We start from the raw sequence: 125,654 nt of genomic DNA, 5'->3' as shown, positions 1-125,654 counted from the left end.
GCTCCTCTCCTCCTTGAGGGAGTCTTTCCCAACCCCTAGTAAATCTCTTGTGCAAGGTTTGCTGTGTACTGTGATTTTTTTCAGCAGTCTATGGCCCTCCAATTGTCAAAATATCTTTTGATGCAAAACATTTACAATGTTTCCTTTCCCTTTTTCTGTTCTGCTTTTTATTTGTGTTTCAGTTTGAATATTGTGTTTAGACTAACCTTTTAGTTTACCAATTCTTTCTCCAACTGTGATTTGTCAGCTGATAAAATGATCAATTAGTTCTTTATATTAGTTATTTTTAAAATTATAAAATATTTATTATTTTTCTAAGTTTCACTTCTTTTCCAAAATCTTTAATTTCATTTTAAATCATATGACACACTAATCATTTACTTTCCAGGTTTGATCAATTTTGTCAACATGGTTGTTCAGCAAGAGAGGTTCTGTTCTCCAGAGAGTTTTGCTTTATTAACCTTCATTCAATTATCTTCATAAACATGTAGATACTTTACGCTAGTGCCAAATACATGCAAATGGATCAGTAGTGTTCTTTTCACCAGAGAAGATTTACAACTGCTTTTGGCAAGAACTAAACTGAAGAAAGATCACTATAATTTATCCAGGCACCAAACAAACTCAAAATTGAGCATCTGTCATCTGAAGGGTTCTTTAGTTTAGTTTTGCATTTGTTTTTGTTTGATTGTTTTACTAGTTTATTTTCAGTCTTTGAGATTCCTGTTCTGTCATCCCAACTAAAATATCAGGTAAATATTATGATCTCACCTCTAGAGATTTTAAAAACTTCTGTTTAGCATCTGACTCTCTAACCAAGCTTCCAGCTTATTTTCTTAGCAATCATTTTAAAATCAATTGGTACTTTAAGAGGAAAACTGATCTCAAATGTAGAATTTATTTCTAGCTGCTTCCTTATATATTCTCACTGTCTCAATGCTTCCCTCAGAGTAAATGTTTTTGGTTTTTGTGTCAGCTATAATGGTTCTCAGTGGGAGAACTGGTCAAAATCAAAATACTTTCTCATCTCTAAAACCTGTCCTCATGGCTGTTTGTTCCTCCAATATTTTCCTATAAATGCATTTTATGTTTACAAAGGCTTTGTTTCACAATGGATAAGCCAACCTACCCTTATTATCTTATTCTTCTTATTGGTATCTGGCTTATAACAGGTATTGTTGAAATTATGTATACGTGTGTTAATGGCTTCTTAAAGGCTTGTTTCCTCCAGTTAAAATATAAGTTCCACTGAAGAACAAGACTTGTTTCATTATTACTACATCTCTGTGACCAACATAATGTCTAAAGTCTCCAGTGAACAGTATTTGAGTGAATCATTGAGTAAATAAATTGATGACCAGTCAGGAGTCTCAAAAATTGTGCTTTTATGGAAGAGGTAAATAAATATGAAGCATTAGGAACACAAGTAAAAATACCATTAGTTGCAGCTAATATTGTATTATATTCCTTCATTAGTAATGTGAACATTAAAAATATATCTCCTATCAAGGTTGATAAAATTTGGGGGAAATGATATCTGAATCCTATGATAAACTGGCAATCATTTAAGAAGTATTTGGTAAATGGCTGTTCTACTCTGCTAGCAAGATACAATCCCTATAATTATAAGCAATCATGGAAGCACTTAGAAATAAACCCTCTTCAGATCTTTCTTAAACCAGGGAGATGGCTACCACTATCTCTTTCTTTTGTCAGTTATTCAATTTCTAAGAAGATAATTGCAAGGTTGAATTTTCTTCCAGTAAACACTGATACATTTTTAAACTTGTAAACTTGGTTGTTTAGTGCAAAAGGTTCTGTTCTGCTTCATTATGTACTTCAAATCTTCTAAAGTCCTTAGATATTTCATTTACATGTCAATTTAATTGTATTATAAGTTATGCTTTTACTGTATAGTCCTGTAAAGGAGCTATGCACTCAGCTTTTGAATTATAATCTTTTCTCCAACTATCAATATGTAGTATTTTGCTTCCTTAACTCCAGGCAATGTTAGGAAGCTTCAGTTATTAGTCAGCCATGGGACCACAAGAATAAGCAACAAATACTCTATAGTGCTATGTTGTTAAACTGTGAAGTTATGCAGATGAGGTATATTAAGTGTATTTCTATTGAGAATATTTTCAACTTACAGTAAATTCATTAGGATGTGACTCAGCATAAGTTAAGGAACATTTTTGTGTTCATTTCTGTATTTTCCACAAACTTCTCTATTGCTAGAGGACCCCCTGTGTGTATGTGTGTGTGTGTGTGTGTGTGTGTGTAAGAGGGATGCAGAGACTCCAATGCCAGCACTGTAAGATATATTATTAATAAATTTATTTTAAATATCCAATCTGCTGAAACCTCACTCTGCTAAAATTCAGGGTGAAATATATCCTGCAGCTAACCTGAAATTTTGTGTGTGTGAAAATCGGGAAGAGCTTATTCTTCGAGATTAATTACAAGTCTCATTTCAGGGTGGGCTCTGACAGCTAGAATAAAGCTCTTAAATTTTGTTTGCTCCCAGTCAATGCTTCAAGGAACCCTTCGGCACCAAAGGAAATGTAACTGTTTAGTCAAATAGGGCCACATTGCATTCCTTCCAGATGTTATCCTGTAGATATTGTTTTCCAGAATGTTAGATGGTATCCTGTAGACTCTGAGTATGCAATAGGAATGTAAGGTACAAGAATGAAGCCAGTGGTATCAATAGAGAAAGAAGACATGGACACCTTCTATCCCCTGCAGTCTGCTTTAAAGCCATTAAAGACAAATATGATGCTAATGGTTGACTATAGATCATACATCACAGTTTTTATAGTCACTATTATGTCCCATAGTCTGAGTTGGTAGACACATAGTTTTGATTGACCGACATAGTGTTGTTAAAAAATGAAATAAAATGTCTTCATATTAATAAACGGCAACCCTATATTAGCTAAAGCGAACACCATAACAGATAACCATAAAATCTTAGTAAACTAGTAGGATAAAACAAACATTTGTGCTCAGTAGTCTCTGGTTCACTAAACGTTTTGCCTGTTTCAGCTGGGCTCCATAGACTGAATCATGTATCTCCTGGCAAGTCAAGTAGAAATATCCTGACCTAAGGCAACCTTACCTCTTCTACTCCAATATGTAAATCTGTGGAAACAAGGTCCCAAAAGATACAGCAGAAATATGAAAGTCTTCCTGAGCTCCAGGCTCAGAGACAATAACAACACAGGGGTAAAGGAATTGGAAAATTACTCTAATTTTCAAGCCAAGCTATTAAAGTAGCATTTAAAAACAAACATACAAATGACATTTTGCAATATAACTTAGTATTTTTTTTGAAATAATCAATCTCCCTAACAAATTTATTGATAAGATTATGACTTAGCAGTATAAAATTACCATATTGTCCTATGGCTTAATGACTTGTAGCCTAAGAGTAGATTTGAGAATTTGACTTTTACTCTCAAAAAATATAATGGCTACAAGACTGAGAAATCAAAATAATTAAACAAATTAATCAGAAATAGATATTTTTGTCATAGATTTTTTTAAATAATCACACTGATCTCTGAGGACATTCTTAGTATATATATAATTCTAAAGGCATGGATAATTCTACCACTACACTAGTTACTAAATATAATGTAATAACCAAAAATACTGCCAAAGTGCTCAATTAATCTAAAATAGATTTGTTTTAATAATTAAAAATAAAAATTTTGAATGAAAAGTTTCCATTTGTAATTATTGGAAGAGCTATGTGAACTGAAAGAAAAATGTACACATATTCAAATTAGAAAATTATTTTTATCTCACTAAAAAAAAAGAACAACAAAGCTAGATACTAAGTCTAGTTACAATATAACTGCTTCAGAATGGACTTTACTTTCAGTTATTTCAGGAATGTAATTCTCCAACATCTCTTGAGCACCAGTCAATCTGATGAGCATCAAAGACACAAAACCAGTCTCTGCATTGTTCTAACAGTGCTTCATCTAAGCAGCATGCTTATTTCTGTGGAAGCTCCTTATGGATAGATACTGGTTCTCAGTAACTATCTCAGTGTTCCTTTTCATTAAATTGAAACTTCAATTTCATCTTTGGTAAGAACTCAGAATTTCTCATCCTTTGTTAAAACCTATTCCATTATTTTCTGAGACTATTTTTCTTTTGTCAATAGTTTGAGATTAGTCTTTGATGCTATTCATTCTGAAAACTCTTGTTTATTCACATGCGTACTTATTATTATGTAACCCACAATCCCTGTGGGATAAACAGAATATCTGGAGCAGCCAGTAAGATGCTGGTGTTGCTTCATGTCTGGGATCTGAAACAGCCTTGGCAAAGACTCAAGAGATTAATGATATTCCTATATGCGTTCTTTTTCTATCACTCAGTTACCTATTCATGAACTGTGATTTGAAATTCAAGCTCTGGCAAGAACATTATATTTGATCATTATCATTCTCATTTTGGAGTAAGTGTCTTGTAAAAATATCCTGAATTGGAGAAAAATCCATGCGTTTTGGACACACATACAATTTGTTGTAATGTCAGACACCAAATTTTATTATAATTTCAGTTTTATACTTCTTATTTAAATGACTAAAGACCATTATAAAAAATCACAACCAATCAAATAAAGAGTTGTATATCTTTTCCCCAACTTATACATTTAAAACAATACTTCCACTTAGGATCAGGGATTATTGTAGAAGTTGGGGACAAAATACTGTAAACCAAAGAATCTTGCATTTTGGTGTGAGATTATGTCTCCTGAAAATGACTAAAAAGAGACCACAAATTCCATCATGGCAATAGGAGAACACCAACAGATATGTTTATGCCCTGAGGAAGAACAGAATAAAAGCCTGGGGGAGGGTGGGTACATCTCAGTCCTACATAAGAGCTACAAGAATGCTGAGAGGAGTAGGTATAGTTTTCCCCAGGGACCTGCTTACCAAAAGGTTGTGCATAACAAATAATGAGCCATATATGTATGCATATATATGCAATTATTAGATGCAATATATATTAATAATTAATGAAAAATGAGTGATAAATTTAAGAAAGAGTGAAAAGGGACATATGGAAAGGGCAGAAAAAATAAATTATGAAATTACATTATAACCTCAAAAATAAAGCTAATTGATTTTAGTATTTATGCAAATAATATAACTATCTAAAATGATTTTTCCACATGTCATATGAACATATACATATTCAAGCATATAGTTATTGTTTCAAGCAGAATTTTAAATTGCAATTATTGAGCAAACTAACATAAAATGGGCTATAATGTTTACATATTGATTTAAACGAAGTTGATATTTGTCTTAGTCAGGGTTTCAATTCCTGCACAAACACCATTGACCAAGAAGCAAGTTGGGGAGGAAAAGGTTTATTCAGCTTACATATCCACATTGCTGTTCATCACCAGAGGAAATCAGGACTGGAACTCAAACAGGTCAGGAAGTGGAACTGTTGCAGAGACCATGGAAGGATGTTGCTTATTGGTTTGCTTGCTTGCTTTCTTATAGAACCCAGGTCTACCAGCCCAGGGATGGCACCACCTACAGTAATCTGGGCCCTGCCACCTTGATCACTAGTTAAGAAAATGCTTTATAGCTGGTTCTCATGGAGGCATTTCCTAAACTGAGGCTCCTTTTTCTGTGATAATTCAAGTTGACACAGAACCAGCCAGTACAATATTAGCATAAGAAAAAAAATCATACCAATATTTGTTTTATATATAAATTAAGCATTTTCTGTTAAAACTGAAATGTGGTGGCTTAGAAGCATGTCTCAGTGGTTAGGAACACATACTGTACTTCTGCTCACTTGTACACCCATACTTTCCAGACAGAGACCCTAGAAGCCCATTCCATCACTCACCATGCCCACTGCCTTCCTGAGAACCATGTCCCTTACTCACCTGCTCTTCCTCTAGAGGTAGGAATCCAAGACTCCACCTCTCCTCCAGTCACTCCACCACTGAAGAATAAGTCCTTCCCACCTTCTGAAGACTATTGATGATTGGTGAAAATTTTCTAACTCTATGCATACTTTGTTTCTGTGCTAAGGAAGGATCATGTCAGAAACCTCATTTGAGCATCAGTACTTTTCTCAAAGACTGAAACCTAACTGTTATTCAACTTATATACAACCTGACAAACTAGGATAACCGCAAAGATTCAAACCCACACTCAACAAAGAGGACACCTAACATCCATTCCAAGGAACTCTACTGACCTAACTCCAGATGCTTGTGTTCCACCACAAAAACACAAATAACCAAGACAATATGTCTACTCCAAAAATTACTACTCCCTTAGTAATGGTCTCTAACAAAGCAACATGAGATGATGATTGCAAAATACCAATAATGCTCAAGGAACTCCAAGGAAACATAAACAAATTCCAAAATGAAGTCCAGGAAAGTACAAAAAGACAAATAAGATAATGAACATAATTCAGAGGTGAAACTAAAATTTGAAGAGATAGATTTTCTGAAGAAAATACATGCTAAAATAAAATGTCAGAAAGCCAAATAAAAAAGTTCAGAGGAAAGACCCACCAACAGACTCAATCATTTAGAAAATAGAACATTGGTTTTTAAAAACAAGGTAGAAACTCAGTGATGCAAGAAACAGAATACCAAACAGTAAATACACAGGACCAGAAAAGAAATTTATATCATATAATATTCAAAATACCAAATATACAGAACAAAGAAAGTATATTAAAAATGGTTTGAAAGACCAAGTTTCAAAAATGGTCAAGAAAATAAGAGAAATAGAGAATAGAAATGGTTAAATGGGGTAGGGTTAGAGAAGTTTAGGAGGGAACATGGAAAGAATTAACTCTAAAGACATTGTTGTTCAATATTTATTTTTTGAGTCTATAATTAAATGTTTTTCCCACTCCAAAAATTTCTACATACCTCATAGCTTTTTAAAATTCATGACCTCTTTTTTCATTAATTGTTGTTATAAACACACACTTAGAGAGAGATGTGGGGATTATTAAATAACTAAGTACAACCCATTCAATGAAGGCTTTTTAACAAATTAATATGTAAACCACCTACTGCAGAAGATTCTGAAAAATATATACATACATATATTTAAAAAATTAAAATTAAGTTACTGTATAAAAGGGTGACAATGCTCCTACTAGTTTCCATAGGGTAATAAATGACAATCCAATGCCTAGAATGTCATCTTAGGGAGTTGTTGGTCAGTAAAGTCCTGTAGATCCTTCCAAACATTTCAGACTATTTCCATTTCTCTTAGTTACCCTCCTGCTGTTTAGCAATTTCCTCCAAGAAAAAACTATTGTTCTTGAGGGGAAGCTTATTAAGACACAGGATGTTCTAAGGATGTTAAAAGGGAGATAAAACAACAGGATGTTCTAAGGGAAGGTTAAAAAGTTTATCCTTTAGGGATGCTTCTTAAGCTCAGAAATAAACAGTTCAAAATAGCCTCAAGAAATTCCTAAAACTGACCAAATTCATGAGGTCCTTCTTTACAACACCAACACACACACACACACACAGAGAGAGAGAGAGAGAGAGAGAGAGAGAGAGAGAGAGAGAGAGAGAGAGAGAGAAATTACTGCTGTGAGGCATTTTCATACATGTAGAGCTGCTGGGAACTAGAGATAAGACAATCTTCCCAGGAAGGACATTTTCCAAACTGTTGGGTTGACTGTGGTTGTACATTAAGTTCCACGTGTGCAGCTCTTGTGATCTGCGCTGGAGTGGGTTTTTGTGATACATTCCGCTGTCTTTGGTTTGTTTTTTTCCTACAACTGAATCCTCACCTATAGTCCAGTAAGTAACCTCAATAAAACTCATTGGTTCACCAAGTTTCACGTTACTAGAATGTGTGCTTTGTCCCATTGTCACTTGCCTAACTGGGATGAATAGGCATTTGCCCACATCTCCCCATAAAGGGTGTCATACAATACCGCCTCCCCTGAATTCTATGGTAAGACCTTATTGCTAAAGGCAGCACTTAACTTAAGCCATAAAACATGCAGAAATCAAGCTTGTATTGAGGTGGAAGCTTCATCTGTACTAGCTTTACTGTTCTGGAAAGTGCTACGCATACTAATGAAGAAGAAAAATAATCATCAGTCTTACCCAGCTGTGATTCCTATGAGCTACTATAATTAGTGGCCTAGTGAGACATGCCTACTGGTAGAATAATTGTGTCTTAGTAAGTATTGTATTGCTGTGAAGAGACCATGACCACAGCAACTCTTATAAAAGAAAGCATTTAATTGTTGCTTGCTTACAGATTCAGAGGTTTAGGCCATTATCATAATAACTGAGAATATGTTAGCACACAGACAGATGTGGTGCCGGAAAAGCCACTGAAAGTTCTACAGCCAGAGCTGCAGGCAGTAGACAGAGCAACTGAGCCAGGTTTCAGGTCTTGAAACCTCAAAGTCCACCCCCAGTGACATATTTCCATCAACAAGGCCACACTTACTCCAACAGGGAAAGGAGGTATCCTTTCTCTAGTGATACTTCCTGATGACTAAGTATTCAGATATGGCCTATAGGGGCCATTTTTATTCAAACCAGCATAAGTGCCGTGAATGTCATGGAACTAAGGAAACACTTTATAGTTGAATTTATGGTCTATTCCACAATATCAAACCTGTACCCGAACCATTATCATGGCTAAAAATTAGGAACTAGACAGGTCATAAATCACTACTATTCTTCTAAATAGACAAAATCTTAAACTACTTATTGCTAGACCCATAGATTAATTAGTATGTCTCTCAATCATCAACAGAAAAGCTTCTTTTTATGGTAGATGATGGGTAGAATACAGTCATAATTGTTCAATATGGACAGAATAAGAGACTGGAGGAATTCTTGATTCTAAATGGGATTTTTGTATCATAGCTCCTTCTCTTAAGACAACTGGAGAAAACTGAGAGGAACACTTATAACAGCAAGCAGCAGTGCATTAGGATAAGAAAACTATTTTTCAGATACAGTAAGTAGAACAGTTGTACATATAGGTTCACATAAGTTGAGACAGCTTGTATACAACCTGTTTGAGTTCAAGCCAGACAACATTTTAGCATAGAGACATGAAATTTAGCATTAGACATGAAATTCTACCTCTCTGAGAGCCTGTTGGCACTGATGCCCATAGGAAGAAGAAAATCAGAATTTTTGAGGGTATGTCTCCATGGTGGGTAGACAATGTTCTAGTGGATGTTAGTACTAATTTTATTTAGACTGTGTTTTTTCATGAGCATAGTAGATTTGAACCATATCCCCTTCAAAGTGACTGTTTTACATTCTGTGGTTTCTTTTTTTTCAATATCTAAATTTTTTATTGTCCCCAAATTGTACTTGTGATCAGGATCTTGTTTCTGGAGCTAGGAAACTGAGGTCTCATTTGTCAGTCTGTTGCACAGTTCCCTTCTCAGACACATAGATGCCATCCAAAAACTTTCTGATATCCTTGTTTTTAACTGTTGTGGCTTGCTGAATCAGAGATGCTGAATTTGAAAGACGTTCAATATCATTTTCTTCAAGGATTAATTCATCCTTCTAGGCTGGAGAGGCCAAACAAGCAACAACTGTCCTCATCCGAACCCTGCGGATGTATTTTTCACCCAAGGAATTTCGGATTTCCACCAAAGATCCATTCTCTTGAATACTGACGTTGATAATGGAAGTGAGCATACACAGACCTCATCTTGTAATGGAAGCCCAGTGTGACACCCTTGATCATGTTCTGCACATGACTACAGATGGTTCTGACAGTGACCAGTTCCTTTCTGTTACCCACCACTTGTCAACACGGAGCCTTTTCTTTTCTTTCCAAAAAGGCTCAGTTCTACATTGATGTGATTGAAGTCCCTCTGCAGAGCTCCCCTGGGGCCCTTCACAATGACTGTGTGCTCCCTCAGAGTGATGTCCACGATTGCTGAAAATGGGCTTCATTCTCGGAGTAGTTGGGGCAAAGAGCGACTCTGTGGTTTCTTATACCACTACTGGTCTATAGCTCTCATCTGTTTGCAGTGCAAATGTTTAAAGAAAGTCTCTAGTAACATAGCTTAAGCATTTAGTCTAACCACTGTTTTCTCTTTCTACCTGCCCATCAAATATATACTCTTCAATGTTAAAAGGCAGCCTTATTTGTCTAGGTGTGGAAATCTCATAAGCTCGGCAGGCATATTCTCTGCTGAGTTCCAAACACCATTGCCTCCTTGATTTCTAGACTTTTCCAGTCCCTCAAGCTTTCCTTGTCCCTCAGTCTTGATCATTTCCTACATCCCCTTTTGGTCTACAAATTCACAATCTTCTCAAACACACACGCCCAAAGACATAATGTGTGCTCTGCATAAGTCCCATAAAACCTATGCATTTTTGTTTATTCTAGAATCCTGTTGTAGATCAAGTCCCCATTATCTCCAATCCTGAATACATTAACAATTTTCCATCAGCTTTTCCTGTTTTCTGTATGTAATAAACATGTAACATAAATATGCTAAAATGGTGCATATAAGGACATCCAAATACACAATTTCACTCTGTAAGATACTTCAAATATTTTTTTTCAATTTTCCAGGAACTCTTTCCTTCTCAAATCCCTTACTAAGTCCAACACCCTTCTTTACTTTAGTTACATCTCATTGTATGAATGTCCTGTATTACATCACATCTTTTCAACCTATCAGTTTTTTTGTTTGTTGCCTAGAAAACTAAAGAAAAGATGTAAAACATGGTAAAATATATAGCAGATACTTTTATTTACTGTCGGCAAGTAGTTATTAACATTTTGGAAGCAGTTTGGCAGAAACTTATTCTATATTTTATAGTAAAATACAGGTAATTTTCATATTAGAAAGCACAGTATATTTAAACCAGAACTTCCAGATCCAGTTTCTGCTTTTAAATCTAACTATAACAAGAATGGTAAAATCAGTAAATTAAAGTTTAGCAAAAATTTTATGAGAAAAAATATTAATAAGTGATATTCTAAGTAGCTAGAAAGTGTCATGGAGCCTAAAAATAGAAATAAGCATTTTAAACAACTCATCTTTGAAATGTTTTCTTTACAGTGAGATGCTCAGTATTTCCTACAAAAACCACTAAATGTAAGTGTCTTAAGAAGAAAGTTAAAAGCCTGTGATGTAGATGAGGAAAAAGTGGTTCTTAAAAAGCAAGCTATTATTGAGAATGACCATAGCATAAACCTGAACTTCCTCGAGCCCCCAATAAAGACTCTGGATTTTGTTGTTCTTGTTCCTGTTGTTCATTGTTTGCTTTGCTTTCTTCTTGTTTTATTTTATACAAAAGACATATTAAAGGTCATCTTGTTATACTGGGTATCACAGATAAATTAAGTTTGGATGGAGGATCTTTATATTCAGTTGTGATGATAACAAGCTCACTACTTTTGAGAAAAGAAGTATTATTGCTGGCAACTTGGGTGAAGTTTTGCTGATGAGTCAGGTAGAGAGCCATGCTGGGAGATGATGAGTGATGGACAGATGATGTACTAATATGACCAGAGTGTTCAAAGAGAGAGAGAGATGCTGAGGCATCTGCTGACCCCCTGGCTGGCACATCTAAATCTGTGTGTTGTCAGCTAAATGAGAAAAGAAATGCTGACTCTGCCTTCTTTCTTAAACTGACCCTATGCAGCCTCATTCCCCCACCATGAGATGACCTACTTACCATTTCTTAAGACATGTGCCTTCAACAAAGCTTTTGGATGCTAGCCTGACATACAGTTATTTTCAAACCAAGTCTACCAGAAATATTTAAATTGTATACAGATTATGGAGAAATGAATTTAAGAAAATAAGATGGGGCTGATAATTTATATTTTTTATAAATTTTATTAAGTATCCATAAATATAATTAAGTCACCTAAATTTATAGGCAAATGCTACATGGTTCTGAAGGTGTGGATTTGAGGTTGGACTTTGTTAATAAAAAATTATTTACAGTATTAGCCAATATCTCTAATAGAGTAAAAACAAAAAAGTAGAATTAATAACCTAGATAACAAATTTTAGTAGCAAACTGCTTAACCAGGGGCCCTTTTTCAGTTCTCCTCTCAAAGAAAACCATACAACAATTGTATAGCACAGAATGAGCAGTAGTCTAAATGAGAGAATGAAAAGATTTGAGAAAAATCCTTTCCACTTTCAATGGAAAGTGCACTATTAAACACAGAACTGATATAAACCAGTATTGTTTCTCACATAGACACTAGACTACGTCTGGGACATAGGTAGAAGGTGAAAGATATCTTCCCTATACAACTGTTGTTTTTCTTAGCCTATTTAAATAGTCTATTAATTTATATTTATAAAAATAATATGTTAATTGATTTCACCAACAGATTACAAAGCACAACAAAAAAAAACTTTTCTACATATCAACAAACTGTGATAGAACAAACTATTCTATATCGAATTGTGAATTTTATCCCATGACCTTTTTTTTTTGCATTTTCATTGGATATTTTATGTATTTACATTTTCAAATGTTTTACCCTTTTCTGGTTGCCTCCCCCAATTCTCATTCCCTGGCTTCTATGAGGGTGCTACCACCCCTACCTCAACACTCCAACACTCCCCTACAATAGGAAAATGAGCCTTCACAGGGCCAAAGGCTTCTTCTATTGATGCCAGACAATGTCATTATCTGCTACATATGTAGGTGGAGCCATGGGTTTCCTTATGTGTATTATATGGTTGGTGGTTTAATCTTTAAAAGTTCTGGGTGGTCGGGCTGGTTGATATTGTTGTTCTTCCTATGGGGTCACAAACCCCTTCAACTCCTTCAGTCCTTTCCCTAACTCCTCCATTGAGTCACGATGCTCAGCCTGATGGTTAAATATAAGCATCCTCATCTGTATCAGTAAGGTTCAGGCAGAGCTTCTCAGGAGATATTCATATCAGGCTGCTGTCAACAAGCATTTCTTGGCATTAACAGTACGGACTAGGTTTGGTGGCTGCATAAGGGATTGATCCACAGGTGAGGCAGTCTCTGGATGGCCTTTCTTTTGGTCTCAACTTCACTCTTTGTTCCTGTATTTCCTCTTTTGAGTATTATATTCCTCCTTCTAAGAAGAACTAAAACATCTACATTCTGGTCCTTCTGCTTATTGAGCTTCATATGATCTATGAATTCTTTCTTGGGTATTCTGAGCTTGTGGGCTAATGTCCACTTTAAAGTGGGTGCATAAAATGTATGGTCTTTGTGACTGGTTTATCTCACTCAAGATATTTTCTAGTTCCATCAATTTGCCTAAGAATTTCATGAAGTCATTGTTTTTAATACCTAAGTAGTGCTCCATTGTGTAAATGTACCACAAATTCTGTATCCATCCTTCTGTTAAAGGACATCTGAGTTCTTCCATCATCTGGCTATTATAAATAAGGCTGCTATGAACATAGTGGAGCATGTGTCCTTGACATATGTTGGAGCATCTTTTGGGTATATTCCCAGGAGTGGTATAATTGGATCCTAATGTAGCACTATGCCCAATTTTCTGAGGAACCACCAAACTGATTTTTAGCTTGGTACCAGCTTGCAATCCCACCAACAATAGAGGAGTGTTCCTCTTTCTCTGCATTATAGTATTTGTGACTATTATGAAAGGTTTCATTTCCATAATTTCTTTATCAGCCTGTTTATCCTTTTAATAGAAGAAGGCCACTGATTTGTTTGATATAGTTTTATATCCAGCCACTTGCTGAAGTTTTTTTTTTAAATCACGTTTAGTTCTCTGTCAGAAATTTTACAATCACTTAAGTATCACTTTAGTATACTATCATATCATCTGCAAATAATGAATTATGATTTCTTCCTTTCCAATTTGTGTCCCTTTGACCTCTTTTGTTGTCTAATTGTTCTGAATAAGATTCAGGTACTATATTGAATAGGTAAGGAGAGAGTAGGCAGCCTTGTCTAGTCCCTGTAGGATTGCTTCAACTTTCTCTCCATTTAGTATGATGTTTGCTACTGGTTTGCTGTATATTGCTTTTATTATCTTTAGGCATGGGCCTTGAATTACTGATCTTTCTAAGACTTTTATCATGAAGAGATGTTAAATTTTGTCAAATGTTTTCTCAGCATCTAATGAGATAATCAGGTAGGTTTCTTGTGAGGGTTGTTTATATACTGGACTACATTGATGGATTTCCCACATATTGAATCATTACTGCATCTCTGGAATTAAGCCTAACTGATCATGCTAAATAGTCATTTTGATGTTTTCTTGGATTCATTTTGTGAAATTTTATTGAGTATTTTTGCATTAATAGTCATAAGGAAATTGGTGTGAAATTCTTCTTCCTTGTAGGGTCTTTATGTGACTTAGATATTACCATAATTGTAGCTTCAAATAATGGATTGGCTAGTGTTCCTTCTGTTTTTATATAGTGGAATAGTTTGAAGAGTATTTGTATTAGGTCTTTTTTGATGGTCTGATAGCATTCTTCACTGAACTTATTTAGTCCTATGCTCCTTTTGGCTGTAAGACTTCAAATGACTGCTTCTATTTGGGGGGTATGGGACTGTTTAGATGTCTTATCTAGTCCTAATTTAACTTTGGTACCTGATATCTGTCTAGAAAATTGTCCATATCCTCTAGATTTTTGAAAGACAAAACTAAATTATTCTATATTCTAAGTGGAGTTAGAAACACAGATATTACACAAAAAAGTTACCATGAATGAGTTACCACAATGTAGAAGTCCAACTCTCACTCAATTTGACTGTGGAGCTTGCTTTATTTTTATTTTCTTTTATTATTTGAGAATTTCAAATGGGCATACAATGTATTTGATCATATCTACTCCTCCACTCTAAATTCTAGCTCCTCCCAGAATTTCCACATCATGCCTCCCTTTTAATGTCATGACCCACTCATCTTAAATCTTTGGATCTAATTAGTGCCACTCTTACAAGCATGGGAGCAGAGCATCCACTACAGCCTATCATTTAAGAAATTACATTCCCTTTTACCACAGCAGCCATAAACTACAAAGGATTCTCAATTATAGTTGCATTCAGATTAGCCATTTTAGATCTAGGAGCCATGTCTTTATTGCCTAAGGAAAAGGAGAATAATATATACATATGCATAAACAAAGTTATAAATGTGATAAGATGTATGTTTGAGTAAAGAGGATCTTACAGGAGGAACTGGGGCATGAAAATGACCAAGAAACAGTCCATAAATATATACAATTAATTTAAAATATATTGAAAAAGGAAAGAAATCTAAATAGGGGTAAGAAAGCATTTTCTCCTGGAAACTATATTTATCATTGCCATTTTAAACATATATTCTCCCCTCACATGTTTCTCATATTTTCACTGTGGTAGGAGAAATTTTGAAATGACCTCTAGTTCAACCCCTTTTATAAGGAAAGTAAGTATCACCTCTTAACTTGGCATATTAGCAGAATCTATAACTAGATTATGTTAAATGGAATAGGTTAAAAAAAAAACTTTTCCAGGTGCAATCAATGTCTCTAAAAGGTAAAATTAAAGTTACATAAAAGGAGACTGTTCAAACTCAGCATCACCCAATGAGGTAAGACCTTTATGAAAAAAAGCAGAGTGAAAAAAAGGTGTCATGAGTAAATGCTTACTTTCATGAGGACTTGAGTTTAGACATCTAGTGCCCATGTAAAAAGCCAGCTGTGGTGTGGTGTGCGCCTGCAATCCTAGCACCAGGCAGCAAAACCAAGAGGATTCTGAGGGCTTGCTGACCATCCAATTTAGCCAATCCATAACCTTTAGTCTCATTGAGAGACCATATCTCAAAAAGTACAGAGGGATTAAACAAAGGAAGACATCAACCATTGGTCCTTGAACTCAATACAAATGAGAGTGCACACACTAACACACACATACACACACACACACACACACGCAGAGAGAGAGAGAGAGAGAGAGAGAGAGAGAGAGAGAGAGAGAGAGAGAGTGAGAGTGAGGGAAAAAGAGGGAGAGAGAGAAAGAGAGAGAGAGAGAGAGAGATTAAAATTTTAAAAGTACCAAAGGAGAAAGCCTAAGAGAAACATTGTGTTATGAACTGCACCTGGAGAAAGACAGCTATAGAAGTAATGGTATCATTCTCATCACTTCAGTAATAAAGTTCTGTCAATAATGTGAGTAGAAGATCTCAAATTTCAAATGAAATTCCATGCCAAATCTATACCTTAGCAGATAAGAGTAATATCAATTTATGTTCAAGATGGTGCTAACTTTTCAACATCTTAGGAGAAAGCTCAGTACTTACTCATCACAGAGAATGATGAATATTCTCAGATCAAGAGTCAGCTACCTACATGGTTCATAGAGCAGAAGAAAAATGTTAAAAAACCTATACTGTACATTTCAATAATAATGACAATAAAAATGATAGAGAAGGTTAATAGAGCTGCATGCTCAAAGCTCTGATTAAGGACCTTTATAGATTCTTTCAGCCACTCTCATGAGCATTTAGAAAAAGTTCCTTTGAAATCTGTTAGGTCTCTTGCTGTATTTTGAAATCACTGGGCAAATAATTCTGAAACATATTTTTAGTTTTACATTAAAAAGATTTATATGTTTGGAATACATAAATTTGAATATATTTGTACATATGATTTTTCTATCAAATGCTTTTTACACTATGTGTAAGTGTGTTGCGTGTATGTGTATACGTACATGCTTTATACCTAAAATAACTTTTAATAAAATATTAACTTTTGCAGCAAATCATACTCTGTCAGGTGTGGCACTGAGTAGCTTACAGTTATTAGTTTTGGCTGGATGCTTGTAGCCTGAGGAACAACAACATTATATTCTAAACACATTCCAAATGAAATTCCATAAGCTTTAAATGCCAGCAGTTTATCATAGGTAGTTGCAGTAATTATTTAAATCACTTACAATATTTCAGGAGGAGTGGAAGTGACCTATTTATGCTATACTCAATTCCACATAGAACACAACACCGCCCAGAGCTACACAACTCTTTCTTTTTGTTGTTCTATTATAGTCAAGATGTATGTCATGATTTAATTATTACAGTTTTCAAGAATCCATTTTTAAAAAGAAATTAAAAAAGATTCAATTGATTTGAAGAATACTGAGTAATTTGGAAGATTGACAAAGGAAGGAGATAAACAACTCTTCTTTTGTGACCCCCCCAAGAAAAATCTCTAACCTGAACCATATCTATCACCATGGGAAAAATCTGAAAAGATTATTGTGCATTCAAATCAGTTACCATTTCATTCTCAGCCTTTATATTGTTTCCTCCAGCAATCCCATCTTCACAAATGAAAATAATGAGAAAATGTGATCTATGCAAATATGAAGAAATACCCAAAGTAATGATCTCCTAGAGGCTTTTTTCATTAAAGCATCGGAACTCCTGAATAAGATAGCATATATTCACTCTCAGAACAATCACATGTTTTGATGGATGGTGTTTTGTTTAGGAAGCATTTTGACGATTGGGATCATAGTGAAAGTATATAAAATATGTTTTGATAGCTCTTGATTATGCCATTTTAGCATTTCCCCTACAAGCATGCTGTGAACTATGTACAGCTTATCATATGTATAGTCAATGGTTATGACACTAATTTTGCAGAGATCAGGTGTCCCAGAAACAAATACAGCCCTCAGCCTACCTTATCTGATCAAAGTACGTTGGATAAAACAAATTATGTTCTGTTTAGTAGCTTAAAAATCAAGAGTTTAGTGTTCTCAAATTAATTCTTCTAATCTTGGATATTTGAATTTTCCATAAAAGAACTTCAGAAGAAAAGTAGTCACATGCGATCACACTATTTGGTTGAACCCAACAGCATCCTCTAATTCTACACATTGAAGTCATTGAATCTAAATCCCAATACCTTCTGTCCCTTTATCCTATCTATTTCTGCTGCGGTAAATAATAAAAAAGAAACGGCAACCAGTTCCAGCCTGTCGCTGCTCTAAGCTGCCCCTGGGTGCTCTCTGACCCGGGTGGTTGCACCCACATTAGTTCTGACACCAGGGGGCCATATAGAACTAATATTAATTCATATCAATGGCTCCATGCGGCCCCCAGGTACTCTCTGACCCAGGAAGTCTGTGATCCATTCCAGCATAGCGCCTCACCACACTGCTCCCTGGCATTAATTCAGGCACTGGTGAGCCACATAGAACTAACATATATTTATCTCTGTCTAGTATCTCTTCTGGTTGCCTCTCTGCTAACTGCAAACTCTTCTCACACTCCAACTAGCCGGACAAATTCAAAACTCTGGAAACTTGTAATTTAACAATGGCTTTATCTCAGATTTACTCAGCAAATTTTACTCTACAAAACATTACACCATAAACTCAGTGCCAAATAATATGATATAATTTTCTCATTTAGACAAGACAAATCATCCTGTACAAATTTATTCCTTATAAAATATTCATGTCAACCTACACCTATGTAGAAACACGCAAAAAGGATCATCAGTGTCTTCCTTTTTTTTTTTTTTGTCTTCAAAACAAGATTTATTTTTTTTTAACATGAAAATACATGGAAAATACATTGGTCTCTTATCTGTTACAAATAAGACTCAAATTATTAATCATAACAAGAAGTGTTTCTTGAGATATTTCCATCTACACAAAAGACTAACAGCTTATTATTTTTTTTTAGAGATTTTAAACATTTTTTGCTTAAAATTATACATTTTTGTCAGTACTGTTTTTTCAGACATTAAAATAAATTTTACATAAAACCATGTGAATATGTTTTTTAGTCAGTACTTGATTTTTTTCAAGGGCTTGACAGTATGCATTGAAAACGTACTAGTTGCAATAAGCGTAAAGTACATGCAAAACAAAAGGCAACATGGAAATAGTCAAAGTCTTCTTGTTTTGTGAATATATGTATAGTTTTTGTTTTCTTTATTTCTTGGACTTCATACAGTCTGTGAGTTGTTTCTGGGGGAGTGCAAGCCTCTGGGGTTAGCATCCCACTATCAGTGACTGCATATTATGTCTGTTCTTTTGTGACTGGGTTATCTCACTCAGGATGATCTTCTCTAGATGCAGCCATTTTCTTAAGAATTTGGTTAAGTCATTGTTTCTGGTGGCTGAGTAGTATTCCATTGTGTATATGTACCACAATTTTTGTATCCATTCGTCTTCTGAAGGACATCTGGGTTCCTTCCAGCTTCTGGCTATTATAAATAGAGCCGCTATGAACATTGTGGTGCATATATCTTTGTTGTGTATTAAAGTTTCTCTGGGGTATATGCCCAGAAGTGGAATAGCTGGGTCTTCAGGTAGTACTATATCCAATTTTCTGAGGTATCGCCAGACAGATTTCCAGAGTGGTTGTATTAGCTTGCAACCCCACCAACAGTGAAGAAGTGTTCCTATTTCTCCGCAGCCTCGCCAGCATCTGCTGTCATCTGAGTTTTGGATCTTGGCCAATCTGACTGGTGTGAGGTGGAATCTTAGGGTTGTTTTGATTTGCATTTCCCTGATGGCTAAGGATGTTGAGCACTTCCTCAGATGTTTCTCAGCCATTCGGTGTTCCTCAACTGAAAATGATTTGTTTAGCTCTGTACCCCATTTTTTAATAGGGTTATTTGATTCTCTGGTGTCGAGCTTTTTGAGTTCCTTGTACACCTTGGATATTAGGCCTCTATCTGATGTGGTGTTGGTAAAGATCTTTTCCCATTCTGTTGGTTGCCGTTTTGTTTTCTTGACGATGTCCTTAGCCTTACAGAAACTTTGCAATCTCATTAAGTCCCATTTGTTAATCTTTGACCTTAGAGCTTGAGCCATTGGTGTTTTGTTCAGGAAATTTTCTCCTGTGCCTATGTGTTCTAAGGTTTTCCCTACTTTCTCATCTAATAGTTCCAGTGTATCTGGTTTAATGTGGAGATCTTTAATCCACTTACACTTGAGCTTTGTACAAGGAGATAAGAACGGGTCTATTTTCATTCCTTTGCATGTTGAGTGCCAGTTGGACCAGCACCATTTGTTGAATAGGCTGTCCTTTTTCCATTGAATGTTTACTGCTCCTTTGTCAAAAATCAGGTGACCATATACATGAGGGCTCATTTCTGGATCTTCTATTCTATTCCATTGATCCACTTGCCTATTTCTGTACCAGTACCATGCAGTTTTCAGCACAATTGCCTTGTAATATAGCTTGAGGTCAGGGATAGTGATTCCCGCAGATGTTTTTTTGTTGTTGAGGATGGATTTCGCTATTCTAGGTCTTTTGTTATTCCATATGAAATTGCACATTGATCTTTCCAATTCCATGAAGAACTGGGTTGGAATTTTGATGGGGATTGCATTGAATCTGTAGATTGCTTTTGGTAGGATGGCCATTTTTAAGATGTTGATCTTTCCAATCCATGAGCATGGGAGATCTTTCCATTTTCTGAGATCCTCCTCAATTTCTTTCTTTAGAGGTTTGAAGTTCTTGTCATACAGGTCCTTTACTTCCTTAGTTAGAGTCACACCAAGGTATTTCATAGTTTTTTTAACTATTGTGAAGGGTACCTTTTCCCTAATTTCTTTCTCCACATGTTTGTCCTTTGAGTATAGGAAGGCTACGGATTTGTTTGAGTTAATTTTGTATCCGGCCACTTTGCTGAACTTGTTTATCAGCTGTAAGAGTTCTCTGGTGGAATTTTTGGGGTCACTCAAGTACACTATCATGTCATCGGCAAAGAGTGATGTTTTTATCTCTTCCTTTCCGATTTGTATCCCCTTGATTTCCTTTTGCTGTCTAATTGCTCCATTCAGGACTTCCAGTACTATGTTGAATAGGTAGGGAGAGAGTGGGCAGCCTTGTCGAGTCCCTGATTTTAGTGGAATTGCTTCAAGTTTCTCGCCATTAAGTTTGATGTTGGCTGTTGGTTTGCTGTATATTGCTTTTATTATGTTTAAATATGGGCCTTGGATTCCTGTTCTTTCCAGGACTTTTAACATGAAGAGGTGTTGGATTTTGTCGAATGCTTTCTCAGCGTCTAGTGAGATGACCATGTGATTTTGGTCTTTAAGTTTGTTTATATGGTGGATTACATTGATGGATTTCCTTATGTTAAACCATCCCTGCATCCCAGGGATGAAGCCTACTTGGTCATGATGAGTGATGGTTTTGATGTGTTCTTGGATTCGGTTTGCAAGGATTTTGTTGAGTATTTTTGCATCAATGTTCATAAGTGAGATTGGTCTGAAGTTCTCTCATCAGTGTCTTCCTATGTGTTGCCTTTCCCCTGGTTTCTCCTGTCTTCCTTTTCTAAAACTTTGCTTCTGCCTACTCTTTCTTCTCATCCAATAACAGACCTCATGCCTGCCATCTTTTAATTCCAACCACAACTTCTACTCACAACATCCCAATTTTCAGATGAAGGATAATAAAAAAGACCATAAAGGTGAATGGACAGACCCTCCTGGTTTCTCTAAGAAGACATTTCTTTTTTTTTTTTAAATAAAAGCTCTGTTTTAATGCCTCTTAAATAAATATAAGAAGAGAATTTTGTTTGCTGATTTTATGTTTACTTCTCTTTGGTAGTGAAATTAGAATATTTTTAATTACAAACATGACACGTTAAAATCTGTTATTGAAACTAAAGCAGCCAACTTCTAGAGAATTTTGCAAGAGAAATTATGATAATATCTAGAGTCAGTATCACATGGATTCATGGCATAATAACACTGCTCTTAAAACCAAAGGGTCCATGCAAACCCATGGATCCATGCATCTGCACAAGTATGTGGTTGAGAGGAGAGGATGGAAAGACAGAACTCAGCCTGGCCTAGAACTCAATAGACCAGGTTAGTCTAAATTCATGGCATTTCTGCTTCACCCCATATTGAAGGAATTTCAGACCTACACCTCCAAACCTAGCCAAAAGGTCATTCCTTAACCTTTTAAATCCTTTACAATAAATATTTTTGGAGGTGTAGACTTTAAAACTAATTGGCTTCTTTTATTTTCCTCTAACAACCACCAAGAAAATAATGCCAGTATTCAGTGCTGTTTGTCAAAAACACTAATGTATTATGATTACAGATAAATTACAGTGTTTCAAGTACAAGACAGATATCTACCATGAAGAAAGCAAGTGTCAACCAAACCAGTAAGACTGCAGAGGTAAATTTTCTCAAGAACAGCATTTTTTACTTTTATCATTCTTTACCTAACTGATTCCTGCATTTACAGGAGTTCCTTGGGATAAATTAAAGACATGCTTCTCTTTACTAATTTTTTTAAGGTTTAATACTCTGCATTGAGGTCTTACTAGTTACAATGAGCAAAAAGTACATGTAAAACAGAATGTAACCCAGAATTAGTCAAAGTATTCTTGGTGTGTAAGGATTGAGTATAATGGTTTTTTTTTCTTGAACTTCACACAGTCTGTGAGTTGTTTCTGGGGTAGGCCGAGCTTTCTGGGGTTAGTATCCCATTATCAGTGACTGCATATTATGTCTGTGCTTTTGTGACAGAGTTATCTCACTCAGGATGATATTCTCCAGATGTAAATATTTTCTTAAGAATTTCATACAGTCATTGTTTCTGATAGCTGAGTAGTACTCCATTGTGTAAATGTACCACAATTTTTGTATCCATTCATCTACTGAAGTACATCTGGGTTCTTTCCAGCTTCTGGCTATTATAAATAGAGCTGCTATGAACATTGTGGTGCATGCGTCTTTGTTGTATATTGGAGTGTCTCTGGGGTATATGCCCAGAAGTGGAATAGCAGGCTCTTCAGGTAGTACTATGTCCAATTTTCTGAGGAATGGTCAGACTGATTTCCAGAGTGGTTGTATCAGTTTACAACCCCACCAACAGTGGAGAAGTGTTCCTCTTTCTCCACATCCTCACCAGCATCTGTTGTCATAAGAAGACATTTCTAACTGACATCATTAGTTTTTAAAATAGACCACTTCAAAGTTCCTTATTATCTATTCCATCCTATAGTTAGCCACACAGGCCATCCAGCACTTAATCTAAGATTGATGCTGCATTGTCATATTTAAACAGTGTCCTTTACAGAATCTATATGTGTGCTGCATATTTCTCTATGGATAATTCCTTTTTCATTTACCAGGTACAATTTCTGACCTCCATGGTCCCCATTGCTCTCAGCACCACTGCCTTTTTACTAAAATGGCCCATTGGCCCTACAGAATTCAACTACCTTCCTAGTCTGAAGTCCCAAAGTTTTCTATATTCCTCTATATGCTGTGCAGGAATAATGCTGAAGCTGAAGCTGAGAACATATGACTAATCCGCAAGTACAAAGGTGACACAAAAAGAGAGAGACAGAGAGACAGAGAGATAGAAAACACTAGTTAACTAACTGGGAATGACACAGACTTTTAAAACTGCAAAGCCCACTCCCAGTAACAAAACTCTTCCAATCTCCAAAGCTATGCCTCTCAATCTTTCCTAAGGAGTTCCACAAACTCAAGACAAAGTACTCAAGTATATGAGGCCATGGAGATCATTCTCATTCATACCACAGCATTCAGTTTCAAGACCCTCTTAGACATATTTGATGAACATGAAGACTTGATCAACACATTACATTATCTATGCCAGGTATCTAACAAATAATTTGTTATGTAGCCTAAATTACATGACTACATTCCTTGTTTTCACAGTAGCTACATACAATATAAATAATACTAAAAGAAAAAGAACTACTGGACTACTAAGTATGCATTCCATTCATCTGACATTCATTGAACTCATAATATGAACCAAGAATCTACTGTTAAGTTTCAAACCCAGAACAAGTCTCATTCAGTACCTGATGCTCCTTTCAGACCTTCTTACCCCATATCCTACTCTAGACTGTTTGTCCTAAGGGGAGTACTCCCACTTCTCTTCCCTAGCCTGATCCTATATAACTCCGCCATTTTGGCTACAATCAATCTCTTTGCCTAGAGGAGCAGCTCTTCTCTTGTACTCTCTGACTTTTTTTTCTCATAGTCCAATTTAGCCTGCCAGCCATGTTCAGACTGAACTCTTCCCTCTGCCTGCTTTCTACCTTATATCTACAAATATATATATATATATATATATATATATATATATATATATATATATATATATACTTCAGGAGTAGTCATGTCCTCCTCCTTTTATTTCACGTATTTTTATTAGGGGGAAAATGAACATAATTTTTCTTCACAACACTGTAATGATTCTCAATTGCAATATAAGATTTTTAAATTAAATCTTAACTTTCAATATGTAATTTTGAAATGTTTCCATTTTTTGGCTTTTATCCAAATGTTAAATATATACATGTAATAGTAATGTGAGCCTCCTAAAAACAACCACCTGCATTGCAGATCCACATATACACATTCAATATTCCCAACAAATATGATAAAGTTTCAATCTGTTATCACTTGCATTCTAAAGAAAATTGTTTATTTTTGTTACAAAATTCCTTGTTAGTGCTTATCAATTTTGAAATTCCTTACTAGTACACATGAGTTTTAAGTGCCCTATAGTATACTTTGAATCCTTGCTAAAACCCACTAGGAAACAATGATTAATAAGCAATCATAGCAGAATTTTCAGACAGGAAATTGTAGCTGCAATGATCAAGTAGCATTGTCAAGCTCACATAGCCAATCAGTCTAAGATAAAAACAAATTTGACTACAGTCATGACTATACACATCTCATTTAAGAAATACTCTTTGATTTCAATTTACTAATTTATAAAATTTAAATATCAATTTTAGGATGAAATATGATGTAACAATTTTATAATACATAGACAAATTCAGAATTAGGTTATTAATATCTTCAACCAACACTTTGAAGACTAAAACAGGAAGGTCTCTATGTGTTCAAGGCCAGTATGAACTACATAGTAAAGTCTAGAACAGTCTGAGTGTAAAACTTTGTTTTTAAAAAAAATCTTGTAAAGCCCACCTCCAGCAGAAAGACTAAGCATCAAGTGAGGGGTGGGATTGCCATCCCACAGTCAAAACTGACCCATAATTCTTCCTCTCTGAAAAAACTGCAGGGATGGAAATAGAGAGGAACCTGAGGAAATGGAAGTCCAGTGATAGGCCCAAATTAAAATGCAGCACAATGGGAGGCTCCAAGGCCTGACACTATTACTGAGGCCATAGTATGCTTACAAATAGGAGGCCAGCATAACTGCACTCTGAAAAGCTCAACAAGAAGCTGAAAGAGTCAAGATATTTGCATCCAACCAATGGACAGAAGCTGTTGACCCCTGTGGTTGAATTAGGGGAAAAGCTGGAAGAAGCTAAGGAGGGCAACCCTGTAAGAGCACCAGCAGTCTCAACCTGGACTCCCAAGATCTCTCAGACATTGGACTACCTACCAACAAGGCAGCATACACCAGCTGATATGAAGTCCCCAACACATATACAGTAAAGACTGCCAGGTGGGGGTTCAGTCAGAGAAGATGCAGCTAGATGCACCTAACCCTCAAGAGACTGGAGGCCCTGAAAAGTCTGGTGGGCTGGGGGATAGGGGATGAGAGGTGGGGGAAAGGGGTTGGGAGTGGAGACATCCTCCTGGAGACAGGGAGCAGGGAGGAGGGATGGAATGGGGAATGGTCAGAGGGTAGACCAGGAGAGGAATAAAATCTAGAATGTTAAAAATGTGCAAATAAACAAACAGAAAGTACAAAAAAAAAAGAGCAAAATATCAAATACACTCATCGTCCTCAGTTTGACATTTTCTCACTGAAAAGAAGTCAGCTACCACTGTCTCCTAGACCACACATGACCCTAACTGAACTAACAAAGACTAAACATTTAAGGAAAAGGTATGCATTTTTTCTTCAATGCTTTGATACTCCTGTTTGAAGATATTTTAATGACAAACTTGCTAAAATTGAAATTATGCAAAAAAAGAAATTATGCATATTGCTCTCAGTAATCCTGATCAGGCACCAAGAAAATTCTACATTTTTAATAATCTTCCTTTGAGGAATGTTACCAGTTTGACACCAACTCCACACAGAGAAGTTTAAAATACTCGAAAAAAGGAGTTAAGAAATATTTATCTACAGCTTTTACATTTTCAAACTAGCTTTTTAAAAATACTATTAAAATCAAGCAAAATTTGTTTTCAAAACATCAATTTTTGAAAATAACAGAAATCCTTTTAATTTTGAGAGACTAGCACTCAGACAAGTGTTCTAGACTTGTCTGTCTGCAAGCAGGCAGACAGGGAAAGAAGAGTCTAAGTAGGTTAATGTACTTTATCCTTAAACATAAATCATGGCTGACTTCCAAGTTTTCCCTCTCAAAGACAACGATTTGTGGGCTCTCCATCACATCAAAGGAACTGTGTTATGGAACTTTCAAATCTCTCAAAGCAAGAGGGAAATCAATTTATCTTTGTCTGTCTGTATTATCTAATCCTCTGCAATAGCCCAGCCCAGCCAATTCCAAGCAAAAAAGTGTGTATGCATGGTCACCCTATTCTTAAACATAAAGACCCTGAGAGTAGTTTTGAACATCAATTCTGTTTCTTTTCCCACACTAGTTACTCCATATAAACAATGACACAGAGAAACTAAAATTTAGATCATTCCATGGATAAAAAGAGATTTATTAGGGATCAAACTGCCAATGAATCTTTTGGGGTCATGGGACAGAAGGGAGGAAAATGTTTGGAAAGCAAACAGATTTATATGTCAGTCAGCATGATGGAGATCTGAACTGCCAAAAGGATGTGTAGAGATAGATGAAAAACTAGGTATACTCACCACAGAAGATGGCTCTTAGAGAAAGATTAAGAGGATTTCCTGGGGAATTAAGGATGGTTCTTGGGAAACAGAAATTGTGAAGTCCAAAGGACAGTCCAAACTTCAAGAAGCAGTCCATATATCCAGACGTCAACTCAACCAGGACCACAGAAGTAGTTCTGCCAGTTAGATAAAGAGAGTATTCCTCAAGAATTTGTGAAGTTAGTTCCCATCTACCAAAGTGAGTCATTTCCCTTACCTCTGACTGAAGGGACAAATGGCTACTCACCACAGTATATCAAAGTATATGCTGGTCTCCAGACTCCCTCAGCATTACAAGTGTGTATCTGTCGTATGTTTGTAAAATCCATTCTAGCATTTCAGTCCTTCTCACCTTCTCCTTATCCCTAAACTCCCTCCTTACCCAGCTACTTATCCTTCTTATAACCTGGCTATCTACCTACGTACCTGTTTGTCTGTCTGTCAGTCATCTATCTACCCATCCACCCACTTATCTATTATTTTCACTTACTCTCTTATTCTCTCTCTCTCTCTCTCACTTTCTCTGTGTGTGTCTCTGGGCCTCTGTCTTTTTCTATCTCTTTATCTTTGTGTCACTCTTTGTCTGTCTCTCTGCCTCTATATCTATCTCTTTCTGTCTTTCTCTTTCTGTTTCTCTCCTTTTCCCTCTCCCTCTCTCCCCCAAACCCCCTCTCTTCTGCTCTGCTCTGTTCTCTATCTCTTGATACTTTCCCTCTCTTGCTCTCTTTCTCTCTTCTGGACTCTTCAGATTTCTCCAGCTCATCTCTCATTCTAATATCCACAATTAAAGTCCTTCCCTAAGTCATTCTATGAAATGGTCATGTCTACGTTACAGGGTCAATCTTAGGAGATCAGAGACTTGTTTACCTAATAACAATCCTTCTGTTTACTAGGGCTCTCTCCATCCCTCCCTCCCTCCCTCTCACCCACTCTGTGTGTGTGTGTCTGTGTGTGTGTTTATGTGTGCTTCTGCTTTTAATAAAAGTTGACTATGAGCCTGCTAAGACTTTGCATTTCCTGCCTCCTTTGTTTAAATCTGTGGAGAAAATGACGATTCACTTCCTAATAGAAAACCTGCTCATGATGATATCAAATTGAACACAGACTATCTCCTGCAAAAATTGGGGATCTGTAGATCCACACATAGTGGCTTCATGTGATGGAATTAAACATTGAGATACTTACTATATTGTTTCATTAATAATGCATTGGTCAGTTCATTCTGAATGGACTGTTAGGAGTTGGGGCTTAGTTAGAAGCTGTAGGTTATGCTGGCTAGACCTTTAATGGAAATAACTCATCCTTTACACTTTTGCTTCTCTACCTGGTTACTATCTACAATGAACAAAGTAATCAGAGGAAGAAGTCCATATAATGAAAACTCTTAAACTTTAAGCCAAAATATATCCTTCCTCCTTACAGTATTTTCTCAAGCATTTTGTCACAGTGACAAAAAAAATGAGTATCCAATTGCCAAGATAAAATCATGGAAGATAACTCATACTGATCTCAAAGTTGCGAGTGATCAGAGGTTAAGAGCACTGGCTGCTCTTCCAGTGGTCCTAAGTTCAATTCCCAGCAACTATATGGTGGCTCGTAGCCATCTAGAATGTGATCTTGTGCACTCTTCTGGCTATGCAGGCATACATACAGGCAGAACATTGTATTTATAATAAATCTTTTTAAAAAATAGCTGTGAATGACAATACATAGGGAATGATAGTACTACTAAAAATAGAGTTTATAGTAATAAGAGTAGATTTATACTCATTTTTAATTTCAAAATTGTCAAAAGTTTACTACTGCACTAGGGGAAAAATAATATAAATCTATTTTTTTAAAAATGGATAATTGCACATTAAAATTTTTTTTCATAAAATCCACCAGAAACGACATTTTGAGAGGTTGTGTGGTGGTATTTTTTTTCTGTTCAGAACAAAATGGAATTCTTGAAATTTGCTTTGTAGCTATGGAAGCTAAGGTAAAACAATACAGTGGTAGCAAGACTTAAGGTACTGGTACCAGTGATGGTAATAATAATAATAATGGTAGTGAAAGGCAAACTATGAACACTCCATGGCAAATTTCAGGAGATTGTTGCCTGGGATTTTATTTATTATGTTTCCCCACAGCTGTGAATTATTTTTGTAGATACTAGATTGTTACGCGCCCCACTTCCCGCCAGCAGGAAAAGGTGTGCAACAACAGGATTCTTCTGCGAACAACCTTTATTGTACAATACTCTGAGCAGAGGGCCCCACGTGGAAGAAAAATGCACTGCTTATATATGCCCAGGAGACTCGTGTGGCTACCTGATTGGTGCGCCCTCCAGTAACTCATTAGCATGCCCCGAGAGCGGGCTGTGACATCTGTGGCATATGCGCGCTATGTCTCTTGGACTCTGTTTGCTGAGTCATCGGCGGGAAGCTGGCGCCATGTTTGGGTGCGGCACAAAAGGCTCTCTACACTAGATTAAATAGAAAGATGAAGTGATTGATTGAAAGCTGTGCTCCTTTATGCAGCTTCCTCAAGGTTACCACAAGGTCAGACTTTGTGATGATATAGCCAACTGGGGTAATCCATAATATGTAAGAAGTCCCAGTAAACTCGGATCTCACCAAATTATATTTGAGTCAAAAGTTATTTTGTTCCATTGTTAAAGGTTCATCTTGGGTGATTGAACATTCCTAATTCCTCCCACAAAATAAATAAATAATTCAAATAATAGGAAAACTGGTGGCTATTTAGTCTGCTCCCAAATGAACATAAATCCTAATCCAGTAACATCTGCATTAATAACATCAAATCAAAATAAATAAAAATGTTTAAATAGTCTACAAAAGCTAAAGATGATGGCTCAGCAGTTAAAAGCATGGCTGTTCTTCTGGAGAATGTCCAGCACCCACATGGTGGTTTATAATGATTTTAGCTTCAGTTTCAACAGATTCGATGTCCTCTTCTGGTCTTGGAGGGTGCCAAACACACAGATGGAGGGAGGGACATGGGAGAGAGAGGCAATGGGAAGGAGAATGGGGGAGTTCAGAATCAGGTGTGGGGAAGGATGAGAGAAATGGGCCAGATGACCATGAAAATGAATGGAAATCTGCAATTAATGTGGGGTGAGGAGGTAAGGGGCATGTCCAGGATGACATAAAATCCTTGGATTAGGGAGGTACCCCAGAATAAAAAGAGGTGACCTTAGCTGTGATTCACAACACTGGGTATATGGAATGTGAAGAGGCCACCTCCTGTAGCCAGGCAGAAACCGCAGTGGAGCAATAAAGACACCAACAACCCTCAAAACTTTCAACCCCAAATTTATCTTTTCTACAAAAAATGCAGGCCTGGAGGAATGGAGCAGAGAAGAAGAATGGCCATCCAATAATCATCCCAATATAGACCTATCCCATAGGCAAGTACCAATGACTAACACTATCAATGATGTTCTGTTATGCTTGAAAACAGGAACAAGTTGTCCTCTGAAAGACTTCACCCAGCAACTGACTCAGGAGATGAAGTCAAACACAATTAAAGAGCAGATGGACCTTGGGGTCTCTTGGAAAATTAGGAGGAAGGATTGCAGCCCCTAAAGAGATAGGAACTCTGTAGGAAGACCAACAAAGTCAACTAACCTGGACTCTTGGCGCTCTCAGAATTCAAACCACCAACCAAAGAACATACATAGGCTGAATTTAAGACTCCCTGCATATGTGTACCAGATGTGCACCTTGGCCTTCATAAGGGTTCTAAATAACTGGAATGAGGGCTATCCCAAAAGCTGTTGTCTGTACATGGGATATGTTTTACTAGCTGGGCTTCCCTGTCTGGTCTCAGTGGGAGACAAGATTCCAAGCCTCAAAGACTTAAAATGCCAGGCAGTAGGTAATACCAAAAGGGGCCCCACCCACTTAAAGTAGAAAGGGATAGAGAATGATGGAAGGATAATGGGGAAGAGGGTGACTGGTAGGGTGGCAATCTGTGTGATGTAATGTACATGAATTAAATGAATTACATTTAAAGAATACTACCTTAATAAACAATGGGGAAAACAAAGGGATTAGACAAACAAACAAACTCAAAATATACAGTTCATGCTGGTGAGGCTGTTGACAAAAGGAAAACACTCATCCATTGCTGATAGGACTGAGAGCTTCTACTACCACTATGGAAATAAGAGAAGTGGTTCCTCAGGAAGCTGGGTATAGAGCTTTCTCAATATCCAGCTATACCACTCTTGGACATATACACAGACAATACTACATCTTTTTCAACAGAGAAACCCCTTAACCATGTTTATTGCTGCTTATTCGTAATAACCACAAATTGGAAACAAACTATATGTCTATCAGTGAAAATATAAATTAAAAACGTGGTAAGTTTATATAATGGAATATCATTCAGTTGTTAAAAAGTAAAATCATGCCCTCCAATCTGCACCTGCTTGGGTGCAGATCAGCCTGTCTCCTCCTTTTTCTCTCAGCGCCACATAGTCTGAAGGGCTCTGTTGCAGAACATATTTCAGGCCCACTCTTTGACATTGTTCAGGTGGTCGAGAATGTGAGGCTAGATAGGTCGTGAACCTAGCGCAAAACCAAGTAGTATAGTTTTGCTGAAGGAACATTGTAACAAAATGATGCTGAACAACATTCAGCTAATTTCAGTATCTGGCTGCAGCAAGTTATCATCAGAGGAGCTTCTTCCTGTAGTAGATGAGAGTAAATACAGGAACCAACCACTGGACAAGATGAAAAAAGTGAGACACCGTGGAACAGTGGGTCCTAAATACGTCTCCATCAATTCCCACCCCCTCATGACTCACAGAGCCCTGCAGAAGAAGAGGTGGAAAGATGGTAAGAGCCAATGTGATGTGATAGAGGACATCAAAGAAGCAAGAGACTTTAAACACAGGACTGATCCACATAAGAACTTACAGAGACTGTGGCACCATGCACAGGGCTTGTACCAGTCTGTACCAGATTGGGTCCCAGTTCTGAAAAAAAGTAATCACATGCCCTCATCTCTAACCCTGAAGCCATCTCTAGTAGATAACCACTCACCTCACAAATGAAATATTAATTTGTTTCAATGGAGTCTAATGGGAGCCACAAACCACTCTTATAGCCGAGCCTTATGCCCAATGTTGGTGGGCAACACAAAATGAATTCAATGGTATTTTGGAATTTTTCTTTTGGTATCATAATGGATTGTTTCCTTCATTCTTTTTTCATTACTTTTTTACCCTATATTGTGGTTTCCAATTTTATGTTTTTAGGAGATTTCTATGTGCGTCAATGTGTGTATCTCTGTGTCTATATGTATTTCTTGTGCTTTTTCTTTGGCTATTTGTTTTTTCTGTTTGCTTCTGTGATTTTTCTATTCAGGTTTGTTTTTATTTTATATTAATTTATTTCTAATTAGTATCATATCATTATATTATTTTAGAAACCTCTTTGCTAATAAAAGAGAGTAAATATAGGATATGGAGTTTAGAGGTCTGGTGGGCTGGGGGATAGGGGAGGAGAGGTGGTTTATAGGGGTTGGGAGTGGAGACATCCTCCTGGAGGCAGGGAGCAGGGAGGAGGGATGGGATGGGGAATGGTCAGATGGTAGGCCAGGAGAGAAATAAAATCTAGAATGTTAAAAACGAGCAAACAAACAGAAAGTCCAAAAAACAGAAAGCAAAATACAAATGCACTCATCGTCCTCAATTTGACAGTTTCTCACTGAAAAGAAGTCAACTGCACTGTCTTCTAGACCACACATGACCCTAACAGAACTAACAGCATTGATGATCTCAAATACATAAGACAAAACTCTTATGCACAATGTTCAACATTGTATTGATTTTTTTATAACTCTAATTTCATGAATGCTTAAGAAATTAGAAATTAATAACACAAGTTATATTATGTTCCATAAAGAACCAATGTGTCAGAGAACTGAATGCTGGAAGATATTGGAAATATTGTATATGAATACTTTACACTGATATTTTCAAGAAGCATTCATTTTTCAAAGAGCATGAAGCTATATGCTATTGGTTATATTTAATACACATAAGATATACTCCAAAATGACTGGTATATAATTTGAATAATGAAAAAAATATTTTAAAAGGTGCTGTACCTGTATAATTATTAGGGGAAATTACTTCAAGTTGAAGATATTACCAGAGTTAAATTAGAAAAAAAATAAATAATTTATATTACAGTAAAGGTATTTTGCATCTCATCTATTTAAAAGTGTAATGGCTATAAAGTACAGAAAATTGCACAAAAAATAGTGCAAATATAAAATCATAAAGAAATCTGGAATCATAAATATTTTAATGTACTCTGAAAAAACAGAAAAAATTATAAGGGCATGAAAGGTTTTATTAATGATGGCATGAAAAAATAAATATGTATGTATCTCCCTGCCATGACATATCAACTCTCTTTGGGGCTAGATATATCCTCTCCCACTGAGGACAGACAAGGCAGCCCAGCCAGAACATATTCCACAAACATCACCTGTTCCAGTTGTTACAGACCCCCATGAAGGTCAAGCTGTATATCTACTACATATGCCCAGGAGGCCTAAACCCCAGGCCTAGGACCATGTATAATCTTTAGTAGGTGGTATAATCTCTGAGAGCCCCAAGTCAGCTGAATTGGTTAATCATTCTGTGGAGTTCTTATCTATTTGGGGGCCCTTAATCCTTCTAAAACTCTCTGCAAGAGTCCACAAGATCCAACCACTGTTTGGTTGTTTGGGTGTCTGCATCTGTCTGAGTCAGGTGCTGAGTGGAGCCTCTCAGAGGACAGCAATCCAAGATTACTGTCTACAAGAAAAACAGGGTGTCAGGGGTTGGTGCTTGCCCATGGGATGGGTCTCTACTTGGAAAAAGGCTAAGGTAAAAGAAAAATGAGGTCAGCAACATATAAAACATTTATTCCTTATTAAATGAGACACAACCTTGAAAGACAAGACAAACTCATCCTTCAAAGATACCAGAGTGATTCAGCATACTTACAACAATAAAAACAAAAAGTAACCTTCCACCTACCAAGTGATACAATATAGGAATTTGACAAAATATACCTATTTATAACCTCTTAACATAGCTATAACAGGAATTTTACTTTCTTTTTTTTTCAGTTTTTGTTAAACTTTATTTTAAAAAACAAAGATAAGAGAAAAAAAATTTTAAACGTTTTTTGAACGAATGTATACAAATACATTTTTGTCCGTGCTTGGCTTTTTCTTTTCTTTTTTTTTAAGGTTTGATACTCTGCATTAAGGTCTTACTAGTTACAATGAGCAAACAGTACATGTAAAACAGGATGTAACCTGGAATTAGTCAATGTTTTCTTTCTTTTTTTTTAAACTTTTTTAAACGACTTTATTTTACAAAACAAAGATAAATGTACAGATTTTAAACATTTTTTGCTTGAAATTATACATTTTTGTCAGTACTGTTTTTTCAGACATTAAAATAATTTTTACATAAAACCATGTGAATATATTTTTTTAGTCAGTACTTGATTTTTTTCAAGGGCTTGACAGTATGCATTGAAAACCTAATAGTTACAATAAGCGTAAAGTACATGCAAAACAAAACGCAACATGGAAATAGTCAAAGTCTTCTTGTTTTGTAAATATATGTATATTTTTTTGTTTTCTTTATTTCTTGGACTTCATACAGTCTGTGAGTTGTTTCTGGGGGAGTGCAAGCCTCTGGGGTTAGCATCCCACTATCAGTGACTGCATATTATGTCTGTTCTTTTGTGACTCGGTTATCTCACTCAGGATGATATTCTCTAGATGCAGCCATTTTCTTAAGAATTTGGTTAAGTCATTGTTTCTGGTGGCTGAGTAGTATTCCATTGTATATAGGTACCACAATTTTTATATCCATTCATCTTCTGAAGGACATCAGGGTTCCTTCCAGCTTCTGGCTATTATAAATAGAGCTGCTATGAACATTGTGGTGCATATATCTTTGTTGTGTATTAAAGTGTTTCTGGGGTATATGCCCAGAAGTGGAATAGCTGGGTCTTCAGGAAGTACTATATCCAATTTTCTGAGGTATCGCCAGACAGATTTCCAGAGTGGTTGTATTAGCTTGCAACCCCACCAACAGTGGAGAAGTGTTCCTCTTTCTCCGCAGCCTTCCCAGCATCTGCTGTCATCTGAGTTTTGGATCTTGGCCAATCTGACTGGTGTGAGGTGGAATCTCAGGCTTGTTTTGATTTGCATTTCCCTGATGTCTAAGGATGTTGAGCACTTCCTCAGATGTTTCTCTGCCATTCGGTGTTCCTCAACTGAAAACGTTTTGTTTAGCTCTGTACCCCATTTTTAATAGGGTTATTTGATTCTCTGGTGTCGAGCTTTTTGAGTTCCTTTTACACCTTGGATATTAGGCCTCTATCTGATGTGGTGTTGGTAAAGATCTTTTCCCATTCTGTTGGTTGCCGTTTTGTTTTCTTGACGATGTCTTTAGCCTTACAGAAACTTTGCAATCTCATTAAGTCCCATTTGTTAATCTTTGACCTTAGAGCTTGAGCCATTGGTGTTTTGTTCAGGAAATTTTCTCCTGTACCTATGTGTTCTAAGGTTTTCCCTACTTTCTCATCTAATAGTTTCAGTGTATCTGGTTTAATGTGGAGATCTTTGATCCACTTACACTTGAGCTTTGTACAAGGAGATAAGAAAGGGTCTATTTTCATTCTTTTGCATGCTGAGTGCCAGTTGGACCAGCACCATTTGTTGAATAGGCTGTCCTTTTTCCATTGAATGTTTACTGCTCCTTTGTCAAAAATCAGGTGGCCATATACATGAGGGCTCATTTCTGGATCTTCTATTCTATTCCATTGATCCACATGCCTATTTCTGTACCAGTACCATGCAGTTTTCAGCACAATTGCCTTGTAATATAGCTTGAGGTCAGGGATAGTGATTCCCACAGATGTTTTTTTGTTGTGGAAGATGGATTTCGCTATTCTAGGTCTTTTGTTATTCCATATGTAATTGCACATTGATCTTTCCAATTCCATGAAGAACTGGGTTGGAATTTTAATGGGATTGCATTGAATCTGTAGATTGCTTTTGGTAGGATGGCCATTTTTAAGATGTTGATTTTTCCAATCCATGAGCATGGGAGATCTTTCCATTTTCTGAGATCCTCCTCAATTTCTTTCTTTAGAGGTTTGAAGTTCTTGTCATACAGGTCCTTCACTTGCTTAGTTAGAGTCACACCAAGGTATTTCATAGTTTTTGTAACGATTGTGAAGGGTACGTTTTCCCTAATTTCTTTCTCCACATATTTGTCCTTTGAGTATAGGAAGGCTACTGATTTGTTTGAGTTAATTTTGTATCCAGCCACTTTGCTGAACTTGTTTATCAGCTGTAGGAGTTCTCTGGTGGAATTTTTGGGGTCACTCAAGTACACTATCATGTCATTGGCAAAGAGTGATGTTTTTATCTCTTCTTTTCCGATTTGTATCTCCTTGATCTCCTTTAGCTGTCTAATTGCTCCAGCCAGGACTTCCAGTACTATGTTGAATAGGAGGGGGAGAGTGGGCAGCCTTGTCGAGTCCCTGATTTTAGTGGGATTGCTTCAAGTTTCTCGCCATTAAGTTTGATGTTGGCTGTTGGTTTGCTGTATATTGCTTTTATTATGTTCAAGTATTGGCCTTGGATTCCTGTAGCATTTGCAAAATCATAAAATATTGTCTTTTGTTCTTTAAGACAAGTAACAAAGAAACGAGACCTGAATAATATTTTCACTTATTGCATATTTTTTTCATTTCTCTTTATTATTTCATATGTATTCTTTAGCAAACAAAGTTCCTGCTTGTATTCAATGGTCCTTCCTTGGCTTATACTCGATTGTTTTATTTGTTGATTGTTCAACATTGTATTCTCCACATATTCCTTTCAAATTATAGAACACTTCTCTCCTTTCTGACCCTGTCTTGAAGCTTTTTTATTTTCTTTTGTGAAAAATCTTTTCCAGTAATTCTGCTACAGTTTTGTAATTACTTACTAATGAACATATATTGTAGTATGACATTTAATTTTGTAATTTCTTATCCCCATCAATTTAATGCTCCTAGAAGAGAGAAAATAACTTTACTGTCTTCTCCAGCACCCTCTGAGGAACTTGAGGAGTGTTCACCATCACTTACTATTTCTTATGCAAGATAAAATTTATTACTGAATATTATTGTTTTTCTGTTACCTGTCATCTGCAAAGCATACAATATGGCTATTTCGTTCACTCAGTTAACATATTTCTGTATAGGTCACCTCCTACTGACACAACTGTTGAAAGCTATATGAAGCATTAATTAATTTTAATGCGATTTTGAATTTTACAAGTGTGTGCTACCTCAGTGACAGCACATAACTGAAAATCTTTACCAGTTCAATAAGCAAATAATGCACTAACTCAAAGAAAAATTACAACCGAAATTCAAAAACCTCTTTCTAATGGACTATAAATGGAAATCATTAAACTGATACTTCAAAAATTGCATACCTTCAAAAGCCAAAAAGAATCATGGGGATGTAAAAGTGGGTAACAAATTTTTTTCTATTCATTTAACAAATTGGAAAGTTGCAGTTTTGTGTTTATCAGCAATAGGGCTCCAAAGCTAGAAGAAAACAGATAATTCTTTTATAATAAATTTCAACAAAAATTTCATTGGAATATTCCAAGCACGCCTCTAAATATACTTTCAAGTCACTACACTGACACAAAATTTTTAAGCCTATTTCAATATACTCAAAAGAACATTAAAGACTTTAACAAAAATTTGACATATCCAAAATATTGCAATTAGGGTTATTGTCAGAAAAAATTCCTTTCCTTATATTTGATACTACAGTTACATTGTCCTCCCCAGAGAGAATGTGGACTGAAAAATTGATAAATAGTTGCCATAAATATGTTTTATGTAGTTAGAGATATAATCTCCAGATACTTTTAATGAAATTAGGCAACAATTGTTTCTCTTTTTTAATTGAACAACTATTTTAAAAAACAAAGATAAATGTACAGATTATAAAAGCATTTTGGCAAAACAGCATAAGAATACATTTTTATCAGTACTTAATTTTTTTAAAGGTTTTACAGTATGCCTTAAATCTTATGAGTTACAATGAGCATTAAGTACATGTAAAACAAGATGTAACCTGAAAATACTCAAAGTTTTCTTGGTGTGTAAAGATTAAGCATAATGATTTTTTGGGGGGGGCCTTTGTTTTTCTTGAACTTCATATAGTCTGTAAGTTGTCTTAGGGATCTTCAGAGCTTTCTGGGGTTAGTATCCAATTATCAGTGACTGCATATTATGTCTTCTTTTGTGACTGGGTTACCTCACTCAGGATGATATTCTCTAGATGCATCCATTTTCTTAAGAAGTTCATAAAGGTATTGTTTCTGATAGCTGAGTAGTATTCCATTGTGTAAATATATAACAATTTTTGCTGAAGGACATCTGGGTACTTTCCATCTTCTGGCTATTATAAAAAGGGCTATTATGAACATTGTGGTGCATGTATCTTTGTTGTATATTGGAGCGTCTCTGGGGTAAATGCCCAGAAGTTGAATAACTGGGTCTTCAGATAGTACTATGTCCATTTTTCTGAGGAACCACCACACTGATTTCCAGAGTGGTTGTACCAGTTTACAACCCCAACAACAGTGGAGAAATGTTCCTGTTTCTCCACATTCTCACCAGCAGAATGTGGTGATGTTTTGATTCCTGCAGATGTTTTCTTGTTGTTGAGGATGGATTTCGCTATTCTAGGTCTTTTGTTATTCCAGATGAAATTGCACATTGCTCTTTCCAACTTTATAAAAACTTGAGTTGTAATTTTGATGGGGTTTGCATTGAATCTGTTGATTGCTTTTGGTAGGATGGCCATTTTTACAATGTTGATCCTTCCAATCCATGAGCATGGAAGATCATTCCATTTTCTGAGATCTTCCTCAATTTCCTTTTTAGAGATTGGAAGTTCTTGTCATACAGGTCCTTCAATTGCTTAGTTAGAGTCACACCAAGGCATTTCATACTGTTTATGACTATTGTGAAGGGTATCTTTACCCTAATTTCTTTCTCCACAGGTTTGTCCTTTGAGTAGAGGAAGGTTACTGATTTGTTTGAGTTAATTTTATATCCAGCTACTTTGCTGAACTTGTTTATCAGCTGTAGAAGTTCTCTGGTGAAATTTTTAGGGTCACTTATGCACAGTATCATGTCATCTGCAAACAGTGATGTTTTTACTTCTTTTTTTCCAATTTGTATCACTTTGATTTCCTTTTGCTGTCTAATTGCTCTGGCCAGGATTTCCAGTACTATGTTGAATAGGTAGGGGGATAGTGGGCACCCTTGTCGAGTCCCTGATTTTAGTGGAATTGCTTCATGTTTCTCACTGTTAAGTTTGATGTTAGCTATTGGTTTGCTGTATATTGCTTTTATTATGTTTAGTTATGGGCCTTGGATTCCTGTTCTTACCAATACTTTTAACATGAAGTGGTGTTGAATTTTGTCAAATGCTTTCTCAGCATCTAGTGAGATGACATGTGTGTTTTTTTTTTTTTTTAGAGTTTATTTATATGGTGGATTATGTCAATGGATTTCCATATATTAAACCATCACTTCATCCCAGTGATGTAGCCTTGTTGATCATGGTGAATGCTCATTTTGATATGTTCTTGGATTCTGTTTGCAAGGATTTTATTGAGTATTTTTGCATCAATGTTCATAAGTGAGATTGGTCTGAAGTTCTCTTTCCTTGTAGGGTCTTTGTGTGGTTTAGGAATGAGGGTTATTGTGGCCTCGAAAATGTATGTAGTTATTTAGTGTTATTTAGAGTTATGTAGTGTTCCATTGACTCTCTTTTGGTATTAGGTCATCAATATATGTCTGATAGAATTCTGCACTGAACCAATCTGCACCTGGGTTCTTTTATGTTGAGAGGCTTTTGATGACTGTTTCTATTTATTTGAGTGTTATGGGATTATTTAGATGGTTTACCTGGTCCTGGTTTAACTTTAGCATCTTGTATCTGTCTAGGAATTCATCCATTTCCTCCAGTTTTTCCAGCTTTGTTGAATATAAGCTTTTGTAGTAGGATCTGATGATTTTTTTAATTTCCTCAGTTTTAGTTGTAATGAATCGACTTTCCTTTCTGATTTTGTTAATTTGGATACTCCCTCTTTGCCCTCTAGTTAGTCGGGATAAGGGTTTATCAATCACATTAATTTTCTCAAAGAACCAGCTCTTGGTTTTGTTGATTCTTTGAATGGTTCTTTGTGTTTCTTTTTGGTCAATTTATGCTCTGAGTTTGATTATTTCTTGCCATCTACTCCTTTTGGGTGTATCTGCTTCCTTTTATTCTAGAGTTTACAACTGTGCTGTCAAGTTGCTTCTGTATGCTCTCTCCGGTTTCTTTTTGGAAGCACTCAGAGCTATGAGTTTTCCTCTCAGTGTTGCATTCATTGCATCCCATAGGTTTGGGTATGTTGTGTTTTCATTTTCATTAAATTCTAAAAATTCCTTTAAATCTTTCTTTATTTCTTCTTTGACCATGGTATCATTTAATAAAGCATTGTTTAGTTTTCATGTTATATGGGATTTTTGTTGTCTTTGTTGTTACTAAAGTCCAGCCTTAGGCCATGTTGATCTGATAGGGTGCATGAGAGTATTTCAATCTTCTTATATCTATTGATGCTTTTTCTGTGACCAGTTCTATGATCAGTTTTGGAGATGTCATGAGGTGCTGAGAAGAAGGTGTATTTTTTTGTTTTAGGATGATATGTTCTGTAGATGTCTATTAAATCCAATTGGTTCATAACCTCTGCTAGTTTCACTAAGTCCTTGTTCATTTTCTCTTTCCATGACCTGTCTATTAATGAGAGTGGGGTGTTGAGGTCTCCCACTATTATTGTGTGGGGTGCAATTTATTTTTTTGAGCTTTAGTGGGGTTTCTTTTATGAATATGGATGGTCTTTTACAACAATTATTTTTTAACACACACCATATTATCAGAACAAAAAAAGGAAAAATAAAAAGATTGCCAGTGCCTAACAAAGTAAACAATTCACTGACTTGGAGGATAGGAAAAAAAAGATGAAGAGAGAACAACAAATGTAGTTAGATGAAATCAATTCAACATAGATGCTTTGAAGGATGGTTATATATAAATGTAAGTCGTTAAAAATGAAAGCCATTATTTGGAATGAAGAAAATTTTTCATAGAGTGAGTTAATTAATTACTTTTTTTTTTTCATTTTAAAGTCCACTAAATAGTTATTGTTTTGTAGTTGTTGTTGTATATAATCTCATATAAGCCTCTTCAGAATTAAGGCCATTTAAAACAAAAACAATAAAGAGCAAAACAGATTTATACTTCTTCCTTGAATCATGATATTTCCACTGGTTTTCCTTATAAGTTGCTGTGAAATTACAAGGTATTGAAAGTGATGAATTCACTTTCTATCATTCCTATAAATAATCATCAATACTTGTATAGAGGACTTTCTTTTCTAATTACATAAAATATTTTATCAAGACTGTAGGATTCTGTTATAATGAGCCACTTAGTTTCAATCCCTTAAAATTATTGGACATTATTTAAGTGAAACTTTAAGGAAAACTGGAATGAAGCAAAAGATTTCAAAAACAATGAGGGGTCTTCATTATGCAGAATCAGGAAGGTGATGTTTCTGCCACAGGATAGCATGGTTGCTTGTTTCTATATTTTTTGTCTCTGTTAGTCATTCTCCTACGACCTTAAGATGCCAAGTTGACTTAGCTGTCATCTGACCTAAATATAATTTTCCAAACAGACATCTTTACGGGAAAGACAATGCCCACAATGGCCTAAAAATAACAGCAGCAGCATCAATAGCAAGCGTATCTCATTATAAAGGACTTTTTATTTCTGGTACATTAATCTTTTTGCAAACTTTGAGTGTATAATTTTTTCTAGGACAACTTACTCTCTGTGACCTGGACATTCAAATATCAAGACTGTAGATGGAAAAAGTGAAAATCTGAATAACAAAAAAAAATAATAACTGCCAGTTTTTCTTGGCTATCAGCCTATTTTTTTCTTTAATGTAGGACAATGATTTCCTTTGATTGGTAAGGCCAAGTGTGACTTCAAAGTCAACAGTTCTTGTAAGAGTAAATATTTAAAAGTACATCTGAAAGCTAGGGAAATAGCTAAACAGTTCAGAGAATTTACTGCTCCTTCAGAGGATGTGAGCATGGTTAGTAACATCCACATTAGGTTGCTCACAATCACTTGTAGATACAGCTACAGAGGGTCCATTGCCCTCTTTGGAACACTGTGAGCGCTGTGAATTCACAAGCACACACACATACATACAATTAGAAATAAAATATTTTAAAGTCATTTGCAAATATCCTAAAATGTTCATGGTTTGGTATTTGAATGATTATAGTTGCAATGGGTGATGTTTGAAAATACAATTTTGAAGACCTTTGGTACAAGCACAGATTCTCCTGTGGCCAGAAATAAGTACTAAAATCAATATCCATTCAGTGTCTTATCTGTAATCAAATATAAGTGTATAGTAGTAACTCTTGCTATTCCTTTTAGTTAACTAGAAAAACATACAAAAATTTACATCCACCAAGTAATTTACTATCCCATTACACCAACAAACTGTAAGCAATAAAACAGTCATCTAAAGGCATAGTACTAGTGAAATAAACATCAATAAATTTAAGTAACATGCAGCCATGCAGGGGAAAGGGATCTTTATATTGTGTAAGAGGGTGACTTTCATGACGTTTCATTAAATACAGCCATAATTTCACCTACCTACCCACCAAATACCCAAGTCAGAGCTCAGCTTAATGACCTTCAGTGCCACATTTTCTACATAAAGTAATTTAGACAATGATTTTAAGATAACAGTAATGAATATGTTTAAGGAATTCAAAGAGTATATGAAAAACAATTGTCCAAATGAAGACCATGGAAGAGAGGGAAGTAAGGTGGGTTTGGGAGAAGTTGAGGGAGGGGTAACAATAATGAAAATATATACCATAAAATCCTCAAAGAACTAATGAAATATTATTTCTGAACAGATACATTTTATTGTATTCCATGGGTTACTGCCAAGATATGTGTGTCACTATTACATCGTAGATTTACCGGCCATCCAAGTTACTGCTGTGCTTCAAAGGCATCATTGATAAAAAGAACTACTTGGTTCCTTCCATCCTCTTGAAGTTTGCATGGTGCTTTCTGGCACGAAGAATGAAAGAATTCAGGGAGCAGACTTTTATGTCAGACTTCATGCTGATTCTCCAGGTCTTGTGTCCAAAGAATATGGTCTCTTCACCTTGGACTTATCAATGTCTAGGGCATAACTAAGGGCAACATCAATATCCTAAAATGTTTCGAAAATCTATTGAACAACCTCAGACAACAACTCAAAAGCTTCTCATTCCTGGTGTTGGGATTTCTGTTAGAAAGTCTATGACTTCTGTGAGGGAACATTGTCAACCCATATGAGAAAATTTCATTTAAAGTGTCTGTGTGTGTGTGTGTGTGTGTGTGTGTGTGTGTGTGTGTGTGTGTGGCCCCTTACCTATGCTACCAGTATCTTTTGATAAACAGTTAATTATGTGGCTCCTTAAGACTTCCTCAGATATCCTTACTATTATTTTATCCTCCTGCTTTTGTATTTGTCTCTCTGCCTAACTCCCTAATAAAGATCTCCCCAATTTTATCCATTTCCTTTTTCATATCACTTATACCATACTTGAACAAGGCAATTCACTTACTATTGTTCTACCCCCCACCATGGTATCTGTCTTAGTTAGGGTTATTATTGCTATGATGAAACACCATGGCCAAAAGCAACTTAGAGAGTAAAAGGTTTACATCCCTTATACTTCCACATCATTGTTTCTCTCCAACAGAAGTCAGGACAGCACTTCCAAGAGGACTGGAACATGTAGGTAGGAGCTGATGGATAAATGCTTCTTGCTCTCTCCCCATGGCCTACACAGACTGAATCCATTTTGCACCCAAGGCCACCAGCCCAGGACTGAACCACCTAAAGTAGGCTGGATCCTCCCCCATAGATCACTAATTAAGAAAATGTCTCACAGACTGATTCTATGTAGGCATTTTCTCAATTGAGATCCCTTCCTTTCAGATAACTCTATTTTATGACAAGTTGAGAGAAAACTAGCCAAAATAATTGGCATCTTATCAACTTGACACACAAACGCATCGTTTTTAAACTGTGTCTGCATCAGTATTTTATTGCCGTGAAGAGGCATCACAACCACAAGCAACTCATAAAATAAAGCTTTTAACTAGGTCTTGCTTACTGTTTTAGATGTTTAGTCCAGTATTAGTGTGGCAGGAAGTATGGATTCAGAAGCCATCATCAGTGATGCACTTTCTCCAGTAAGACCTTATCTCCTAATCCAATCAAATAGTGCCACTCTCTGATGGCAAAGCATTCAAATCTAGGAACCTATAGGGGCCTTTCTTATTCACCACAATCCACTCTTTGCCCCCTAAATAACAGATAGCCATATCATGATGCAATACATTCATCTCAACTTCAAAAGTCGCCATAGTGTATCACAATCTTAATACTGTGTGAAAGTCCAAAGTTCAAAGATGATTCTGAAACTCAATGAGAATCACTTAACCATATATTGCCTTTTATAAAATCAAATAAAAAAGCAGATAACATACAATGTTCCAACATATACATTATTATTTTTAAATGGAGACATGGAAGAATAAGGAAAATATACTGAACCAAAGTAAATCCAAGAAGCAGCTGAACGAACTCCAAATGTTGCATCACCATGTATGTTATTAAGGAGCTCATCAGATTTCCAATTTGGTTCAGTTTTAAAGACTACAGTACTGCCCCCACCACCCTCCTGAGCTATTTCCATACCAAGTGTGCATCTTTTATTGGCAGGTTTCTCAAAAATCTGGCATGTGCAATATCTTGAGGTCTTCAACTAAATCTAGGCTTTACTTTCATACCTTCATCCTTTGTGTCTAGATATGTGTTTGTTTTCTTCCAGTTTTATTGAAGCACAACTTACAAACTATTATATGTTTTTATTGTAAATGCATCATTGAGGGTTTTTTAAATGTTTGCACTGCCAATATCCATCTTTAGGAAGTACTCACTCATGACTTCTTGTAGATACTAATTTTAATTTCTTTTTACAGTTTTAGAAATTGTGTACAGTCATACAAGATGCAGACTTTGGTGTCTGCTTTCTTTCATTTACCATATTGATTTTGAAGTTTGCTTTCTTTGTTGCTTCTATAAGCAACTAATTTACTATCATTACTGGGTTATATTCTACTCAGTAGATACATTAATTTTATTTACTTGAATTGTGATGAATATTTGACTATTCTATGATAAACATTTGCCCAATATTTTAGCTAAATATTTTTTCAGTACTATTAAAAAAATTGTGTGTGTGTGTGTGTGTGTGTGTGTGTGTGTGTGTGTGTGTGTGTGTGGTGTGTCTAATGACTAGTGTGTATCTCAGGATGATATTTGACTTTTATAGAAATTTTGAAGTTGTATTACTTAGTATTGTGTTGTATTTGTACCAGTAAAGTGGGAAAATGGAGGAACACAAGTATAAATAATATACAAGATGTAATTATTATTCTACATATTTGATTATAAGAACCAGACTATGCATTAATAAGATACAACTCGAGTCTCAGTGGCTTGAAATAACAAGCAAGTAGGTTTGTCTTGCTCATTCAAAATGTTCATCAAGGTTGGTTAAATTTTAAAGTATTCCTTCTTTTCTTCTCAAAATAATAGAGCAAGTTCTGTGTGGAAAAATGCCTCTTATACTGGTAAGTGAGAAAACAAAATGTGCCAAAATGTAACCTGGCCTTAAGGATTCTGCCTAAAAGTGGAACATGCCATTTTTACTCACAATTTTTTGATCACTTCAGTAATATGGACCTCAAAGAATAGGAGGAAGAAGTAGATATAGATGAAGATGGAGTAGACATCCATACGAATGTCAAGAAGTATAAGAATACTGCAGGAAGTTACATTTATTTATCTCTACATACTTTACTAATGTGTCTGTAATAGTAGCATAAGTGACAGTAAGAATATAACACAAAGTTTATAGATATAGGAAGGATTTATAATTGGGGTCATTATTTGTATGAGTATTTATCACTAAACATTGTAGTAATTTAATGAACTTACATTCACTGTGTCACTATTTAGTTTTTGCTTCCATGATCTGTCTTTTTATGAGAGTTACATGTTGAAGTCTCCCACTATTATTATGTGAGGGGGACTGTGTGCTTTAAACTTAAGTAAGGTTTCTTTTATAAATGTAAGTGCCCTTGCATTTGTAACATAGATATTCAGAATTGATATTTCATCTTGGTGAATTTTTCCTTTGAGGTATATGAAGTTTCCTTCCTTATCTTTTTTGATAACTTTTTGTTGGAAGTCAATTTTATTTGTTATTAGAATGGCTACTACAGCATTTTTGGGGGGATTATTTGCTTGAAAAATCGTTTTCCAGCCTTTTATGCTGAGGTAGTGTCTGTCTTTGTCATTGAGGTGTGTTTCCTGTATGCAACAAAATGTTGGGTCCTCCTTATGTATCCAGTCTGTTAGTCTGTGTCTTTTTATTGGTGAATTGAATCTATTGTTGTTAAGAGATATTATGCACCAATGATTTTTGTTTCCTATTATTTTTGTTGTCAAAGGTGGAATGATGTTTTTGTTTCTGTCTTCTATTTGGTTAGTTGAAAAAAGATTACTTTCTTGCTTTTTATAAAGTATGGTTCTCTCCCTTGTGTTTGGGTTTTCCACCTGTTATCCTTTATAGAGCTAGATTTCTCGAAAGATATTATGTAAATTTTATTTTCCATGAAATATCTTGATTTTTGCATCTATGTTAATTGATAGTTTTGCTGTATATAGTGGCCTGGGTTGGCATTTGTGGTCTCTTAGGATCTGTATTACTTCAGCCCAGGATCTTCTAGCTTTCATAGTCTCTGTTGAGAAATATGGTGTGATTCTGATAGGTCTGCCTTTGTATGATACATGACCTTTTCCCCTTACTGCTTTTAATATTTTTTCTTTGTTTTGTGCATTTGTTGTTTTGACTATTATGTAAAATGAGAAATTTCTTTTCTGGTCCAATCTATTTGGAGTTCTGTAGGCTTCTTTTATGTTTATGGGCACCTCATTCTTTAGGTTAAAGAAGTTTTCTTCTATAATTTTGTTGACGATATTTACTAGCCCTTTAAGTTAGTAATCTTAACATTCTTCTATACCTGTTATTCTTAAGTTTGATCTTTTCATTGTGTTCTGGATTTCCTGAATATTTGCAGTTGGGAGCTTTTTACATTTTGCATTTTCTTTGACTGTTGTGTCAATGTTTCCTATGGTATCTTCTACCCCTGAGAATCCTTCTTTCATCTCTTGTATCTTGTTGGTAATGTTTGTGTCTATAACTCCAGATCTATGTCCTAGGTTTTCTACCTCCAAAGTTGTCTCCCTTTATTATTTCTTTATTGTTTCTATTTCCATTTTAAATCCTGGATGGTTTTGCTTGATTCTTTTACCTGTTTGATTGTGTTTTCCTCTAAAGTAGTTTTGTATTTTTTATGTATTTACTTTAAGGGCTTCTACCTATTTTCTTGTGTTGTCCTATATTTTTTAAAGGAGTTATTTATGATATTCTGAAAGTCCTCTAACATCATCATGAATTGTGAAATTTAAATCAGAATCTTGCTTTTCTGGTGTATTGGGGTATCCAGGACTTGCTGTGGTGGGGTAACTGGGTTCTGATGATGCCATGTGGCCTTGGTTTCTGTTCTTTGGGTTTTTTGACTTGTCTTTGCTATCTGGTTTTTCTCTGGTGTTAGCTGGTCTTGCTGATTCTGACAGTGGCATGACCCACTTGTAAGCTTGTGTCAGTCCTACTAGGGGACCAGTTCCCTCCCAGCAGTGCCTGGGTAAAAGTAGCTGTGGTACAGGTTCAGTAGAGTGTGCAAATAGAGACCTGAAGAATCCTGTCCCAGACTGCTCTTATGTCCCTGTCTCCTGAAGGCTCTGGGCAGAACTCACAGAACAGAAGTGCTGGTTTTACCTTTGCTTTCAGGTCCTTTAGCACTTCTGGGGAGCCAGCTCTCTCCCTGCTGCGTGTGGGTATAGAGAGATGTAGCACAGAAAGAAACAGAAAGAATAACTGTTTTGTTTTGTTTTTTAAGAAACCAAAATACTTACTACATTTCCTTTTTTTGCCTCCCCTAAAAAATATTTTGGCTTTTCTCTAGTATCAATAAATGGTATAGAATGAGAAAAACTATAAGAACTATCAGGAAAAAGGTTATACTTACAATGTTCAGTCCATTTGTATTTGACAACTTTAGAGAAAGATCTCTATTGTCTACTATTGGTGAGTCTAAAGATCTATACATAAATTGCTTTCTTATAATAATTTGCATTTATCAATTTAAAAATGAGGACACCATAAATTTTTTAGGCAAATGGATGGAACTAGAAAATATTCTGAGTGACATAACCCAGATTCAAAAGGACGTGCACTCAGTGATAAATGGATATTTGCCAAAAAGTACAGAATGTCCATAATACAACCATAAGAAGTTTAAAAAGAAGAAAGGTCCAAGTAAATATGCTTCAACCCTACTTATAAGGGTGAAGAAAATAATCACTAGAGGCAGAGGGAAGGAGGGACCTAGGGGGAAACACAGGACAGAATTGGGTATGGGGGGAGACAGGAGAGAAGCGCAAAGGGCCAGAAGAAGGAATAGAAATATGCTGCTCCAAAGGATAGGAAGCAGGAATCTCTAGAAAATCCAAGAGATTTGGGATGTGAGAGGTTCCCAAAACTTAATGGTGATAACCTTAGCTGAAGTGCCCAACAGTGGAAAGATGGAACTTAAACGGATCACCTCCAGTGGTGACCCCAGTGGAGGAACGGAGTCGCCAACTTACCTTCAAACTTTTTGACCCAGAATTGTTCTTATCTAAAAGAAATGCAGGAATGAAAATGGAGCAAAAACTGAAGGAAAGACTATCCAGTGATAAACCTAATTTGGAGTTCATTCCATGGGTGTACAGCAAACCCTGACACTATTACTGATGCTATATTTTACTTGTAGACAGAAGACTAGCATGGCTGTCCTCTGAGAGAATCTACTAGAAGACAAATTGTATCACCTAATTCAGACCCCTCAGAACTCCCAGAGACTAAGCCACCAACCAAAGACATACATTGACTAGTCCATGACCACTGGTACATATGTAACAGAGGACTGCCCTGTCTGGCCTCAATGGGAAAGAATGAACCTAATACTATAGAAACTTGATGCCACAGAGAAGGAGAATGTGGGGAGGAAATGAGGTTGTGGAAGGTTGGAAGGGGAGGGGGAGGTGGGTGTGGAAGCACCCTCTCAGAGGCAAAGGGAAGAGAAATGGTGTAACCTAATTTTGGAGGGGGGACCAGGAAGAGAGGCAATATTTGGAGTATATATAAACAAAACAATTTTTAAAATCTGAAACTAATTTTGTTATTGATGACAAGTATCCCTAACCCATCAAAGGACCAATAACAAACCACCACACCTCTCAGGAATGAGGTTGTCCTGTTTTTAAAATTGCTTTATGCTGTCTGGGGGTAAAGATGTTGTTTGGGACCATAAGAAAATTGGAATATAGGTGAAGTCTTGGGAGATCTAGCTGTGTTTTTTGCTGTTAATTCTCTGTTGAATAGGAAAGTACAGAGCTTAACTGAAGTCCTGGCTGAAACAGTCTGTAAGGCTAGATTATTTGGGTTACTTCATTTGTTTCATTGATGTCTGGACTTTTTTGCTCTGTATACATTAAAGGTAATATTGTAGGTACAATCTGCATGAACATATGTATGGAATGTGCATTGTGCACAATTCAGCTAAAATTGATTTTCTGCTGCATGTTTGAGCAGGTGAAAAGAATCTGTAAACCTTATATGTCTATTTGTACAGAGGAGCCAAATTGTAATATAAATCTCCACTCATGCTACCTGAATGTATGCCATGCAATAATAAGTCATAAGGACCAGGTAGCCAAAAAATTCATTTGCTATGCAGAGACATTCATGTCTCAGCTAGAAGGAGGTCTTCCCTGGTCAAATTTAATTTTTGTATCCAAATATTTTCATGTCTAATATAAACATAAACAAAACCCCATCTCCAAGGCAAAATTATTACAGGTTTCTTTTCTAATTCTAGCACATCCTTATAGTATATAGGTTAATTAAATTTCAGCTTTTTTTTCTATAACTCAGTGTCTCTCAGATGCTGCTGTTCTTTTTTCATTAACATTAAGAAGGTAGCAAAGCAATATTTAGTCATTCCCTTGGCGTCTTTACTCTTACTATTTGTTTTATAAGCATTTTTTAAGTGAGATTAGATTTTTCTATAGCTGCTTGTCCTATGGGACTATGGGGTTTGTCCAAATGTTCATGTGCAAAGAATTACTTCATCTTACTGGATACATATGTGAGGTATAATCAGTCTTGCTTTGTGCAGGTATCCCTATAATTCCCATTATTTTAAATAAATGAGTCATTACAGAATCAGCTTTTTCAGAACTCAAAGCAGTTGATCACTGAAACTCCATATATATATGTACCTGTGGTCTAGTGTACAAACATCAGTTTTCCAAATTCTGCAAAATAATACACATTTTTATTTTGTTTTGGTTTCATTTCTTTTGATATTCCAAAGAATACTTCTCATGGTTAATTGAGTTTGGTTTTATGGTTAACAAGTAGGCTATTTTCTTATAATTTCCCTGGCTTGTTACCAAGTGATAAATTTTTTTCTTTAAACCTTTACTGTTAACATGGTGCTTTCATAAGATACTGAAGCTTCTAAAAATATTTCCTATTAATAATTAGTCAAATTCCTTGTTTGCTGGTGGCAATAGACCTGGTAAACCTGTATGCATCAGGATATAATTGATAGTTTCTATTTCTGATTGTTTGCTAAGTTGCCAAGTCAATTCTAAATTACCAAAAATAAATTCAACAATGTCCATATGGGAAAAAAACTTCTTTTGCATATTGAGAGTCAGAAATTATATTAAGAGATTCAGGAAAATCTAATAATAACATAAGGATTAAGTACAACTCTTATTTTTTTAATGAAGTATATGAGCTTTGGATCAATTTGCTTATTTTGTCTTACAGACTGCCATTCCCAATTTCTTTGCATCAGTATAGAATGTAGGAGTTTCAGTAATTAGCATTTCCTTTACAATATTTGGAAGAATCCAATTAGTTATTTTGAAAATGAAGAGGAGGCTTTTTTTCTTTAAGACATCTGTTATTAATGTCCCCCAAATAGTTACTACAAGTACTTTTCCAGTCTTCATTGATTACTCATAATGTCATTATTAAGAGAAACTACTAAGTCTATTCCTGACAATTGACAGAGTCTTATTCTACCATTTCTGATGAACTCAGAAACCATTTCTATGTGAGTCTTTCATTTTTTACTTTGTTTATTTGCTAAGAAAATCAATTCCATACTACTATCTTCATTTTGCATAATGAGCCCAGTAAGAGAATGAGTTGAAGGCAAAATAACCAAAATACAATCAAGTTCTTTCTGCTCCAGCTGTTACCAATATTGGACTGTTAAAGTCTGAATTTCATTTTAACATTTGAAACAAATTACTTAACTCATGAATAGCTAATCCATTTTAGATTATAGATAATTAATATCTCTCCCTAATTTTTGAGAATCATTAAGGGTTTACAACTGATTTCTACAGATTTGTACATTCTGTGGTTAAATTTTTGTTGACTTTTTTATAACCTATAACCCAAATAATTAGTAGAATCTCCTAGTTGTATTTTTAGGAGTAATCTATAACCCCCAGAATGACAGAATTCTTTGCATTTCATTACCCATTTTTCTCTAAAGTATCTGCATCAGAATCTGGAAATAAAATATTTTCCATATAATCATGAATAGTAGATTGAGAAAATTACCTATGAGTTATTTCTAGTGATTGTGTAAAATATTGACATAAAACTGGACTATTTAACATTCCCTATAAAAGCAGCTTTCAATGATATCTCTTTACTCAACCAATATTATTAAAAGTAGGTACTCAGAAAGCAAACCTTTCCCTATCATGATCGTGCGAAGGGAATGTAGAAAAGTAATCTTTTAAATCAATTACTATCACGGGCCATGACTTAGGTAATAAAAACAATAAAGGAATCCCATGCTGTAAAAGGCCCATTGGTTGAATTGCTCTATTCATCACCCCTAAATCTGTTAACATCCTCTATTTTTCTGATTTCTTTTTTATAACAAACACAGAGAAATGCCACGGACTGGTAGACTCTGAATTTGGTCCCTGGAATGCTTATAAAAGTGAAAGAATAGAACAAATTCTATAAGGTTCACCTCTGACCACCATACATGTATTGTGTCAGTGCTTCACACACACAAATATGCACACACATACATGCAAAATTATATATATATATATATATATATATATATTGAATATATATGTATATATTCAAAAACTTTTTCTGGTTAAAGTCATCATATCACAAAAAGAAAAAGAGGAAAAATAAAAGGATAACTAGTTGATAAAAGAAAGATTATAGTTGGAGTGGGAAAGTAGACAGTGGTGACAGGTAATGAACATTATCACAGTAGAGAATACATGTAGGAACATGTCATAATAAAACTCATTATGACATGTAACACATATATTCTAATAAAGTGCATTTAAAAAACAAATCTAAAGTAAATAAAAGTACACTTTTCTTATGTATGATAGGAGTAATTTTGATATATGCAGACTTACATGCAAAAGTTTTGTCTTAGTCTTCTATTACTGTGAAAAGACACTATGACCTTGGCAACTCTATCATTTCTGAAAATTTTGAAATGTTGAAAGCATTCGATTGAGTTTTTCTTGCAGTTTCAGAGGATTCATCCTTTATTGCCCTGAAAGAAAACATAGTCACACACGGGCAGACATGGTGCTAAACATGTAAATGAGAGTTCTACATATGGATCCACAGGCAACAGATAGAAAGCCTCTGGGCTTGGTCTGGGCTTTGGAAACCTCAAAGTCTCTCCTCAGTGATGCACTTCCTCCTATATGGCCACATCTCCTTCTTCTTTCAAACAGTGCTACTCCCTGATGACAAAATATTGAAATCTGGGAAACTATGAGTGTTCGAGTGTTGGTTTTGTACACTATGTGAAAATACAGTTCTGTTCTTCCTTGCCACCAAATGCACATAGTAAAAATAAAATGTCTATGGTATGCAGCAGAAGGTAGGATAGAAAATTGGACACCTGGGAAAGAGAGAGAGAGAGAGAGAGAGAGAGAGAGAGAGAGAGAGAGAGAGAGAGAGAGAGAGAGAGAGAGAGAGAGAGAATAACTTTGGGAAAGAGTCAGGTATGTGAGATCCATCCCCCCAAAAAAAGGAACTGAGAGATTTATGAAACAGAAGAGAAGTAGCAAGCTAAGTGTCAGACTTAAATTAGGATAAACAGGTTAACATAAATTAAGAGCTAGTTGGAAATTAATGCCATAACTATTGTAAATTAAAATAAGCCTTTGTATCATTATCTGAGAACTGGGGCAGACACCAAAAAGCAATGCTACAAAGGTGTCCAACATAAGGGCTTATAAAACTGAATTTTAGAGCCTGAGAAAAAGTCCTGGTTGGAAAGCATAGATCAAACACCTCCCAGAGCTAGACAAGGTTTTCTAGCCAGTTGGGAAAGAAAAACCACAGACCTTCCCAGGCTGCATACTGCAGGACACCAGCCTGAGAAGTGGCTGGCACAGCTTGATCTCAGCAATTTCCCAAAACTGGCTCCCAGCTACTGCCTCCAGGTATAAGGCTAGTCTCTCATACAAGGGCAAACTGTGACTCCAGCTCAGAACCACCTGACCTATCCAAGGGAGTGGAACCAGCCACCATAGACATGTGGTGGTCTGAAGAGCATGCAGACACACAGAAAGGCAGAAGATTGTTTTCCCATTTTGTTTATTGTGTGTGACTGAGAAGATTGAAAACTTCTGAACTGGCAATATATTGTTTGAAAATAATCTGGAAAATCAACCGAAATGTTTTGAAAGGTAGTAAGATAATAAAGACAGTAAAGATGATGAGCATAGACCAGGATATAAAGAAATACTGAGTTTGAATATAAAAAGTAGTCTCTGAAGAAAGGAGAGAGATACTAAAAAAAAAAAAAAAAAAATTCCACAATAAAAATATAAAACACTGTAGAAGGCACTTGGACCCTGTCTAACTTTCTTTCAATTATCAGCATACAAGTAATTATATTTTCAACAAAAAATTGTAATTTTATATATTCTTTTTAAAGAGAAATCAAAATAAAAGAGATTTAGAGAAGGAAAAGACTGAAAATGTAGTGCTAGAATGGAGAGACAGTAGAAAAGAGATTGGAAAATCCTCTGATTCAGAATTTCAAAAACTCCCATCTAAAGCCTACCATGCCACCTTGTGCCAGGTTTGCAGAATGGCATCCTATTCAAATACCAGACAAAGAGGCTTCAGCTATAAACCAACACGATCAGACTAGATATATTAATATTTTCAAGGATCAATTACTAGTTGAAGATCTATATGCTGATTACATATACAAATTTTGTTTAATGAAACTACCTTAGAGAGTATTTTCATAAAATAGTTTATGTGTATTATTTTGTAAAGTTTGGAAAATTAAAAAATGTACATTTGTTAATGTATCATACAGTTGACTCATATTCAGGATTTCAATATGATTTTCCTTTACTTTCTGAAAAGAATAATTCTGACATTGCACATTTATTAGACACTGTGGCTATCTTGGAAATTTCTTTGGTGATTGAAGCTAATGATACTCCAGTAAATGTATCCAGTAAGGTGCAACAATTTTTTTAAACCTTGTGGCATAGAAAATGTTACAAATAAATACTACAGGACAGGCAGTTGTGGATAGATCTAACAGTACTTTGAAAGAGATTCTCAATAGAATAGAAGGGAGATATGAAATCTCCCAGAAAGAGACTAAATAATGTATTTTTAATATCAAGGAGACAGATAATACACATACTGAAAAAGACTGAATTTGGGAAATAACTGTTCAAGTAGATCAGCATATGCGTGTGATACCCTCAGAATGGAAGGAAGGAAATGTGTTGCATGAAGGGATAGGTTCTGTCTTTGTTTCAACAGAAGAAAAGCTGTGAATAACATCAAAATAAATGAAGATTAGATTTGCCTTGGAAAGAACTCCTGGAATTCGCAGCTGTAAAAACAAAGGAAGAAACTAAGAAGCATGAGAATGCAGGTAGGGTTTATGCTGCTCTCTCTAGTAGGGAATAGCTCTGAGACTGGGTTGAGACATGAGCATCTCTAGCCAGGACAACAGCTACGCATAGCCAGTAAATGTTGTTGTCTACAAAGTCCTCAAGACTTACCATGTTATCCTTTCATGTATCATGGATAGAAACATGTTTCATACTTATGCATTTTCAGAGTAAAAGGACCAGACACCCGAAGACAAAGACAAGTAGCCCAGGTGATCCTACTTCAAAGACTGTGTCTTCAAAAATCTAAATCCAGAACCATTTCAAGATGGCTAGCTGAGATGGCCCAGGTTTATATACTATTTCAACTACAAGCTAATTTAAGCCCTAAACTTTTTCTTTACGGGATAGGACAGCAAACTATACAGCTATCTTAGGATTTATGCAATATGCCAATTTTCTTATGACCCCCACGTAAAGAGAACATCACTTCAAGATAGCGGGAAAAAAATTCAAGAGAACAGTGCCTACTTCCCAAGAGGTGGGGTGGGTAGTGCTTGGTACTTCAGTGGGTAATGTTTGTGGTATTTTAGGGGGGATTTGTCATAAGTTGTTAATAGTCATGATCAGGAAGGCAACAAAGTAAAAAAAATTAAATTCAGAAATTTCTTTCTCACTTTCCTTTTCTTTCCTCTGTTATTTTTCTCCCACCTAATATTAGGGGAAAAGCAATGGTGGATGAAAAAAAAAAACAGGGGAAATATAGAAATGATAAAATAAATGTGTTGGTTATTCAATCTACTCTTAAACTGAAGAGCATTAACAAGCCAAATACTTTACATTTAGAATGTATCTTATATATCGATACAAAATTAGGATTATGTTTTCCAACTTTACATTTCAACTTTTGTATAAGGTATTGTACATATGTAACCCATTTAAAGATGCAATGTGAAGTCCTTCTTGAAAACTCCTATTATAAACTGTTTAGGATAATTAAGAAATGCAAGTTAGTAGTCAGTCAATCAAATGTGCAGTCATATTAGGTACTAGTTTAGTTAATTACAAAAATAAGCTTTACTTAGCCTCTGGTAGATGTTTTCAAAGTTAACAGATTGTGAACAGATAGAAATAAGCAATGTTTTCTTATTCAGATGGTTTTCAAAAATCTCAGAGATATACAGAATACGGCATTGAAAATGTTTTATTAACACAGAGCTTTTCATGAAAGTGAGATATTTCTGTTTCTGGCAGCACACCCACACTACTTCAAAGAAGATGGAGGGCATCAAAGAACCTTCATATAGAGTTTGCATCCAATGAGGCAAAGCTAGCTACAGGGCAAAAAAAAAAAAAAAAAAACTACCCACAGGATATAAAGGAAATTGATTAATGAGCTTTGCCAGGACAAGGTAAGCAAGTTCTTCTACAGTCTTGCTTCACAAAAAAAAAAAAAAAAAAAAAAAAAATCTGTCATATATTAGATTATAAGGCTGACAATAATGGTCCAACAACACAATAAAAGATTGGGTGATTATCTATGTAGCCAGCAACCTCTGTTCTTTTTTAGCTTTAGAAGCTGCTTGCTCTTCATATCTTGTTTACTCTGATAATATTTATTCTTCTAAGGTCTCTGATGAGGTTGAAGCCTAGATTGTTATATTCTCACAATTAAACTTAAGTTGTTTAAAGTTTAAGAAAATAATCTAAGGACAAAGAGACGTTTTATTGCATCACAATGATAAATGCAAGTTATGATAGAAAGTAAATTCGGTACAGAACTTCAGACTCACTAAGATAGGACAGATAGTACTTTCTATAAGGTTGCCAAATATATATAGACTTGACATTGTAAATGCAATTCCTATGTAATAGTTTTAATAACTGTTCTTTTATATAGTTTATTGATGTTAGGAAAAGAGACTTTTATTGTACTAAAGGAGGTAAGGTGTTAGAGTGATGTTTTTATACAGTGTCTCTATTCTTCTTTGACAGCCCAAGGAACCTATCTCTTGGTGAGCATAAAAAGGGTATAACCTATAACAAAAGGCAAGATATTTTGTAGAGAATCATTATATTAGTATTCATATTTACCAATTTTTTTCAGAGAGGATCTCATGTAGCACAGAATGGTCTCAAATTTGTAATGTGTCTGGTGCTGACGTTGAATTTTTAATTGTCTTGCTTATAACTTCTAATGCTATCATCACAGCTGTGTGCTAGCATGTCAAGCTGACATATGTATACTTACTTATAAATTACATTCCTATAATTATGATATATATTAAAAACAGATTTCCCCTCTTGCATGCACGTTGGCAGGAAGCTGAGTCTGCACAGGGAAAGGTACAGCAAAAGCAACAGAGGAAGCCACGTATGGTTACCAGAGGAAGTGTCTAGGATCTGACAGCTTTCCAGTATTTCCAGAATTCCTCTAGTTGAGCTTCATTAGTAAACACAATAAAGAAATCTTGCAAGGAAGAGCAGAGACCCAGACACACCAGACTGGCAAGAACCAGGTGAGACCGGATTCCGACTAGCCAAGAAGCAGAGAGATTTCAGCAGAGCACTCGGAAAGTGTGCTCCTGCCCGGTTTGATCCAGGGACCCAGGAATCCAGCAGCGGCATTGGGCCCTCTATTCCAAGCCGGCGGCTTTAGGGGTGCACAACAGGTGCTTGACCATCCGCCACCAGGAACAGTGGAGATCCAGGGACACAGGCCAGGTACAAGGCAAAGGCAAGAACATATCATTGACAACAAGATGGCAAGAGGAAAGCAAAACAACTTACCCCAGGGAAACCAAGACAACCTGGCAACAATAGAACCCAGCTCTCTCAACACAACAAACAGCGGAATGCCAAACAATCCAGAAAAAAAGAAGCCTCAGACACAAAATCCTACCTCAAAATGATGATAGAGATCCTTAAACAAGAACGGGAGGAAAAGCATAAAAAATTAGAAGCTTTTAGAGAAGAAACAAGAAACCACTCAAAGAACTCAAAGAACTAGAAGAAAACAGAACCAAAGAGATGAAGGAATGGAAGAAAGATTTTAAAACAGAAATGGACAAAATAAAGAAAACACTAAAAGAGACAACCCTAGAGGTAGTAATCCTAAAAAAGAAATCAGGAGTCACAGATGCAAGCATTTCCAACAGACTACAAGAGATGAAAGAGAGAATCTCGGGGGCCGAAGACAGCATTGAAAACATAGACAAAACAGTCAGAGAAGATGCAAAAATCAAAAAATCCTAACCCAAAATGTGCAGGAGATCCAGGACACAATGAGAAAACCAAACCTAAGAATAATAGCAATAGAAGAGGGCGAAGAATATAAACTAAGAGGTACAGTAAATATCTTCAACAAAATCCTGGAAGAAAACTTCCCCACCCTTAAAAATGAAATGACCACGAGCAAAAAAAGAAGCCTACAGAACTCCAAATAGGTTGGACCAGAAAAGAAATTCCTCCCGACACATAATAGTCAAAACACCAAGTGCCCAAAGCAAAGAAAGTATACTAAAAGCAGTAATGAACAAAGGTCATGTAACATATAAAGTCAGACCAATCAGAATCACACCCAAATTCTCAACAGGCTATGAAAGCTAGAAGAGCCTGGACAGACATCATGCACTCCTTAAGAGAGCACAAGTGCCAGCCCAAGCTGCTATACCCAGCAAAACTATCAATCACCATAGATGGAAAGAAGAAGATATTCCAAGACAAAACTAAATTCACACAATATATGACCTAAACCCAGCACTACAATGAATTAAAGGTAGAAAAACAAATACAATGAGAGGAACCACCTCATAGTAAAAACAAGAAAATTTCTATGCAAGAAAACCAAAAGAAGAAAGACACAGAGGCACAATACAAACTACCACAGCAACAATAGCAGGAAACAGCAACGACTATTCCTTGATATCTATTATCATAAATGGACTCAACTCCTCCAAAAAAAGATATAGACTATCAGACTGGATACATAAACAAAACCCAGCATTTTGGTGCATTCAAAAAACTCATCTCAGAGACAAAGACAGACACTATCTCAGAATAAAAGGTTGGAGGAAAAACCTTCCAAGCAAATGGCCCAAGAAGCAAGCTGGAGTGGCCATTCTAATATCGAATAAAGTAGATTTTCAACAAAAATTTATCAAAAAAGATAAGGAAAGACAATTTTTACTCATTACTGGGGAAATCTGTCAGGAGGAACTCTCAATCCTTCACATATATGCTCCAAATACAAAAGCACCCAAATTCAGAAAAGAAACCCTACTAAAGCTCCAAAAATAGATTTTACCCCACACAATAATAGTGGGAGACTTTAATACCCCACTCTCACCAATGGACAGATCATGGAAACAGAAACTGAACAAGGACACTGTAAAATTAGCAGAGACAGACCATGAACCAACTGGAATTAATAGTTATCTATAAAACATATCATCATAAAACAAAAGAATACACCTTCTCCTCAACACCTCATGGCACCTTCTCAAAAATTGACCACCTAATTGGACACAGAACGAGCCTCAATCATTACAAGGAGATCAAAATACTCCCATGCATCCTTTCAGATCACCATGGGCTAAGGCTGGTCTATAACAACAACAAAAACAACCAAAAGCCCATATACACATGGAAATTAACAATACTCCATTAAATGAAAGCAGGGTCAAGGAAGAAATAAAGAAAGAAATTAAGGATTTTCTAGAATTCAATGAAAATGAAAACACGACATACCCAAACCTATGGGATGCAATGAAAGCATTACGGAGAGAAAACTCATAGCTCTGAGTGCTTTCAAAAAGAAACTGGAGAGAGCATACACTAGCAACCTGACAGCACAGTTGAAAGCTCTAGAACAAAAAGAAGCAGATACACCCAAGAGGAGTAGACAGCAAGAAATAATCAAACTTAGGGCAGAAATAGAGGAAATGGAAATAAAATGAACCATTGAAAGAATTAACAAAACCAAGAGCTGGTTCTGTGAGAAAATTAGCAAGATTGATAAACCCTTAGCCCGACTAACTAGAGGGCAAAGAGAGAGTATCCAAATTAACAAAATAAGAAAGGAAAGTGGAGAAATAATGACTGAAACTAAGGATATTCAAGAAATCATCAGATCCTACTAAAAAGCCTGCTCTCAACAAAGCTGGAAAATCTGGAGGAAATGGATGAATTCCTAGACAGATACAAGATCCTAAAGTTAAACCAGGACCAGGTAAACCATCTAAATAATCCCATAACACCTAAAGAAATAGAAGCCGTTATGAAAAGACTCCCAACCAAAAAAAGCCCAGGTCGAGATGGGTTGAGTGCAGAGTTTTATCAGACATTTATTAGCGACATAATATCAATACTCTACAAACTATTCCACAAAATAGAATCCGATGGAACACTACCTAACTCATTTTTTGCGGCTACAATAACCCTCGTTTCTAAACCACACAAAGACCCTACAATGATAGAGAACTTCAGACCAATCTCACTTATGTACATTGATGCAAAATTACTCAACAAAATCCTTGCAAACCGAATCCAAGAACAAATAAAAAAGATCATTCACCATGAACAAGTAGGCTTCATCCCTGGGATGCAGGGATGGTTTAATACAAGGAAAACCATTTATGTAATCCACCATATAAAAAACTCAAAGAAAAAACCACCTGGTTATTTCACTAGATGCTGAGAAAGCATTTGACAAAATCCAACAACACTTCACAATAAAGACTTGAAAAGAACAGGAATCCAAGGCCCATACCTAATCATAATAAAAGCAATATACAGCAAACCAACAGCCAACATCAGACTTAATGGTAGGAAACTTGAAACAATCCCACTAAAATTAGGGACTCGACAAGGCTGCCCACACTCCCCCTACCTATTCAACATAGTACTGGAAGTCCTGGCCAGAGCAATTAGACAGCAAAAGGAAATCAAAGGGATACAAATTGGAAAGGAAGAAGTAAAAACATCATAATTTGCAGATGACATGATAGTGTATTTAAGTGACCCCACAAATTCCACCAGAGAAAAAGAAATCGAAGAAGCTCTCAGAAAATAAAAAGATCTCCCATGCTCATGGATTGGAAGAATCAACATTTTTAAAATGGCCATCCTTCCAAAAGCAATCTACAGATTCAATGCAATCCCCATCAAAATTTCAACCCAGTTATTCGCTGAGTTGGAAAGAGCAATTTGCAATTTCATCTGGAATAATAAAAGACCTAGAATAGTGAAATCCATCCTCAACAACAAGAAAACATCTGTGGGAATCACTATCCCTGACCTCAAGCTATATTACAAGACAATTGTGCTGAAAACTGCATGGTACTGGTACAGAAATAGGCAGGAGGATCAATGGAATAGAAGAGAAGATCCAGAAATGAGCCCTCACGTATATGGTCACCTGATTTGTGGCAAATGACCTCTAAACAGTCAATGGAAAAACTACAGCCTATTGAGCAAATGGTGTTGGTCCAACTGGCACTCAGCATGCAGAAGAATGAAAATAGAACCTTTCTTATCTCCTTGTACAATGCTCAAGTGCAAGTGGATCAAAGATCTCCACATTAAACCAGGTACACTGAAATTATTAGAGCGGAAAGTAGGGAAAACCTTAGAACACATAGGCACAGGAGGGATTTTCTTGAATAGAACACCAATGGCTTGTGCTCTAAGGTCAAAGATTGACAAATGGGACTTAATGAGATTGCAAAATTTCTGTAAGGCTAAAAAGACACTGTCAAGAAAACAAAACAGCAGCTAACAGAGTGGGAAAATATCTTTACCAACCCCACATCAGATAGAGGCCTAATATCCAAGGTATACAAAGAACTCAAAAAGCTAGACACCAGAGAATTAAACAACCCTGTTGAAAAATCAGGTGCAGACTTAAATAAAGAGTTCTCAATCAAGGAATATCGAAATGCTGAGAAACATCTAAGGAAGTGCTCAACATCCTTAGCCATCAGGGAAATGCAAATCAAAACAACCCTGAGATTCCACCTCACACCAGTCAGATTGGCCAAGATTTAAAACTCAGATGACAACAGATGCTGGTGAGGATGTGGAGAAAGAGGAACACTTCTCCACTGCTGGTGGGGTTGTAAACTGATACAACCACTCTGGAAATCAGTCTGGCGGTTTCTCAGAAAAATGGACATAGTACTACCTGAAGACCCAGTTATTCCACTTCTGGGCATTTACCTCAGAGATGCTTTAACATACAACAAAGATACATGCATCACAATGTTCGTTGCAGCTCTATTTATAATAGCCAGAAGCTGGAAAGAACCCAGATGTCCTTCAGTATATAAATGGATACAAAAATGGTGGTACATTTACACAATGGAGTACTACTCAGCTATCAGAAACAATGACTTAACAAAATTTTTAAGAAAATGGATGCATCTAGAGAATATTATCCTGAGTGAGATAACCCAGTCACAAAAGAACAGACATAATATGCAGTCACTGATAATGGGGTACTAACCCCAGAAAGCTCTGAACACCCTAGAAACAACTCATAGACTGTGTGAAGTTCAACAAAAAAAAAGAATATATTTTAATTAAAATATAACTATATCACATCCCCCTTTCCTCCCTACAGCTCCTCCTAGTCTCTCTCCTATCTTCTCAATTAATAGCCTCTTTTCCTATATTATTTTTACATATATACATATGTGTACGTATATGTACCCACAAATACTTAATTACAACCTTAAAAATGTATTCATATACTTTTATGCAAAAATGCTTAAAAATTTGTACATTTATCTTTGTTTTTTTAAATAAAGTTTAAAAAATAATAAAATAAAATAAAATAATCCTGACACAAAAATTGTGAGGCAGGACCAAAAAGATATATTTGATCAATTATGTTCATAGAAACTTTATTGATAATGGCCAGAAAGTGGCAATAACCTAGATGTTCCTCAAAAGAAAATGAATAAAAAAAATGTGGTATGTTTTTTAAAAAATGTGAGATTAATTGGATCACAGCCTACAATCTATTTTAATTAATGATATATAATTATAAAAAATAAATATAAATAAATATAAATATAATCATATAATTATATATTTGTAATATAATGATGTGTAATATAAATATTTTATATATAAACAAATAATAGCATAATTATATATATTTAAAAAACCCCGACTAATACAATCTCCCGATTTTAATCTTCAACTGTTTAAGTCACTAGGCTGTCCATTAACACAGATTGGTTCTTTTGAAACACAAAATGTAAAGTAGTATTGTCAAGAAAAAAAAAGCTAAAACTTCTAAAATTAAAGATATCTAAGTACAAGGTACAAAGTACATCAGAAGAGTGATCATAGCTTATTGTCTTAGGTAGAGTTTTATTGCTGAGAACAGACACCATCACCAATGCAAGTATTATAAAGAACAACATTTAATTTGGGCTGGCTTACTGGTTCAGAGGTTCAGTCCAGTATCATCAAGACAAGAGCATGGCAGCATCCAGGCAGGCATTGTGCAGGAGGAGCTGAGAGTTCTACATCTTCATCTAAAGGAAGCCAGGAACAGACTGAGCACCCTCAAGCACCTAGGAGGAGTGTCTCCAAGCCCACCCCCAGAGTGACACACTTCCTCCAACAAGGCCACACCTTCTAATAGTGTCACTTCCTGGGCCAAGCATATGCAAACCATCATACTTAAGGAAAGGTTTAAAACAGAATTCAAAAGTTGAGGCCAATTCTGCAAGCTTTATATTTTTCTTATCTAAATACTTTTGTTTGACTTCTCTTTCATTTGCTACTTCCCTGTCTGAAGTCACAATTTCTAATGGTAACATAAAAAAACAAAAAACAAAAAACTTTTCTTTACAAAGCAACTGTGGTACCTCAAACAATCTCTTTAAGATTTGAAAAGGGCTGCAAGAAATGACTTTCAAAATTATTTTAAACCCTAGTAAATAACTAAACAGTAGAAATTCAGATAACATAACACAGAAAGAGGTATGATCTTCCTGAGACTGTCTTGTTTCTCCAATGTGATTTCATGGGTTCCTATTAGGGCAGTTTTCCAAACATGGTCAACCAGAATTCATCTCACACATAAAGGTAAAATTTTATACTACTTTTTAAGGTCATAAATATTGTTTAAAACTTCTACAGAGTATCTGTCTAGACTATAAACCTTATATAAAATCTCAAATGAAATAAGTATAGTAAGAAATTATACCTAATTTCTTAAAATGATTGAATAGTGTCAATATAAAATAAATGAAGAAATAACTATACTAAAAATAAAATAAAGTTTCACTCTACATTAAGCTGTGTACTATCTCTGTGTTTTAAAAAAAAAGCATGCTTAACAATCCTGGAATATGCAGATTTAACAATAGCGAGTCTGTGTGTAAAAAATAAATAAAATAATTTGAAATAAGGTATCATTTAAATTTTGTTTAGATGTTGACATAAGAAGAAATAGTACATGTGAAAATACCTTGTGAGTGCAAAGAATTATTCACATGAAAGTAGGACATCATTGTCTGGATTCTAGGATTTTTCTAAATAAATTCCATATTATCTCTTGATTTTTGACACTTCCTATCTTAAAATGTTATTTTCCTCTTAAATTTTACTTTAGAAACATTTTTACTTTTACTCAAGTACTGTATCTCATGGGAATTCCTACATCTCATAGGAAGAATGCTATGAGAAGGAAAATCTGCTCATTTCTTATTCACCCTATCTCTAAAATAAAAAAAAAAAAAAAGTTATAACTCTCTCAGCTGGGATTTTACAGAAAACCCGATAACTTAACATTCCCTGTTGAGTTAAGAAAGTGAAAGGAGGACAAGCCATTAACTTCATGAGTGGTCAAGGTTATGGCTGTAGGTAACAAAGGTGTGATTCTACCTGAATGTTTGTGAGACTATGGGAATTGCCCACCTGAAGAACTCTAGACAGAAACATTTATGTGTGGCTCCATAAAAAAGCTAGTGGTTTCTTTTTTTATTTGTTTTTTTTTTATAGTACAGAGTAGAGTTTATTCAGGTCATGGGAGAGTTAAGAGGGTAGTTAAGAGAGAGAGAGAGAGAGAGAGAGAGAGAGAGAGAGAGAGACAGAGACAGAGACAGAGACAGAGACAGAGACAGAGAGAGAGTCAGAGAGAGAGACAGAGAGGAATAGAGTAGAGGCCAGCCATGAGCACTTGGGAGAGGGGGTAGGGAAGAGGAGGAAAAGGAGTGAGAGAGCAAGAGAACCAGGAGGCAAGAGAGGCCGAGAGAGAGGAGGGGGCAAGCAGCCCCTTTAATAGTGTCAGGTCACTGGGGCAGAGCATACCTGGCTACTGTCAGATAATTGAGGGGTGCAGTTTACAGAATCTCAACATTCCCCCATTTTGGTTTAATTAAAAAAGAAAAATTAGAGGTAATGGTGGACCCGGAATAGTGTCGTTGTGATCTCTTGACTGATTCATGCTTGTTTGGGGCAATGTTTCTGGAGAGTACAGAAAAGTGGAGGTAGGGATGTTTGTCTTAGAGTTGGCTGTTCCCTTGTTGTCCAGGGTCTGTGGAATCATCTGAGGATAGGTCAGAAAGAACAGGTCCAGTGGAAGCGTCTGTGTCTGAGAGAGAAGGCTGAAGCATCTGTAGGTTGCTTCTGTGGAGCTGTTCTAGATGTAATGTGTGCCTGGACTTGACAAGATGCTGGAACACACATATGTATACATTATAGGTAGAGATTAAGTACATTTGGTTTGAAAGAAAGAAAGATTTTTCAGGAGCAGTCCTAATGCTGCCATTCCTCCCCTTTTCTTATAAAAAGGAGAAAAAAAGGGAGGGGGAGGCCGATGGTGAAAGGGAAAATAGGAGTGGCAAGATTCTCATTGGCTACTTCCTGTTGTCTTGGGGCATCATTGGAGGTATAGCTGGCTTTCACCATCGGGATCCACCTGACAAATATTCACATCAGGCTCTTGTATGGACAGTGGCTGGTAATCCTGTAACAGGAACTGATTAGTGGTTTGGTTAGAAATTTTTTGTGTGTATCATTGAAGAAATGTAGAAACAAGATTGATAAGATTTGTAACAAATTTTTACAGGATATGACCTGGATGTCTTAAAACAGTTTGCCATGCCATGAAGAGGGATAGAGGGAAGGTGTGGAGTCATGGCAACTGACAAAGAGTGAGGTAAGATTATTAGGCAACATCAATGGGGAGGCTGTACATGGCAAATGTGAGTTTGTTCCAGGGGGCATGCATAGCCAGCAGTCTTTAAAACGGCTGGGTTTGGTGACATCAATTGAGACATCTATTTTTTAATGTTGATAGTACTTACTGGGGACCCTGGTTGATTTTTACAGTAGAGCTTACTAACAATTTCTATCTCCCACTTGGGATTTCATGGATCTTGTATGTGGAAAAGGAGCTGTAGGCATCTCGAGAATCACTGTAAAAGGGTCCTGGTATGGTCTAGTAACTGGATGGTAAGAGAAGAATGTTTAGCAACAGAGGGGTTTTCGGCATCTCAGACTCAGGAGTCTACTGAGAAGCTGGTAAAGGAAACATGTTTGTGTTAGTAGGTTGACTGGTTAGAGGAAGGAGCAGAGGGGTTGCTGGTGAGCTTGGGTTCAGGCAAATGGGGAGAGCAAAGAAAATAGAGGCTAGTGGTTTCTAAGAGCATCGTGTCCCTCCTCCTTTGGACTTGTGATTACAAAGAGACAAGGGAGCTTCTATAGCACTTTAAATATGTCTAGGGTAGAAAGTGAATCTTTGAGGCAGCATGATGTCAGGATGAGATAACTCTGGCTCACAGCAATACAGGCCATTTTATTTAATAAACAATTTATTACTATGAGTGACAATTTCAAACAACATTTATTAGCTCATTGTTTCTAAATTTTTCAGGAGTTCAGACATGAAATAACTACATTCTTTGTTCAAAGTCTCACTGGTCTAAAACTAAGACCTTACTGAGAGCTATAGTTAGCATCTGGATTCAAGGACTCCTCCAAGCTCCCTGACTGTTTGCAGAATTATTTATTGGTGTTTCTAAGACTGAAATCTCATGTGTCTTTCTAGCTAACAGTTGGAAACTGCTCTCAGTAAACACAGGCCGCTGACATTTTTGAGCTACATCCTTACAACACACTCCCTGGTTCCAGGTATTGGGCAAGATTGATGTTGGCTTTCTTCCAAGCCACTAGGAGTCAATCTCTCTATCTCTCTTTTCTTCCGCAGGCATACGAATCTCTACTCTAAAGAGTGCAGATAATTAACTCAAATAATTTTCATTTCTTAAGGTCAACTCACTGAGATTTTAATGAAACCTGCAAAATCTCTCTTCAGAAGCACCTTTGTTAGTCTTTAAATAATTCAGATGAGTATGATTATCAGGCATTACTTTAGTAACTTTTCTATTGCAGTGAAAAGACATCGTGAGCAAAGCAACTTGTACAGACAATATTTAATTGGGAGTTTGCTTACAGTTTCAAAAAGTTAGTCAAAGAGCTGAAAACTTACATCTTATCTACAGACAGCAAGCAGAATAGAGTCCCAGACAAAAGCCTGTCCTAGGTTTATGAAACTCAAAGCCCACCTCCAGTGACACACCTCCTCACAAGGCTTGATAAATAATCTACCAACTGGTAACCAAACATTGAAGTATTTGAGCCTATCAGAGGCATTTTTATTCAAACCACCACAGGAGCGTCTTGCTGAGCATTTCTATTGCTATGGTAAAACACCATGACCAGGAGCCCCTTGGGAAGAAAAGGATTTGTTTCAGTTTGCAGCTCTCAAGTCATACTCCATTGCTGAGGAAAGTCAGGGCAGAAACTTCAAGCAGGACAGGAGCTTGAAGAATGGAACAAATAGAGTTGGTTTTCTCAGTCTGCTTTCTAAAAGCATCTTGGACCATTAGCCCAGGAGCTGTCCCACCCATACTGAGCTGGGCTCTCCTACATTTATCATCAAGAAAATGAACCACTAGCTTACCCAAAAGCCAATGTGGTAGGGATGTTTTCTTAATGAAAGTACATCTTTCAAAATTACATTAGGTTGTTTTAAGTTAACACAAAACGAGCAATCACAAGGGGCCAGGAGTTTGGGAAACACCTTAAATTTCTGCCTATTCTACATTAATGAGGGGTCCAACATGCAAACACACAAGTGTCTGCTATCCATTTTTTAAGATACCTTAATTTTTTACTCAAAGTTATGTGGGATAAGCCTAATTTAGCAAGATGAATCTAAATTAAGAAATAATCCCCCTGAATTTAGTTAACAAATGGTGCTAGACCAACTGGACATCAAAATGTAGAAGAATGGAAATTGAGCCATATTTATCACCCTATAAAAAGCTTGAGTCCCAGTAGATCAAGGACCTCCACATAAGAGGAGAGATAGCCCAGCAGGTAACAGCACTGACTGCTCTTCTAGGGGTCCTGACTTCAACTTCCAGAAACTACGGGGTGGCTCACAACCATCTGTAGTAGAATTCAATGCCCTCTTCTGATGTGTCTGAAGGGAGCAGTAGTGTACTCACATACATTAAATAAGTAAATCTTTAAGAAATAAATAAATAATAAAATCAGATATGCTGGATCTAATAGAAGAGAAAGTGAGAATGAGCCTTTCAAACATACTGGAACAGTGGAAATATTTCTGAACAGAACAGTAACAGCTCAGGCTCTAAGATAAACCACTACCAACAAAACCTTAGGAAACTGAAAAGCTTCTGTAAGGCAAAGGACATAGTCAATAAGACAAAACTGCAACCTACAGACTAAGAAAAAATTTTCAATAATTTTACATCTGAAAAAGGGCTAATATCCAAACTACATGAAGAACTCAGAAAAATTGGACATAGTACTACCTGAAGACCCAGTTACTCCACTTCTGGGCATTTACCCCAAAGAACCTCCACCATACAACAAAGACACATGGACCACAATATTCATAGCAGCTCTATTTATTATAGTCAGAGGCTAGAAAGAACCTAGATGTCCTTCAGTAGATAAATGAATACAAAAATTGTGGTATATTTACACAATGGAGTACTACTCAACTATCAGAAACAATGACTTTATGAAATTCTTAAGAAAATGGATGTATCTAGAGAATATCATCCTGAGTGAGGTAACCCAGTCACAAAAGAACAGACATACTATGCAGTCACTGATAATTGGATACTAACCCCAGAAAGCTCTAAACACCCCAGAAACAACTCACCGAATGTGTGAAGTTCAAGAAAAAACAAAGGCCAAAGAAAAAGAAAGAAAAATAAAAGAAAATAAAAAACCATTATGGTTACTCCTTACACACCAAGAAAACTTTGACTAATTCCAAGTTACATCCTGTTTTACATGTACTTTATGCTCATTGTAACTAGTAAAATCTTAATGTACACTATCAAACCTTTAAAAAAAATAACAAGCACTGACAAAAATGTATTCATATACTTTTATGCAAAAATGCTTAAAATCTGTACATTCATCTTTGTTTTTTAAAATAAAGTTGTAAAAAAAGTGTTACTTTTCAATATTTCACAATATTTTCTAGATTTTATTTTTAATCAGTATTTGTTTTCTCATTCTAAGTGACTACATTACGTTTCTTTCATGTTTGTAGCAAGAGATTGAATTATTTTCTTCTTAGAAAGATTCTCCTAAAATCTTATGATGCTTCATACCTATAAAATCTGATATGTCCCCAGGTCAACTGACAAGCTATTTCCTTATATTCAAGACTTTACAATTTTTCTTCATATAATTTCTTAGATATTTCCTCAATTATATGGTGTCATAATATATTTGGACGAGTGAGTGGGTCAGGTTTGTTCTGCTTATACCTCTAGATTTTGATGATCCAAAGTTTATTCACTGTCTTTAAATAAAAATAATAAATAAATAAATAAATAAATAAATAAATAAATAAATAAATGAACAGGGACTGAGAAAAAAAGTTAGACTCCAACAAACCAACTAACACAAGCAAAAAATGGGGTACAGAGCTATAAAGAGAATTCTCAGCAGAGGAATCTCAAGTAGCTGAGAAGCCTTTGAAGAAATGTTCAGCATCCTTAGACATCTGGGGAATGCAAATCAAAATGACCTCAAGATTCCAACATATAGTGATCAGAATGCCTAAGATAAAAAACTCAAGTGATATCACATTCTGGTGAGGATGTGGAAATAGGGAAACACTCCTCCATTGGCTCTTCCATTGCTGGTGGGACTGAAAACTGGTGTAACCACTCTGGAAGTCAGTCTGTTGGTGTTTCCTCAGAAAACTGGAAATAGCTCTACCTGAAGCCCCAACTCTACTGCTCTTGGACATACACCCTAAAGGTGCTCCACAATTTCACAAGGACATGTGCTCTTATCATATTCATAGTAGCCTTATTCATAATATCCAGAAACTGGAAGCAACCCAAATGTCCCTCAACAAAAGAATGAATATAGAAAAATGTTTTTTTATTTACACAATGGCATAGTATTCAGCTATTAAAAACAAGGACATCTTGAAATTTTCAGGAAAATGGATGGAACTAGAAAATATCATCCTGAGTGAGGAAACCCAGACCTAAAAGGGCATGCATGGTATATACTCATGGACGAGTGGATATTAGCCAAAAATACAGAGTATCCATGATACATCCCACAGATCTTAAAAAGGTTAACAAGAAGGCCCAAGTAAGAATGCTTCAATCACACTTAGAACAGGGAACAGATAATCAAAGGGAGGGATGGATGTGAGTGGTAGGAAAGAAGGGGATGGGAAAGGGAGACAGGATCGGTATGGTTAGAGACAGAAGAGAAACCCAGAGGGTCAGGAGAATGGATTGAAATATGCAGCTGATGGAGTTAGGGACTGGAGTCCTCTAGAAAGTCCCAGAGACCTGGGATTGGGGAGCCTCTCGGGACTCAAAGTGGATGGCCTTAGCAGAAATGGCCAATATTGGTAAAATGGAACATGAAGAAACCACCTCAAGTAGGTAAGACAGGTGGGTTTTTTTACCAAGTAGAGGGATGAAGACACTTACCCACCTTCAAATTTTTCAGCCCAAAATTGTTTCTTTCTAAAAGAAATGTAGAGAAGAAAATAGAGCAGTGTGGGAAGCCACATTCGCCATTACAAGATGGCGCCGGAGCTGACAGGGTGTAGGCCCTGCATCCGATAAACAACCTAAAGTGCGCATGCACTATCAGCTTGATGACACGCCACAGCTCGAGCCCAGAGCATGCAAAATAGGGTGGGTCTAAGACACTCACCAGAGAGGAACACGTCCTACCTAGGCCTATTTAAGCAGCACCAGTTCCTGGGCTTGGGGTCTTTTGCCTCTTCAATCATACCCCACAATAAATGTCTGCAGAAGAATCCTGTTGTTGCGCATCTTTCTTGCTGGAGAGACCGATGACCGCGACAGAGCAGAGACTGAACAAATGGCAGACCAGTGACAGGCTCAACTTAGAATGCATCTCATGAATGAACATCAAGACCTGACACTATTACTGATGATATGCTGTGCTTGCAGAGAGGAGCCTAGCATGGATGTCCTCTAAGAGGCTCTACCAGTATCTGGCTGAGACCGATATAAAAACAGCCAATCATTGGACTGAGGTCAGGGACCCTAATGGAAAGGTTAGGGAAAAGATTGAAGGAACTTAAGGGGATAGCAACTGCATAGGAAGACCAAAAGTATGAACTAACCTGGGTCCCTGGACACTCCCAGAGACTAAGCCACCAACCAAAGAGCATTCATGGGCTGGTCTGAGGCCCCTGGTACATAAGTATCAGAGGACTCCTTGTGTGGCCTTAGTGAAAAATGATGAGCCTAATCCTATAGAGACTTGATGTCCCAGGGATGGAGGATTCACCCTCTCAGAAGCAAAGGGGAGGGAGTGAAGCGGGGAGAACTCTGCAAAGGGAACCAGGAGGGTAGGCAACCTTTGGGACATAAATAAAATACTTAGTTAATTTCTTAAAAACAAGATAAAGCTCAACATTTATCATAATCTGTGTTTTCATTCAGTTTCTCTTCTACATAGTATTTTTAAATTGTATGACTCTGATAAAAATTATGCCACAAGACCATGACAACTGTGTAACTATCAAATGCAATAAATCAAGACTTCTAAATGGTTTACTACTTTTTATCCTATCCTGTATTATGAGCATTAAATGAATTACAACAGACCAAATTAATTTTTCACATATAATTGTTACATTTTATCTAGACTATTAAATCTAACTTTAACCTATATGTCCTGTTACCATAAATTAAATATCTGCCACTTTTATGGATATAGGCATATGTGAGAATCTCATGCTGAAAGATGAGCCGTGACAATTGTGAGAAACTAAGTTATATTTAGAAGCACATTACTAGAGGTGGCTCTTTAAACTTCATCTCTGAATGAAGTTCTATTTCCATTTTGCAATAATCGTGTTCAACAGCTCTGATAATTGGATCCCTTAACAATTTGGGGGCCTAAGTGACATTGTGGATTTTTACACAAACAATAGGAGTGCAGCACTTGTGGTTAGTGCCACACAACAGCAGCATGTTAGTCTTTCTAAATGCTCTAGTGCTCTGGAACATATCTCTGTTCATCTCTGCTGTGGTATTTTTTTTTTCTTTTGAGCAACTCTATGCACTATTGGTGAAATAAAGAAACATAGTGAGGATGTAAACTCCAGAGGCTCCTTTTTGCTCTGTATACACCTTGCTCACTTTCCTTTCCTGGGGTTTGAGGACTGCATTACATGTGAATACTTACTACATGCCAAATACTATGCTGAGAACCTTGTTTACATGCTTTATCCTCATCTAATCTCATAAATACTCCATGAAATGGGCAGTAGCAATATTGTCATATAAAAGAACTACAATGGAGATTATATGACTTGTATATGGCAAATACAACCATATAGCTAGTAATAAATCAATAAGGATTCAAACCCAGGCAACCTCATGCCATAGCCAATACTGAACCTTCTACAAAACCATCATGTAGGTGTGACCAAATTAACTTTACACAATTGTTACATAGGGTTTGCAGAAATTGCAGTGTTCCTCTAGTCTTGACCTGTTGATTTCTCAAATGGAAAAAAAATGGTTATAAAATTGTTTCTCTGTTTAAAATAAAAATAATGACTGCAAAATTTCTAAAACCACATATTTCTAATTCAATTCTTGGTAGTTGCTTTTGAAAACTAAATTAAAATTTTTTCATATCACATACTTCATGAGGGATATGCACAATACAGGTCAGATTTCTGAGTCCTCACCTTCCCCAATCACCAGCCAGTTCTCAAAGCCTTTAGAACGGGTTTGGGCCAATTTTAGGAGTAATTATTTATAGAAACAAAATAATGGAAAAGTAATACAATGTACATTTATTATCTGTCAAAGAAATCATCCTTTTGAATGTTGTTTCTCTTTTTTTTATATAGAAAGCAAAATGTGCTCGAGAATTAAAAGGTGTCCAAAGGATGATTCATAGTTCAACTGCTCTGGCTCACACACTCTAAAATCAGAATGCAAAGCTGTCCTTCAGTTTCCCATATGGAAAGAGACATGCCTCTCCACCTTTACAATGACCAGCAGTACCAGGCTCTATGTCCATCAACAGATAAACAGATAAAGAAAATGTGATTGTGTGTGCATGTGTGAATATGGGTGCGTGGGTGTGTGCATGTGTGTGTATTTATAGACACACAATAAAATTTTAGGCAGCTATAAAAAACTGAAGTCATAAATGCTTGAAAAAATAAAATTATATGGCAAAAAGTCCATAATTAAAAAAAGAAATGCCACATTTACTCTCTCATGTAGAAACTAGATTTAAAATTCTATACATGTGCATGTGTGTGTGTTATACATGTGTGTTCATATGTAAAAGACACAAAGGAAATCAAGAGAAGAGAGAATGAAACCTCAAAAAATATGAAAAATAAACAGTACTGAAATACATATTGATATATAAAAGTGAAAAGAAGAAGGAAAGGAGTGATGAGGGGACATAGAAGAAATAATGAGGGAAAGGATCACAAATAAAATATATATTGTTATATGTATGAAGGATTGCTAATAAAAACATAACTCTTTGCAGGCTATTAATTTAAACTAAATTTGAAATTTTAAATATATAAATAATTTTCTCCGATGGATTTTGTAGACACATCCCAGTTCTCTCTTCTGGACACATCTGGGAGTTTACTAGATAAACCTAAAAAAATATAACAATTAGGGACTGCAGAAATAATTTGATGTATGAGAGTATTTGATAGGAAATTATGAGGACATCAGTTTAAATATTCAGCTTCCACATAAGAAACCCAGTTACAGTCCATCCATGCCTCTATCCAAAGCACCAGGTGAGCAAGTCTTAGGTAACGAGGTAGGGTAAGGATACAGAAAACACACACACACACACACGCATGCACAAATATGTGTGTGGTATATAATCTAAATGTATAAAATTGATAAAGATCAAAGGCAATGAGAGAGAGAGCAGGTGCTGTAGTGTTTCTAACCTTATTTTAGATGGCAAGCTCTGTTGAAAAAAGATATCTGATTAAGTGAATGACCCTTTGTCCTTTATGACAATGCAGTAATTTATTAATTTGTTTTAAAATACTGTGTATTCTTGACCAATACAGATGCAGATACTCACAGCCAACCATCAGACTGAGCCTGGTGTCCCCAATAGAAGAGCTAGAGGAAGGACTTAAGGAGACTGCATCCCAACAGGAAGAACAATATTAACTGGACCAATCAAAGCTCCCAGAAACTAAACCACCAACCAAAGAGTACATGGAGGGAGCCATGGCTCCAGATTCATCTGTAGCAGAGGATGACCTTATCTGACATCAATGGGAGAGAAGAGAAGCTTAATTCCACAGCACAGAGGGATGCTATAACGGTAAGACTGGAGTTAGTGAGTGAGTAGAGGAGCACCCTCATTTAGGCAAAGGGAAGCAGGGAGAAGGAAATGGGATGTGGGTTTTGTGAAGGAGTAACCTAGATGGGGGATATAATTTGGAATATAAAAAATAAAATGATAACTAAAAATTAATAATAAAATAATGTGCATCAATCTATAAGTGCATTCAAGCTACAATTGCAGAATTTATTAGAAAAAGTAATTGACAAGAATAAGTCGCTGATTATAGCTCTATAGGCTAGTAAATCCAAATTTCAGTTTAAACCTTATGTTCTAATAAAGGTTCTATTTATCCCAGTTGATACTTCTGGATCTTCACTGGGAACAGCAAAACAGTTCTTCAAACACCTTTAATAAGATCCCATTGAGGAAAATAGGGCTCTCATGACTAATCATCACAAAAGGCCTAGCTCAATATAATTATTTTGGAGCTTATATTTCAGTACAAGAATGTTCGGTGAACAGAGATACTCAGACCTAAACACTCTCTATAACTTTTGACTTAAAAAAATTATTCACTAAAGACTATTTATTAACATTCCTAGAAATTATTGCTCTTTTTTCTTACAACTTTATTTTTAAAAAAGAGAGACACATGTACAGATATTTAAAAGCATTTTGGCATATAACTATATGAATATATTGTTGTCAGTACTTAATTTTTTTAAGGTTTGATAGTATACATTGAAATATTACTAGTTACCATAAGCATAAAGTATAAGTAAAACAAAACATAACATAGAAATAGTCAAAGTTTTTCTTGGTGTGCATAGATTAAACATAATGATTTTTAAATACCAAAAAAGGTCAAAAAGTAGAAGCCTCAGTCCTTCGTAGAAAAAAACAACAACAAGTGTATAGCACCCACTCAGAGTGAGGTACTCCTAGACCTTAAAACATTAATAACTCAAGAGCTAAGAAGACGGCCTTGTGGCGGGTTTTGGTATTTATTGCTCTTTTCTAAGTAGCTGCTGTTTGTGTTTTTCAACTGAAAATAATATGAGATATTCTGAGTCATAGGTACTCTAATATTCTGCTTCACAAAAATAAAGCAGACAAGATTTGAAAAAAGTAACAGGATTCTGTGACATTCAAATAGTGTTACTTGTAAATTCAATCTACATTTATTCACTATAAATTGTATAACTCAAATATCCACATGAACTCTCAGTTTTCCAAACAATAAGTAAAATTGGCCCAACCATAATTTTATAACTGTACAAGCCCAAAGCATTGTCTGGTTTTTCTCTAAATTAGTTCATGCCTCTGTAAGTAGAGCTTCTGTTTTGCTTTTTCACAAAATAAGTGTGAAATTCAATCCCACTTACAATATTTCTAGAGAAGCCCTGTTGAAGTGTTAGTGAAAATAAACCATCTTACCAACTCCTGGATTCATAAACAGTTTTTATATTTGTGAGTCTCTCTCTCTCTCTCTCTCTCTCTCTCTCTCTCTCTCTCTCTCTCTCTCTCTCTCTCTCTCTCTCTCTCTGTGTGTGTGTGTGTGTGTGTGTGTGTGTGTGTGTGTGTGTGTGTGTGTGTGTAAGTCAAAGGGCAGCTAACAGAAGAAATTCAAAATTGGTTAAATATAGACATTATTGGGGAAGATTGCAATCAAGTATTTAGATTGAATGTAAAATGATTTATGTATCATATTGTCAACACAGAAAACATTAAAATTTACTTTTAATATCTGACTTTTCATCAAATAGCTTAAGATGATTTCACTCTCAATATAATGTTAAGATAATTTAGCTCTCAATATAATGATAAATTGCCAGGGCTTTCTCTTTCATAAATATCTATTGAGCTAATGCTTTTCAAACTTATATTTTATGATTAACTTTTAGCTCACCATTTCAATCTAAGATGTTTCTTAGCTTTTTATGCTTTTGTTTAAGTATTTGTAAATTATGGCTTAATTTGAGAACCATGATTAAATATATGAATAAGTACCATTTTTCCATTTTGCTATAAGACCATCTGTGAAGGAAGAAATTGAAATTTCATTATGACTATAGGAAATAAAAACAAGACAATCTATAAAAGGACAAAAGGACATATTTTAGCTGTATAAGAGAAGAGTTTTTAACACTTGTAATTATATAAAAATAGTATGAGTTAAGTTAATAAATGTTTGATGATGTTTAGGAGTTCTAAAGAAGTATTAAAATAATCTCATATTTTTTCCAATAAAATTTAAATATTGGATTATAAAAATGCAAGAATATATGTTTTCACTAGATGTGTAAACAGCAAATGAATTACTTTCTACAACTTCTAGAGTTAGAATTCCCACTAAATACAATGGAGAACACAGGCTATTCTACATCTACAGAAATGTCTTTGGTTTTAAATCTCGTCAGGTTATGATTCTATGTACTTGAACATGAGAAGATGCAGGACATTCGAGGAAGAAATTATTTCTCCTTGTGCTGTTAACCTGGTTCTTACGGGCAGTGTAAAAATCCTCCTAACTCCAGTTGATGACATGTCAACAACAACCCTCTAAAGCTATGTGGATGCCCACTTCTGTCTTAGGAAGACATTGAACTGAAACCTGTAGTTGCAGCTTCATTTTTCTGTCTTTGTCACACTCCAGTTCTTTGTTTATTGGTTATATTTTGTTAACAATAAGTCCATCAGTTCTCTTAAAACTACGCTAAAACATAACTTAGTATTACTTTGTGTTACATATTATTTGAAAACAACCAAAAAAAATCACAGTCTTGGGCCAATATTAGGCCACCTCATTCTACTAGTGTTATCTCACTACTGCCATTGAAGAATGCCTGCTCTAAGAGACTTGGAAAAGTAAAAACGTGATTTTTGAGAGTTTGAAACCAATATGCCTGAATTGTCTACTTCCATTGCTTAATTTCTACAGTCTCTATTCCAAGAACATGGGTGCTAACACTTTTCATAAGCTCAGAGTTGGTCTCACTGTTTCTTTTTTATTCTTTTTTTAAGCAAATATTGCCACTATTTCAGTTGCAAGCTAAGAAGCTTAAAACACCCATAAAATATTCTTTCTTATATGTCTCCAAGCTTAGAGTTTGAGAGGGGCAAGCAAACCTTCACATGTCTGATGAGATAAGTGTCAACTTCTGTTTCCTGTCCTCAGTAGTCAAGTGAATTCTGCAAATGAAAACTCAAACTCAGGTTCATGCTTATCTGTATCATAACTACTATCCTGTTATTGAAAAGAAATGTTTTTCACTTACTATGAAGCTAAACCAAGTCAACAGTGAAGTACTGTCCACTCAAAGAGATGAGGAGGAGAAATAAGCCATGTAACATCACTTTTGTCCAAAGAAAGAACACCTTTACACTACTAAGCCAGAAACAAAATCAGATAATGCTCCAAATAAATCATCCTCCAGACAATAAAATGTCTAATATCTCATTCAAGAGTATAGCAAAGCCCGTTAATGATTCAAACTTCACTCTCAGCACTATGTAACTATACAGTCCATTGATCCCCATTTTCAACTATGGACTAAGACCAAATTAATAATGTGTAGTACCAGAAAAAAATTAACAGTAAAGGCTATCAAAGATAGTTTATAATCTACAAGAACACACCAGGAATAAAATAATTCTGCTTATATTTCTACATGTGGAGCTATACCCCACAAATCTACACATTCTGACACCCTCTTCAGGCCTCTGTACTTACCCACTTCTGTGATATATATTCAGACATGCACTTATAAATAAAAATTTATGATCCTAAAAAATATGCTTATTAATAAGACTTTTTCAAGAAAACAAATCTTTCCAGGTATGGAGGTGTATACATTTCATTCAGAACTTAGCCAATAGAAAGGTTGATCTCTGTAAATTCAAGGCCAACTTTGTCTACATAACAAGATCCAGGCCAGCTGTAGCTATGTAATTTTATACCCTGCCCAATTTATTTTTAATTTCAAAGATAAATTAAATATCCAATTATTTATCTTAATTTAGATGTTTTCCTATAGTCTTGTTTCAGTGAACACTCATTATCCATTTCCATATCCATATCACTGGTATGCCACTAATTTGTTTGCTTAGTGAGCATTTATTTGCTCCAAAATCCATGGACAATGAATCAGAAAACAGTACACCTAGTCTCCACATATAAAGCAATGCTATCTGTCATGGCAACTTTATATCTTAATTTGAGAAAATCAATAAGAGACTATCAGTAACAAAAATCAGAATGAAAATGTACTTGTGAGAAACAAATAACAATGGGACAATCTGAGGGACATACACATAAACTATAAAGCATCAAGGGAAGTCCCAAGACCTGCCACCTTAAGTTATTACTATCATCAAGTGCAAAATCGAAATGACAGCAGCAGTGACTCAAGTTAATTGAATTCTGAGCTTCCTTATTGTTATCTTTACACCCAAATTGGTACCCAGGACTTAGAGAAACTATCTGTGTAAAGTGTTTCACTCCCTTCTTCCACATGTCACACAAGATGTAAAAAGTAAATTCTAATTTCTCTCTGCAGATATAATGGGCCCATTGTTCACTATTTGTATAAAACTGTCCTCAGTTCACACTCATCCTTTTCAAGCTTTGTGTTAGGGATTATAATAGCCTTGAGAATATAAAGGTAAAAAGTAAATATGAGCCACTGATTTACAGAGTTCATTATTTGGAAAGATATATAGACAACAAGCAATAAACAAGAGAAGAATTGCTCCATGTGCCTTTATATGCTGATAATTGCTATGAATAATGTGATGGTGGATGACACTGGGAGAGGTAATTTCAGATTTGATATGAGAATCACTCTGTGAGTGAATATCAGCAAAGGTAATATGCTTTAAGGCTATAATTGATCCCCAGATCCCAGCATAATTGGCTGCTCCAAGACAGAACATTTTAGGATACCTGATATCTGGCTAGTTACTCAGCACAGCCTGGTAGAGATGTGTCACCTCTTGCATCTACACCCATTTATTCATCTGATATGGTGCAGGAACAAAGTCTGAAACAGAACACATGCAGTGACTTTTTATTTTCATGTTTTTGTACAATCAACAAATTAGAAATAATCACATAGCCTTGTTTGATAACATATCATAGGAACTAAGCCCTCCAAGCCTCTGTGTACACTTTAACTTGGTGCATAAAGACTACCTTTACCTGTACCCTATTAAGCATCCTAAACTTTTCCCCTTTGAGAGGACAGTATGACATGTTCTGACATTTACATATTTGTTTCCACCCCTTCAGAAGTTTCCCTGCTGTCATTCATCTTCCTTACTTTCCCTAGAGTTATTTCTAACTTTCATAACACATGGTATGAGTCATCACTTGGATGCTTACTGTGACTCTTCACATTTGAGCCTGTCTTTTCTCCAGTGTCCTCTTAGTGCAGTATTCTCTTCTCAACAATTGGAAATCTATCACTTGTTTCTCTTTTTGATTCTCTACTAAAACCAAAGCAATGCAAAAAAATAACTGTGTCTTCCTAATGATTAGACTACAATATAGGCACTTAAAACAAAGAAGATGTTTGACTATCTTTTTCAAAGAGAAATTGTACATAAATGGGTGAATTTGCTGTACTTATTAAGTATAATTGGCAAATAATAAGGAAAGAATTATGAAACCAAGAAGATTTTATTCAAGAAGTAAGAAAACTGAAATTTTCAAATCCCTGTAATCTGCTAAATCCTGAGCAAGAAGTGCTATGAATAGTAGTTTCTCGTTCAACTCTAATGAAATTCAGGTGCTATGAAAACAGTCCTCAGGACATGTAATGAGATAATTGAATCAAAAGCCCATTTATCTTGAACTAAGACAAAGAGTTTAGGATTAACCACTTATCCAGAATTCATGATATACCACTCATTCAATAATGAGGGTTTTCCCTCTAAAAAAATTTCCCATATTTCATTTTTATTCCTCCTCCTATAATTTCCATGAAACATTAAAACTCTAATTTCTGAATAGGGCCTAAGATTAAATTTTGATGAAAAAGAAAACAATACTGTGAGTTAAAGGAGGAGGGGAAACTAAAATAGGAGACAAAAAAAGGAAATGTCAAGAGACAAAATTAGTACAAAGTTTGAGGAAAAACTAAATTGTAAGTCAAGGTAAAACTATATGAAGAAAGAAATAAGCAACTGTTATAACATTGTAATGAGTCCTGGTATGTATTATATAGTATTATAATCATGGTATTTTCCTATTGCCAATGGCAATACCTGATAATTAGTTACGACTTGCTTAATAATAAAATCTAAAGAAATTATATTTGTAATTAGTTACTATAAAAATTATTCACTTATGGAAATGTTGCTTCTTTGTGATTTTTCCCTCATGTCATTCATTTTTTTATGCAAAAACTACTTAAGAGTCAATATAGTTGTGGCAAATACATTATATTTGCGGTGTCTAGGAGACTGCAGAAGAAGCACTCTGATAAAGACATTTCAATGCCTACTTTATGGCATTGGTGGAATTATACAAAGGTGAGAAATCTTTGCCATATCAACTGAAATTCAGTACTGCCAGTATTACTTGAGTACTGTTATCTTTCAAGCCCCTTTGAGTTTTATTTCTTTTATCCAGACTTTTTTTTTGCAATAAACTGACTCTTCTCAAACTAGGCTTGCTTTTCTGAAAATCTAAAATGTCTGTTTACTTTTCTAGAAAACCCCTAACCAAGTTATGTCTACAGTATATTCTGCACAAGAAACTGTACATGCTAAACTTGGGAATAAACAAAGAAAATCTGTTGCTATTTGTACTATAACATATCTAACAAAAAAACATAATACAGAAGTTTCCACTGTGGTTTTTTTCCTACAAGCAGATTTTCTTTGAGACATTAGAAAGTTATTTGACCATATAATTATTTTTCCATGGAATAAATCTCAGGAATTATTAATCTACCTTGCAGCATGCTGCCATGTGTCACATTCATATTTGGAACAAAGTTTGTGACTAGCATGATGTAAGTACAGCCTGTGAATTCTGATCTGGTAATGAAAGCATTGAATTACAATTAGTTTCATGACTGTAATATACAGATCATCATGAAACAAAATCTATGAGAACATGATTCAGGTGAGGAGTTGAAGGAGAACTTTTCTGTGATGACATCTCTACAATTAAGTCAAAACCTTTAGGGTATGTGCAACTTTGTTAAGGAAGAAAGGAGATAAGAGCTTCCCAAGTAGAGGAGGCAGCAAGCCCACTAGGTCTGAGGCAGAACAATGCATACTCAATCACAGCAGCCTGTAACAGTACAGCCTAGCTAGGGGAAGGAGAGCATCGCTAGAGAGCAAGAGCACATAGATGTTAGGTCTGGTTCTTTCTCCCAGCCCCATGTTCTCAGAAATAAGACTCAGACACAAACTATATTTATAATTACCTTAGCCATATAGATAGACTCTTCTCTAATGAGATCATAAATTAACGATTTATTTTAATCTATATTCTGTGACATGACTGGTTATCTGGTCTACAAAGGTGACCCGCCTGCAAGATATACTAGGAAAATAGTGGCACAAAGCTTGTGTGAGTAACCAGTGAATATCATATACCATATATCTGTCTCATTTCAACTTCCTGGGTAACTCTGCTGCATGTCACTGTCTCCCTGATGTTCTCTCCTCTTTCCTGCCTAAGTCATAGGCATCAGATTTATTATTGACAGGTGCCATATGCATACACAAATAAGATAGTCTCTCTACAGGAGCGATAACTCTATACCAATGAATCTCAGCCTTCCTAATACTGTGATGCTTTAATATAGTTTCTCATATTTTGGTGACCCCCAGCAATAAAATTATTATTTTGTTGCTACTTCATAATTGTAATTTTCTTACTGTCATAAATTGTAATGTAAACATCTGATATGTGGGATATCTAACTCATATCCAATATCCTTTGGAGGTTTCAAATCACATTGAGAACCATTGGTCTACACTTTCTGTGGGCAGCACAGAAAGCCTTGTGTGAATGAAGTCCTCAGTTAATGTGCACTGTTGACATGGACATGGCCTTAGACTCATGTAAAAAGAACAGACATAATATGCAGTCACTGATAATGGGATACTAACCCCAGAAAGCTCTGAACACTCCAGAAACAACTCACAGACTGTGTGAAGCTCAAGAAAAAAAGAAAGAAAGAAAAGAAAAAAATCATTATGCTCAATCCTTACACACCAAGAAAACGTTGACTAATTCCGGGTTACATCCTGTTTTACATGTACTTTATGCTCATTGTAACTAGTAAGACCTTAATGCACACTATCAAACCTTTGGGAAAAAAAAGCTACATTGACACAAAAAAAAATAAAAAGAAATTGAGTAAAGTCTGCCTCAGAAAGATAAGTAAATTTTTTTTTATTTGTGGCTACAACATTGTATACATATATAAAATTAATGCTTACATATATATGAGAAATAGAAACTAACATACGTAATGTAACTGTCCTAGAGGGGAGAAAAAAAACAGAAGAAATATGCTCAAAATACATTTTGTACTTGTATAAAATGTTGTTAAGTAACCCAGTACCAGCCAATGAATTTTTAAATTCTAAATTGTCTTTTACCTCAACAATAACTAGGTAGATATTGAACTAACATGCCACCAAGGACAACTAGAAATATGGATAAATTCTATGAAACAACTGTCTGCAGACATTGAAAGAGAAATAGAACAGATAATCCTTGCCAAAAAGAAAAGAAATGAGAGTCTATTTTTGCCCCTAGGTTTATTCATGGGTCATTATTAACACTATAAAGATTTGTCTAAATCCTTTCTGAGATAAAAACTTAACCTTTCCTATAGGAGAGGTGTCACTGAGTAGAGGGGCTGCAAATCAGAGGACACTGAGGTGGCCAAAATTTATACAAAAAAGAAAACCACACAGAGATGTAGAGCCAGAAATCTGCATTGGGGCCCCTTAAATGTACTGCTAAATAGTAAGTTTTCTATGAAGAAGAAAAAAACTGTAAAATCAGCAAAGCTCTATTAACATTCATCTGAGCACCATGCAAGTCTAGGATACATTACCCTTCTAACTAGTCAGTGTGTAGTTGTAGCCAATGAGGTCCCAAATCAGACTTGCTCCAAAAATACACTTTGCAGAAATTTTTCAAAAGCAAAACCAAACAACAAGAAAAAAAACTTTGTAAGACTCAAGCTTATCCACAAAAGGAAAATGCAGGAAAAAAAAGTGCTAATCCCAGTTTTACAGTCTAACCAACATCAAAGCTTTCTGGGAGACATGAAGGGTAGGCTCGTGTTCTGAACAATGACCTTCTGCTGCTCTAGTCTTCTAACACAAAATGAGAGCAATACTATAGGAACTTAACACAAGCCTCATAAATGACTTAAAACTGTCCAATGACCACATTCAAAAACAACACAGATCAATTTAATGTAATTTACTTTAACTCAATACATTCAAAATATTTCATAATGTAAATGATTTAAAGTTACTAAAATATGTTACATCGTACTATACTATCATTGATATATAATATTTATCATTGTACACTATGTATTTTTCTTCAAATTATTTCAGGTTAAGTTTCAAGCTGCAGAATTATAGATAGGTAGTGGCTACATTATTGAGCAAAGACTTAAAGCAGAAAAGTATGGATTTGGGAGTAGCATCTACATGAATAGTGCTCTAGGAAAGTCAGGACCTAAGGACTTTGAGTTTTCTATCTGCTCTAGCTGCAGATAGAAACCTTTTCATTTGGAACTGAGCTTGAACACAGCTCCATACAAATTTTTTGATCTACTTTGGATCAATCCTTCTTGCCATATTCTAGAATGCTACTGTTAATATCTAAAACATTTAATTAATGTTTCTGCCTTTTCCAAGAATTAATTAGAGTGTGAGATAAGCAGAAGCTATGCCCTACAGGAATTACCAATGCTACATAGCTATTGACCTCCAGGTGTCATTAATGGTAATCATACAAAAACTGATAAGGATAATTTCCACTCCAGGTCAATCATGTTCAATATAGGGAAGTAATTTACTGGGATATTATCTTCACTACTACAAAGAGTAGAAAAATGCAGTATATGAATCACAAATAGTTAGAGTGTCCCTCTTGGTGTGGAAATTGTTTAAACCAAGGCAATTAGAAGGATGATATCCAAAATATATAAAGAACTCAAGACACTGATATCAAAAAATGCAATTTTAAAAATTGAGTATAGGTCTAAAGAGAAAACTTTACAGAGGAAACCAAAATGGATAACAAACACTTTAGGAAATGGTCAACATCCTTAGCCATCAAGAAAGTGAAAATTAAAACTACATTTCTTTTTTATATCTGTCACAATGACAAAGACCAATAACATACATGGCATCTCATGCTGGCAAGGATGTGGAACAAGGGGAACATTCCTCTATTGCTGGTGGAAGTGAAAGCTTGTACAGTCACTATGAAATTGAATACAGTTGTTCCTCAGACAATTGAAAATGTATCTACCGCAAGACCTAGCTGTACCCCTCTTGGGTATAATACCTAAAAAATACCTCATCCAACCACAAAAATACTTACTCAACTATGTTCATAGTGGCTTTATTCATAATTGCCAGACATTGAAAAACAACCTAGATCCCCCCCCCAAGTTAATCACAGATAAAGAAATTGTAGTACATTTGTACAATGGAGTATTATTCAGCTGGTAATCAAAGAAGGACATCATGAAATTTACAGACAAACGCATAGAACTAAAAAAAAAGTACTCATCCTGAGCAAAGCAATTCACACCCAGAAAAACATGAAATGTACTTTCTTATGAGTGGATATTAGCTGTTACTTAAAGCATAATTGTACTACAGTTTACTGTCCCAGAGAGGCTAAGCAAGAAGTAGGGCAGCAAGTATGGAGTATGGATGAGGGATGTGTGGTACTTCCTGGGAAAGGTAAATAGAGTGTATAAGGTGGCTGGACTGTGGTTGGGTGCATGGAGATAGGAAAAGGGGGAGTCTGGTTGGGTAGGTAAGGGAAGAGGGGGAAGAGTACTGGGAGAAGCAACTGGTAGTGAGGGACATTTGAAGAGGGGCAACGTGAAACCCTAGAGCAGTGGAAACTTTTTGATCTATGACGGTGACCCAAGTGAGGACTCCTAGTAATGGAGAATACAAAGACTGAACCAGCCATCTTCTGAAACCAGGCAAAGAATCCAGTTCTGGGATAGAGAAACCAAACCTCCCACAAAACCTCGGACCAACAACCTGCAACATGTGCTAGAAAACTTGTGGCTCAAAGCTTGGGGGAGAGAACCCAACCAATGACTGATTTAACTTGAGGCCCAAAGCAGGAGAGAGAGCCCATGCTCTCTATAGTGCCTTGATGGCTGGGGACCAGAAGCTGAATAGCCTAGAGTCTAGGATCAGTGCCTAGCCCTGTTGTCATCATATAGGGTTCCTTTGGCAGTTGATAAGAGCAGATGCAAAACCCCACAGACAAGCTTACTGAACCCTGTAGAAAATGGACAGAAATCATTGTAGGATCCAGAGAGGTCAGAGGCACTGCAAGGACTATGCTTATAAAATCCACTAATCAGAGCTCATATGGCCCCACACAAAGATTAAAGCATTAGTCACATATCTTTCATGGGTCTGGGCTGGGCCTCTAGAAGTATGTTGCAGCTGTTTGGTTTGTGGTTTTTTTTTGGGGGGGTGGCTTCTAATAGTGGGAGTAGGTGTATCATTGACTCTTTTGCCTGCTATTGAGAACATTTTCCTCCTACTGGTTTCCCTATGCCAGCCTTGATATGATGGTATGTGCCTGCTTTTATTGCAGCTTATTATGCTGCATTTGCTTAATATCCCTGGAAGGCCTGCTCTCTTCTGAAAAATATAAAATAATTTTTAAAAAAAGAGAGACAGAAAATTGGGAAGAAGGGAGTGTCTTATTTAGGTTTTTACTGATATGAACAGACACCATGACCAAGGCAACACTTATAAGGACATGATTTAATTAAGCAAAGTGGGACTGTTGCAGCATTGAGGCAGGCCTGGCATATGAGAAGCTGAGAGTTCTGCATCTTCATCTGAAAGCTGCTATGAGAAGACTGGTTTCCTGGAAGCTAGGGTGAGGGTCTTAAGGCCCATGCCCACAATGACATATGTCCTCCAAAAAGACCTCACTTATTCTAACAAGGCAACACCTCCCAATAGTGCCAATCCCTGGACCAATCATATTCAAACCACCACAGGAAAAGTTGGGGGAATGGAGAGAAGGTATGCTGTGGTCAGCAAGTATTGTATGAGAAAAGAGTAATCTACAAAAAGATAAAATATCATTGAAAAAATGGACCTTAATTCTAATTAAAAAGAGAGGATTGGTATTACCATAACATTTGTGCCACTATAGAGCCAGTGGATAGTTCTTATAGGCAATTAATTATTATACTTCAAAAGATTTATAGATGAGTAGTGTATGTTGTTGTCTCTATTCAGGTGAAAGCAGGCACAAGATAAAAGTAAGGAAAAAAAGGTAGGTGGGAAAAAAGTTTTAGAAGGAGGGAGGGAAGCATGATAGGAGGAGAGGCAAGATGGAGGACGAAGATGCTCTCCATGTGGCCCTGCATAGCTACAGGTTGTTATGAATATTCTATAAGGAATGAATTTGTATTTGACTTGTCTAGGTGGGAAAATTATATCATATCATTTGGCTCTGAGTTTATTGTGTGGACATTTCATGAAGTGTAAATTTTGCTGAGAAAATCTGAGATAAAAAACATTGCTAAATTATACGTTTCTGGAGTTTTGAATTTGTTAGGCTGGTTGGAGTGTGGGCAGAGTTTGTTGCTGGCTCTCTGCCAGGAGAGAGTCTAGCCAGAGGGTTTCCGCTAATGAGATGAATATAATGTTAGTTCTATATGGCACACCGGTTCCAGAACTAACATAAAAGGGCCACTGGGGTCAGAGAGTACCTGAGGACAGCATGGTATGGTGCCATGTTGGAAGGGGTTGTGCTTTTTTAATATTTACCACAACAGGGTAGCACTTTCTAGAACTATGAATGCTACCCAATTCTGTTGAGCCTCCATTTAAATAATAACTAGATTTATCTGTTCTATGTTGTATGTGACATCTTTAGTAATAGGGTCTTTCTGTCAAGTTGTGATTTGTAACCAATAGCATTAGAAATAGACTGTAGTGTCTGGGAGGTCTACTAGACCTCTTTGGCTAACAATTCAGAAAGATGCAACCCATTCCTGTTTTTTTTAATAGTATATGGTGTCTAGTTTAGGTATTGTCTCCATCATTATATGACTTTATTTAAAGTCATCTTATATGTATACACATTTTTGGAAGCTTCTGCGATAGTAGTGTGTTTCCATATGGCTTTTAAAAATGCCTTTAGTGTTAGTTATCCATCCCCATATCCCTTCCACTTTTCTTCATTCCCATCCCCCAGACCCTTTAATCTTTCTGCTCTAATCTTCACTTTATCCATTTATTTATTATACTATATTCTATGTCACCTTGAATGAAAGATCTCATTCTACCCTCAGCATATTAAATACCTAACCTCAATGTGAATTCTACATATGATGTTCCAAATAAAATTAGCTGCCATAGGGTTACATGGAGTGCTACAATTAGGAAGCGTTGCCTTGTTGAAGTAACTATTGCCTTTTCAGAGGAAGTATGTCACTGGAGATGGACTTTGATATTTTCAGCACTCAAACCAAGCCCAGTGTTACCCACTCTCACTTCCTGGCACCTGCTAATTCAGATGTAGAAGTCTCAGCTACTTCTCTAGCACTTTGTCTGCCTGGATACTGTCATGCTTCATGCCATGATGATAATGGACTAACCCTCTGAATTGTAAGCCAGTCCCACTTAAATACTTTGCCTTTATAAAAATTATCATGGTTATGATGTCTTTTCACAGCACTAAGTAAAATTCATATATCAAAAACATAAATGCTAATATTCATATATAAAAGAAAACATACAAATTTTCTCTTCTATTGATTAACTCACTCAGGTTGATTGTTTTTAACTCTACCATTTGCTTGCTAATTTCTAAACATAATTTTTAATACATAAATACTATTCCACTATGTAAATATACATTTTCACTATCCTCTCACCAGCTGATGAATTGTTTCTAGTTTCTGGCTACTATGGATGGATGGATGGATGAATATATATATGAATGAATGAATGAATGAATGAGTGAGTGAGTGAATGAATGAACAATTAATCAGCAGTGAACATGAATGAACAAATGCTGTGGCTATTCTTGGTTTTCCACTTGACTACATCTGGAATTATCTAAAAACCAGAGTCCTTGGACATATTTGTGGGAGATTTTTAATTAATTGGATCATTTAAAACAGGAAGACCCATCTTAAATCTAGACCACTTAATGTCAGAAGACTCACCTTTAATCCGGACCATATCTTCTGTGGCAGCCTATATAAAAGAGAAGAAAAAAAGTCTCTTTTGCTCTATTCCTGCTTGTCCTCATCCTTGTTAGGCTGATATTAGAGCCTATTTCTTCATGATTTCTACATATACCGAGGACGAGCTCAGGCATCCAAACTGGTGAACTGAGCAGGTACTATATTTTTTAACTTTTCCTTGGGCTGCAGTCCTTATTGGACTAGCTGGACCAAAGCCCACATACACATGGAAGCTAAACAGTACTCTACTAAATGATAGCATGGTCAAGGAAGAAAGAAAGAAATCAACAACTTTTTAGTTCTTAACAAAAATGAAGGCAGAGCATACCAAAACTTATGGAATACAATAAAAACTGTGTTAAGTTGCATGTGCATCCAGGAGGCACAATCAGCAGACAGAACTGTCTTATGTAAATAGAAATTGGGGTAGAGGCTCTTCCCTTAGGTGGAATAAATAGAAACTGGAACAGATAAATGAGTTCTTAACATACTAGTTACATTTTTGTTCTCGATCTGGAGTCTACTATACAGACAGGCATTTGTGGAAGGTTCAACATCTGCACACTTATGCTCAATTTTGTGCATGTGTGCGATTAATTCTGCAATAAACTTTAACTACTGTGCTTTGATATTATTTTAAATAAATATTTGAAAAAAATTAAAGAACACATCATAAACAATCTTGAGAAACTGGACGTTCCCCTCACAATTCTTCACTGGTATTTTTGGTATTCTCCAATGATGTACTCCCCCCTCCCAGTTGTGGTTTCCTTTAAAACCCCCTTCTCACAGCCACTCGGGGTCTAACTCCTCTACCCCTGCATAGGATATGAGTTTCGACTCCAGCGCTGGATTTCAATAAACCTCGTGTGATTTCAAGAAAAAAAAAAAAAAAAAAAAAAAAAAAAAAAAAACTGTGTTAAGAAGAAAACTCATAGCACTGAGCACCTCCAAAAAGAAGCTGGACAGCACTAAAACTTGCACTAACAACTAACTAGAGGGCACAAAGAGAGTATACAAACTGACAAAATCAAAAATGAAAAAGAAGACATAACAACAGAAACTGAGAAAATTCAAGAAATCATCAGATCCTACTACAAAACCTGTATTCAACAAAACTAAAAAATGTAAAGGAAATGGACAATTTTATAGACAGATACCAGGTACCAAAGTTAAATCAGGGTGAGATACACCATCTAAATAGACACATAACCCCTAAAGAAATACAAGCAGTCATCAAACGCTTCCCAATCAAATAAAACCCAGGACCTGATAGACTTAGGGCAGAATTCTATCAATCCTTCATAGAACACCTAATAGCAATACTCTCCAAACTACTCCACAAAATAGAAACAAAGAGAATACTACCCAACTCATTCTTCAAAGCCACAATAACACTAATTCCCAAACAACACAAAGACAATACAAAGAAATAGAACTTTAGATCAATTTTCCTCATGAACATTGATTCAAAAGTACTCAATACAATTCTTTCAAACCAAATCCAAAAACATATCAAAACAATAATTCAATATGATCATACAGGCTTCATCCCAGGGATGCAAGGATGGTTCGAATGTGGAAATCCATCAATGCCATCCACTATATAAACAAACTCATAGAAACAAAACACATTATTATCTCCCTAGATGCTGAGAAAACATTTGACAAAACTCAACACCCTTTCATGTCAAAAGTCTTGGAAAGATCAATAGTTCAGGGAACATACTTAAATATAGTAAAAGCAATATACAGCAAACCAGTGGCCAACATAAAACTAAATGGTAAGAAACGTGAAGCAATCCCACTAAAATCAGAGACTAGAAAGGGTTGTCCACTCTCCCTACCTAATCAATATAGTACTGTAACTACTAGCCAGAGCAATCAGACAACAAAAAGAGGTGAACGGGATACAAATAGAAAAGGAAGAAGTTAAAAATAGCATTATTTGCAGATGATATGATAGTATACTTAAGTGATCCCAAAAGTGCCACCAGAGAATGTTTACAGATGATAAACACCTTCAGCAAAGTGGCTGGATATAAAATTAACTCAAACAAATCAATAGCCTTGCTCTAATCAAAGGAAAAAAAATCAGAAAGAAATTAGATATTTGACACCTTCCACAATAGCCACAAAGAATATAAAATACCTTGGTGTGACCCTAACCAAGAAAGTGAAAGATCTGTACAACAAGAACTTCAAGTATCTGAAGAAAAACATCAAAGAAGACTTCAGAAGATAGAAAATCTCTTATGATCATTGATTGGAAGGATCAACATTTTATAATAACCATCTTGCCTAACACAAGCTACAAATTCAATGCACTCCCCACCAAAATTCCAACTCAATTCTTTATAGAGTTAGAAAGAGAAATTTGCAAATTCATTTTGAGTAATAAAAAACCCAAGATAGCAAAAATCATTCTCAACAATAAATAAAACTTCCAGGGAATCATCATCCCTGTCCTCAAGTTATATTACAGATCAATTGTGATAAAAACTGCCTGGTATTGGTAGAGTGAAAGGCAGGTAGACAAATGAAATAGAATTGAATATACAGAAATGAACCCACACACCTATGGTCACTTAATATTTGACAAAATGCTAAACACTTTCAATGGATAAAGGACAGCTTCTTCAACAAATGGTGCTGGTTCAAATGGCAGTCAGCATGCAGAAGAATGTAAATCAATTCCTTCTTATCTCCTTGTACAAAACTCAAGTTCAAGGGGATCAAAGACCTCCACATAAAACCAGGTACAATGAAACTGATAGAACAGAAAGTGGGGAAGACCTTAGAACACAAAAGCCCAGGAGAAATTTTCCTGAATGGAACACCAATGGCTTATGCTCTAAGATCAAGAATCGACAAATGGGACCTCATGAAATTAAGCTTCTGTAAGGCCAAGAACACTGTCCAAAGGACAAAATGGCAGCCAACAGATTTCCAAAAGATCTTTAGGAGTACTAGATCTGATAGAGAGCTAGAATATAATATATACAAAGAACTCAAAAAGTTACACTCTAGAGAATCAAAGAATCCTATTTAAAAATGGAGTACAGAATTACACAGACTTCTCAACTGAGGAATATCTAGTGGCTGAGAAGCAACTAAAGAAATGCTCAACATCCCTAGTCATCAGGGAAATACAAATCAAAACAACTCTATGAGTCCACCTCACACCAGTTAGAATGGCTAAGATAAAAAAACTCAGGTGACAGCAGATGCTGGCGAGAACGTGAAGAAAGAGGAACAGAGAAAGAGGAAGACTCCTCCACTATTGGTGGTGTTGTAGACTGGTGCAACCACTCTGGAAATCAATCTGGTGGTTCCTCAGAAAAAATTAAACATAGTACTACCTGAGGACCCAGTTATTCCACTTTTGGCATATACCCAAAAGTAGCTCCAACATCTAATAAGAACACATGCTCAACCATGTTCATAGCAGCCTTATTTGTAATAGCCAGAAGCTGGAAAGAACCCAGATATCCTTCAATGGAGGAATGGATACAGAAATTTTGATACATTTACACAATGGAGTACTACTCAGCTATTAAAAACAATGACTTCATGAAATTTCTAGGCAAATAGATGGAATTTGAAGCTATTATACTGAATGAGGTAACCGAGCCACAGAAGAGCACTCAAAGTATGTACTCACTTAGAAGCAAGCTTGGAATACTCAAGAAAATATCCACAGAACTTCTGAAGCTCAAAAAGAAGGAAGACCAAAATGTGGATGCTTCAGTCCTTCTTAGATGGGAGAACAAAACACTCATGGGAGAAAATACAAGATCAAATAAAGTAGCAGAAATTAAAGAAAAGATCTACAGAACTGCCGCACCTGCGGAACCACCCCATATCCAGCCACCAAACCCAAGCAGCATTGCTGATGCCAAGAAATGTTTACTGGCAGGAACCAGACATGGATGTCTCCTCAAAGGCTTTGCCAGAGTCATATGGATACAGAGAGGATGCTTTCAGCTAAACATCAAACTGAACATGAGGACTTCAATAACAGAGCTAGAGCAAGTACTGAAGAAACTGAAAGGGTTTGCAACCTCATAGAAAAAACAACATCATCAACCAGACAAGGCACTGAGGTGAAGAGGATGACTGGGAGAGGGAGCACCTTCGTGGAAGCAAGTTGAGGGGGAGGAGGAAGGTGAGTGGGGGGATAGGGTATAACTTTTGAAATGTTAATACAGAGACTATCCAATAAAATTGAAATATATATATAATTTAAAGTATGTGTGCTGAATGTGCTCAAAAAGGGAAAACACAGAAGATGGTTTTTCCACACAAGAAAAGGGAGTAAAAATCCAATGGTAATAGTATGCGTATTTGTGCAAATACATTTTATAGACAGGCTAAAATGTCCAATGCAAAGATTAAGGCTGTGTATGACAAAATAGTTTAGCAGACAAAAGCTACCAGCCCTGACTACAGAAGTTTTGTCCCTGAGATCTACATGGTGGGACAAAGGAACTGATTCCCAAGGGAGTCCTCCAAATAACTACATGCCCTGAACACACACACACACAAGAACGCTCAAAGACCAACAAACATATTCACACACAAACACATACGTGCAAATACACACATTTACAAACATAAACACACTAAATAAATAAAAACTTTAAAGACTAAAATTGGAAAAGATGACTGTTCTTGCCAATTAAATGATAACACCTAAGATTATATTGCCTATAAGTTATGACAAAAATATTACAAGTAAAAAATTATTGGTTTATTATGAATAAAGGTACCGATGCAAAAATCTTTGACCACATATTAGTTATTGTTCCAGAGATGAAAAGGTGGGCTTAATTATGAGGAATCAATGTGATTCTCAAATTTTAAGACTAAAAACAAATAGAATCACATATTATTTGCTCAGTATATCCAGAAAAAAATAACTTGCGAACTTTTGAAATAAATTATATTTATAAGTAAGAGTTTGGTGTTATCTAACTTCATTATATACCTGCATGCCTTAATAAAAGTCTAAAACACGTGCACCAAAATGTACAAGCTATGCATATATTCAGAACATCCTGTATTCTCAGCAATACAGGTGAAAAGGAAAGGGAATAGAAAGGAAATTAGTAACATTCACTATAAAGGTCTTGATCGCCTATAAGAAAAATCCAATATCCCATAAAAATAAGATTACTAACTATTACTCTAAAGAGATTATTCATTATACAAAATCAACTGGGAGTTCCAGAAAGGCAGAAAATATTCAGGCATGGTTGTTCCAAATCTCTCTTGATAATCTGGGGAAAACTGGAAAACAGTGTCTCACACACACAAAAAAAAAAAAAAAAAAAAAAAAAAAAAACTGAAGAAAATGCTGTATTCGGGGTGGCAGCAGCAATAGCAGGAGAGATTGGGGAAAAACCTCCCCACTTGATTATGGCAACAGCAATTGCCAAAGCAGAAATAAGATATGTAAAAAGGACTTCCTGGAGCTGTCAAGGTGACTTAGTGAGTAAATGTGCTTGCCTGTCACCATACTGACAACAGACTAAGCCCAGTTCTTCCAGTCAATGTTCTCAAAAAATAAAACCAACCCATGTGCACAATGGTATGAATGCACATGTGCACATGCACACACACACACACGCACACACACACACACACACACACACACACACAAGAAATAAATAAAATATAAACAAACAATAAAGACTTCTACTGCTGGGCTGGCTCATTGGCCTGACATCTTCTGTAAACTCGGGAAATTCAGACCTGGGATGATTTCCTTAAACATGACAATATAGAAGCCTTGAAAATATTTTAATGTACTAAAAACATAATGGGAAACAAAGTATATACCACAGATTGCAACCAATGCTCAGTACACTGGGGGGAAAAAGATGTACAATGAGAGAACAAGCATTTGCAACATAGGTTCCAAGGAATTTCACATATGGGGCCATTATGAGAAACCAACCTGTGAAGGTTTGTCCACAGGCCAGGACTGTTGCTTTCAACAAAATCTCAATTGTTTGGTTTCACCAAAGAAGACTCAGGAGCCAGATGCCAGGGGGGAACCTGCTGGCTCAGAGAAACAGAGACAACACCCAGCTTACCTTTCTCCACAGCCAATGTCCAAAGGAAATTCTAATTCCCCAATGCAGTCCCAAAAATCCTCCAAACTAGATGTCCCTCCCTTTTACTTCCTATGCATGTTTTTTTTTTCTTATATGCACACCCTCTCAACTGGTTGCTTGTTCTACCTCTTGACCCATGGTTGACTTTATAGAAGCTATTTACAATAAACAGAAAGCTCCCAAGTGAAAGGTGTGTACTAGGGATGAGCCACACCACAGCTAAAAACAACATTTTCCAGTAAACAACACAATCCTGGGATTTACCTTGTGATCAATATCCTGCAACACAGGACAACTTTTAGTAATCTGATAATCCAAAGGAAGAGTCAGAGCAAAACTCATTTAAAAGTTCTCCCAGCAGCAAGGAAGGAGAGGGAAAGAGTCCAAATCAGAATGACCCATCAAGCAAATCATTTTTCTATTCCATATCTCTACATTTGCTGCCTTGTTTATTATCCACTGTTACTGGCATGCTCTTATGCTACTGAGTTTTGGGCACCTTAAACTTTCTATTTGCTTGATTTCTTTTTCTTCCTAGGAACATAGTCTACCCTGATTTACAGGGTTTTTGAACTTCAGTCTCCAGTGAGATTATCTGAGTGCTTCTCTCTCTCTCTCTCTCTCTCTCTCTCTCTCTCTCTCTCTCTCTCTCTCTCTCTCTCTCTGTTTCTTTCTCTCTCCTTTCTACCTTTACTCATGATAGGGTATAGAACACACAATGCTCTCAATGTCCTTTCACTTATTAAATTCTTAGTACTTAAAAAGTAACTGCTATATAATTTGTTATTATTGTATTTTCATAATAGCATAGTAATGTATTTTGTAGAGAGGGATTATTGTAGATAAATAGTATAAATAGTATTATCTTTGCAAAGAAGGACCATAGATAGCATACAGGGACCTACAAAATAGTGCAAGAAAAATATTTACATCTCAACTCAACTCTATCTTTGTAAACATTGCAAATACTTTTGAGTAAATAAAAAGTAGTCTAACATATTTAATTCAATCAATAATTTATTTTCTGATGCAAATGTTTCAATACAAAACCAAAAATAACATGAAAAACCAAAATAATATACTTCTCTCCTCCAAAATCTCCCAATGCCAAAGTAATGACTCCAATTAGAGCAACTCACACAAAACTCTAGAATTATGGCAAATATGTTCAAAGAAATGAAAGCCAATGTGAGTAATTCAAGAGAACACAAATAGATAGCTAAATAAAATAAGAAATTTAATGCAAGATGAAAAAAATTAATTCAATAAAGAGATAGAAATATTGAAGAGAAAAGAAAGCAAAGTAATTCTAGAAATTAGATATTAAAACAAATAAAGCTCTCTCTTAATCACTATTCTGTGGTTGTGAGGAAAAAACGTGTTCAAAGCAACTCTTGTAAGAGAAAATGTAACTGGGGTCTTGCTTGAGGTTTCAGACGTTTAGTCCATTATCATTATGGCAGAAAGTATGGAGGCAGAGATTGTGGGCATGGCTCTGGAGAAGCCACATCATGAACTGCAAGCACAAAAGGAAGATACTGGGCTTGTCACACGTTGGATGATTCAAAGCCCACCACTATTGATGTATTTTCTCCAACAAGACGACACCTTTTAATCCTTTTACATAGTCCCACTCCATAGTGATTAAGCGTTGACATAGACGGATCAAATCAGCACATTCCACTACCCAGCCCCCACAGGTTTATAACCCTATCATAATTTAAATTGCATTCAAACTTTTTTTAAACTTTATTTTAAAAAACAAAGATAAAAAAATTTTAAACATTTTTGCATAAATGTCTATAAATACAACTGTGTCAGTGCTTGGCTTTTTTTTTTTTTTTTTCTTCTTTTTTTTTTTTTTTTTTTTTTACAATGAGCAAAAAGTACATGTAAAACAGGGTATAACCCGGAATTTGTCAATGTGTTCTTGGTGGGTAAGGATTGAGCATGAGTTTTTGTTTTGTTTTGTTTTGTTTTGTTTTGTTTTGTTTTTTTCTTGGACTTCACACAGTCTGTGAGTTGTTTCTGGGGCAGTGCGAGCCTCTGGGGTTAGCATCCCACTATCAGTGACTGCATATTATGTCTGTTCTTTTGTGACTGGGTTTTCTCACTCAGGATGATATTCTCTAGATGCAGCCATTTTCTTAAGAATTTGGTTAAGTCATTGTTTCTGGTGGCTGAGTAGTATTCCATACACTGAAACTATTAGATGAGAAAGTAGGAAAAACCTTAGAACACATAGGCACAGGAGAAATTTTTCTGAACAAAACACCAATGGCTCAAGCTCTAAGGTCAAAGATTAACAAATGGGACTTAATGAGATTGCAAAGTTTCTGTAAGGCTAAGGACATTGTCAAGAAAACAAAACGGCAGCCAACAGAATGGGAAAAGATCTTTACCAACTCCACATCAGATAGAGGCCTAATATCCAAGGTATACAAAGAACTCAAAAAGCTAGACACCAGAGAATCAAACAACCCTATTAAAAATGGGGTACAGAGCTAAACAAAACATTCTCAATTGAGGAATATCGAATGGCTGAGAAACATCTGAGGAAGTGCTCCACATCTTTAGCCATCAGGGAAATGCAAATCAAAAACAACCCTGAGATTCAACCTCACACCAGTCAGATTGACCAAGATCCAAAACTCAGGTGACAGCACATGCTGGCAAGGTTGCGGAGAAAGAGGAACACTTCTCCACTGTTGGTAGGGTTGTAAACTGATACAACCACTCTGGAAATCAGTCTGGCGATACCTCAGAAAATTGGACATAGTACTACCTGAAGACCCAGCTATTCCACTCCTGGGCATATACCCCAGAGACACTTTAATATGCAACAAATATACATGCACCACAATGTTCATAGCAGCTCTATTTATAATATCCAGAAGCTGGAAAGAACCCAGATGTCCTTCAGTAGATGAATGGATACAAAAATTGTGGTACATTTACACAATGGAATACTACTCAGTCAAACTTTAAAGGTCTCCATATTCTATTACAGTCTCAACACTTTTTAGAAGTTCTCAGCAATAAATAGGGTATCTATATCATTATTATTCCTAAGACACAAGAACCACCATAAAGAGGGAGCAGAAAGATTGTAAAAGCTAGAGGTCAGGATGGACGGAAGGAAATGCATATCTACTAGACATGACAGGATACTATAGCTTCTCTGTTTGCCTGCAGAAGACTTCACAAAATCCAGCCAGTCAACTGTTGGGGCCCAGGAATTGCCTCACAAACCACATTAACCCTGATGTCAGTCAGATAGGGATAGTTTACTGAGCAGATGCCCCGGGACTGATCGATCAGGGTTATAGTATAGACTCAGGAACTGAATTGTGACTCCCATCTAGAATCTTACAGAGATTTTAAAACCTAAAATCCATAAATATCCCTGCCAAGTTATTTAACTAATCATGATTTAAGAGTAGGGGATTTCCTAGGAATGTGTCTTTGTTGTACATTTATCCTGTTTTTATTGGTTGTGTGTTCAACTGTGGCAAGAGACTTGTCTTTCCTAACATTCATGTCTTACCTTGCCAGCCAGGATGTCAGTTACCCACGTACACATGTCTTTCTGCCAAACAGGATGTCAATTCCCATGGAAGTCTTTGGAACTTAAATTTTACTTGACTCCTACTCAAAATGGAAGTCTTGTTCCAAGGTTTTTCATCTTGGTGCAAGCATCTTTCTCATGTTGGGGTACATCAAGAAACCATAAAGGCTCATATACGGGTGCAAATAGAGCTGCTGGCTGGATGGTTCAGGTCCAAGCTTGTTGTGATTAACTTGTGAATACAAGGCAGTTCTGGCTTCTATAGTAACTGGTTTCCAAGAGCACAGAACAAACAGAATATATAGTCAACTTCGGGATGAGAAAGTTTTCTAGTAACAGCTGAAACAGCATATAAAGTTTCTTTATACTATTCCTAACATAACAAAATGGTAGACAGGTAACAGTTATCTAGGCCTTCACATTCTACCTAGGCCTTGTTATCAACCTATTGGCATAGAATAAAAAAAAAAAAAAAAAAAAAAAAAAAAAAAAACAAAAAACGTTTATAAGACCCCAGTCCTTAATAAGGAGCTATTTATTGCCTTATAGAAAAAGGAAGAGCCAATTTTCTTTAAAGGTGTACTTATTGATACGCCAAACCATATAGATGGCCCTACACTGGCACATTTATGGACAGAAAAAATTAGAGGTAAGAAGTTTAAAAAGAGAACAGGGATATCATGTAGTTGGAGAGTAGAGGGGTAGAAATGAGTCTGGGAGGAGTTAAAGAGAGAATGTAATAAAAATGCATTGGATGAAATTCTCAAATTATTAAAATAAAATTTTTCTTTGCTGGAAGCCTGTTCCAGCTGAGGAAACATGGGTCTGAAGAACAAAGCATTGATTGAAGGCCAAAAGACTGATGTCCCGCCTTTAACTGGACTAGACAGTAAAAGCTTCTGGGGACTTCACAAGCTTTTATTTATTCTTTGGCTGAAAACTGTTCACCTCTTGTGATTAACACCTGTGGTTTAACAGGAGGGTTTGGGAGATTAAAGAAAGAAGTTTTATTCTTTTCCCACAGGTCCTTTGCTGCCCTGGATACCAGGCTGGAAGTTCATTAACTCCTTGTCATGCAGAAGCAGGCAGAAAGAAGCCCTCTTTTTTAAAAGAGGCTTATTGAATCTTTATTTCTGAGGAAGAGAAAGGAGGGAAACACTTTCTATTGCTAAACAAAATAAGCCATGTGCTTAGAAAAAACACACCCATCTATTGGTTTTGGGTTTTGGTTCTTATATTTTCTCAGGATACATGATCATATGGTATTCTAAGCATCTTTTTTTCTAATACAAAAATTGCAAATATAAATTTATCTCATAAGTTGGATAAGAAGTTACAACAGAAATGTTTACATGTGTTTCCATTAAGACTAGCTATCTAATTAAACATTCATTATCTTTTATTAGCTCATCAGGATCATGAAAAGTCTAAAATACTAATTCTAATGTCATAAGTTAGCACAGTATTGTCATGAGGCAAATCATCTGCCTAGGGTCTCATTAGGTTTTGAAGTTTTGTATAGATAAGTACAGTCAATATTTATCTTCTGTCCTTACACATACAACAAATTGTCCATTTCTGGTTTATGACCTTAGCTATCAGATAATGGTTTCACAGCGAACCTAAAAGGAATGTTTTTTTTCTAATCATAAATTTGTTCCAAGCTTGCTTTCTAACCTGCTGCAATTTAGCCTGTGAAACCTGAAGGTTTACAAAACTCTAATTGCAGCTTTTATACTAAAGAGGGCTCAAGAACACCTATATACTCTAGAGAATGATTATAGGAATTATGAAATCATCAATTTGTCTACATAGCATTACTACAAGAGTAATTCTGTACATCTTTGTTGATCTACAGAAAATCTATCCGATAAGATGTGCTAATGCCCAGGAATTATTAGACTAATTTAAGAAGGACAGGAAACACATAGCGGCAATAAGAATCAATGCTGAGATGACATTTCTGAAGGCCTTTCAATTCAGAATTTCCCCATCACAGACCATGCCAAACATGGGCCACCTCCAGGAAAATCATCTGCTAGCCTTTGCCTGACCTAAATGGCTCCTGACATTCTTTCAAAAATCAGGGTATAAATTAATGAAAAGGAAAGAACCAATGAAATATCAGTGATATGAGGAGTCGCTTTTCTGAAAAAATAAGCAAAGTCCACAATCCCCTAGCCAAAACAACAACAAAAAAATGGAAACAGAAGACCCAAATTTACAAAATTAGCAATGAAAACAGAGAGATTACAACAAATTCCAATGAATTTGGCAAATCTTAAGAACATACCTTAAAAATCTATTTTATACTAACTTCAAAAATCAAAAAGAAATGGATAAATTTTTACATGCATATAGTCAAAATTAAATCACCTAAGCATATTTACCACCAGCTACAAAACTGAAGAAGTAATAAAATGTCTCCCAACAACAACTACAAAAATTAATCAAACAACAACAAAAAACAGGACCAGATGTCATCACTGCAGAATTCAACCATACTTAAAGAACTAACATAAATAATACTAAAATTATTCCATAAAACGGATAATAAAGGAATTCTTCCAAATTCTTAGGAAGCATTATTACCTGTCTATCAAAACTAGAAAAAAAAAAAACCAAAAAAACAAAAACAGTTACTTGAACAATCTCCATAATAAACAGAAATGCAAATTTCTCAATAAAATATTGGTAAATAGAATTCAAGTCAACATCCAAAAGAACATTCACCATGATCAAGATAGCATTTTATCAGAGATATGCGGATTGTTCAACATATGTGAGTTAATAAATATAATCCATTATATAAATAGACTTGAAGGCAGAATTTGCATACTTATCTCAATAGACTCGGAAGAAAGAAAGAAAGAAAGAAAGAAAGAAAGAAAGAAAGAAAGAAAGAGAGAAAGAAAGAAAAGTCTGCACAATTCAAAAGAAAAAAAAAGGAGGACGAAATGGTAGTAATCTGTGGCAAATTCCCTAGTAACAGAACGTAAAAGATATAAACCAAGGCTTTAGTTAGATGATACATCTTCACCATGCAAGCAGATTAAGGCCTAGTACATGAATCTGACTCTTTTATAACCTAGCACCCATTTAAGGTTTTGTCTTTATGACAGAAATATGACTAAAATTTGGTTTTAAAGTTTTTGGTCAGTCACTGAAACCTGTTAAGAATTCAAAGACATAAACAATATTAAAACCTATTAGAAACTTTGAAACTCATGAAATCACACTCTGGGTGGGTTATTAAAGTTTTGTGCTAAAATAATTTTTCATAAAAATTAAATTACTAAAAAAAAGTCTTTAGTGAGTGCAAGGGACAAAAAGAATTAAACAAACTGCCCTTGTGTGACTCTGACCTAAGGGACTATCCATGATGAACCAATTATCTCCTTTTCCAGGCCAGATATTTACTGGATTCACTTTTTGAACCACCCAAAATTGAAAAATGTAATTCATTCTTTAAGTAATTGGAATTCAGTCTTGTTAATAGATTTTGATTGTGAGAAAAATGATTAGCTTTTTCTTATTAGCAAAGTACAGCTGAAAATGAAGACAAACAAAATAATAACTTATTAATGGCACCTGGAAAAATAAATGAGGTTTTCTTAATTTTTTGAGTAACCATGGAGACAGTGTTTATGCCACCATGTGTCACAATTCTAAAAAGCAAGAAGGGAACACATAAAAGTTGGCGTTGAATTGAGTCAAATTCCACTAGTAACCCTCTAGTAAGGACTTCCAAAAATAAATGCTGAATATTATATCATGACTTTCTATTAACATTTTTATAGTTGTTGAAGTCTTAAATATATAGGCTCATTTTTTCCAGAGGACAATAGACTGTCAGAAACATTTGGTACAAAGAATTGGACTGTAATTCTAGAATTAAATTGAGAGAAGAGGATCTGTTATAAACTGAGTATTTATTGAGAATAGCCAGTCCGGTAGCTTCTGAGTATTCACTAATTCATTTGTAAAGTAGATAATTTAATACAATTAGTATAATTAAAGAAATCTCAATTCATGTTGTGAAAATCAAACTAGTTGGCAGAAACAATAGATTGTAATTTTTAATGTTTTTCAGAATTGTAACTATAGACTTCTAAAAAGGACACAAACAAAAGACACAAAGAATTCCAAAAACTCTTTTTCCACTTGACAGACTAGTTCTGATATCCACACCTTCATCAAAGCCATTAGTTTATGTAAATCACATCCCAGAAGCACCACAAAAAGTCAAAAGCATTCTTTCAGCCTCCATGAATACTGGGCATGTATATAGTATATACATGGATGCAGAAAAAATAGAATAACTATTTTTAAATCAAAAGTATTATCTTTCCTAAAGTTAGAGGAGCACTAAGAAAGGCACAGAGAAACACCAGCACCTCTCCCTGGCTGGATGTTTACTGAGTTGCAGCTGATACTTATTTGCCAGAGAAATGATTGAATTGGTTAGTATTTGAATACCTTGGCAGGTAATTCTACCACCACCACCCAAGATTTTACAACACGCTTGAACAGGAAAGCATGTTTCCTTTCCAGAGAATCACAAATTCGAATGTCTGGATGGATTTTGCATGATACTTAAGCAAGGGGAAAAGTTGCATAGAGACAGTCTTTGGAACTCAAGATAACACTACAAACAATGGCAGACTGAAGCTGCCTTAATGTTCTCAGTGAAGTGGCAGATAGCACAGCTGAGTAACTTGGTGGTCAAAGAAATGCTTTGAAGAATGTCAGCAAAGGAAGTTATCATCCGTATCAAGGGGAAAGCATGGAACAATGAGTGAAAGTTCAATTGAAAGGAGCCTTGGAGTTTACTAGTGTTATCAAGAAATAACAGAAAAGTAAAATATAGTATAAAGGTAATGAGGAAACCATTTCAGTTGTATATTCTTTTGAATTTATGTCATATGATAAAATTGTTGCTTAAGTTATAATAAACTTTATAATATTTAAAGCAGAAAAATACATATTTATGATTGTTTGGCATGACTGAAATTTTGCTTCAAATCATAAAGACAGGTAAATAGGAAGATATACCTATAATATAAGTACTAAGTTGACTAAGAAAGGATAAATATAAATTTTAAAATAGCTTGGTCTATAGATTAAGATTGTTACTCAAAAAACAACAAATGATGACAGATATAAAATGTATTTATTTTTTTCTTTCATTTCAGAAGGACTACATTTGAAAATTTCCCTATTTGATCACATAATTTTATAATAAACCATAAATGAGATTTCCTTAGGAAATGACTTCATTAATGTTTCTATATTTGACTTTACTAAAAGATACTGAAATGTCACTTTTTATTCATTAACTTTTTCTGGCCTTTCTTAGTGATATAAAACTATTTCGTAAATTTTCAAATCAATGGTTGAATATCATTAACACCCTGGAGTCATAGTCTGTAGATACACAGACTTCCTTTTACTATCCAAGACTTCCTTGAGCAAGAGGGGACATGATCTTGGTCCTATACTTTTAAAAGCAAGCTTCTAGGGAGTGTTGGAACTTTTTCACAGTTCCAATATTCTGAGAGGTGGTGTTCTCCAGATGTGAACCTGTAAGCCTAGTAGTAGCTAATGGTGGCTGATTGTAGGATTTGTGGAAAGAAACTGAGCGCATAGGCCAGATTGATAACTTCTTTGTATAGAAACCCCAAAGTCTGAACCAACGTGATCACACCATTAGACAAAGAGTTTGACAAAATTTAAGATTTGTAATTTAAAATAATTATGAAGCCTCATTTGTCAAAGGAAGTGAACGAAGCACAATTTTATTCAGTTATCAGATGACTTAACTGATTATTTTAAACATTTAGATATTTAGTATATGCACCTCCATTTTTATAAGTTTCTGGCTCTGTGCTATGAGACGCAGGTAGAAGAAGTAACATCCATGTAATGTGACAGAAGCAGGGCTAAGAGAACTTGTGGACAGATGGTCAATAAAAGCATACATTATTCACTTTAAAAACAATTGAATCGCTGTAAGATTAACTAATATTTATTCTCTGCATTTTAAAAATCTTTGTTCTTAACTTTTTAAAATTACATTAAAAACACATCTAAATGTTAGTTAATTTTTTTGTCTGTCCATACTTATTCCAGGAAGTATGGTCCCCAAACCCCTGCTGAGCAACAGCAGCCTGCCTGCTCCTCCCCATGGATTGGATGGCTAAATAAGAAGGATACTTAAATCCATTCTTATAAAGGTCTTTACGAAGGAAATGAATAAATTCCTTAAAGAAATACAGGAAAATAAAATCAAACTAGTAGAGGTCTTTAAAGAGGAAACAAATAAATCCCTTAAAGTCATATAGGGAAATACAATTAAACAGGTAAGAAAGTACATAAAACTGTGAAAGACCTAAAAGTGGAAAAAGAAGCAATAAAGAAAGTACAAACTGGAGGAGTCCTGGAGATAAAAAAATAAAACAAAACTAAACAAACAACTAACAAGGAAGAGAACAGGAGCAACACTTGCCAGAATCACCAACAGAATACAGAAGATGGAAAAGAGAATGACAGACAAAGAAAATAGAGTGGAAGAAGTTGTTACATCAGTCTAAGAAAATGGTAAATTTTTAAAAATTTCTGGACAGAGCCAGGTCTCCACATCAGGACTTGGGACCTGCCCACAAATTGCTGAGCACACAGAAGAACCTCACAAGCACTCTCTCACCTGAGCCCGTGGGTGACCCTTCCCCACTCCCACACACTGACTAACTGAGGAAACACTGCCAGGAACTCTCAGGGAACAGGTAGCATGGTGCTCTCTGGGAACGGATCTATTCTGTCCCAGGGACAGAGCTGGGTTACTACTATCAGAACTCAGGACATGCTTGTAGATTTCTGAGCACCCAGAAAAGCCTCAGAAGTACTCTCCCTTCTGAGCTCAAGGAAACAAAGCCAGGTCATCACCATCAGAACTCATTGCCTATCTGCAAAGAGTCAAACACCCAGAAGCAATCTCCCTCCTGAGTCCACGGGCTCTCAGACCCACAGAAGAGACAAGCTCCACTAACAAGATCACCTAACATCACAAATAACAAGACGGCAACAGGCAAGCACAAAAACCTAAGCAACAGAAACCAAGGCAACCTAGCAACATCAGAAGCCATTTCTCCCACCCCAGCAAGTAGTGGATTTCCAAACACACCAGTAAAACAAGATGTAGACTTAAAATCATGCTGTGATGGAGGTCCTTGAGAAGCACATGAATAACTCCATTAAAGAATTACAGGAAAACACATGGAAACAAGTAGAAACCCTTAAAGAGGAAACACAAAAATCACTTAAAAGTTACAACAAAAAAAAAAAAAAAAGCAAACAGGTGAAGGAATTAAAAATACAAATAAAAACAATAAAGAAATTACAAAAGGAGACAACCCTGGAGATGGAAAACCTAGGAAAGAAATCAGGAGTCATATATGCAAGCATCACCAACAGACTACAAGAGATAGAAGAAAGGATCTCAGTGGCAGAAGATAACATAAAAAACATTGACACAACAGTTAGAGAAAACCAAAAAATCAAAAAGCTCCTAACCCAAAATGTCCAGGAGATCCAGGACACAATGAGAAGACCAAACCTAAAGATAATAGATGTAGAAGAGGGCAAAGACTCCCAACTAAAAGGCACAGTAAATATCTTCAACAAAATTATAAAAGAAAAGTTCCTTAACCTAAATAAAGAGATGGCCATAAACATATAAGAAGCCTACCAAACTCCAAATAAATTGGACCAGAAAAGAAATTCCTCCCCACACATAATAGTCAAAACACTGACTGTTCAAAACAATGAAAGAATACTGAAAGCAATAAGGGAAAAAGGACAGGTAACATATAAACGCAGACCAATCAATTATACCAGACTTCTCAGCAGAGACTATGAAAGCTAGAAGATCCTGGACAGATGTCATACAAACCCTAAGAGAAAACAAATGCCAGCCCATGTTACTATATCTAGGAAAAATCTCAATTGCCATAGGAGAAACCAAGATATTCCAGGACAAAACCAAATTTACACAATATTTGTCTACAAATCCAGCCTTACAAAGGATATTAGATGGAATATCCCAACACAAAGAGAAAAACTACACCCTAGAAAAAGCAAGAAAATAATCTTCTTGTAAGAAAACAAAAAGAAGAAAGGTATACAAACATAATCCAACCTCTAACAACAAAAATAACAGAAAACAACAATCACTATTTCTTAACATCAATGGACTCAATTCCTCAATAAAAAGACATAGACTATTAGACTGGATACATAAATGGGATCCAGCATTATGCTGCATACAGGAAACTCATCTCAGTGACAAAGACAGAGTAAAAGGCTGGGGAAAAAAAACTTTCAAAGCAAATGGTCCCAAGAAACAAGCTGTAGTAGCTATTTTAATATGGAATAAAATAGATTTTCAACCAAAAGTTATCAAAAAAAAGATAAGGAAAGACACATTTTACTCATCACAGGAAAAAAGTTTTTCTAGAGGAACTCTTAATTTTGAACATCTATGTTCCAAATACAAGGGCACCCACATTCATAAAAGAAACTTTGAGGAGGAGATTCCAGGAAAAACAGATATGGAGGCAGATGTGTTTTTTTCTCTCAGTGCATCTCTAGCTTGATGAGGTCTGCAGGAAATTTCAGGGAAGATTAACTGAGGTGAGAAGACCCCATCGCCTTAGAGTAGGTGGCACTTTGAGAAGTCCAAAGAAGGAGCAGTGTTCTTCCCTGCTTGCCTTTACTTCTTGCTGGAGAGTGCATCTGTCCCATTGCTTCTGCTGCTGCCATTCTTCCCTGACATTGGAGCCAGATTCTTGGGCCTCCCAGTGTGGACTGAAGACTACTGAAGAAGCTGCCTAGTGTCTTCTGAGCCTTTAGTGCCAGACTGAAGCTCCTGAGGCTTCCAGCCTTCTGGACAGAACCTCTTTATCATGAAGAAAGCCATTGTTAGACTATCCAGGCCTGATCAGGGTTGGGTGAGATTTGAGGAGCTAGTGTACACTTCACACAGGATGAGTGGTATTTGCTGGATACTTCTCAGAGGACTCTCTACAGATAAGTGATGCTGGAGACCTTCAGAGACTTCACTGCCATAGAAATATTGTCTCTCACTCTGAATACACACAGTATGAACATGAGGAATGTGAAGAGAAGTCACCTGATTCTAATTTTCTCACAAGTATTGAAGAATACATGAAAACTAAGACTTCTAGTGGATCTTCTGTGTGTGAGGTATGTTTAAAGACCTTTGGATTATATCCCCTAACTTACAATGGACATCACAACTATGACTATAAGGAACTCAGAGGACGCCAGACAAAGGAAAATGACTATAAAGGTAGTCAGTGTGATAAAATTTCCAGTTCCCTTCAAAAAAAGAAGCTACACTGGAGAGAAACTACTAAGGTAAGGAGTGTGGTAAAACTTTTACACAACACTCTTGCCGTCAATCACATGAAAGAAACCATAATGGGGAGAAACCATACCAGTGAGTTCAGTGTGGCATATCCTTCAGCCAGCACTGTTCCTTTAAGAGACACCAGTCTGTTCATGGAAAAAAAAAAAAAAAAAAAAAAAAAAAAAAAAAAAAAAAAAACACATATTAATAGTATCTAATTCCATTATCCCCATTTCCTTCAAAGGAATGAAAGAACAGATTGGCAACAAATCCTTTGAATGTAAACAATGTAACAAAAATCCCCATCCACATAAAATACATGCAAGAACTCAAGACAAGGAGGAGCCTTTTATATGTAAACTGTGTGGCATAGCCTTCAGGGGTCAGAGTGTCCTTCAAAGAAGGAATTCTTGCTGGGCAAAGTTTATGTTTGTTGCCAATGTGGTAAGCGTCACTTGTCACACTTCCTTTCATAGAAGTAAGTTTATACATGCTGGGAAAATGCACTATGAATGTACAAGATATGGTTAATCTTTAATTTATCCCTGTTTGCCTTGAAATAATGAAAGAACTCATAGTGGTGGGGAAAAATGGTATTAATATAAACAATGTGAAAAAACCTTCAGGTATCACAGGTCCTTTTAGTAGCATGATTGAAATGTCATGTTGGACAGAAAATATAAATGTAAACTGGGCTAAAGAGCATTGCTCCCTTAGATTTCATGAATGAATTCCAACTGGACAAATTTCCAGGTGCAAACAGCTGTGAAGCCTTCTTGGCCAAAGTTCTTTAAGAAACTTATGGCAGTGGAAGGCGGGCAGCTCTGTAAGTGTAAGAAGTATGGAACTTAATGGTTGCTGGGAGATGGACATTTCCTATCCAGTAGCTTCCCATGACCTGCCTGTCCTCTTGTAAATACCCCAAATTAAACTTAGTGGTTCCTGAAAACACACTCGGGAAAATCATCTTTGGTCCCTGTCATTGGTGAATAGAGCTTTATACATGTCTTCAGGCTCTTAAAGCTCTTCTGTGCTTACATCAGTGTGAGACACCGAGAAGAAGGGGAAGCCTTGGGAGGTCTACGTCTCTGTCATGCTCTTGTCACCATGACTGGCCCACAGTAATGGGTTGTAAAACTATGAGCTAAAATGAACTTTTTATCCTCCCCAAAAAAATAATAATAAAGGAAACTTTGTTAAAGCTCAAAGCATATATTGCACACATGAACAATAATAGTGGGAGACTTCACCACTCCACTCTCATCAATGGACACATCATGGAAGCAGAAACTAAAGAGATACAGTGAAACTAGCAGAGTTTAACAGACATCTATAAAACATTTCATCCTAAAACAAAAGAATACACCTTCTCAGCACCACACGGCACCTTCTCCAAAACTGACCATATAATCAGTCACAAAACATGCCTCAACAAATGAAAGAAGACTGAAATACTCTCCTGCGTCCTATCAGATCACTATGGACTAAGGCTAAACTTTAATAACAAAACAACAACAACAACAAAAAGCCCACATACACATGGAAGCTGAACAATGTTCTACTCAATGATAACATAGTCAAGGAATAAAGAAAGAAAGAAATTAAGAAGTTTTTAAATTTTAACAATGATGAGGGCACAATATACCCAAACTTATGGAATGCAAAGAAAGCAGTACTAAAAGGAAAATGCATAGCTCTCAGTGCCTACACAAATAAACTGGAGAGAGCACACCTGAAAAGCTCTAGAACAAAAAGAAGCAGATAGACTCAAGAGGAGTAGATGGCAGGAAATAATCAAACTCAGAGCAGAAATCAACCAAATAAAGACAAAAATAACTATACAAAGAATCAACAAAACTGGGAGCTAGTTCTTTGAGAAAAATCAACAAAACTGTTAAACCCTTAGCCAGACTAACTAGAGGACACAGAGAGAGTCTCGAAATTAACAAAATAAAAAATGACAGGGGAGACATAACAACAGAAACTCAAGAAATCATCTGATCAAACTACAAAAGGCTATACTCAAAAAAACTGGAAAAATCTAGAGGAAATGAACAACTTTCTAGACAAATACCAGGTACCAAAGTTAAATCAGAACCAGATAAACCATCTATACATTCCTATCACACTAAAGAAATTGAAGCAGTCATCAAAAAGCTCCCAAACGAAAAAAAGCTCAGGACAAGATGGGTTCAGTGTGGAATTCTATCGCACTTTCATAAAAGACTTAATACCAATACACTCCAAATTAATCCAAAATAGGAACAGACAAAACACTGTCCAGCTGAATCTTCAAAGCCACACTTTGCTCATACCTAAACCACACAAAGACTACAAAGAAAGAGAACTTCAAAACAATTTCTCTCATGAACATCGATGCAAAAATAATAAAATTCTTGCAAACCGAATCCAAAAACACATCAAAATGATAATTCACCTTGATCAAGTAGGCTGCATCCCAGGGATTCAGGAATGCTTCAGTATATGAAAATCCATCAACATAATTCACTATATAAACAATCTCAAAGAAAAAAATCACATGATCATCTCTTTAGATGCTGTGAAAACATTTAAGAAAATTCAATACCCCTTCATGTTAAAAGTCTTAGAAAAATCAGGAATTCAAGGCCCATACCTAAACATAATAAAAGTAATATACAGCAAACCAGTAGCCAAAATCAAACTAAATGGTGAGAAATTTAACACAATCTCACTTGAATGAGCCAAGACTTCCCACTCTCCCCCAACCTATTCAATATAGTATTTGATGTCCTGACCAGAGCAATTACACAGCAAGAAGTCAAATGAATACAGACTGAAAGGGTAAAAGTCAAAATTTTACTATTTGAAGATGATATGATAGTACAATTAAATGACTTTGAAATTTCATCAGAGAACTTCTACAGTTAATAAACAACTTCAGCAGAGTGCCTGATTATAAACTTTACTCAAATAAATCAGTAACCTTCCTCTACTCAAAGGATCAACAGACTGAGAAAGAAATTATAGAAAAAATACCCTTCACAAAATAACAAAGAATATAAAATACCTTGGGGTGACCCTAACCAAGCAAATGAAGAATCTGTATGACAAGAACTTTGTGTCTCTGAAAAAGGAAATTGAATAAGATCTCATAAGGTGGAAAAATCTCCCGTGCTCATGGACTGGAAGGAACAACATAGTAAAAATAGCCTAAGGCAATCTACATATTCAATGCAATCTCCATCAAAATTCCAACTCAATTCTTCATAGAGTTAGAAAGAGCAATTTGTGAATTCATTTGGAATAACAAAATACCAGCGATAGCTAAAACTATCCTCAACAATAAAAGAACTTCTGGAGGAAATCATCATTCCTGACCTCAAGCTGTACTACAGAGCAATAGTCATAAAAACTGTATGGTCTTGGTACAGAGACAGGAAGGTAGATCAATAGAAAAGAATTGAAGATCCATAACTGAACACACACACACACACACACACACCCCTATGGACACTTGATCCTTGAAAAAGAGCTAAAACCATCCAATGGGGGGGGGGAGATAGCATTTTCAACAAATGGTGCTGGTCCAACTGACAGTCAGCATGCAGAAGAATAAAAATTCATCCATATTTATCTCTCTGCACAAAACTCAAGTTCAAATGGATCAAGGATCTACACATGAAACCAGATATACTCAAACTAATAGAAGAGAACGTGGTGAAGAGCCTTGAACAGATCGGCATAGGGAAATTTTCCTGAACAGAACACCGATAGCTTACACTGTAAGATCAATAATTGACAAAGGGGACCTCATAGAATTGCAAAGGTTCTGTAAGGCCAAAGATACTGTCAAATGGACAAAATGGCAATCAACAGATTGGGTAAAGATCTTTACCAATCTTACATCTGATAGAGGGGTAGTATCCAGTATATACAAACTCAAGAAGTTAGACTCTAGAGAACCAAATAATCCTATTAAAAATGGGGTACAGAGTTAAACAAAGAATTCTCAACTGAGGAATAATGAATGGCTGAGAAACACCTAAAGAAATTTTCATCATCCCTAGTCATCATGGAAATGCAAATCAAAACAACCCTGAGATTCCACCTTACACCAATCAGAATGGCTAAGATCAAAAATTCAGATGACAGCAGATGCTGTTGAGGATGTGGAGAAAGGGGAACACTTTTCCATTTTTGGTGGGATTGCAAGCTGCTACAACCACTCTGGAAATCAATTTGGCAGGTTCTCAGAAAACTGTGAATATTACTACCTCAAGACCCAGCTATACCACTCCTAGGCATATATCCAAATGATGCTCTACCATCCCACAGAGACACTTAATCAACTATGTTCATAGCAGCTTTATTCACCAAAAGCTGAAAACAGCCCAGATGTCTCTCAACTGAAGAATAAACAAAGAAAATGTGATAATCTACACAATAGAATGTTATTTAGGTACTAAAAACAAAGGCCTCATAAATTGTGCAGGCAAATGGCTAAAACTTGAGAATAACATCATACATACAATGCATGGTATGCACTCACTTATAAGTATTTATTGGTCAAAATTATCAGATACCCATGCTGCACACTACAGACCCAAAGAACTAAACAAGAAAGAAGGTTCAAGAGAGGATACTTGATTTTCACTTAGAACAGGAAATAAAATGGTGATAAGAGGCAGATGGAGAGAGAGAACTGGGTGGAAGACAGGATAAAGAGTGAAATGGTGGTATATGTGTGGAGGACAGCCACAGATGGCCTGAGGGACATGAGAAAGAATGAAAATAAGTGTCTGATGGGGTGGGGAGGTAGGGGCATCTCCAGAAAGAGACAGACACTTAGGATAAGAAAGGAACCCTAGAATCAATGAGGGTGCCCTTAGCTGTGACTCACAGCATTGAGGATATGAAACCTAAAGAAGTTACCTCCTATAGCTATGCAGGAATACCAGTATCAATACCAGACCAATAGGGAAACCAACCCCCACACACAAAATTTTTAACCGAAAATGGATTCTGTCTACAAGAAATGTAGGCAAGGGGGGAGGAGCAGAAACTAAGGAGTAGGTAACAAATAGCCAGCCCAACTTGAGACCTATCACATGAGCAAGCATCAACCCCTGCTACTATTAAATATTTTCTGTTATGCTCACAGACCGGAGTCTAGCATGGTAGTCCTCTGAGAGGCTCCACCCAGAAGTTAACTCAGACAGATATAGACATTCACAGCAAATAGTAGATGAAGGTTGGGGAACTCTTATGGAAGAACAGGAGGAAGGATTGCAGCCCCTAAGGGGATAGGAACTCCACAGAAAGACCAACAGAGTCAACTAACATGGATCCTTGGGGCTCTCTGACATTACACTACCAACCAAAGAACATATGCAGGCTAGACATAGGCCTCCCTGCACAAATGTGGCAGATATGCAGCTTGGTTTTTATGTGGGTCTTAAACAACAGGGCCTGGGGCTATACCAAAAGCTATTGCCTATTTGAAGTATGTTATTCTAGCTTGGCTGTCTTGAATTAGTGGGAGAGGATGCACCTAGCCTCACAGAGACTTGATGTGGGAGGGTGGGTGGGTACCCAGGGGTTCCCACACACTTAGAGGAGAAGGGGAGGGAGAATGGGGAGAAAGACGGGGAAGAAGGTGACTGTGAACAGGTCAGGGAGCAGGGTGTAAAGTAAAAAAAGTAAAAAAAAAAAATTAAAAATAATAAAGTAATAATAATAAGATACTTGAACTGAGTTTGATGAATTGTGATTTCTTTGAAACATTAGCCAATTTTTAGTAGGCATTTGGTCCAATAAAGGAGGTAAAGGCAAGATAGGATGGCAAATTAATACTGGAAGGATATGTTGATATGAAGACCCATGGGACAGGCAAAGAGAATCTTTACAACCTGCAAAATAATGAGCAAAAGGTAGAGAGGCAAATGTATTAAACTGTTTTGAAGGTCTTCGACTCTGATTTAATAAATGGCACCTGCATTAGTGCCATTGAATTCTAAACCAATGGCCTAATTGTCTGAGAAAAAGACAAATAAATGGGCACTGCCATCTCTAATTTTGTAATTCTCTGATGACATTTGTATACAACTTTACTTTTCCCTCACAAGGATTCTACTATATAGACCTGTTGTTGTCAACGTATTTGAGACGTAATCTATATATAGTCCTAGATGTCCTATATGTGTCTATAGTTCAGACTGGCCGCAAACTCACATAGGACTGACTTCCCCTGCTTCAAGCATACATAAATTAAAAATATAAACAACCACACCCAGCTATTATCACCATTTAAAAATGATAAACATGAAGAGCAAATATGGTAAATGGGTTTCCAGATATAATTCAATTTCTATTTATTTTCATTTGGTTAAAATTCTAACACAGTTTGTGCTCCAGGATCTACAAGCACTAAGATAAGAATTTATAGCATAGCAATCATTTTTCCATAATTCAAAGTACTTGGAATTATGTGTTTACTATGCATATTTAAAGCCATAAAACCTTCAGCCTTTTTTATGAAATGCCTCATTAACATTTTTTCTCAGAAGAGTTACAAAGAAGATTGATACAGGATAAAATCATTATAAAAATTAGGAGATTTATTTTAATTTTCCAATGAATAAGCAAACATGAAATAGAGAATAATAATAGGACCAGATATTTATTAAGCATTCCACAGCTACAGTAACTTTCTAAACAACAGAGTCTCTTTGCAGTTTGAAATTACTTTGTATATAATCTTCATCTTTCTGTAACATATGTTGACTAAACTCATGCAAAGCTAAAATTATCCTGTGGTTAAATTGAAATGTTTAACTTATATTTATTAAAATCAATACCATTGTAAGATAATGTCAAATATAACCCTTAAAAGGTTGATGGCCAACAATGTAACAATAGTAAGCAAAATGCTGTCTTGGGAATCATTGAGAATTGGACAATAACTATCTGCTGCTTACAAATGAAGCTCAGGAAAAACAAAGGGAAAGCAGACTGTCACAAAAGTCTGCAAACTCACTTAGAAAACAGAAAGGAAACATACAAGTAAAGAGTTATTTAAGAGCAAAACTGTTATTTGTTCTATGATTTAATAGTATCAGTGTGTGTGTGTGTGTGTGTGTGTGTGTGTGTGTGTGTGTGTGTGTGTGTTTGTGTGTGTGCCTTCTCCCACTTTTAAAAAAAGTCTCTAGAGATTAGTAAAATGGCTTAGGTAGTAAATATACCTGTCACTAGCCTGATGACCTTAGTATTATCTCTGGCTTTGGAATTCATATGGTGGAAGGAAAGAATAGACTTTAACAACTGGTTTTCTTATTTCCATAGACTCATCCTTACACACACACACACACACACACACACACACACACACACACACACACACAAATAATGACATAAATAAATGTAATCTTTAAAAATCCTTAAATGTCTTTGTCAACTACTAACAACATTCAATCCATATAACAAAGAAGGGAGAGAATGAAGATGCAATTGAAAAGGAAAATGTTGTGCAACAAGGAGAACTAGTTGACCAACAGTTTGTGCAGCATTTCAATGAACCTACAGAAGGGAGAAGCTAATACTGACTTCCAGAGATATACTATATACATGAATTTGGAGACAGGTAGTAATTAGTGTGATTGTTCTCCAGAAAATTCTTTCCTGCCACCATGTGGACTAGAAGAAAATGTTCCCAATTCTAGAGATGAGTCTTGCAAGTGCCTAGGCAATAAGGGAAATACATTCACTTTTTCTTACCTAATTTACTAAGACAAACGCAGGCCTAAACCAGTTAATCAATCTATGTTTCTTGGTTAGGGTTTTATTGCTGTGAACAAGTATCATGACCCAAGCAAGTCTTATAAATGACAATATTTCTTTGGGGCTGGGTTATAGGTTCAGTGGTTTAGTCCATTATCATCAAGGTGAGAGCATGGCAGCATCCAGGTAGGCATAGTGCAGAAGAGGCTTAGAGATCTACATCTTCAGCCAAAGAAAGTCAAGAACAGACTGAGCATTCTCAGGCAGCTAGGTGGAGTGTCTCCAAGCTCAATCCCAGAGTGGCACACTTCCTCCAACAAGGCCACACCTTTTAATAGTTCCACTCCCTGAGCCAAGCATATGCAAACCATCACATTATGATATCCAGTTGTCAGTAATACAAGTGAGGACACCTGATTTACATAAAGGAAAATTCCCATGACATTTGTGATAAAGCATCTTAGAAAAGACAGCCATTTCAATGACAAGAATAAAGCCATGTGGGGAAAAGCATGATTTTTTTTTTATCATGGGTTTTATCAGAACATAACATCACTAACCTGGGATTCTATTCACAGTCCTTATAATGTATCTCCTATGAGGAAATTTGTGTTCTGTTTGTGTAATACTTTCCCAGATAACATATGTCAACAATAAAGAAGCACATAAAAAGTTTTCAAAGTATTTCTTTAAAATACTTTGCAAATACTACAGCATATAATACACACAGCCTACTTGACACTAATAATTATCTCTGTCTTAAAATTAAAACAAAATTTTCAATCCCTCTGTCTCAAAAGTTTTTGGAGAGTCTGGGTTATATCTTTTTATAGTGCTTTTAGGGAAAATATAGCATAAATTCACTAAAACGGTACTGAATCAATTAATGCCATGCATAATTCCTTCCAAATAGTGAGTTTTACAAAAATGTAGTTTCTGAAACACTAGGAATATTAGCCATAAAGCTTTGGAAATCAACACAAGTTCCTTTGACTCATTTTTTTTAAACCTAGTTGTAATATTTAATAAATGAAATAAAGCTAAAAGAGAGGCATGGGTTAAATAAAAATCTCACTGCTACAGGTAGGCTATGTTTCTAGGAGATGATCAGAAAGACAATCCAGACTCCCAAAATAGGCAGTTGCTACTTCTGTTGGTTTTCCCAGAGAAATATGTAGTAGTGTTGTAAGAGGAGTCTTACTTAGCTCAGGAACACGACCCATAGAACACAATTAGATGACAGACAGCTGTAATCACAAGAGCTTTACTTCCATACATATGGGGTCGCTCATCATCGCAGGGAGAGTCAACCCCGAACTCAAAAAAACATACATCTTTTAGTCTCTGTAGTGGGCAGATTTCAGCAACAGGGTAGTTGTCTTACTCTCATTGGTGGATATTAGGACAACAGATCAGGCATTGGCTAGCCCTGCTCAAGAAGCTGGTTTTGGCTCAGTCATTTTTCTCATATAGCCCTGTGGTTGGCCTTGGGAAAGGGCTGGCTTGGAAAGTCCTCAATGGGAGAAGGAACTGGGTGGTCAGGCAGGTTCAGGCTGACTCCTGGTGGTTTTTCTCAAAATTTATCACCAGGAGGGGTAGAGAGTCTTTTTTTCTAAAGCAGTCATTTTCATTTTGTCTTAACTCAGCTTAGTTGGCATAGCCTGACCTGTCCATTAAAACTTTGTTTTTACATTTTTCAGAACCTTGTTTATATATTTTCAAAAACTTTGAGAAGTTTAGGCTGGTGATGACACATATTTGGACTTTTCTATGAGACTTTGTGGCCATCGGCCAATAAATTCTGTCCTTGTTTACTTTCTCAAAGATGGGTGTTTTGGAAAAGTCTCGGAGCCCCTAAAAACTTTGTTTTCTACATCAGTAGTTCCCTCAGGCTGGTGATATCATTCACCTTGGTCTCAGAACAGAAATCAAGCTGGGAGTGGGCTGCAACCCTTCTCCCTACTGCCTGTCCTCCGCGTGAAGATGCAGGATGCTAAGGGAACGTTGCCATCAATAATCTCAGCTCTGTACCCCATGCGCAATATCTTCTTAGCTATCACTGTCTGCACTAGATCTGCATAACATGCTGTTGGTGAAGGAGAGGAGTTCATAGTGCCTCACCTTTCTCACTTAACAAGTAATAAAAGAGGAAAGACATATTCTTCAAAAGTATAACCACTGATAAGGTGTTCAGTTACTATAATCAACCATACTGGGAATCCCTGAGTCACACACAGAGGCAGACACAAGCAGACATGAAAGTAAAAGTGTATGACCTGGGGAAATGGAAGGCATTTGGAAAGAGATGGGGACAAAAGGCTAATAGGAATATACTAGTTCACTTTCCTATTGCTAACAAAATGCTGAGCAAAAGTAAGTTGTAAAGGAATATGTTTACTTGGCTTTCTTGTTGTGATAGCTTGCATATGCTAGGCCAGGGAATGGCACTACTTAATGATGTGGCCTTGTTAGAAGATGTGTGTCACTGTGGGGCTGTGCCTGGCTTTTTTTGGATGAAGATGTAGGACTCTCAGCTCCACCTGTACTGGGCCTGCCTGGACTGCTACACTTCCACCTTGGTGATAATTGACTGAACTTCTGAACCTGTAAGCTATCCCCAATTAAATGTTGTCATTTATAAGACTTGCCTTGGTCATGGTGTCTGCTCACGGCAGTAAAACCCTAACTAAGGCACTTGTCCTGATTGCAGTTCATCAATAGCAGAAATCTGGGCACAAACTCGAAGCAGAAAACTAGAGGCAGGATCTGGGTCAAAGATCATGGAAGAGCATTGCTTCCTGTGGCTTATTTGACTTCATTTCTAGTACAGAAATACCCACATACCCAAAGATGACACTGCCTACAGTGGGCTGGGCCCTCCAACATCAATTATCAATCAAGAAAATGCCCCCAGAGACTTGTGTACAGACTGGACTGATAAAAGAAATTCCTCAACTGAGGCTTCTTCTAATTTCTGTCTAATTAAAAACTGATGAGCAAGGGGCAGGAAACAGGTTGAACATGATAAAAATACATTATATAAAATGTTTTAATTAAATTAATTACGTATAATTAGTATATGCCAATAAAACTATTAAAAGTAAATAACAATGTGGGTTTATATAATTCCTACTTCAATAAAAAAGTAGCTGTTATCCATTTACATACCAGATACACAATATTGTAATATTCCAAACTTATTTATTTTTTTTGAAATCTAACCCTTTCATCATTTACAGCTTGTAGTTTGAAGGAAAAATTAGGTCACATAACTGTCCTTCTTTCCCACATCCTATTTCCAAATCTCTAAGTTTCATCGTTATTCCACTTTCAGTTAGCACAATGTATAAATACACAGAATGAACACTCAGCTTGATAGATAGAAAACTAATGTAAAAAGCTTTATTTTCATCAAACTGCATTACAAATATTATCTTTATTTTAAATCCATATTACTCATTCTTTAAAATTATTTTCACCAGTTTAATGCATTACTTTACAATGTAATCAACAAATTATTCATTTTTTCTTATTATTTTACAGTTTTAGTTTTGAAATGACACAAAATTGTGCATCTTCTAGGAGTATCAAATTATAATTAAGTATTATATATAATCTATAATGATTAAATCATAATATATGTAGCTATTGTCATAAACATATATTATTTCTTTGTATAAGGAAACTTCAAGATCCTTTCAACTAGCTATCTGGAAATATATATTCAGCTTTTGTCAACCATAGGTACCCTACTGTGAGACAGAAGATTAAAGTTATTTCTTCTATCTATTTATTTGCACATATAAGAATAACTTAGTCAATGTTTTATTGCTGTGAAGAAACACCATAATGATGGCAACTCTTATAAAAGAAAGCATCTAATTGGGTCTGGCTTACAGTTTCAGAGGTTTCATCTGTTATTGTCATGGCAAGAAACATGGCAACATACAGGCAGACCTGGTGCTGGAGAGATAGCTGAGACTTCTATATCTAGATCTGCAGGCATCAGGAAATGGCTGAGTTACTAGGCCTGGCTTAGGCTTCTGAAGTCCAGGAGTTTACCCCAGTAACCCACTTCCTCACACAAAGCCACAGTTATAACAACAAAGACAAACTGAGTCAAACAAGGGCATATTTTCCAGTTCTTTCAAGTAGTAGTTAAATAGTCACTCCCTGGTGACTAAACATTCACGTAAATAAAATTCTATGTGGAGGCTCCAGCAAAATCTAGGCTTCAGCTTCACAACTTCTCTCAGTGGCCTCAATGAACCTTCATGCAGGAACTCCCCTGGCTCTCATAGATAGGTTCATAGCTATATCATAATGCAAAAATGCATTCAGTTCAATTTCAAAAGTTCTAATAGTCTGTAATAGTCTCGACACTGTTTAACAGTTCAAAGTCTCTTCTGAGACTCATGGCAATCTCCTAACTGTAACCCCTATAATATCAGAATTGAAAAGCAGTTCATATACTTCAACATATAGTGGCACAGAATATGCAATGCTATTCCAAAAAGGAGAGAAAGCATGATGAGAAAATACTGAACTAAAGCGAGACCTAAGACCAACAAGTCAGTTCCAAACTCTGCATCACCATATTTGATGTCAAAGCATTCTTAAGCTCTCCAACTTCTTTCAGCTTTGTTAGCTACAACAGGCTTTACTCTCCTCAACTGGTTCCACACCCTGTTAGCAGCTCTCCTTGGCAGATTTCCCACAGCTCTGTCATCTTTGTCATTTCTAACACCTTGGAGGCTCCAACAAAATGCAGACCTCACCGGCACAGCCTCACTCAATGGCCTCTCTGGACCTCCATGCAGAAACTCCCCTGACACACACCTAATCCTATAGGCTTCCCTTACATTGGAGGAGATTTTACTATCCCTTTCTTTTATTCAAAACTACATGTCCAAAGCTGAAAAGATCTTTTCCTTTCTGGGACTAGAATTTGCCCCTTTTTTACAAATCAAAAGCTTATCGGGTTGGCAATTCCTTTACTCCATTAGTATCAGACATTTTAACCTTTGCATCTCATTGAATACTGGAATTAGCTCCATTACACTTCCTTGTACCCATTTTTCTCCAAAATCTGTATTTCCTTGCTCATCTTATTTTCATTACTGATCTTCATCAGAGCAACAACTAATAGCCACAAGATAGCCCATGCTAAACTGTCTTGAAATCTCTTGTGCAAAGATAGCATTTGCTGACATCAATGGCAGGAGTGGTCTTTGGTCCAGCACAGGTTCATTTTCCCAGTGTAGGGGGAACACCAAGGTGCTGAGGTGGAAGATGGTGGTTGGGAGAGGGAGCATCTATATGGAGGCAATGGGAGGTGGAGGGGAAGACACGACTGGGGAAAATAGATAACATCTGAAATGTAAATGCAGAGAATATCTAATAAAAAATAAACAAAAATAAATTTAAAAACAAAATCTCTTCTGCCAAAACTGTTAAACCAAAACACTTTAATTTATCCTGAGGCAGATTTTCTTAAAACAAGGGCAGAAACTAACTACCTTCTTTGCCAAAATAGCACAAGATAATTCTTTAAGCTACTTACTAATCTTCTACTCTTCTAAAACCTCTTGAGCTAGGATATCATAATATGCATTGCCCTCAGTACCTCTGTCTTCCATGCTTCTGCTAGTATGGGCCACACTCAAGGAATTCAAATATATTCCTCATTCAAAGTCCACATTACACAAATAAGCAGAAAACTCAGGCATTTTACAGCAACATCCTGCCTTCTGGCACCAACTTCTGTCTTAGTATTCTGTTGCTGTGAAGAAACACCACGACCATGGCCAACTCTGATGTTAGAAAGAAATTTAAATGAGGCTTTTATCTTAGGGTTTCCATTTATGTGAAGAGACACCATGATCATGTTAACTCTTATAAAGGAAAACATTTCATTGGGGATAGCTTACAGGTCAGAGGTTTTGTGTATTTTCATCATGGCAGAAAGCATGTCAGCATGCAGGCAGACATGGTGCTGAAGAGGTAGCTGAGAGTTCCATGTATGGATCAGCAGGCAACAGCAGTTGACTGAGACACTGGGCCTATCTTAAGATTCTGAGACCTCAAAGGCCCACCCCCAGTAACCCACTTCTTCCAACAAAGCCACACCTACTCCAGCAAAGCCACACCACCTAATAATGTCACTCCTTAAAAGCCTACGGGGCCAATTTTTCATTCAAACTACCACATTGTGTCTACAGTTTCAGAGTTTTAGTGCATTATCATCAAGGCAGAAAGCGTGGTAGCATGCAGGGAGACATGGAGCTGGAAAAGTACCTGAGATTTTTACATCTGGATCTACAGGCAACAGAAAGAGAGAGCCACTGGGCCTGGCTTGGGCTTCGGAAGACCCAAAGTCAACCCCAAGTGACACTTCCTCAAACAAGGTTATACCTATCCCAACAAGGCCACACCTGTCACGCGCCCACGCTTCCCGCTGCTAGGAACAGGCGTGCAACAAACAGATTCTTCTGCGGATAACCTTTATTGTACAACACTTTGAGCAGGGGGCTTCTTGAGCAGGAAACTTCCCTCTGGGCCGGGGACTCCCTACTGAGTTCTACTGTCTAGGCGACATCTCACGCGCAGTCCCCCACGTGCGATCTCTCTGTCCAGTCTCTGTCCACACGGGACCTCCCGCAATCTCTTTTACCGAGTCTCTCTCCACGTGGTACCTCTCCGCCATCCCTCCACGTGGGGTCTCCCGCAATCTTTCCACTGTCTTCCTCTTCTCCTCACGTGGGTGAGAAAATGCACTGCTATATATGCCTAAGAGACTTGTGTTGTTACCTGATTGGTGCATCCTCCTGTAGCTCAATCACGTGCCCCAAGAGTGGGCTGTGACGTATGTGGCGCATGCGCATTAAGTCTCTTGGCTGGGCAACAGCTCTGTTTGCTGAGTTCTCGGTGGGAAGCCGGTGCCATGTTTGGGTGCAGCACAAACGGCTCCCTACACACACCTATTCCAACAGTGCCACATCTAATCCTATCAAATACTTCCACTGCATAAGCATTTAAGCCTATGAGCCTATGAGCATTAGGCTTATTCAAACCACCACAGTATCCTTACTTTTCATTTTAAGACATTTTAAGATGAAAAAGTCTGCTTTGGCCTCAAAGGTTTTTCCTGACCCTGACAGTAATAGATGTTGACAGAGTGAGAAGAAGCATGAGATATTTCTCTTCCTATGCTAGATGTATTTATTACTCAATTGTATTGGGAAAAATAAGAAGCCTGTTGAGGTAAATATTAAAGTGGAAACCTTTTACCCTGTGCTAAGGCTGGTTCCTGTGCACCCACACGGCACTGTGGGGTGTCTTCTGGGCTCTTCCATGTGCCTGAAAATTTTATCATATTTATGACTCAAAGATGCATTTCATTATTTATAGATAAAATGCTTACTTTACCTGTTCATCCATACATACCTTTGCTGATTTCATGTCTTTGCCTCTGTAACAGTGCTACAGTATACAAGGGTACAGGTTGGAAATATACCCAGTAATAGATTGCTCAAGCATATGGTAGTTCTAGTTCCTTAAGGAAATTTATAAATTTCCAAACTAGTCAAACTAATGTACAATCTATAAAAGTTCTTTTTCTAAACATTTGCCAGCATTCAGTACTTTTTTAAAAAATTCATATTTTAACTATGACAACTCATGCATGAGTATACTTTTTATATTGTATTTAGAAAATTTCCAGCTCTCACTCTTCAACTACCTTAGATTTATTACCATATATATGTATATATGTATGTGTGAATATATATATACAAATATTCTACTGAATCCATCTAATATTTCTCTTGTATACATTGGCTACTAGACATTCATCTACAATAAGAAAATATTTCATTGCGATTTTGATGTGTAGTTTACTGATTGTAATGTCAAAACAGATTATCTTCTTTTCATTATTTTTTTTTTGAGAATTTCAAAAAAAATGTATTTTGATTTTGTCTACTCTTCACCCTACTCTTCTCAAACTTAACCCTACTTCCCCACTGGCCCCATTTTGTGTTCTCTTGTATGTTTAAATACATTGAGTCTCATTTATGCTGCTGATATGCTTGTGGATATGTGAGCTTCTCTGGAGGGTGGTAAAAAAGCGACACCCATAAAAAAATTGACTCCTCCTTTCCCAGCCACTAGCAGCTCTTAATAGCTCCTTCACTGGGGGATGGGACACCTTCCATTTTCATGCTGGAATTCAGTCTGACTTGAGCTTGCAAAAGCCTTGAGCATGCTGTCTTAGCTGCTCTGAATGTATATGTGGGCCTGCCCTGCTGTGTCTGTAAAACATTTTCCTTATCATCAAACATTGCCTTGGGTTTTTACACTTTCTGCCCCTCTTCCTTAGTGCTGATCATCGTCTACTGTAAAAAGAAGCATCTGATGAGGGTTAGGGGATGATCTATGGGTATAACAATAAGTCATTTAATATATTGCCAATTTAACAAAATAATACTAGTAAGTTCTTTCCCAGAGTCCATACCTGTCTATCCACAGATTCCTTACCCTGTTAATGAAAGGTATAGTGGTTATAATGCCCCCCTCTCATGTGCCCACATATTTAAATACTTTGTCCCAAGTTGATGGAACTGTTGGAGAGAGAGTAAGAGGCTTGTCTAAAAAGATATGTTAGTGAGGGTCATCTTTGAGGTTTCAAAATCCCATGCCATTCCCAGTGAGATTTCTCTCTTTTGTCTTTCTCTCTCTGTCTTTGGGTGCAGATTAAGTTGATTAGATGTGAGCTCTCACCTACTGCTCCAGCACCATGTCTGCTTGATTGTATGCCTGTATCCTTGCTTTCCACAATGATGGTTATGAACTCTACTACCCTCTGGAAAAGTGAATCCAAAATTAAATTTTTCTTATAAGTTGGTCATAGTGTATTTTGACCATAACAAAAAAGAAACTAAATGATTAGGTATGAGTTTCAACTTGTGGAGTGGACCTTAACTCCAACTGGATAATGGTTGGTTATTCCTATAACATTTGTGCCACTGTTACATCAGTGGACATGTTTTATCAAGTCAGTTATTACTGTAGCTCACCTGAGTAAGATTGGTGTTTCATTTCTCCTCCAGTAGTGTGCATTAAGACCTTCTAGAACTGCAAGTGAGTACCAGCTTGTTTGTGCGCCCTATGACTCAAATATGTAGTATTATCAACAATGGGGCTTTACCATCAAGTTC

At 36.1% G+C, this 125,654-nt stretch overlaps 1 pseudogene across 1 annotated transcript; it reads right to left on the bottom strand.

Annotated features, from left to right (window-relative positions):
- Positions 1-9,421: 9,421 nt before the first annotated feature.
- On the bottom strand, positions 9,422-90,143 carry LOC308437141 (large ribosomal subunit protein uL6-like; annotated as a pseudogene). Its single transcript has 3 exons — positions 90,057-90,143; positions 89,538-89,568; positions 9,422-9,959 (listed from the first exon to the last, which is right to left on the bottom strand). The product of its transcript is annotated as a large ribosomal subunit protein uL6-like (transcript).
- Positions 90,144-125,654: the final 35,511 nt, after the last annotated feature.

This window comes from Micromys minutus (genome assembly GCF_963924665.1).
Source record: "Micromys minutus genome assembly, chromosome: 25".
NCBI classification, from domain to species: domain Eukaryota; kingdom Metazoa; phylum Chordata; class Mammalia; order Rodentia; family Muridae; genus Micromys; species Micromys minutus.
Note: the sequence above shows the minus strand (reverse complement) of the source record. Positions and strands in the feature narration are given on the sequence as shown.